The 144,179-nt window shown below is 43.5% G+C and overlaps 2 protein-coding genes across 5 annotated transcripts; one reads left to right on the top strand and one right to left on the bottom strand.

Moving 5' to 3' along the window:
- Window positions 1-23,182: 23,182 nt before the first annotated feature.
- IL7R (interleukin 7 receptor) lies at window positions 23,183-97,181 on the top strand. Of its 3 annotated transcripts, XM_077462864.1 has the most exons (11): window positions 23,183-23,349; window positions 37,465-37,606; window positions 49,513-49,631; window positions 57,450-57,601; window positions 63,821-63,859; window positions 72,315-72,489; window positions 79,450-79,629; window positions 86,977-87,079; window positions 89,105-89,180; window positions 93,491-95,551; window positions 96,297-97,181. In XM_077462864.1, exons 1-10 carry the CDS (start codon window positions 23,268-23,270, stop codon window positions 93,998-94,000), a joined length of 1,578 nt encoding a protein of 525 aa, XP_077318990.1. In that variant the 5' UTR covers window positions 23,183-23,267; the 3' UTR covers window positions 94,001-95,551; window positions 96,297-97,181. The 3 variants fall into 3 exon arrangements, with proteins under 3 accessions (XP_077318990.1, XP_077318993.1, XP_077318991.1); XM_077462867.1 differs by lacking the exon at window positions 79,450-79,629; XM_077462865.1 differs by lacking the exons at window positions 23,183-23,349; window positions 37,465-37,606; window positions 49,513-49,631; ... (1 more) ...; window positions 63,821-63,859; window positions 72,315-72,489 and adding an exon at window positions 78,293-79,168.
- Window positions 97,182-102,351: 5,170 nt separating this feature from the next.
- Window positions 102,352-129,896, bottom strand: CAPSL (calcyphosine like). Of its 2 annotated transcripts, XM_077462862.1 has the most exons (6): window positions 129,768-129,896; window positions 122,389-122,525; window positions 118,425-118,602; window positions 114,514-114,723; window positions 110,780-110,883; window positions 102,352-106,621 (listed from the first exon to the last, which is right to left on the bottom strand). In XM_077462862.1, exons 2-5 carry the CDS (start codon window positions 122,523-122,525, stop codon window positions 110,782-110,784), a joined length of 627 nt encoding a protein of 208 aa, XP_077318988.1. In that variant the 5' UTR covers window positions 129,768-129,896; the 3' UTR covers window positions 102,352-106,621; window positions 110,780-110,781. The 2 variants fall into 2 exon arrangements, with proteins under 2 accessions (XP_077318988.1, XP_077318989.1); XM_077462863.1 differs by lacking the exon at window positions 110,780-110,883.
- Window positions 129,897-144,179: the final 14,283 nt, after the last annotated feature.

Genomic DNA, 144,179 nt, shown 5'->3' with positions numbered 1-144,179 from the left:
GGTTAAAACCGCCTGCAATACACCGCAATAGCGGCTTTTTGCAGGCGGTATAGCCGCGTTGTCCCATTGATTTCAATGGGGAGCAGTGGTGGTGGAGTGGTAAACACACCGCTCCTTCACAGCTCCAAAGATGCTGCTGGCAGGACATTTCCTGACGTCCTGCCAGCGCACCGATGCGGTGAGAAAGCCATCGGGGCTTTCACACTGGAATGAATGGTGTAGCTGTTTTAGGGCGGATTTCAGGTGCTATTTCTAATGCTATAGTGCCTGCAAAACGCCCTCGGTGTGAAAGGGCTCTAAGATGTTCCACGTCACAGATGCAAATTTGCTCTGTTTATTTTCTTGAACTTTTTCCCCTGATGAGTGTTTTTTACACAAAACGTGTCGGAAAACCTTAGGATGCATATATACGCCTGCACCAGTAACTACTTCAGTTCATAATTCACACTAATCATGTCTATACCATTCTAAATCCCCTACTTTATTGCAATATGCCGTCCATATGATGTTTGTACATATATGAATTTACAGTATTTATCTACCAATGTTTTTTACATTACCATATGTTACCAAGTTGACTTATATTCATGTATTCTTGATGTTTAGTGTACATGCAGATGTATGTGTTACACACAAGACTCATACTTCTTACCGGTTTTGTACTGTTGATACGTGTTCCACCATTTGCATGTCATTAAAAAGGGTTTTTCTATTTTATTTCCTTCACATGTCATTAGCTTCATTCAAAGTCCCAAATTTCTCTTCTTTATAACACTCGAAACTGGGATGGAAGCACATCATATATGTGCTTCATATAAAGTCCCAAAATGTTCCCCTTTTTAATTATCATACAATGGCATCAGTCCAATTTCACTTTCGTTGGGCTACCAAAAGTTGCCAGCTGCAGATTGGAGGCAAATCTTTAACTCCTGTCAACCATTTGTAAGGGATAATAGATTCTTTGAGAAACTCATTAAGACAAACATGTCAGGAAGTGATGTTAGTTGGAACCGAAGGTGCCTGTGACGCCATCTTAGTTACTGGAAATAATATACAAGTTTCATAGTTTCATAGTTAGTAAGGTTGAATAAAGGCACCAGTCCATCCAGTCCATCCTGAGTGAGTGTCTACAATTGTCCCTATCCCTGTACATTGCACACTCACATCACACGTCCCTACCCTCAAGGATCCCACAATCCAAGGTCCCCATTCATATACTAGGGCCAATTTTGGACAGAAGCCAATTAACCTACCTGCATGTCTTTGGATTGTGGGAGGAAACCAGTTGGGGAAGTCACTTGGGGATTTGAGGATTTATAATGACAGTAGAGCAAGTGGCTGCAGAGCGGAGCAGCTGGGTGCAGGAAAAATCACCATACCCTGTGTCATAGGGGTTGCTAGGGGTAAGGTGTTTTGGCATATGTGGGAATGAGCACTGCGGAGGGTCACCTGTTTGTCACTTTTATGAGCACGAGAATTTGTGAGCTCATATATTAAAGATTTGAATAACAGTGGCGTTTTGAATATACTGCACTATTAAATGTTAATTTTTACATGTGAAACCCAGTATGGGGATAATTTTAATACAAGGGGTGGTCCATGGGAGGAAGGGGAGATTTGGATTTATGGGCAAGATGATTTTTTCTACTTGGTAAAGATTTAGACAATAAGGGAATTACATAGTCACTGATCACTGGTGGTTACACATGCATGTTGGTATGCACGCATGTGAGCATATGAGTGGAGAGGGTATTATAAGTCTGGAAGATACTGCACTATATGAGTTTTTTTTTTTTCGTAGGATACACTGGAGAGATTGTGAAGAGGTTTAAGGAGGACACAGAAATTTGGGGTAAAAAAAAAAAAAAGAATCTTTTGTAGACCAATTGATTGATGCATTTGTTGAAAAATCTGGTAAGAATCTTTGTGACTGAACCTACTGGATATACAGTTGGTATAGGAAAGAATCACCCTCCTTTAAAATAATCACATGTTGTTGTTGCTTTGCAGCCATATTTGCAGCTGTATTCAACTTATAGCATCCAAGTGAAAGATAGAACACCAACATGTCAGAATTAAAATAAAAAAAACAGAATCACTGAATTGGAAAAAGGATCACCTCCCTCCTAAAAATGATTTGTAAATTCAATCAGGTGTAGCTAATCACCTTCTCAATGGCACACAATGCCATTTGACTTTCAACTGTGATCAGCTGTGGTGATTTTGATTAGCTCAGTATGAAAAGAGCTTTCCTGGAGCATTTCAGTCCCCGGTTGTGAACTGAAGTAATCAATCAACTATGGGTGGCAAGGCAGGGTCATCTGGATTTCCAGGATGAAGTTGTGGACAGGCACAAGTCAGGAGATGGAGACAAAAAAAATGCCAAATGCTTTATCAATGACTAGAAGCACAGTGAAGTCTATTATTAAGAAGTGGAAGGTATTTGGATATCCCCCCAGAGTGCTGGGGGATATCTGGGATGTAGTGGGGTCACAAGACAAGAGGTATCTTATGGTATATGGTGAATATCTAGGGTGTAGAGGGATCAGAGTGCTGGGGGGATATCTAGGGTGTAGAGGGGTCAGAGTGCCGGGGGGATGTCTGGAGTGTAGAGGGGTTAGAGTGCTGGTGGAATATCTGGGGTGTAGATGGGTCAGAGTGCGGGGGGATATCTGGGATGTAGAGGGGTCTGAGTGCTGGGGGGACATCTGGGATGTAAAGGGGTCAGAGTGCAGTGGGATATCTGGGGTATAGAGGGGTCAGAGTGCTGGAGGGATATCTGGGGTGTAGGGGGGTCAGAGTGCTGGGGGGATATCTAGGGTGTAGAGGGGTCAGAATCTTGGGGGGGATATCTGGGGTGTAGAGGGGTCAGAGTGCTGGAGGGGATATCTGGGGTGTAGAGGGGTCAGAATCCTGGGGGGATATCTAGGGTGTAGGGGGGTCAGAGTGCGGGGGGATATCTGGGGTGTAGGGGGTCAGAGTGCGGGGGGTATCTGGCGTGTAGGGGGGTCATAGTACTGGGGGGATATCTAGGGTTTAGAGGGGTCAGAATCCTGGGGTGATATCTGGGGTGTAGAGGGGCCATAGTGCTGGGGAGGCATCAATCTAGCAGATATATTATATGCACAGGACAGCTTTGTTAATTTATGTATGTAGTATCTTACCACTGTTTATTTGCTGTACAGAATGATTGTTCATGTAGCTTTTTTGTTTAATACATTTTTATCGAAATACAAAAAGACAAACAATAAAAAACTATGTAATGTTACATGTAAAGTGGAACAGTTAGCCTGAGCAAGCGATGGCATCGAGAGGTCTAATATAGAAGGTGATGGATTCTATGCGTATTAGAGGACCGTCAACCATGTGTGTGATGTTGGTCAGGCAGGATTACGATTCCAGTTAAACGTTCAAGACCTTCCAAATGCATGGAAGTTATCAGAGAGTGGGAGAAGAGAAAAGAAACGAGGTGGGGGGACAGAGAAAGAGAGGAGGGAAGAGGGGAGAGGGGCGTTGGCATGCGTAGTGACCTAATAATGATGAGTATACCTAAACCATTGGGTCATGTAAGAATAAAGTTGAGCTTAAACCACATAGGAACCAGCCTTCAAGTAGATGAAGTAATGAGAACAGACCAAGGAAGGTGGTTCCAGTCTCAAAGTGTTTGCATTATGAGCTCCTTGAAATAAGGAGCGTTTATAAGTTCCGATGGGTTCCTTAGTTGCATGAAAAAGGATGATCCACGGGTCATTGGGAAGATTGACATCTATGATCTGTTGTATGGGCTGGATGACTTTGGACCAAAAGGGGCGAATAATTGGGCACGTCCACTAGATATGCGCGTGGGTTGCTTTGTTTCCGCAATTCCTCCAACACAACGGGGAATTGGCAGGGAACATCTGATGTAGTTTTGATGGAGTATAGTGCCATCTGGTGAGTAGCTTATAGTTAACCTCAGCCATTTTTGAAGCATGAGATGTGATGTGAGTTAACTGTAAGACTTTGACCTTCTGAGGCCTCGGAAGGTAAGATGTCAGATCTGATTCCCATTTGGCAAGAAATGATGGAAGTGTGTTATTTTGGAGTTTAATGAGAGCTTTGTAGAAAATCGAGATACAATGTAAGGGTGGGTCTTTTGGGTGAAAAACTTCTTCAATGCCATTAAGATCTTGCACACCCCTCAAAGGGATTGTTCATGTAGTTAATGCGGAGCTCCACCAAAAAGGGGAAGCTCCGCTTCTCTGCCTCCCACCTTCTTGATGTCTGTTTACCTGCGATGTCTCCATTGTAGGGGCACCAGAGCATTACTTTGCCCAGGGGCCCATGATGCTATTAAGACAGACCTGGGGTTCAATCGAGATCATGATTTTTTAATGATTAATTGTGCAGCTCTAGAGTCGAGTGCTGGCAAAAGAGGCTTTGAGTGCCGCTTGCCGGGAGTAAATACAGCTGGATAAAACTAAAACTGTTCCTGTTTTCATTTCAGGCTGCAAAGCAACAAAATTGGATTATTTTAAAGGGGGTGATTCTTTTCCATACCCCCTGTACTTACCTGTTGACTATTTGAAAAAATAGCTGCATTTAATTAAGCGCTTGACTTTTTTGAATTCACATGAAGGCAAAATGCATCGGACACTGTGCATATCTAATAAAACAAGCAAAAAGCAATAGAAAATTCTGAAAATTTAGTATGTGTAATTCTTTGACAGTGGAATGACATCTCTCAATACAACATGTCCTGATGTACTGCAGCTTTTAGAAGTGGACCCAGACCCCCTTGGCGCATGGGTACCGTTTCAGACCCTACTGCTGAAATCCCTATTTGCCTACCTTTACTATAGCATCTGCCCAGGATCAGGGGTTCCCTAGGTACACAGAAGAGTCATACCTGTTCTTCCTCAGTATTATTCTTAGGGTTAGGGGACCATGGCATGTTCCCTTTAAAACTGTGAAAAACACTGCCATGTGACAAGTTACATGTTTACATAAAACACTTTATGAGGTATGTTTCTGCCGTAGGAAGTAGCGATACATTCCTGATATGTATATTGTAAATAAGTTCGTCTTTGATGAGGTTTGAGCTGAAGGAGAGAACTGAAAGCACAAGCAAACAAACAGATCTAATTTCCTGGGACCTCGTCCCATAGCGTTAACATCGAGTTCTTTGATGAAGTGTGTGGTTTCCTTTGGTGTGTCGCTTGTGCAAACCTGTGTTTAGTTTGTGCAAAAAAATAAAAAATAAAAGTATGTGGTGATGTAGAGATACAATAACAAACTTTTCATCTGACAGTTCACATGCAGAGCAAACTAGTGATATAGGAACCCAGATTGAAATGTTTGAGCAAAAGTTATCAGAGGTATCTATGGCTCCAGGGCAAAATCATACAAAAACATCTTCCCCAATCAATCACGGTGGTGCAAATTTTTAACATGATTGGGTAGCAGAAACTCCATTCTTTTGGCCACTAAAAAAATATATATATATCAAAATTGTTGCCCATACTTACCGTAATTTTCCTTTCCTGGGTCCTCCTCATGTTAGCCTAGAATAGGTCAGCTCTGCCCCCTCTGATCCATCCAGGACAACCTCTTCCTACCCTATAAAGGACAACTAACCCCCCCGCCAGCATTCAACATGTGAGACTTCGCGATGGCAAGTTTGAATGGGAAATCCCTGGCTGACATGAGGAGGATCCAGGAAAGGAAAATTACGGTAAGTATGAGTAACAATTTTCTGTATTCCTGGAACCTCCTCATGTCAGCCTGCAATGGGATATAACAAGCAATACTATATTCAAAGGGAGGGAATAGAAAAACCAAGGCGACAACACCATAACAACTGCCAAACAAAATTTAATGAGCCACAGTGACCGTAGACCCAAAAGCCTGTGAAGGAGGAAGGGTAACATCCACTTTGTAGTGAGGAATAAACCTATTAGCCACGCTCCAGCTTGCTGCCCTGCATACGACCTCCGCCAAGACCTTTGCATATGCCATCCATGAAGCCGACCATGCCCCTAGTAGCGTGTCCCTTCAACTCTGCCAGAGGAGGAAGCCCATGTAATCTGTAAACACTTTTAATTGTTTTAATAATCCAAGCCAATATAATTATGGGCAGAATGGCACACCCTTTCCTCAGACTGTTAGGCAAGACAAACACATTTTCCTCTTTACGGAACTTGCTAGTTTGTTCCATATACATTGTGACTTAACTAGAGCCAACCTCTTCCATTCATATTCTATATCATCACCTGGGAAGGCTGGAAGAATTGTTTCCCAATTCAAATGAAAGGAGGTAGATACTTTTGTCAGAAAACTTGGCACTGGACTTAAAACGGTTTTGTCTTTTTAGAAACAAGCAGAAAGGCTTGCTTTCACTAAAAAGGCACAAAGCTCAGAGACTCTCCTTGGGGAGGCAATAGCTGTTAAAAATATGGTCCGTAAGGTCAAGTGAAACAGGGAGCATGATGAGAGCGGCTCAAGTTGTAGTAAGAGTAGAGCTTTCAGTACCAGGGTCAAGTCCCATTTGGAAAAGTATTATTTCACCGGAGGACGAATCTTCACTGCAGCCTTTAAGAATTGGATGACCAAAGGATTAAAGGCTCATCTATGATTTGACATTGCTAAGATTGCTGAAACTTACACCCTCATGGAATTATACACCAAGCCACTTTCTAGGCCATTTTAAAGGAAGTCTAGAACATTTGACACTGAAGCTTTCCAAACTCAATGGTAGGTAGAGTTTGTTGAACCTTTTCTGGCTTTTAACAGCATTCCTTCCACATTTTCAGACTGTTGTAGACCTCCCAGAGACCTCCTTTTAATCTCCATGCAGCTAGCTTCAACCGGTTGGGGTTCGGATGATAAACCCCAATCTAGCACAGAAGATCTTGACAAACAGGTAGCCTACCAGGTTGTTACAGCTTCATTTTCCAGGCTAGCATGAACCAGGGCCTCCTGGGCCAAAAGGGGAGAATTACTATGGCCAACACCTTCTCTCTCTGGATCTTCAGGAGAACTTTGAGTATCAAGGGAAGTGGAACGGACACATATACCAGATTAAAGTTCCAAGGTCTGAGGGGGGCACCTCGGGCTAAGGTTTGTGGATCCCAAGACCGGAAGTAGTAAAGAGGGAGCTATAAGTTCACCCCTCAGGCCATCAGGTCTATGGCCCCACATGTCAAAGATTCTGTGCAGATAACTGGGATTGAGGCTTCACTCATTGTGGTCTAAAAATCTGCAGCTGAGGCGATCTAAGACATTCTCTGAACCTGGAAGGTGAGTGGCTGTTAGCGATTTGACATTCTCTTCTGCACATTGGAATATCCAACGTGATTCTTAGTAGAGGAAGGCTCTTTGTACCACCCTGTCAGTTCACATAGGCTACCGTGGTCCAGTTGTCAGAAATAATTTTTATTAACCGCCCCTTGCAAAAGTGTCCGAAAAGCCATCGGAGCCTGATGGACTGCCTCCAGTTCCAGAAAATTCAAACCGTAAGCCTGCATGCTTCTCTACCTGCCCTGGGCTCGCTGATCCAAGCAATGGGCTCCCCAGCCCTGCAGACTGGTGCCTGTAGTTACTACAATTGGATCCTGTAGAGCCAGAGGAATTCTGGCATTCAAGTTCAGGGTGACCATCCACCAGGTCAAGGACCAAGTTACTGTCAAAGGAAACAATATTTTCTGAGATAAATTGAACTGGAACATCCTTCTTAGCCACCTGGCCCATGGCACCAATGGGATGGTCGGGGAAAGGTGACCCAGATGCTGCATACATTATTTTGAGATGATCTTGACATAACTATTTTTGTACATAACTGTACTTCTTGTACTTTCTTCCGGGGAGGAATACTAGACCTAGGTCTGTATTGAACTGAACCCCCAAATATTCCAGAATTTGAGCCAGATGCATTTGTCTTTTTTTTTTTATTTATCAGCCAACCGAATCGAGCAAGCATCTCGCAAACTAGGACAGCCTGATCGTGCAGAATGTCGCTTCATGAAGCAAGCAACAAGATATCATCGAGATATAGTGGAAAATCTGGAACCCCTCGAGTCCAGGAGATGCAATGGTTGTTGACAACATCTTTGAAAAAGTCAGAGGAGCGGAACAGAGACCACAAAATTGGAAGTGAGCACCTACGGTGAATCTTAAAAACGATGATATGCCAGATCGATGGGAATGTGGAGAAATGCATCTGCTAGGTTGATTGAGACCATCCAATCTCTTGCTTTTACCATGAATCACTCTCCGGTGACTCCATTTTGAAAGGGGGAACTTTTATAAAGGATTTTAAAAACTTTAGATGCAGAACTGGGCTGAAGGCTCCTAATGACTTTGTAACTAGGAATAGAGGGGAATATACCTTCCCCATCCGGAACTGGAAGAATAGTGTGTACTCTTAACAATTCTTCTATATAAGTTTGCAAACACTGCCGCTACTTGGGACATCTCGGCATCTGATTTTCTACAAAGGCAGATTAAGTAGGTCTTTTGCAGAACTCCAAGCAATATCCTCTTCGTATTACATCCAAAAAAAACAGGCATCCTCTGTAGTGGATCTAATAAAATGACTGTATTATGTCTCCCTCTCTATCTCAAAAAGTACAAACAGATGTTCTTCTAACTCCATTTTATCTCCCCTCCCACCATGTAAAAAAGATGGAGACCATATCCTGGATGGCACTCAGTCCCTGGAGACAGATGTTGGAACAGGAAGAGGATAATATACAGAGGAACCAATCATATGCACACATATGTTATGACGTTTGCTTATGTCACTTTGACTATAAAAGAGTGGTAATTTGATTAAAGGAGGGAGTTGATAAGTATATACTGAGCACTGTTTCAGTATGGATTCTTTTGCATGCATGCACTCACATCAAATTGAATTAGAGTCAGAGGCAGAATAGCAGATACATTCTGGTTTTGGACCAGACATCAATCCATAACACCTCCACTTTTCCTGCCAGTGTCACCTCAAAATGAGTCTTGCCTCCGCTTGAGGTGACTGGACAGAGACAGCTTTAGAACGATTTGTTGGTAGGTTTATAAAGCTGATTGGGCTTACCCTTTGAACCCCTAGCAAAGTTTGAGGGGTTTGACCTCGACTGGCGAAAAAAAGGACGCCCTGGTCTATAAACACTGGCATCCTTAAAGCACTATTAGTTCTCCTGGACTGACAAAATGCTTGATGTTGCCTTCTCTTCTCCTGAGGCATTAGGCCTGATTTGCCTCCCAAGACTCTCTGGATAACCGATTCTACATTCTTACCAAAAAGAAGCTTGCCATCAAAGGGCACGGAACACAGGTTATGCTTAGAGGAATTATCCGCTGACCAATGTCTAAGCCATAAGGCCCTTCTAGCTGTTACTTCTAGGTGTTAATGGGCCATTAGTCTTGCAGTCATCCTGACCTGAACAATTTCCAATATAGCTAAGAAGTTAACCACCATCTTGATAAAATTTAGGGGTGATGAATAACTGCTCCTCTTCCCCTCTCCCGATCCATGGGACTCCAAATCTGAAACTCAAACCTTGAGGGCTGCCACTGGCCTACACGCAACCCCTGCTACTGAAAAAAATGATCTTGAAATCGGTATCAATTTTCCTATCCATAGGATCTACTGAAGAAGCCCAATAGGAGGGCGCAATGCGTGGTGAGCTGGCTGGCGAATCATACTATATGCGCATTGTTTTTATAGTCCTGTAGGTGCATTTTATTAGTAGGGGAAATAATTTTATTTTAAATGGAGAGCACTATGCTGTTGCATTCGTGTCCCACATAACATGTTGAGGAACTGGCAAGAGGGGAAGGATTGAAGCTCCAGGGTCCCTAGAACGGAGGAGTGAGGAGGTTTCTGCATCGACTAAGGAATATCAGTCGGATGAGATCAATTAGATGCAAAATCCAAAGGTGTATCGATTTTGATCTCCAACCAGGTGCCATGGACCCTTATTAGTAAATATGAGGATATAAACGGCCGGTATCTTTTTTTAAAGGGCCATATTGGAAGTATTAAAGTAACTTTGGCTACCCCGTACATCAACTCTTTTTTGGGAAAAGTTCGGAACTGGCAGAGTTTGTGGAGGGAAAGTTGATCCTAGGGGGGATTTTAATATCCCATTGGACCTCTGGGAACTCTTCAGTTTCAAGGGGTACCAGGAAGGGTATAATGTGGAAGCTGCATAAATTAAGGTTGGTAGATGCATGGCGGATCCTACATGCAGGAGAGAGAGATTATACATTCTTCTCCAACCCCCATCAGTTATACTCCAGCATAGACCTATTCCTGGTGCCACATTACTTGCTTTCTTTGGTATTGGAGATATCCATAGGAAGTATAATGTGGTCAGACCAACGCTGAGCCTTTCCCTGCCATGCACGACTCCCTCCCCGGAGTGGCAATGGCGATTAAATGAGAGCCTGTAGCAAAACCCTGAGATTCGGGAAGATGTAGCCAAGGAAATTATGGTATATTTTCAGATAAATTACACTCTGGGGAGTGACCCGGGCATGGTATGGGAGGCACATAAGGCAGTGATCCGGGGGATTTTGATTAAACATGGATCCAGGCTGAAGAAAGAGCGAGAAAAACAGATAAAAAGGTTGCTAGAAGAAATACAGGTATTGGAATACCGGCACAAGAGGACAGGGGCACCATCTGTTGGAAGGGAACTGGCGCATTTGAGGCGGCAGATTAAGGACATTCTTCGCTATAGAGTTAAGGCAATGATACAACGAGGCAGAAAGATAGCGTATGAACTAGGAGATAAATGCAGTAAACTGCTGGCAGGGAAACTTCTAGAAAGAAGTACGACAACATATATACCTAAAATAAAAGGGGGGAACGGACAAATAATATCATTGCCAAAGGATATAGTTCAGAGGTTTGGAGAGTATTACTCCTCTCTATATAATCTGGCTCCAACACCTCCACCTTTTTCCATGCTGGAGGAATATCTTCGTTCAGCACGGCTCCCTCAGATATCATCGTTAGACCATCATAGCTTAGAAAAGCCTATTTGTATCGAAGAACTACTGTAAATATTGCGTTAAAAACGGTAAAAGCTGGTTAAGATCCAGGCCCAGATGAATTTTCTATACAGTATTATAAGGAATTTTGTACAATATTGGGTAACCAGATGACAAAAGTATTTAATGCATTGGGCCGGACTGCCATGCTTCTTCCGGAAACTTTATTGCCACATATTTCTGTGATACCAAAGGAGGGAAAGGATCCGGTGGAATGTGGCAGTTACCGGCCCATTTCTTTATTAAATGTTGATTTAAAGCTCTTCACTAAAGTACTAGCCTTACGTCTTCAACCATTGCTTTCTCAGTTAATGGATTTAGACCAGGTAGGGTTTATCCTGACCCGTGAGGCGAGGGATAACACCATTAAGGTACTTAATTTAGTTCAATATGCCAACAAAACAACTACCCCTTGTGTATTCCTGAGTACGGACGCAGAAAAAGCATTCGATAGAATAAATTGGCAATTTATGTTGGAGCCACTCAAGTATATGGGAATGGGAGATCGTATGATTCAATGGACAGCCGGAGTGTATACTATACCACAGGCATCGGTTAAAGTAAATGGAGTATTTTCAAAACCCTTTAAGATTATAAACGGTACACGCCGGGGATGTCCCCTGTCGCCGCTATTGTTTGCTCTCACGTTAGAGCCCTTACTTAGCAAGATCTGTCAAAACCCGGACATTCAAGGGTTATGCCTGGAAGAAAAGAATTATAAGGCCTCTGCTTATGCAGAGGACTTGCTGTTTTCCCTGTCTAACCCACATGTCTCACTGCCGAGATAAATTAGATGAACAATTGATCATTTGCGGCATTAGCAGGCATTGCTAAAGGCGTGGGATACATACTTGTCACAAGAAATCAGAAGATATTGTGTTCCCAGAGCATATTTATTAAGTGCATGCCCAACTGGACTACTATTGAATTTACACATGTTAAAAGGACTTTAGTTTGTTTTGATTATATATTTTTCAAGTTTATTTACATTTTTTACACTTTTTAAAGTTGATGAGTGTTTAAATTTAGGTGTTGAGGTGAAAAACACCTTTGGAGTGTTATAGAGCACAATCCAGATTTATTTTTTTTTGACATAAGTTATTATTTTTATTGTTTGGACACAAGAGATTTACATCATTTTGTACAGAGAATTATATTTTATTTGTATTGGGCAGTGCGGATTGTATAAGGACAATATTAATTTCTACTGCGGTTGCTACAGCTGAGTCATTGCAGATTGTCACCTCCCTTTTCTCGTTCAAAATTTTTTTTATTTTATGTTAAAATAAATTACATGTACAGAATATAAGACAAATTATGTGATACCAGAAATAAAAAGTAGACATATTGAAGTACAGATGATACAAAGCAAAGAAGAATTTCAAGATATTCTCATGAGAATGACAATAAATGGCCTTTATATATTTTAGAATTTGAAAACATTCTTATAGCTGAGTTTTAAACATTTTAATCACAAGAAAATATAAATATGGCTAAAAGAAAATATATGATTTTAAAGTTTTGACCATAACTTCTAAAGTATGTTTATAGTAAGTATTATATAGTAAGGGAAGAACATAAAAGGTATATAGGAGGGGGAGGGGAGGGAATAATTCTCCGGAGGAGGTTTTATATATCATCTAATGTTGTAATTCTATAAAAAAATCTTAATCACCATAACAGTAAAACTCGGTTGTCAATATTATCTGACGTATAATATTTAATCCAGGGTTTCCATATGATATCAAACTTTGTCACCTCCCTTTTTATATTTTACACATGCCACTTATAAATACAAAAACTGTTCAACCTTATCTGGACTTTGTTGTACTGTTTCCCTAATTTTGGTAGCACACTCCTGGCCCTGCCTACAAGTGGAAAGGGGAGAAGCATTGTGAATGGCTGTAACCTGGTCAGGCAGGGGGTTAACAAGACAATAGCTGCCCAACACAACTGGGATATCATAAATATGGATTAGCAAATTGTGATTTTTTTTTTCCTTAAAATTTTTGTGAAAAATGTAGTGATTTTGGCAAAATTTCACAATTTTGGCAAACTGTATTGGAGTCAATAGGAAAAGGCAAATTAAGGTAGCTTTTAGGGGTGTAATAGGCTTTAGAGCAGTGGTTCTCAACTCCTGTCCTCAGGACCCACTAACAGGCCAGGTTTGCAAGATCGCAGGTGATAGCATTTGCTGCTCAGTGATTGCAGTATTCTAGTGTGTATCTCCCCAAGGTAACACTTAAAATCTGGCCTGTTATTAGTGAGTCCTGAGGACAGGAATTGAGAACCACTTCTTTAGGCCCCTTTCACACGGGACGGATCTGTAATGATCCGCCCTGTGATGATCCACTTGCTCAGCGGGGATCGCTCCGTTTATCCCCGGATGACAGGGCGGTCCCTGCACACTGTGCAGGGACTGCCCTGCCAGCTCTCCGCTCTCCTCTATGGGGGATTGGTTGAACACGGACCGTCTGTCCGTGTTCATCCGATCCGCTCTGCAGACGGATCGAAAAATAGGATTTTCCTCCGTCTGCAGAATCGGACAATTGCGGAGGTGGACGATATCGGGTGTCTGTGGATATTCACGTTATCCCATAGGAATGCATGTATGTCCGTATTTCATCCGCAAACGGATGGATGAAATACGGACATGCGTTCTGCATGTGTGAAAGGGGCCATAGAGCAAGCTTATTTCTAACTGGCACATGCAAGAATATTTTGACCCTGTCAAAGAAGGTTTACTCTCTGGCAGCCAGTTACATTTTTGCTCTCTTTGACCTCTGAATGTTGCTAAAAAATTATACTTCTGGGAGTGTCACTGGGCACTGTGGAATCTTTCACCGATCCCTAGGACACTGGAGTGACAAAGGGGTTGGCATGAGAAAACACAGCAGGCATCAAAGTGTTGGAAATCAGCAGCAACACTCACTTTTTTCTTTGACAAGTATGTTATCTTACTATGTGCCTTCAAAGAGGAACTGAAAGCGTTGCCCTAAAAAGACAGACAGAGAGCAAAGGGTTAGTCACCAGTATTTTCTGTGGTCTCCGTGTAGCTCATCTTTCCCAATTAATGAGGAGGTAGCAGTGCCTTAGATCTTACACTGCAGATATTCAACTATGATGCTATATGCACAGGATTGCCTAGACACCCTCACATACCACGAAGTGCGCTGCTATTTTGCAGGAGAAATTACATATAAGGTGACCAGATTTTTAAAATGAAATCCGGGGACATATTTTTTTTTGGTACTAGTAATGGCAGCAATCAGCGACTCATAGCGGGACTGCAATATTACGGTGGACAAATCTGACACTAATTGACACTTTTGACACTTTGTGGAAGCCAGTGACATTAATAATACACTGATCAGTGCTAGAAATATGTACTGTCACTGTACTAATTACACTGGCTGGGCAGGGGATAACATCTAGGCCAATCAATGGGTTAAATGTGTGTCTAACAAGTGTTTTCTCACTGTGGGGGAGTTGCTTTTACTAAGGGAAGACACCCCTTAGTGTTCCTTTGCAGGAACATAGGATCAATGTCTTCCATACTGACAGATTGACAAACTGCCTTGTTTACATAGGCAGACCACTAGGCGAGTCCGCCAGATCCGCTGATTGGCTCTGACACCCAGAAATGCAGGATCATGTATATAAGTGATCCTGCACAACCCGACCCCCCTGTAGCAGTAAATCAGCTATCAGGCGATTGGAAACTGGTAAAGATCATCAGCATTATGATAACTAACAGGCAACGGGCATTTATAACATGACTGCTGGGTGCTGATTTTGTTAACTTCTGACCAACAAGTGCCCCCCGCTGCCTGTGAGTTCTGATAGCATCCATTATGCCAGAGAGACAGACAGTGCAATGTAGTCTATTCACAGACACCCCCAAAGCACACCTGTGTTGAAGCCTTGAAGGCACTGGCAGCCCCACGATTGGATCTGCTTCCCCTCTATTCCTGCTGCTGGACATCATCAGCTGAGCTCAGCTGCCTCTCTCTGCCCGCCGCCACCTCCGCCTGCCTCACAGCCTCTCAGGTCTCACTCTCCGGGCCCCGGCTACTACTGGGTGGGGAGTGGAGGAAAATGACTCTGCCGGGGAAGGCAAGGAGATAAGCAGGCAGACGGCTGGCCGGGATTTGAGCTAAGGTAGAAGAACATGTGAGTGGAGCTGAATGGGCATGTGCCGGAAATTGAAGAAACAGTCCATCCGCTCTGACTAACACATCATCATCAGATAAAGATAATGGAAAAAATGCACCCCCTAAGCTAGTAGAAGTGGGGTGTAATTCAGATTTTTTTTTTTTTTTTCCTGCACTGACTGTCTTTGAAAATTGCCCCAGCTCCTGTTGAAGTCAAATCCGGGGAAAAAAACGGGGACAGAATTGGTCCGGGGACAGTGTCCTCAATCCGGAGACTGTCCCCTGAAACTGGGGACATCTGGTCACCCTAAATTACAAGGTAAATCTTTAAGAGTACTGTGTAAGCACTATCATTACTACATTTTCTATATAACATAGCTAAACTTCTGGAGATCTGTTCTATTTAAGTGACTCCCAAGGGTTTTGGACATTCTTCAACTATACTGGTTCTGTTCTTTTACCAAAAAGACCACTCATTTCACATTTGTCACAAAGAAAAAAAAGCGGACAGTTCACAGTCCAATACACAATGAAGAAAAAAAGGAAATATAAAGAACACTAAATTAAACAAAACTGCTATAAATACAACCTTCAAGGCTGGTTTACACCTGATGCCTTCCACTACGTGTAGGCTGGTGCAGGTTGACCTTCCTACAAAGGTGGTGCTGTTGTGTCCATTCCTCTTAGGCCTCCATATGTGTTATCAGATTGGCTGCTGTCCGTTTGGATGCTGTCATACGGGTGACCCCATGAGCCATCTTTAGTAAGGGCAGAGCTCACAAAAAGGCCTGACTCACTGCTGTTGGTGTGTATTTTGTTTGCGTGTGGTTAAGTGAGGGACAGGTACCCGCGTGTCAGGGAGAGTGAGCCTAGCTTAGGGAAAGGTTCCAGAGGAGGAGAGACAGCGTAAGGATTGTTGCCAAAGCTTCTCTGGGAATTCTGCTGCTACGTTTGCTTACTGTATCTGCCTCCCGGCAATTCCCTGCGCCAGGTGCTGCTCTGCGAGTCCCACATTTGAATGTTGCTCCTCATTTCTTACTGTTGGAAAGACTCCCGCTTCTCAGCCTACATGCGTTTTTCACAGCTGTCAACAAAAGTACAACCTGCTGCATTTTTTTTCATATGCAACACATCAAAACGAGTATAAATGTACCAGAATGCATGTTGTCCTAATGATAATAAAGATTTTTCAAGTGTCGAAATAAAAAATTTAAAAAAGCAAACTGGACTGCACTGATAATGTGTCAAAAATGTATCAAAAATGTGTGTAAATACGTATGTAAAAATGCATAGGAGAGAGAGAGAGAGATAGAGAGAGAGAGATATTTCAAGAAGCACCTTAACTCTTCCACCTCAGCCATGGCTGTTCTTCTGTTCTCCTGCTGTCCTCAGGCATAATCCCAGCGTGACTCTGGACTAGGGTTGCCACCTTTTCTTCAAGTCAAACCCGAACCCTTTAGTGGCTTTTTTAATAGTATAAACTATACATATATTTTGCTATTAAATAACATTTCTAATCATTTGAAGTTAATAACAAGAGTCCCCCTTTACATCTTGATCCACAGAGTTCCCCTTTTACATCTGAAATTGCAGAGTTTTCTTTCACTGTAAGGGGAGACTCTGCAGACTCTGATGCAAGGGAGAACTCTGGGGCCTCTAACATAAGGAGTGCTCTGGGAATCCTGATTTAAGGGGTAACACTGAGAACTCTGATGTACGGAGAAGACTCTGATGTAAGGGGAAAAGCTGTGGCCTCTAGTGTAAAGGGGAACTCTGATGTAAAGGGTGCTCTACTGCTCTGAGAATCCTAAAATGCCTTAGTGTACTTACAGGCAGGACAGAGATGAGGGGAGACTTGAGTCACAGACAGGGATGGATGGTGAGCTCCCTTCCCCCCATGGCAGTCAGCACATCTCATCCAGATGTATCTGAGGCTGCTGGACATCAATCCCCAGCAATGTGCCTCAGAAAAGGAAAGTTGGGGCTGGAAATTTGGAGTGTGGGCAGACACAGAGGAGTAGGGGTGAGGGGAAGAGGTGCAGATTGAGCCCTCTCTCCTCTCCCATCTGTGTGTGTTTTGGGTGGGGCAAGGTTTGTTAATGCTGGCTTTAGGCGCTGTGAAAATAGAAACAGACACCCTCAGCTTAGACAACTGCAGCCAGCAACCTTGCTGGGAAGCCATAGTCCAGTCTAAATAATGTGTCCGGGTTTCAGGCAGTCTGAAACCTGGATGCATGATTCCAAACCCAAACTGTCCAGGTGAATCCTGGACAGGTGGCAACCCTACTCTGGAGGCAGCAGACTAGTGGGCATCGCTGCGTTGGCTAGATGCAAGGAGAGATCCAGCACTGTTCTCCTGCTGCGGCCCTCATGCATATCACACAGCAGCCTGCAGGTAACAGTGCAGTGGGTGGCACCACTCTGGCCAAATCACACGGGAGGTAAAATACGGCTCCCGCTGCTGCGGCTGCCCTTTCATTATACTCAAAGCCTGCACCTGCTAAGACACTCAGGGCTAGGGACCCCAGATTTGGGGCTATAGCCCAAATAGCCACCCCCTAGCAACACCACTGCCAGTCAGGTCATCATGGAGATGCCTTCTGCTTCCTATCTGCCCTAGAAGTATACAGTGTCCAGGTTCATGTGACAGCATGAGAGGTTCAGAAGATAATACACATTTTCATAAATGGGCGACTAGGTTCTGAAGGGCCCATGTGCACCCGTACAGTCTGTACAAATGATCTGTCTGTCCCCGGTTGTTTGGCAAAACAAACAACAGCCTATCTGTAGTTTGTAACCGTCTCTGTCTGTCTTCAACCACCCCCATTGATAATTTGTTTTTTATATGACTAAGGGAAAAATAAATTATGCTGTTTTGTAAGACAAATACCAAAATAAGTTATTTAAATAATGTGGTTCAAAAAAAAATCACCTAAATTTTATTCATTATACTTCCCTTTTTATTTTAAAACACATCATGAGTCAATGATTCGAGTGAGCCCACAAAGTACAAAAAAACATTTGCATGTAGTTTTTGATCTGTACTTGGAACTGCAATATGTCATAGGTCTTGTCAGTTAGTAGCTTAGAAACAAAAAAAGATTTGTATCTCTGATTAATTGGAAATATATCAGTCAGCAACAGCTGTGCAAGGCTGAGCTCTACAGAAAATAAACCAGAAGCCAGTTTGGTTAAGACCAGGGACACCCAGACGTTAACGGGTGCGCCACACTCATATGTAACAGGTGGTGAGTCACACCAACTATAAATAAATAGCGCTCCAAATCTAATAATAGCACCCATTTCTAATTTTATATACATATATCATTTATTTTTTTTATTTTCCATCTTTTTTTTCATATATACATATATCTTTTTTTTTGTTTTTTGTGTTTTTGTTTTCCATTTTTTCTTTGGCAACTACACTCTGATCAAAACCTAAATCTGATCTTGGATTCATTATTTTTTTGGAAAATGAGAAACTGATAGCAGGGTTTATTTTTATTTTTGTCCTTTAGTGAGTATACTCAATCAAAACATAAAAAAATATTAACCCTTTTGCTGTCATTGATGTAGAAACTATGTCAGTTGCAGAGGGGGGGGGGGGTACACACGCACTCCTGGTGGCTGCAGCTAACTGTCAGATGCTTCCACACACCCCGATAACAAACACCCAGCACATGTCCCCGCCAAGTTTACCAGGCTCCGAGCTTCTATCAGCAGGTACCTATGTAATGGAAAAAAAAATGTATTAGTGGGAATGTTTTAGCAGTCCCATTATTGTTATTCATTTTTATTTATTAATCATCTTTTTATTATTATAAATACTTCAACTTTTAAAATGTTCAGCTCCTTCAGCTGATGATGGGACTTCTTCAACTTTTTTCTACTATTTATACTTTTTAAAATATTAATCTTTTTAACACTTTTTTTAACATTGAAGTCAATGAGAGCATGCTAAAAATCCTTAAAATCTTCTTCCGCTACCAAAAGTTTCAGCTCCTTCATACTTTCACCTACAGATGTCAAACAAACTTTAAAATGTTCACAAAATATTCAGCTATCTGGCTGTATCTTTTCAGTTTGATATCTTTTACAGTTTTTTTGAAAAGCTGTTTAAGTTTAGTGATTATTTCAGAAAATGTCATTAATTTAGGGCATCCAGGCTTTTGTTGTCTGTTTTGTTTCCATGGTTACCAAAGCTTCTTATACACAGTGATGGGCAGTGGGGGGAGGCGGCTGGAGCATCTCAGATTAGAGAGCCCAGGGGAGAGCACAGACACACCATATACTGATTTATAATAGAGAAATATGATGGGGCAGTTTTGATGCTATTCAGCATTCCCACGCATTTTTCTCCAGGAAATGCATTTTCTAGTTGTAGTTGAAAATTGTATGTGTAGCGAGTGCCTCACTCTGTCACCTGCAACCTCTCTAAGCTGGCCGTCACAAGTGCACAGGCTTTTCAGAAGGGAGAGCTGCCTGCCAGTCCCTGCATGGGCTTTTCACCTCCCTCCCTCTCCTCACTGACTCACACAAAGCTGTTCACTCTGCAGCCTCCCATGTGCTCCTATTGGCAGGAGAGGAGCCAATTAAAGGCACAGTTCCTGCAGCCAATCAGAGGGACTGTACTAAGCTGCAGGAAGCAGCTGCAAAGGACTCTGGAATATGAAGTCACAGCACTGAGTGGCCTCACTGACTTTTAAAGAAGCAGGATCCCAGCGTGCTCTGCTGGCAGGAAAGGAGAGACTCCATTTTTATTCCCTGAAGAGATTCAGTCAGCAGAGGCTAAGGAAGAAAACAGACCTGAGGGAGAGATGCTATCTGTCAGATGATTTCACCACGCGATTCAGGCCTCTGTCGCCAGTCCGGACATCCAGCCTGAGAGAGGCGGATCCCAGGTGCACATCCAGGCGCATCTGCACCGACGGTGAAGCGTTCGAGTGTGAGGTGACCAGTCAGGTCGCCAGGAGAGCCTGCCTTTTCCAGAATGTTCGTTTGGGCCTTGATCGCAGGATTGGGCTTTTTGTCCATTTGCAGGAAACAGGGACGCTGCACCATAGAAGGAGTTATTTGAACACTGTATACAGACATCATTGCTGGTAGTCATCTTGCTGACACTTGTAGTGCCACAGGGATAAAGTATAAGGCTATGCATTTCTGGGACACTGTATACAGACATCATTGTCCTCTCACCTTGCTGAGAAAGATCCTGCTTGCTTCTGTTGATAATCTGGGCCAGTTGTGCTACGAAAGTAGCTAGCTGAAGACAAAGTTTTATCTTTTCTTCAAAATAACTTTAGCTACTAGTGCCATACAGATCCGCACACAAATATTCAGGGCTCTGTATATGCAGTGGGTGCGTGTGGGACCGCTTATCTAGGAGGTTAAGTCATTGCATGTTGATTTGAATAAAGTCTTTAAAGTTGGGCCTGTGGTGTCAGGGGACAGGAGAGAGAGAGCTGACACAAAGAGCTCTCCTCCTGCCTGGACTCATAGAGCCAACCTGAGTAAAGGTAATGAATACGATTTAACCACTTCAATACTGGGCTACCCCATTGACTGACTGCAAAGATGCTGCTTGCAGGACTTTTTTTTACTGACCTGCAAGCGCACTGCTCCAGTGTGAAAGCCCTGGAGAGACAGGAAAGCTTTTTTTTAGTGCTGAAGCCCCTGTAAAGCACCTCAGTGTGAAAGTAGCCTTAGTATATTGCAATCCAGCATGGAGTATTGGTTGTGCTTATTTTGCATAACACCATGACCAGTGTAGTCTAAAGGTCCCCTTACTCTCACCCTGTTATTCATTCCACTCCAACCCCCTCAACCTTAACCTTGAAAGATGAGACCACACCTTACTTTGGAGTAAAATGGGCATAACAGCCTTTATTAACATAACTCAAAACAATCAAAATATATATATATCTATATATAAATAACCATAAATATAACCATATACAACCACCAAGTATAACAAACAAATAGCATATAAATAACATGCCCGGTCTGGTGATCTCTGACGGTGACCCATAACTTTACCAAACAACCAACTCACTGTGGTACCCGTTTTAACTTAACCAGGCCTCCAGCTGTTACCGCTCGGAGACAACTTCCGGCAGTGATAACCATAACAGTATTCCATCCAACGTTCTGGAATACACCGGAGGGACCCATACTAGTGATAGGCCCCCCACCCCTTTCAGATGACCTCTGATTTACCGCCAACCGTCAAAGACCACCAAACAAACACCGCCAACACCCTCTTCCATCCAAACCGCTGTCTTGACGCCTGGTCCTTGCTGCCTGAAAAAGAAGAAAATAAACAACACCGACCAAAAATCCCCCACTTCCATAAATTAGGGAGGGAGGGTGGGAAAAACTGCCTCCTCTCTCTGTTTTCTTCCCGCACTGCTCTCTGCTCCGACCCTCCACCCTTTTCTCTAGCTCCTCCTCCTTTTCCAGCTCTCTTTTCCTCCACCCGCCTAACTTCTTTCTCAAACTTTTAACCCTTTCTCACTCCACCTTATCCAGCACTCTCATGCCCGGCCCTTCTTTACTTCCCTTGCAGTCCAGCCATTCCGGGCCTCCCTTTTGTATGCTATGGGAAGTTGCCTTTGTTTTGTACCCGTGTCACATCTTTAACCGCTTGCCGACTGTACATTTACACCAACAGAATGGCACGGCTGCGCAAATGTGCGTACCTGTACATCCCTTTGAATTTGCTGCCCTGCCATCGTGTGCGCACCACCGGTGGCAAGCTCCGTGAGTAGGATACCAGCAATCGTCTCATGGAGTGACAAGCATCTCAGCGTTCTGCCTAGTGACACGGTCACTGATCACTGCTCCCTGTGATCGGGAGCGGTGATGTCACTCGTAGCCACGCGCCCCCTAACAGTTAGAATCACTCCCTAGGACACACGTAACCCCTTCCTAGGCAGATAGTGGTTAAACCCTTCACTGCCAGTGTCATTTTTACAGTAATCAGTGCAATTCTATAGCACTGATCGCTGTAAAATGACAATGGTTCCAAAAATGTGTCAAAATTGTCCGATATGTCTGCCATAATGTTGCAGTCACAATAAAAATCGCAGATCACCGCCATTACTAGTAAAAAAAAAATCCAGTTCAACCTGAGTGAGTGTCTACAGTTGTCCCTATCCCTATACATTGCACACTCACATCAGTCCCTACCCTCAAGGAGCCCACAATCCAAGGTCCCCATTCATATACTAGGGCCAATTTTGGACAGAAGACAATTAACCTACCAGCATGTCTTTGGAGTGTGGGAGGAAACCGGAGTACCTGGAGGAAACCCACTCCGGTATCTACTATGTGGTCCGGTATCTATTATGGTTCTTCATCAATGCTTAAAGCGGAGGTCCACCCTAAAATGGACCTCCGCTTATCGGAATCCCCCCCCCCTCCGGCGCCACAATAGGCACCTTTCAGGGGGGAGGGGGGTGCAGTTACCTGGATAATCCAGGTATCTGCACCCACTTCCGGGCTAGCTCTCTGCGGAAAGGGGCGTACGTTACGCCCCTTTCCGCAAGCGCCCGCCCCCTTCAGCAAGTCCCCCGCTGCCTGCTGGGAAACACACAGCTCCCAGAGGCAGCGGGGACCGTCCGGATTGCGCCGCGCGGCTCGCGCATGCGCAGTAGGGAACCGGGAAATGAAGCCGAAAGGCTCCATTTCCTGATTCCCATACCCAAGATGGCGGCGGCACGAGCGAGCGATCGGCTTCGGGTGCCGACATCGCGGGCGCGCTGGACAGGTAAGTGTCACTATTTAAAAGTCAGCAGCTGCAGTATTTGTAGCTGCTGGCTTTTAAAAAAAACAAAAAAACGCGGAGTCCCGGTGGACTCCTGCTTTAAACAGGCTAAGTAAAACAGTGTGTGATAAATAGTCAGAGCACTATAATGTGTGCACCTCTCACATCACACTCATCTGTGTATTTGTGCAGTTTCCTTCCTCACTCTTCGCTCTCATTGGTGTTTTTTTAGGTTTCTTCCTGGCTGTGGTTACTTAAAAGTGCTTACTACCAGCAGATCAGCAGAAGCATCATTCATCCTGTCAGTGTGAGCGATGCACATCTCAGCTGTCGGAGTTCTCTTTCTGCTGGTGGGCTCTTCTCTGGGGCAAAGTGGAGATTCTACCGACACGCCAGGTAAGAACATTATTTACAGCTTATTTGTCCTTACTAATGTTTTAATCCGGCCACACACACACACTGTACAATCTGTTTGTACAATCTCCATTGCCAAAAAACGATGTAGTGCCTAGGCCTACTAAAGAAATCTGCTATATGTAGTGCACCCCCCCATGTGAACCTGATTCCTTTTCCCCAGTTAAAGTGGAACTTTACTCTCTCAGTCAACATTGACTATTTGTAATCCTTATGCTGCTAACATTAGTTAAAGTGATGTTTCCACCAAAAATAGTTAAAAATTCTTTAAAAAAAATAAAATTAAAATAATTGGAAAAAAATAAATTTTACTCACCTCTAAATGCCTGTTGCTAGGGGGTCCCTCGTAGTCTGCCTTGTTCATTGCCCGGGCTGGTGACATCACTTCCCCTCGTGCCGCACAGTCATCTGGGACCTGTCACGTGTCCCAGATGACTGTGCGGCGTATCACGGCGCCCTGCGCTGCTCGCGCATGTGCAGTGGGTGCCCAGCTATGAAGCCACAGCCGGGTGCCCACAGTAAGAATGACGCCGCCGAACAAGGCGAGGCTTCGTTCCCCCGCATCGCTGGACCCTGGGACAGGTAAGTGTCCGATTATTAAAAGTCAGCAGCTGCAGTATTTGTAGCTGCTGATTTTTAATTTTTTCTAGGGGGCACCCCACTTTAATACATAGGAAAGTATATCATATTTACTTGTGTTAATTTTTGTTTTTTTTAACATTCGGTACATTCAGTTACTTCCTGGTTTCCATGCCTAGGCAAATGGTGTCATACATCCCAGGAGCCTTCAGTAGGGGAGGAGGGGCTTTCTCCGCTAAGCACACCCTCTCCTGCTTGCATGCCTGAGCTAATGCTAGGTGGATTCCAAGAAGTGAATGCTACATGAATCATCTGCCCTTACTCAAGATGGCCATGGCCAGAAATGCTAGGGCATTGTTTTTCAAAGTAATTTCTCAACAAAATAAAACAGAGATATGGATGGATGGGGGAGTTTGCTTTGAACATTAAAAATGAAGATGCTCAGATGAAGTGTAGATCCACTTTAAAGCACACACAGCCAGGTCTCACTGAGCTACACAAAAGTCCCACAGAAACTCTACAGCTGATGAGTGACTATGACTTCTTCCAAAAGACCAACAGCTACGTACTATCACTAACATCCTGCACTTGGGTCATCTACTCACAATGCCACAGGATCATTGTTCCTTCAGGCCACTGGACACAGTTCAGTCAGGCAGATGCAGACTTAGTCCTTGTACACACGGTCGGACATTCCGACAACCAAATCCGTCGGATTTTGTCAGACGGATTTTGTCCGAAACTGGTGTTGCATACACACGGTCGGACAAAGTTGTTGGAGAATCTGATCATTCGGAACGTGATGACGTTATTTTGTTACAACGGGACTACGTTCAGGCTAGTAGCCAATAGCTTTGGTCTAGGAATTTGATCTGAGCATGCGTGGCACTTTGTTCGATCGGAATTCTCTACAAACGATCGGACAAAGTCCGATCAGATCATGTTGTCGGAAAATGTTATAGCCCAGCTCGAAAAAACTTTGTCAGTCAGATATTCCGACGGAAACAGTCTGATGGAGCCCACACACGGTCGGATTATCTGACAACGCGGTCCGATCGGACATTTTTTCCGTCGGAATGTCCGACCATGTGTACAGGGGCTTACACCATCACAGGACAACTGGACACTTTTCCCCCAACTTCCTCCTGGTATTCTCTAGTGAGCTTCTCCAGACTCCGGGACTAAACTTTGCAAATAGGCCCCCCAGATAAAACTCTAGCTGGGACTTCAATGTCTCCTAGATGGCACTTCCAGTGATCCTGCCCCAGGGGTCTCCTCCTGTAGGAACTCTATCTCCTCCCTCATGCTATTTATGTTTTTAAGCCACCTACTGGGCACCCCCTAGGGATTGCCTGGATTCCTCATAAATATTCTGTCTACTTACTCCTACTACTTTTCTTCCTCCCCCTATGATTCTAGAATCCTCTAGAATAGTGTGGGAAGTAATCAGAGCAGCAGCCTGTGACATACCTCCCAACATTTTGAGATGGGAATGAGGGACACCTAGTAACAAACATATGTAGGCATAGGACACGCCCCCCTAAAGGAGAATTAACCCAAAAAAAAGTTAATTAAATCCACAAGGGCTTTTTTTTACCGCTACTATTGCTTTATATTGGATTTAAAATGTACAAATGCAACAATTTAGAAATTGGATGAAAGGTTTAGCACTGGGAAACACTTTTTAAAAGATAAAAAGTCCCTTTTTTTATACAACTATATGGATCAGACCAAAATGAGGGACAAATGAGGAGGAAAGAGGGACAGATGGACATTGCTCCAAATCAGGGACAGTTGGGAGCTATGGCCTGTGAGACTAATGCCGCGTACACATGATCTGACTTTCCGCCGGACCAGAGTCCGTCGGACAATTCGATTGTGTGTAGGCTCCAGCGGACTTTTTCTTCCCAAAAGTCCAGCGGCCTAGAAATAAAACTGGCTTCAAATTTCTCCGCCAGACTCGGCTTTTAGCAGACAATCCGTTTGTCTGCATGCTAGTCCGACAGACTAAAACCGATGCTAGGGCAGCTATTGGCTACTGGCTACAAACTTCCTTATTCTACGTCATCATGTTTGAATCCGTTGGACTTTTGGAGTGATCATGTGTGGCCAAGTCCGTTCATTTGAAAGTCTGGAGGACCTCAGCTGCAAAGTCCGTCCTCAGTCAACACCATGGCATTGCACATCTAACATGCATCTGCATGCAGTACTTTTTTCCAGTGCAGTGGGCTGCGGCAAAAACCACCACATCCCAAAACCCTTTTCAATAAAGTTCTGTGGTAACAGTGCGTCAGCACTGTGCCCTTCCGGCACACATGTGTGTCTCCCATAGGCTGACCACCAGTGTCATACTGACCTGTATGTAGTATACAAATATCTGATGTGCCTCAAATATCAGTGATCACCTACAGTATGTAAAAAAGACAGAGTCAGATGTTACTGCCTACTGAAATCATGAATTTTACCCTATAACCTCCTGCTGTATAACTGTCCCGCTACCCCAGGGGCATTGCTAGGTGGAAAAAATAGTCCAAGGCAGGCATGGGGGGGGGGGGGGATATGGGGGGCAGGGGGCTCCAGTGGTGCAGGTTTTTTTGGCTGGGTGGTGGGGTTGTGTGGCGGGGGGTAAGCTCACTTGCTGGTTGCTGCCTGGCTTAAAAGTGCTCATCAATGCTGACCACTAAACTGACCTACCTACCTGACATACACTGACCTACCTACCTGACATACATACACTGACCTACCTACCTAACTTACACACACTGACCTACCTACCTGACATACACACACTGACCATTACACTGACCTGACACGCGCTGACCTACCTGACACGCACTGACCTACCTACCTGACATGCACTGACCTACCTACCTGACATGCACTGACCTACCTGACGCACATTGACCTACCTACCTGACCTATCTACCTGACATACACTGACATACACTCACTGACCAGTGACCTACCTGACCAGGAGACAGCCTTCATGTTGTGTCCTGCAGCAGCAGCTCAGCTGTGGTGTGCGAGGCAGCCAGAGGAGAGGAGGAGAGTCGCCTGCCCAAGTGCCGAGCGGGGATCGATGTGGCAGGGCGGCTGCATTGTAATTCCTGCCTTCTGGAGCCTGCAGTGCCTATGATGGACGTCATATGTCCCACGGTCCTACCATTGGACCAGTGAGATGCCAATCATAGGTGCTGCAGGCTCCAGAAGGCGGGACCTGCTATGAAACTCGGCCGCACTTGGCGGCACTCGGGATCTGATCGGTCCCCGCTCGGCGGCACTCGGGGCTAACAATAGAACTGTGCATGCCTGACACCCGGGGCTTTTCGGGGACCCATTCGGGGCTCTAGCCCCCCCACCCCAGGAGCTGCTTGGTAATTTGAGTTCTCTGTTCTGTGCTTCAACTCCAAAAACAACCTCAACCCTCTGACACACCTGGTTGAGTGAAAGTCACTGCAAGCTCTTGTAAGAGCACAAGTGTAGATACCTTTAACTTGGTTGTGAAATAGTACCAGGAAATAGACACACGATTGTTTAGTGGTAAATTAACTCAATGTATTGGTATGGGTTAGAAAAAATGATAGTTTGAGTATAAATGAGTATACAGAAGGTAAGTTCAGATATAATGTACTAGACAGTGTACTCACTATGCCAAGATTACTAAGAATATAGTTCTGTACCACTAGACTGTGATTAACTCATAAATCAGCAAAGTCTACAATAAACAGTGCATATAAGCATTACCTACAATGGGAATAATTACACTGTACCTAGTCTAGCTTGCACTCTAGGAGAATGGCTAGGTAATGATGCAATGTCCCCTGATAGGTATCTCTTAGCATAAGTAATAGGTAAAGGTCTTTGTGTACCAGCTGTAAAAGGGCAACCTTTAGTCTTAAGTCTTAAGTCGGCTAGCGTTGTGGTCCAATTGTACTATTCCTTTATATTGAGTTTTGCCATTTAAAAATTAAGCCATTTAGAAATTGGATGAAAGATTTAGCACTAGGAAACACTTTTTGAAGGACAAACAGTGCATTTTATAGAGAACTATATAGATCAGGCCAAAATAAGGGACAAATAAGGAGGAAATCGGGACAGAGAGACTTTGTTCCAAATCAGGGACAGTCTCTCGAAATCAGGGACAGTTGGGAGCTATGAAATAATAATATAATAAATAAAAATGAAAAGCAATCAGGTTGCCCCACGCATATATTGGAATACCAGCATGCACATAGAGAACGCCAGTGTTTATTTTGAAAGGCCCCAGATGGTGCAACACCTAACCAAGAGGCACCACTAACCAAACACTGCCATGAAGACCAAGGAACTCTCCAAACAAGTACAAGTCAGGGTTAGGTTCTAAAAAAATATCCAAATCTTTGATGATCCCAAGGAGCACCACCATCAAATCTATCATAACCAAATGGAAAGAACCTGCCAAGAGACGGCCGCACACCAAAACTCACGGACCAGGCAAGGAGGGCATTAATCAGAGAGGCAGCACAGAGACCTAAGGTAACCCTGGAGGGGCTGCAGAATTCCACAACAGAGAGTGAAGTATCTGTACATAGGACGAAAATACCATACGCTCCATAGAGTTGGGCTTTATGGCAGAGTGGCCAGAAGAAAAAAATTACTTTCAGCAAAAAACAAAATGGCAAGTTTTGAATTTGCGAATAGGCATGTGGGAGACTCCCAAAATGTATGGAGAAAGGTTCTCTGGTCTGATGAGACTAAAATTGAACTTTTTGGCCATCCAAGAAAACACTGTCTGGCACAAACCCAACACATCACCCAAAGAACACCATCATGTTTCACTGTGGGGATGCTTTTCAGCAGTCGGGACTGGGAAACTGGTCAGAGAAAAGGAAAGATGGATGGTTCTAAATACAGGGATATTCTTGAGAAAAACCTGTACCACTCTGTGTGTGATTTGAGGCTAGGACGGAAATTCACCTTCCAGCAGGACAATGACCCCAAACACACTGCTAAAGCAACACTTGAGTGGTTTAAGGTGAAACATGTAAATATGTTGGAATGGCCTAGTCAAAGCCCAGATCTCAATCTGTGGTCAGACTTCAAGATTGCTGTTCACAAGTGCAAACCATACACCAAGAAGGAGCTGGAGCAGTTTTGCAAGAAGGAATGGGCAAAAATCCCAGTGCTAAGATGTGGCAAGGGCATAGAGACTTATCCAAAGCGACTTGGAGCTGTGAAAAGTGGCTCTACAAAGTATTGACTTTAGAGGGGTGAATAGTTATGAACATTGGCTTTTTCTGTTATTTTGTCCTATTTGTTCTTTGCTTCACAATAAAAAAAAAATCATCTTCAAAGTTGTGGCCATGTTCTGTAAATTAAATTATACAAATCCTCAAACAATCCATGTTAATTCCAGGTTGTGAGGCACCAAAACACGAAAAATGCCAAGGGGGGTAAATACTTTTGCAAGGCACTGTATGACTTGTAAATTAAACCCTCCACCTCCTCCTTCCTCTATGACCTGTACAATAATGATGTCCTGTACCTAGAACAACATTACTAAGCTTTATGTTTTAACCCCCTCAATGCCCGCATGTTTCGTCATGTTCAAAATATTGTGACAAAAATAAGATCATTTTGGGGTATCTGCTTTTCAATAAGGAGTCATTTTGGTGTTTGCACTATCCTAGTTTTTCATTATAAGCTTTGTAACGAAAGAAAGGAAAACAGTTTTTCCCCTAAATGTTGGTGTTTTTTTTTTTGTTCTTATACACCATGCAAATTTAAAAAATGCAGACCACCTTAGCTGCAGAAGGATTTAGAAATACCCCCCTCTAGGGATGAGCTTCGTGTTCGAGTCGAACATACGTTCGACTCGAACATCAGCTGTTCGCCCGTTCGGAGAATTCCGAACGTTATGGGCCGTTCGCGCCAAATTCGTGTGGCGCTCACGGCCCACAATGCACTGCGATGGCGCAGTGCATTGCTGGCTCATGATTGGCCAAGCATGCACTGTGACCCCGCATGCTTGGCCAATCACAGCGCCGGCAGCAAGGAGAGCCATGATTGGCCACAGGCAGGATGCCTGTGGCCAATCATAGCTCAGGCTGTGTAGTACACGCCCCACACTATATAAGACCGCCAGCGCGGCGGCCTTGTGTAGTGTGTTGGCGTCTGAAGCAGTTAGTGGGTGTTCTGTGTACCTTCAACACAGTATACACCGATCGTTATCGGCCGATTTTTCGATCTTGCTCTTCTGTAGTGGTTGTTGTCTGCGTGCCCTGACCGCAGTATACACCGCTATATTCACCTATATAGCTAGCGATATATCTATCTTTTATAATAGAGCTTGCAGTCAGTGTTAGGAGCTTGTGCGTGCTGTCTGCGTGCTCTGTACCCAGTACACACCGCTATATCCACCTACATAGCTCTTCTCTATTTGAGCCATCTGCCATCTGCAGGAGTTATTGGAAGTTGTGTGTGCCTCCAGCACAGCACAGTATACATCTGTATTTACCCTTTATTGCTGGTGTTCTATAATAAAGGCATCTGCAGGAGTTAGTGGGTGTTGTGTGCCTCCAGCACAATATACACCTGTATCTACCCTTTATTGCTGTTCTCTAATAGAGCCATCTGCAGGGCTTAGTGGGTGTTGTGTGCCTCCAGTACAGTATACCCCTTTATCTACCCTTTATTGCTGGTGTTCTATAATAAAGGCATCTGCAGGAGTTAGTGGGTGTTGTGTGCCTCCAGCACAATATACACCTGTATCTACCCTTTATTGCTGTTCTCTAATAGAGCCATCTGCAGAGCTTAGTGGGTGTTGTGTGCCTCCAGTACAGTATACCCCTTTATCTACCCTTTATTGCTGGTGTTCTATAATAAAGGCATCTGCAGGAGTTAGTGGGTGTTGTGTGCCTCCAGCACAATATACACTACCCAATTGCTGTTTTACCCAACTCCCTTCAGGCCATTACCATGTCTGGAAGGCCAGCAAGGAGAGGCAGACAGGCACGAGCCGATAAAAGAGGGCAAGCAGGCTCTGTGTCTAGAGACAACAGTGCTAGTCGTGGACGCGGTGCATCGTCATCATCAGCACGTGGCCATGGGACACGCTTGTCCTTCTTTTCGGCAGCTGGACATGTTGAGCCGCAACATGCCAATGACTTGGTAGAGTGGATGACCAAGCCCTCTTCATCGTCCTCATCCTCTCTCACCCAGTCTCAGGGTACTAGCAAAGCAGCTGCCAACGCATCGTCTTCCCTCCTCTCAATGTCATCATCAGTGACTCCTTCCCTAGACCCACCACGTCTTCCTGAGGAGTCTCCTGAACTCTTTTGGCACAGTGTTGGGTACATGCTCCAGGAGGATGCCCAGTGTTTTGTAGGCTCTGATGATGATAGTCAGCTAGAGGAAGGCAGTAGCGTGAATGCAGAGAGAGGGGATGCTCAAGAAGGACAGCAATCTGGCAGTCATGTTCCACAAACTGCAGCATACTGCCAGGTTTGCTACAGCGATGAAGAGGGAGGGGATGATGAGGGCACTGACTCCACGTGGGTGCCTGGTAGGAGAGAGGAGGAGGAGGAGGCACATGTCCAACGAGGCAGGATGCCCTCCGGGGGCCAGCTTAGGGGCAGCACACCGATTGAATCACACCGCAGAGCTCCGCCTGTGCAGGGCGCTGCCTCTGCGCGTTATTCTAAAAGTTCTTTGGTGTGGGCCTTTTTTGAGACGAGTGCATCAGATCGCACTGCTGCTATTTGCAACATATGTCTCAAGCGTATCTCACGTGGCCAAAACATCAGCCGCTTGGGCACCACATGCTTGACCAGACATATGTTGACCTGCCATGCAGCTCGTTGGCAAGCGTACCTCAAAGACCCACACCAAAGAACAAAGTGGACCTCTCCTTGCTCCTCATCAGCTGGCATCTCCAACCCCACTAGACCTTCAGTCCTCTCTGAAACCTGCTCTGAGAGGAATGAAGGTGTAGAATTAGGTGTGTCACAGCCAAGTGCTTCCGGGCACTCTGCTAGTAGTACACCCACGTCTGATTATAGCAGGCAAATGTCCCTGCCCCAGCTGCTGGACCGGCGAAAGAAGTTCACTCCCAGCCATCCACATGCCCAGCGGTTGAATGCTAGCTTGGTTAAATTGCTAGCACTTCAACTGCTGCCTTTTCAGTTGGTAGACTCGGCCCCCTTCCGTGAGTTTGTACAATGTGCGGTTCCTCAGTGGCAGGTCCCCAAACGCCACTTTTTCTCACGGAAGGCGATTCCGGCTCTCTACCGGCATGTGGAAGGCAATGTCCTTGCCTCGCTGGACAGGGCGGTCAGCGGTAAGGTGCATATTACCCATTGGGTCACTCTTCTGGCAGCTGGGAAGGATGCAGGACAAGGTGCAGTAGTGTTGGAGGTTGTTCCGCCACCACGCCTCCAAAATGCTACTATTGGTTGTGACACACCTCTCTCCTCCACCCCCTCCTCTTCTTCTTCCTCCATGGCCTCTTCCAGTGCTCTGTCCTCAGAACCAGCGGTGCTCCGTAGGCGTTCCAGGGGCTACCCAAGTACGCAGGCAAAACGATGCCATGCCGTGCTTGCGCTGGTTTGTTTGGGGGACAGGAGCCACACTGGGGCGGATGTTTTGTCAGCTCTGCAGGGGCAGGCCGAGAGGTGGTTGACGCCACGCCAGCTTAAGCCAGGAATGGTGGTTTGCGACAATGGCACCAACCTCCTCTCCGCCCTCCGACAGGGACAACTGACCCATGTGCCCTGTGTAGCTCACGTCCTTAACCTGGTGGTGCAGCGGTTCTTGGGCAGGTACCCGGGCTTACAGGATGTCCTGAAGCAGGCCAGGAAAGTCTGTGTGCATTTCTGCCGATCATTTAATGCCTGTGCTCGGCTGGCTGAGCTCCAAAAGGAGTTGAACCTGCCCAAGAACCGCCTTATATGTGACATGCCCACCAGGTGGAACTCAACGTTGGCCGTGCTGCAGCGGCTGCACACGCAGCAGAGGGCCATCAATGAGTACCTGTGTGACTACGGCACCAGGACAGGGTCAGGGGAGCTCGGTTTTTTCTCACCACGCCAGTGGGGCATGATCAGGGATGCATGCACTGTCCTGTCACCGTTTGAGGAGGCCACAAGGATGGTGAGCAGTGACAGTGCATGCATCAGTGACACTGTACCTCTTGTCCACCTCTTGGAGCATACGCTGCGTGGAATAATGGACAGGGCACTTGAGGCAGAACAGAGGCAGGAAGAGGAGGACTTCCTTGCCTCTCAAGGCCCCCTTTATCCAGACAGTGTTCCTGCTGTGCCACCCATCACACAGGAAGAGGATGAGGAGGAGGAAGAGGAGGAGGAGGATGATTGTGTCAGCATGGAGGTGGAGGCTGGCACTCAGCAGCAGCAGCAGTCTTGTAGGGATGATTTACAGTCCCAAGAAACCCGTGGACTTGTACGTGGCTGGGAGGAGGTAGCTGCGGATCATGTTGTCCTTAGTGACTCAGAGGACTCCGGACCGAATGCCTCAGCTAACCTACGCTGCATGGCCTCCCTGATCCTGCAAAGCCTGCGGAAGGATCCTCGTATTCGTCAGATCAAGGAGAGGGACCATTACTGGCTGGCCACTCTCCTTGATCCACGGTACAAGGGTAAGGTTGCCGACCTTATCTTGCCATCGCAGAGGGAGCAGAGGATGAGACATCTCCGGGAGGCCTTGCAGAAAGGTCTGTGCAACGTGTTCCCAGGGACTGGGAGGTTACAAACTCCTGGTCCTGGACAACGTGTTGCTGAGGCATCGGTCAGAAGGAGCGGTGGAGAAGGTGGCCGTCTGACTGATGCTTTCAGACAATTTTTTAGTCCGCAGCCCCAAGGTATGATCGGTTCCAGCAACCATTGCCAGCGTCTGATTTACATGGTGCAGGAATACCTAGGGGCAAGGTCAGACTTGGACACCTTTCCCACCGAAAATCCTCTGGCTTACTGGGTCTTGAGGATGGATCACTGGCCAGAGCTTGCACAGTATGCAATTGAGCTACTGGCCTGTGTTGCATCCAGCGTTCTTTCGGAACGCACCTTCAGTGCTGCTGGTGGCTTTGTTACCGATCACAGGGTGCGCCTGTCCACCGACTCGGTTGATCGACTGACCTTCATCAAGATGAATCAGTCTTGGATAACCCACAGCTACCAAGCACCTGAAGATGATGTAACCGAATAATTTTTTTTGAAATATCACATCCCTTCCAGACTGCCTATGCTGATGCTGAGTGACTGTCCTCTTATGTTGATTGTCTATCCTCTTCCTCCTCCGCTGATATGTTGGAAGAACATTTCTGGTTCTGGGTGATGCCATCAGCCCAATTTTTCTGCCCCTGTTTAACAGGGGCGTTCAATTACAATTTTTGATGCAATGCTTTGCAGCAGGGCTAATTCCTGCAAAAAAACTAGAGTATATGGGAGAGGTTGCAGTGTCGTGGCACCAGCACCACAGTGCCTAAGGCCCAATTTTTCTGCCCCTGTTTAACAGGGGCGTTTAATTACAATTTTTGATGCAATGCTTTGCAGCAGGGCTAATTCCTGCAATAAAACTAGAGTATATGGGAGAGGTTGCAGTGTCGTGGCACCAGCACCAGTGCCTAAGGCCCGATTTTTCTGCCCCTGTTTAACAGGGGCGTTTAATTACAATTTTTGATGCAATGCTTTGCAGCAGGGCTAATTCCTGCAATAAAACTAGAGTATATGGGAGAGGTTGCAGTGTCGTGGCACCAGCACCAGTGCCTAAGGCTCAATTTTTCTGCCCCTGTTTAACAGGGGCGTTTAATTACAATTTTTGATGCAATGCTTTGCAGCAGGGCTAATTCCTGCAATAAAACTAGAGTATATGGGAGAGGTTGCAGTGTGGTGGCACCAGCACCAGTGTCTAAGGCCCAATTTTTCTGCCCCTGTTTAACAGGGGCATTTAATTACAATTTTTGATGCAATGCTTTGCAGCAGGGCTAATTCCTGCAATAAAACTAGAGTATATGGGAGAGGTTGCAGTGTCGTGGCACCAGCACCAGTGCCTAATGCCGCGTACACACGAGCGGACTTTTCAACGTCCAAAGTCCGACGGACTGAGTCCGTCAGACTATTCGATCGTGTGTGGGCTGCAACGGACTTTTGACTCGCCAAAGTCCGAAGGACTTTAGAATATGAAACATGCTTCAAATTTTCCCGACGGAACTCCGCCGGACCCGGGTCCCTTCGAAAACTCCGCTCGTGTGTATGCTATTCCGACGGACTAAAACCGACGCTAGGGCAGCTATTGGCTACTGGCTATGAACTTCCGTATTCGAATCCAGTCGTACGTCATCACGTTCGAATCCGTCGGAGTTTAGTGTGATTGTGTGTGGCCAAGTCCGCTCCGCCGAAAAGTCCGTCAGAACTCCGTCGGAACTCCGGCAGAACTCCGACGGAACTCCTTCGGAAGTCTGTCGGACATAAGTCCTCTCGTGTGTACGGGGCTTAAGGCCCAATTTTTCTGCCCCTGTTTAACAGGGACATGTAATTACAATTCTTGATATAATATTTCACAGGAGGGCCCGTTCCTGTGCCCACCCAGAGTAACTGTGAGGACTTATAGTGTTGTGGCACCAGCACCACAACCACCAAAGGTCAATTTTTCTACCACTGTTCAACAATGGCATGTAATTACAATTCTTGATATAATCGTTCACAGCAGGGCGCTCCAGCGCCCACCAAGAGTCACTTTGAGAGCTTACAATGTTGTGGCAAAACCAACACCTTGTTCCGCCATTTCTGCAGAGCATATAGGGCAGGCCCCTACTTTCAAACATCCAACTTACAAACATCTCCTACTTGCAAACGGAAGGAGACAACAGCAAGTGAGATGAAAAAAGATGGACGACAAAACAAATTATACAGGGGTGATAACCCTTCCCTATGTTTTCCAAAAAGCTTAAAAATAGTTTTTTTGACTGGAGCTACACTTTAAAAATGTACCAGTTGAAAATTACAAACAGATTCAACTTAACACAACAAACCTACACAGTCCCTGTCTTGTTTGCACCGCCTGTATACTGCTGTTCTGAGTATATAGGGCCTGGGGGCCACATGCATTTCCTTTTTTTAATATGGGTACGGGGTTCCCCTTAATATGCGTACAAGACCCAAAGGGGCTGGTAATGGGCAGGGAGGGCTACCCATGCCATTTTTCTCAATGATTTTCAACCATATTGCAGGAACCAGATATAACATTAAAACCGCAAGCAGTTTTAAATGATGTTATTTCCGTTTAATGTCATTTTGTGCAGGGACTGTTCTAAACACGGGAAACACGTGGCACTTCACAGGCATACTACAGACACCCCCCAGGCACAATATTTAAAGGAATATTTCACTTTTTTTTTTCACTTTAATCGTCATTAAAATCAGTGCTCCCGCCAAAACGGCCATTTTTAAAAACATTTTAGGCATTGACCCATGTCCCCTGGGGCAGGAGCCAGGTCCCCAAACCCTTTTTAGGACAGTATCTTGCATATTAGCCGTTAAAATTAGCACTTTTAATTTCGAACGTTCGAGTCCCATAGACTTCAATGGGGTTCTAAAGTTTGTACGAATTTGGGGTCCGTTCGAAAGTTCTGGTGCGAACCGAACCGGGGGGTGTTTGGCTCATCCCTACCCCCCTCCAGTTAAACCACAGCTGGGACACAACAAACATGTGGAAAACTCCAGCAATACGCCACAGAGGGGCCTGGGAGGGCAGCACAGGGTGAGGACAAGGGGTGGGCAGGAGGGAAGGTTGCCCTGGGCACTGTGGTATCATGTGAGGTTCGGGGGCACCACAGGGAGATTGGGGAGAGGGGAATTGTGTTGGGAGGGGAAATTTGGTGAGGGCAGCAAAATGTAAGAAATGTTCGTGGAGGGGAAATTTGTGGAGGTGTTCTCGGAGTGGTGATTTGGGAGGGATTTGCGTTTAGAGGGAAGATAGGGGAAGAAGATTTGTGCTAGGATGGGGTATTTGTGCTAGAAAAGGTAGCATAATGCTCATACATCTTGGGGAGGGGGGCGCAATTTGGCATGTTCTTCCTGGGCTCTAGATGACCTAGTCCCGGCACTGGGGCAGCAGCCCTTCGAGCCCAGATCTCCTCCTCTAGGACAATGACCACTCTATTCTCAGTATCAGATTATTCATGCTCCTTCCAAGGGATTGACCAGGGCTGCATAAATATTCAGAAGCTGGATAAACTTCCCCAGCCCACTATCTTCCAGAACCTTTTCAGGCAGACAGGAGGAAGCAGTCAACCCTACAACCAGTGAAACACAGAACAGACCAAAACAATCACATGCAACTCAACTGATTACATTGAGCCAGTAACTCCATTTATCTAAACTAGCATTCATCTAGGAGGGTGCTACACATGTACTCAATAAATGTATTTTGAAATCCTAACTAAATAAATAAATAAATTCAGCTTCATCTTACTTCAGAATTATGCTTCTAATGATGACAAAGAATATGTTTGTTTCCTTTAAGATGATGACGACCTTGAACGTGAAATGAAGACTTCTGGGAACTTTGAGTGCTTTTCCAAGCTACGTTTGAATGAAAGAACAATTACTTGCATTGTTACGGAAAGGCCTTATGAGACCACAGACATCACCTACTTCAAAATATGGTAATTAATATTAAATCTTTGTCTAATAATATAAGGCCAAAACGAACAGGACACAATAGAGTCCATCTAAAGTAGCGAGAGGATAGAGCCTCTGTCAGGATTCTAATGGCTGTATCTCCATTGGTGTCATTGTAACAAGAATAGGGGGAAAATGCTTGTTCTGGTGGAAGCTGCTGTTTTGTCCTTAGATAGATTTTAGTTTAGATAGTTTTAAAAAAAGAGCACCAGTCCATAAAGACATGGATGAGTGATTTTGGGTGAAGAAACTTGAATGGCCTGCACAGAGTCCTGACCTCAACCCAATAGAATACCTTTGGGATGAATTAGAATGGAGATTGCGAGCCAGGCCTTCTTGTCAACATCAGTGCCTGACCTCACAAATGTGCTTCTGGAATAATGATCAAACATTCCCATAGACACTCCTAAACCTTGTGAACAGCCTTCCCAGAAGAGTTGAAGCTGTTATAGCTGCAAAGGGTGGGCCAACTAAACATTGAACCCCACAGACTGGGATGCCATTAAAGTTCATGTGCATGCAAAGGCAAGTGTCCCAATACTTTTGGTAATAATTTAAAGAGGCACTTTTCTTGATTTGTAAAAAATTGAAAGTCAGCAACTACAAATATTGTAGCTGCTAACTTTGAGGAAACAGACTTTTACCAGCCTGTGGGTACTTTGAAGATGATTCTTTGCTGGGCTTCAGCTCTCCGTTGTCGTCATCCTGGATATGGTTGTTGGCTGTGACCTCCTGAAGCCTCACACCCGGCTCCCCACTTTGCATGCTTGAGTGGTACGAGAACGTTGTAGGACTAGTCCCCGCAGCATCCTGGGACATGTGACGTATCTCAAGAGGTTGCGGGAGGGGGAAAGGAGATTGGGCTAAGCTTTATGTAATGCTCACCAAGCTTTATGTAATGCCTGCTCTAAATTAGAACTGAAAGAAAGACCTTTTTTGGGGGGGATAGAGATAGGAAGGGTTATAACCAGGGCTTTTTTTCTCAGAAAATAGGTGCTAGAAATCAACCACGACCCCCCAAAACCCCTCCCCCACACACGCCCTCCAAATCACATCAAATAGTGGGTGTGGTCATATTTCCCAAACAGTAGAAGGGTCTTAAAAGGGCATTAAATATCAGCATTGCATTACATACAGAGTGCAGAGCTGTCACTTGTAAACACAGAAACCAGACTTGTGATTGTGGTGAGCAGGCCAAAGGGTCTGAGCCAGAGGTGGTGAAACTGAGTTCCACCAAGTTCCTCCTGAAAAAAATCCCTGGTTATAACTCCTGTCAGCTTCCCGGTTTGTCCCATAGCCAAAAAAGAGAGAATCTCTGGTTATCAACAAAACTAGTGGCTCCATTGGAGAATTTCCCCTCTATTCCTGTTCTGATGACAACCCAAAATTTAGGAATTCTTCACTTTCACTCCTGGTGATTGCAGCAAACAGGACAAATAGAGAATATGAATTAATAGAAGATTTCTTTTCTCTTGCTGCTCTGGTGATAACAACCCAAAATTTGGAATATATTTTTGGCTGTTAGTTATCCTTCAACAGACTAAAAAGGAGCAAATGAGAGAAGTTCATTGTTAGTGTTTTCAAAAGTTATATGCCGATGTACACTTGTGTGATGACACCCTGATACGGGACAAATCATTGAGCACCATGCTGTTCTCATCCACCCACCACCACCCACAAAACAACTACTGACACATGAACATAGACAGCGCTTCAATGATTAATATCATGAACCGTGACCACATTCATTTAGACCAAGGTGCTGCCCACAATGAGCCTTCAGTCAATTACTGTGATCCACCACAAGAAAGTGAAAAATACCAGAAAAGTATAATGTCAGTCCTAATAGAGATATAAATATACATAATTTTACAAGAAATACACCCAATACATCACACCACATCTTGATGGTAGCTCACGGTCTAAATGCAAAAAGTATAATCAATGACACATGAACAGAAGCAATGCAAGAAAAGGAAATATGAAATCTTTTCAATCATTTTTATAGAAACATTATTTTTTTAAATAAAATTTTTGTTAAATATTAGATTTTTTTTAATATGTTCCTTTTATCATTTAAAATTACATATGTAAGTCTTCAAATTTGTAAGATTAGAAAGAGGGACACCTTTTATCGTAAAATACATACATAAAGGACTAACCCCTGCCAAGCCTCCAGTTATGTGGACTATGGGGAACTAAGGGCAATTTTTTTTTTTTTTTTTGTTTACAATAAAGAGTGCTATACGCCCTGTCAGGGTTTTATTTTTTATTTTTTGCCTCCTGTGTCCCATTGGGTAGGTTTCGCTCTACTTCCTGGCCCATAGCCAAAATAGGAAGTGAGAGGAAAACCGTCCAAAGTGATTAAATCCCTGGTTGTCACCATAACGAGTGTCCCCATTGGATAATTTCCCCTCTATTCCTGTTCTGATGACAACCCGAAATTTGGGAATTTCTTTCACTTTTGGTGATAGGGGTAAACAGAACAATTTAAGTTTGGATGAATCGCCCTAATGGGGGCACAAACAGCAATAAAAACTGACATGGGTTCTAATCGCTACCCACTCTATCCAAAAATATTATTTTTTTTTTTTTTAAGTTTGCCTTTAGGCCCCTTTCACAGGGGAGGATTGGTCAGGTCCAACTATCAGTTTTTTTAGGCAGACCCAATTGGACCATCCATTGTCCTCTATGGAGTGGCAGATGTCAACGGACATGTGTCCATTGACCCTTACCGACATCCAAACCGATCCTATCTGCTAAAAACAGACAGATGGGGGATCCATTCTCCATCTGTCTGGTGGGTCGAATTAGATGACAGTCGGGTGGAAATGGAAAGGTGGTTCATTTCCATCTGACTGCCCATAGAGAAAAGCAGGCTGTGTCCACTTATGCAGAGCACCTGCCATCTGCCTGCTCAGCGGGGATCAGTGGACAGATTCCCTGCTAAGCAAACGGATCTGCTGGCACAGTCTGCCCATCCGAAAAGGAGCCTTGGATTACGGCCATAATTCATTCCAGAAGAATGTTTGTAATCCAAAGCACTCGTATATCAAAGCGTTTCCCCATAGAAGTCAACGAAAACTCAGATAATTCATTCCACAGTGACTTCTATAGTATGCAGTACCGCATATGGCCAGAGGTGGGGGGCACCGGAGACACTTGGAAACCGCTCGGATGCACTCAGATGCACTCGGAAACACTTGGAGATGCTCGGAAACACTCGGGAATGTGGAGTGTTTCCAAGTGGCTCTGAGTGCATCCGAGTGGCTCCGAATGTCACAGGCACCCCTGCACCTCTGGTCAAATGCGGTACTGCACACCGCAGAGGCTTGAATCCTGCTCGTTTTGTGAAAACCAATGTTCACAGACCGAGTCGGGATTTTAAAAGAATAATAGCTTGTATTGCGAAACACTTGTTAACTGCGTTACTCGCAATCCGAGGTATTACTGTATTTTAATACCAAAAAAAATTCAGTATATGGGTCCTTGACTTCGGCACCAAGCCAATATTAAAGTGTATGTAAATCTTAACAATGAACTTCTCTTTTTTGGTTTCTTTTGATCTTTTAGGCCCCTTTTGCACGGGCTCAGCTATCTGTCCGCTGATCCTCTGCTGAGCTGAGTGGAGTGGGTGGATCACAGGTCTGTGTCCACTCAAGTTATGCAGAGCAGACACAGACACAGCCCGATCGGCTCTATTTGCAGTTGGGTGTAAACAGATGCCCTACCGTTTGTTTTTGTGCTTCACTTTTTCCACATTTTGTTATGTTACAGCCTTATTCCAAAATGGATTAAATTCATTATTTTGCTCAAAATTCTACAAACAATACCCCATAATGACAACGTGAAAGAAGGTTTGTTTGAAATCTTTGAAAGTTTATTAAAAATAAAAAAATGTACATAAGTATTCACAGCCTTTGCTCAGTATTCCGTTGAAGCACCTTTGGCACCAATTACAGCCTCACGTCTTTTTTAGTATGATCCTACAAGCTTGGCACACCTATTTTTGGGCAGTTTCTCCTATTCTTCTTTGCAGGACCTCTCAAGCTCCATTAGGTTGGATGGGGAGCGTCGGTGCACAGCCATTTTCACATCTCTCCAGAGATGTTCACTCTGGTTCCAGTCTGGGCTCTGGTTAAGCCACACAAGGACATTCACAGAGTTGTCCCATAGCCACTCCTTTGTTATCTTGAAAAAAAGGGGGGGGAAGGAAAGAGGGGAATAGGGGATAGTTGGGACTTTATATGAAGCACACCACCAGAATCAATGAATCATTTGATATATACAAACATATTTAATGGTACACATGGATGAATATGGGACAGTAATGTACATATGATAAATAACATAAAAATTATATATATATATATATATATATATATATATATATATATATATATATATATACACACACATGTTCCGCTTCCTGTGATAGACGGCACACTGATCCAGTGGTGGGACATTGAATCAGTGTGACAGGGTCACAGGAGGCGGGACATTGTCACTTCGGCCCGGGCATTTCAAATCCAGTTCTATGACACCTGGAGATCGCCGCTCTGTCTGATCCAGGCACTGGCAAAGCTGCATGATGGGCACTAGCAAGGATGTATGAAAGGCATTGATGAGGCTGCTTGACGGGTACTGACAGGCTGCAATCTGAACGGGACAGGCAGGCTCCATGAAGGGCACCGGCAGGCTGCAATCTGATGGGCACAAGTAAGCTGCATCTAATGGGCACTGACAGGCTGCATCTGATGGGCACAGACAAGCTGCATCTGATGGGCTCAGGCAAGGTTGCATCTGATGGGCACTGGCAGGCTGCATTTGACCAGCACTGGTGAGGCTGCAGTCTCTGACCATCTCCTGTATCATGCCCGCAGTCTGAGCATCTCCTGTATCATGCCTGCAGTCTCTGACCATCTCCTGTATCATGTCTGCTAGAGGTGCAACAAATGGAAATTTTGCTAATACTATTAGCGGTGTGTTTAAGTTTAAGTAAGAGATTGCAGACATGATACAAGAGATGGTTAGAGACTGCAGACATGATACAAGAGATGGTTAGAGACTGAGGAAATAATAAAAGAGATAGTTAGAGACTGAGGACATGATACAAGAGATGGTTAGAGACTGAGGACATGATACAAGAGATGGTTAGAGACTGCAGACATTATACAAGAGATGGTTAGAGACTGAGGACATGATACAGGAGATGGTTAGAGACTGAGGACATGATACAAGAGATGGTTAGAGACTGCAGACATTATACAAGAGATGGTTAGAGACTGGATACTGCATTTATCTTGACCTTTCTTGCACTAAAGGTGCCAATAATGGCCAACCATAAATTCATATTAATTTAAATTGATTAAAAATTCTTCAAGGTAGTGTCATAATAGATGCAGGATAGCTGTAACAATGCATCAATATATAGCTCTACGCATGTTTCGTGGATAACTTCCACTCATCAGGAGCAAATGTAATATAGGTACAGTGCCTTGCAAAAGTATTCACCCCCCTTGGCATTTTTTGTGTTTTGTTGCCTCACCGCCTGGAATTAACAAGGATTGTTTGAGGATTTGCATAATGTAATATACAGAACATGCCCACAACTTTGAAGATTATTTTTTTTATTGTGAAGCAAACAACAAATAGGACAAAATAACAGAAAAAGTCAGTGTGCATAACTAGTCACCCCCCTAAAGTCAATACTTTGTAGAGCCACCTTTTGCGGCTATCACAGCTCCAAGTCGCTTTAGATAAGTCTCTATGAGCTTGCCACATCTTACCACTGGGATTTTTGCCCATTCCTCCTTGCAAAACTGCTCCAGCTCCTTCAAGTTGGATGGTTTGCGCTTGTGAACAGCAATCTTTAAGTCTGATCACAGATTTTCTATTGGATTGAGGTCTGGGCTTTGACTTGAACCTTAAACCACTCAAGTGTTGTTTAGCAGTGTGTTTGGGGTGATTGTGCTGCTGGAAGGTGAACCTCCGTCCTAGCCTCAAATCACACACAGAGTGGTACAGGTTTCCTCAAGAATATCCCTGTATTTAGCACCATCCATCTTTCCCTCAACCCTGACCAGTTTCCCAGTCCCAACTGCTGAAAAACATCCCCACAGCATGATGCTGCCACCACCATGTTTTACTGTGGGGATGGTGTTCTTTGGGTGATCTGATGTGTTGTGTTGGGTTTGCACCAGACATAGCATTTTCTTTGATGGTCAAAAAGTTCAATTTTAGTCTCATCATACCTCCATACATGTTGGGAGTCCCCCACATGCCTTTTCACAAACTCAAAACGTACCATTTTGTTTTTTCTGAAAGTAATGGTTTTCTTCTGGCCACTCTGCCATAAGCCCAACTCTATGGATCATATGACTTATTGTCATCCTATGTACAGATACTCCAGTCTCTGCTGTGGAATTCTGCAGCTTCTCCAGGGTTACCTTAGGTCTCTGTGCTGCCTCTCTGATTAATGCCCTCCTTGCCCGTTCCATGAGTTTTGGTGTGTGGCCGTCTCTTGGCAGGTTTGCTGTTGTGCCACGTTCTTTCCATTTGGTAGATCATAGATTTGATGGTGCTTCTAGGGATCATCAAAGATTTGGATATTTTTTTTATAACCTAACCCTGATTTTTACTTCTCAACAACATTGTCCTTTACTTGTTTGGAGAGTTCCTTGGTCTTCATGGCAGTGTTTGGTTAGTGGTGCCTCTTGCTTAGGTGTTGCAGCCTCTGGGGCCTTTCAAAAAGGTGTGTATATGTAATGACAGATCATGTGACACTTAGATTGCACACAGATGGACATCATTTCACTAATTATGTGACTTCTGAATGTAATTGGTTGCACCAGAGCTTTTTATGGTCTTCATAACAAAGGGAGTGAATACATACGCACATGCCAATAATTCGTTTTTTATTTCTGAAAAATAGTTTTATGTATATATTTTTCTAATTTGACTTCACCAACTTAGACTGTTGTGTTCTGATCCATCACATATAATTCAAATTTTAAAAAAAACATTGAACTAAAGGCTGTAATGTAGCAAAATAGGTAAAAAGCCAAGGGGGTGAATACTTTTGCAAGGAACTGTATGTCTGTAGTGAAATATAAATGCCAAATAGTATAGTAAATAAAAAAACAGGAAGAGGGGGAACCACATCTTAATCCCATTACTCTTACCTATAAGTAAACAAATGTATTCAGCAACATGGGTAGTATTGATAGCTGGAGGCGCTATGGGAACATCATCCCTAGAAACTGAGGTAGCGGTAATTGTGGCAACACAGTGGTAAACAGTGAACAAGAAGTGAGCATGAATGGAGATGTCATCCCCAATAAGTAACTGTGGTAGTAATAAGTGCTGGATAAATACCCATTAGGGTTTCTGTGAAAAAAATTGTAAATAAAGTGTATCAGCAAAGTGACTACACAATAAATAATTGGGGAAAATATGAAAAACATTGCCCAAGGAAAGAAAGACAGAAAACAGATCTTAAGTGTGAAGTAGAAAAAGGTGAGTGCCTCACAATATAATAAGTGATAGGATCAAAGATAACACATAAAAACCATAGATGAAAGGAAAGCCTAATATTACCCTTAACAGGAAGTGAAAAGCATAGTCCAGGGATGTGGATAGTTCCATCAAGGTGCAAGGAGCAAACAAGGTATGTGCTCCATAAGGGTATGAAATATATACTCGCCACATCGCCACAGGACCCCACCAATGTCACGCTGCATGCTGATGCTGATAGGAAGGCGGAGCCAGTGTTCGAGCAGCCATTGACACCCGTCACTAGACACCACACTCCTCCCTCCTAGCGTATGCAGATGGATAAACAACATCAGCCCGCGGCGTCAAGATTGACTTAAATGATATGGCTCGTGGGCGTCGCATTGACGTGCAGTGAGTGCCCACCTGTCTCCCCAACGTTCAAGGAACGGGAGAGGAGGGGAAGGCCCCAGTGCATGTCATCATTTTTGGAAATTATGTAAACAAGGGCCACCCCCAGCATTAATCGCAACCCTGGGTAGATGTATCTTTCTATAGTTGATATAAGTATTGGCAGATATATTATTATTATACAGGTTTTATATAGCGTCAACAGTTTGCGCAGCGCTTTACAATATGAGGGCAGACATTACAGTTACATTACAATTTGGTACAAGAGGAATCAGAGGGCCCTGCTCGTTAGAGCTTACAATCTAAAAAGGAAGGGGCAATTGGTACAAAAGGTAATAGCTGTGGGGAGATGAGCTGATGGAGGAAGTAAAACAGTGTTAGTTAGAAGCAGGATAGGCTACTTTGAAGAGAAGAGTTTTCAGGGATCGCTTAAAGATGGATTGATTAGGGGCCAGTTAGACAGATTGGGATAGGGAGTTCCAAAGGATGGGAGAAGCTCTGGAGAAATCCTGGAGACGAGCATGGGAGGAGGTGACAAGGGAGCTAGAGAGCAGGAAGTCTTGGGAGGACCGAAGAGAGCAGTTTGGTTGGTATTTTGGGACTAGGTTAGTGATGTAGCTGAGGGCAGAGTTATGGATGGCTTTGTAAATTATTGTTAGTATTTCACAGACTAAACCAATCTAAATAAATTGCAAAGGTGTGTGCTTCCATCCCTTAATAAGTGTTCATCAAAAAAATGTCTTGTTATCTTGGCTGTGTACTTAGGGTCGTTGCCCTGTTGGAAGCTGAATCTTCGCCCCAGTCTGAGGTCCAGAGCACTCTGGAGCAGGTTTTCATCAAGGATGTCTCTGTACATTGCTGCATTCATCTTTCCCTCAATCCTGACTAGTTTCCCAGTCTCTCCCACTGAAAAACATCCCCACAGCATGATGCTGCCACCATCATGCTTCAGTGTAGGGATGGTAATGGCCAGGTGATAATCGGTAGACATGTGCAATTTGTTTAGTTCCAAATTCGTTTTAACAAATTTTGACAAATTAGTTCATTCAGAAATATCCAAATTAATGAAAACCCGTTAACGAATTTTACAGAATATTCGTAAATTCAAATATTCGAAAATTTCTAAATTCAAAAAATTGCTACACTTGGAAATTTGGAATTCGAAAATCCAAAAATCCCAAAAAATTGAAAATCTGAAATAACTAACTGATAATAACTTAACTATTACTAACTATTCATTTGTAGGTATTGTAATTTCCTTTCAAATTTGGCTGTTAGTGAACGTAACACATACGAATTTATCCAAAGTTACGAATTATCCAAAATAACAAATGCCGTATCTAAATGAATGGAACATAACAAATTAATAATAAGAAATAACAATAATAATAATAAAAACTTTTTATTATTATTATTTCTTATTATTTTGTTCTGTTCCATTTGTTTAGATGTGGCATTCGTTATTTTGGATAATTTGTAACTTTGGATAAATTCCTATTCGTTAAGTTCACTAACAGCCAAATTTGAAAGGGAAGTCCAATACCTATAGTTTAATAGTCCGTTATTATTAGTTAGTTATTCTTTTGAATTTTTGGATTTTCTTTCCTATTTTTGGATTTTCGAATTTTCAAATTTAAGAATTTTCAAATTGCGATCATAACAAATGATCCGAAAAATGAAAAAAAAAAAAAAAAAAAGGAATGAAACGTAAACAAACATGTTTTTGCAGTGCTTATTATGTCTAATAAGTGGTGCCTGGTTTCCTCCAGACATGACGCTTGCCATTCAGGCCAAAAAGTTCAATCTTTGTTTCATCAGACCAGAGAATTTTGTTTCTCTTGGTCTGGTAGTCCTGGGCAGTTTCTCCCATTGTTTTTTGCAGGACCTCTCAAGCTCCATCAGGTTGGATGGGGAGCATCGGTGCACAGCCATTTTAAGATCTCTCCAGAGAGGTTCAATCTGGTTCAAGGCTGGCTGAGCCACTCAAGGACATTCACAGCATTGTCCTGTAGCCACTCCTTTGTTATCTTGACTGTGTGCTTAGGGTTGTTGTCCCATTGGAAGATGAACCTTCACCCCAGTATGAGCTCCAGATCACCCTGGAGCAGGTTTTCGTCAAGGGTGTCTCTATATATTGCTGCTTTTATCTTTCCCTCAATCCCTAGACTAGTCTCCCAGTTCCTGCCACTGAAAAACATCCCCACCGCATGATGCTGCCACCACCATGCTTCACTGTAGGGATGGTATTGGCCAGGTGATGAGCGGTGCCTGGTTTACTACAGACTTGACACTTGACATTCAGGCTAAAGAGTTCAATCTTTGTTTCATCAGGACAGAGAATTTTGTCTCTCATTTTCTGAGAGTCCTTCAGGTGCCTTTTGGCAAACTCCAGATGGGCTGTCATGTGCCTTTTACTGAGGAGTGGCTTCCGTTTGGCCACTCTACCATACGGGCCTGATTGGTGGAGTGCTGCAGAGATGGTTGTTCTTCTGGAAGGTTCTCCTCTCTCCACAGAGAAAATCTGGAGCTCTGTCAGAGTGACCATCGTGTTCTTGGTCACCTCCCTGACTAAGGCCCTTCTCCCCCAATTGCTCAGTTTGGCCAAATGGCCCACTCTAGGAAGAGTTCTGGTGGTTCCAAACTTCTTCCATTGACGGTTGATGGTGGCCACTGTGCTCATTGGGACCTTCAATGTTGCAGACATTTTTCTGTACCCTTCCCCAGATCTGTGCCTCGATACAATCCTGTCTCGGAGGTCTACAGAAAATTCTTTGTACTTTATGGCTTGGTTGTCTGACATTCACTGTTAACTGTGGGACCTTTTATAGAGGTGTGTGCCTTTCCAAATCATGTCCAGCCACAGGTGAACTCCAATTAAGTTGTAGAAACATCTCAAGGATGATCATTGGAAACAGGATGCGCCTGAGCTCAATTCTGAAAGTCATGGCAAAGGCTATGAATACTGTATGTACATGGGATTTAAAAAAATTTTTTTTTATAAATGTGCAAGAATTTCAAACAAACTTCTTTCACATTGTCATTAGGTGTTGTTTGTAGAATTTTGAGGAAAATAATTAATTGAATCCATTTTGGAATAAGGCTGTAACAAAATGTGTAAAAAAGTGAAGCAATGTGAATACTTTCCGGATACTGTCCTAGGGTGACAACGTTGCTCCTCTATAGATACAGCACAGCACTGAGCACTGTCACCCTACGACAGGAAGTGTGTTACTGGTTGGATCACCAGATGAAAATAAGACTGGAAAAAAAAAATCCAAACACCATATCTAAGGATTTGTGAGCAATATATTACAGTTTTGTTCTTGTACATCTTAAGGCCCCACCTTTCATTCTTATGCCGCGTACACACGATCAAATTGTCCGGCGTACTTAGTCTGCCGAAACGCATTTCACCGGACAATTCGATCGTGTGTGGGCTTCAGCTGACTTTTCCAGCGTAAAGTCTGGCGGACTTAGAAAGTATTTTTGCAGTCCAATCTTTCCGCCGGACTTGGCTTTCAGCGGACAATACGTTCGTCAGTATGCTAGACCAGCAGACTAAGAATGACGCATGCTCAGAAGCAAGTACGAAAAGGAAGCTATTGGCTACTGGCTATTGAACTTCCCTTTTCTAGTCCCGTCGTACGTGCTGTACGTCATCGCGCTAGCAAACGCCGGACTTTCTGTGTGTCCGTGTGTGGCCAAATCCATTCGGTAGAAAGTCCGTCGGACTATCCACCGGATTGTTTGCCGGACTAAGTACGCCGGACAATTCGCTCGTGTGTACGCGGCATAAGCCAAACTTTGGGCCATTCTGTAGTCAAGTGCTGGAACTTCTGTGGCCAGTTGAGGCATCTCAAAGTTCAGCACTGTTATGTAAAGGAAGAAGGATTTAGTTTAGTAAATGCAATGCTTTTAGTGATTGTACATATTATAATATTATTATTGATATATTATAAAAAAGAATATGTTTTTGTATTTACAGTATAGACAAAGATTGTGTGAAACGGAAAGAAAATGAAACCTTCAAAATTGACAGCGGGAAATATATTATCAGAGCTTGCATCCAGGGAAACTGTAAGGATTATAATATATTCAGAATAGGTAAGCTGTCATTTTTACATCAGGTATGTGCTGTAGACAGGTGCTGATAGATGTTAATAAAATAATATTTTCTTAGGCTATGTTTCCATATGCGTCTGTCTCTACTGCTCCTCTGAGAGCGATCTATGCTATAACGCTTTTCAGAGGGTTGTGGATCAGCAGCTTGCAGGCATTCAGGAGGTCACACTCGATTCCCTTTGTTGAAAAATATACATGTGAAAGGTGGAAAGGCACACACCTGTCTATATAAGGTCCCATGAATTGCAGATCGTTGTGCAATTCGATCAAAAGGATTGAATTTGCAAGCAAATAAATAGCCTTAACTTTCCTTCTGAACAATTTAGGCTTAGTTTCAATCAGATTCAATCACACTGACTTGATTGGCCAGAGTGGAACATTGTCAATTATTTCAAGACATTGTGGTGTCTGAGTCCAAGAATAAAATGCCCCCCCCCCCCCAGAAAAAAATCACACCCACCAATGGGCCCCCACATTATTTTATGTCATAATAACCACCAACTCCATATTACAGGCTCCTCTCATCACAGACCACCCCATCACAGATCTCTCCCCCCCCATCACAGGCTCCTCTCCCTCACAGATCCCCTCCCCTTATCACAGGCTCCTCTCCATCACAGATCCCTTACACTTATCACAGGCTCCTCTCCATCACAGATCCCCCCATCACAGAGCCCCCCCATCACAGACCTCTCTCCCTCACAGATCCTCCATCACAGAACCCCCTTGTCACAGAGCCCCCCGATCACAGATCCCTCTACCCCAGACCCCCCCCCCCCCCACATCACAGTCCCCCATCAATTTTATAGACGGTCCCTTCCATAAGATCGCAGCACTCCCCCTTTAATACCTTATTTACACAAGACAGGAAGCATGGCAGGTCTGGACAAAGGGCGTGACTATTCATGTGAGAGGCAGGCGATTGCTTGCTGGAATTGTCCTGCTATCTTGTAACCAATCACCCGCTTCTCAACCTGAAATGTCCGGACCTGCCATGCTTCCCATCTTGTGTAAGACAGGGGAGGGTAAGTGCTGCAATCTTATGCATACTTACCAACTGTGCCGAATTTTCTGGAACATTCCCGGGATTTAGACCCCTTTACTGGATTTCACGATTCCTGGGAAATGTCCTGGGAAAAGTCCTGGGAAATTCATGTATTCCCACATTTTCGCCACCGCTATAGGTCAATGTCTCCACAGGCTGCCATTTTCCTGAAGACTAGAAGACTAGAACAAGAGGCCGGGTGGCTGCCAAAGAAATTGAGCTGCGGCATTGCCCACCTCCTGCAACGCTGGCGGTCTGTCTGTGACCACCTGATGTGGGAAGGGGTGAGGGTGGGCGGCGCCACAGCTCAATTTCTATTGGCAGCCACTCCGCCTATTTTGTTCCACTGATTGCCTGTGCGATCTGTTTCTCTGTAATGGTGGCGGAGAGAGTCTCCGCTGCTGGGGGGCACCTAATGAGAGGGGGCTTCACTGGGGGACACCTGATGAGGGGGACACCTGATGAGATGGGGGCTTTACTGGAGGACACCTGATGAGATGGGGGCTTCACCGGAGAACCCCTGATGAGATGGGGGCTCCCCTGGGGGATATCTGATGAGAGGGAGGCTCCACTGGGGGACACCTGATGTATGAAGGGACTCCGTTGGGAATGCCTGGTGTAAGGAGGGACTCCGCTGGGATTGCCTGGTGTAAGGAGGGACTCCGCTAGGACTGCCTGGTGTAAGGAAGGACTCCGCTGGGATTGCCTGGTGTAAGGAGGGACTCCGCTGGGATTGTCTGGTGTAAGGAGGGACTCCACTGGGAATGCCTGGTGTAAGGAGGGACTGCGCTGCGATTGCCTGGTGTACGGAGGGACTCCGCTGGGAATGCCTGGTGTAAGGAGGGACTGCGCTGGGAATGCCTGGTGTAAGGAGGGACTCTGCTGGGATTGCCTGGTGTAAGGAGGGACTCTGCTGGGATTGCCTGGTGTAAGGAGGGACTCTGCTGGTATTGCCTGGTGTAAGGAGGGACTCCGCTGGGAATGCCTGGTTGTAAGGAGGGACTGCACGGGGATTGCCTGGTGTAAGGAGGGACTGTGTTGGGAATGCCTGGTGTAAGGAGGGACTCTGCTAGGAATGCCTGGTGTAAGGAGGGACTCTGCTGGGAATGCCTGGGTTAAGGAGGGACTCCGCTGGGAATGCCTGGTGTAAGGAGGGACTCCTCTGGGAATGCCTGGTGTAAGGAGGGACTCCGCTGGAAATGCCAGGTGTAAGGAGGGACTCCGCTGGAAATGCCAGGTGAAAGGAGGGACTCCACTGGATATGCCTGGTGTAAGGAGGGACTGCGCTGGGATTGCCTGGTGTAAGGGGGGACTGCGTTGGGATTGCCTGATGTAAGGACAGACTTTGCTGGGGGCACCTAATGCAAGGACGGACTCTGCTAGGGGAACCTGATGGCATCTGGTGGCAGGCGACATGACGAGTGACACTGTCAGGGGTCCCACTGATTCTGGATTATGGTGAGTTGCCCCAGCAGGGCCCATTGTAGGGCTGGCCCTGAGTAGCACTGAAATACTTTGTTCATGAATACATATTCCAATCAATAAAATTATGAGATACACAATGGATCCAATCAATAGCTTACAACCCTATCTTCACAATTGATTGAAATACCCTTCCCTGCGTGTAGGCTGTCGATCAAATGGGTTGTCGATGATAGATTATTCTTATCAAAGATATTGAGCCAACGAAAAATTGATTATTTATCTAAGTGAGTATGGCAACCAATAAGATGTTCAAGCATATCTTTGTTCAAAATATACAATCTTACATAATATCCATTTGCACATTGTATTTCAGTTATTTCCAGTCTACGCCTATTAATCTGAACAATCATGAAATGTGTAAACTTAAATTTTGTGAAGATCCCCACATGTTTACTTCCCTGAATTCTGTGACACGTAGTCACTAGTCAGTGTGAGTAGCACAGCCGTGTCACACATTTCACAGAGCTTGCCACCTGAACTATGTATGTGCTAGGAGGAGGAGTTTCAGGGGGCGGAGTCAGTGCAGGAATCGCTGCTTGCTGGTAGCAAGGTACCATGGGATATGTAGTCCTTAGAAATTAAGGCGAAGCTGCAAAACATGCAGAGAATCCAAGAAGTTGAGGAAAGAGATGGCCAGCAGACAGGCAGAACATGGAAGGAGATTTTTCAAGTAAGGTTATATTGGATTGTCAAAAATAACTATTGTTTGTATTATTACAATGCTGATATTATAAAATGAAAGTGTAAACACTGAGCATAGATTTCCTTTAATAAATAAATGCAATGCGAGAATCACAAGGTAGAGGTAACCATATGCTGGATACAGGTAAATAGCTGGGCAGAAAAAGCTTTGCTCTTGGGTCCAGTAATGACATGAAAAAAATGGCACTGCAGTGAGCGCAAATAAAGAAACAGGTTGTAGTGTGGGAGTAAAATAATCCCCAGCAAAGGTATTATTGTGGTGTTGGTGTAATAGTAACCCCCAGCACTGGTGTCATTGGCAGCAATAATAACTGCTAGCAGTGCCGGGACAAGGTCATCCAGAGCCCAGGGCAAACACGCCAAACTGCACCCCCCGCCCACCCTCAATGTGTATGAGCATTATGTGCCATCAAAAATCCCCCCCCCCAAAAAAAACTGAGCACTAATCTTTTTCACCCCCTAAGCATAAATTTCCCCTCCTCCCAGTGCAAATCTGTTCCCCTGCTGAAATCCCCCCTCCCAGCACAAATCTTACCCCCCAAACCCCCCCCCCCCCAAGTGCCCCCCCCTAAAAAAAATCCCTCCTCCTAGCACATATTATCTACCCCTAACATTGCCTCTCTCAATAACCCCACTGCAAATCTCCCTTTCCAGCACAGAGCGCCCCAATCATCCCTCCTAGCACAAATCTTCTTCCCCCATTCCTTCTCCCCTTAAATTTTAGCATACCCCCAAATTTCCCCTCCTAGAACAATACTCCCTGCTGCCCCCCAAATTCCCCTTTCCAACACAAATCCCCTCCCCCCAATTTCCTTGTGGTGCCCCCCCCCCCCCACCTCACATGATACTACAGTGCCCAGGGCAGCCATCCCTCTTGCCCACCCCTTTTCCCAGCCCTGACTGCTAGTACTGATGTGAGTGGCCACAATGACCCCCTTCTTTGTGGTTAGTGGTAGTAATGTTAACCCTTCAGCATTACTTGTCAATAGCAGGCTGTGAAAATAATGTCCTTAGCATTGTTAGCCAGTGACTGGCTTTAAATATCCCACATTGTTGGTCAGTGGTTAGCTGTAAAAATAATCTTCCTCCCCAGCATTGGTGGTCAGTGGCTAGCTTTAGAAATAATCTCCCTCCCCAGCATTGGAATAAGTCCAGAAGATAAAGAGTCACCACAGTGGAAGGGTCTACCACCAATAAGACATGAGGGGGCTTACCAGAACATTTGGACCCAATTAACTTATACTAAATGGGTCTATACAGGTGGTGTCTTAAACACCTAGTAAAGAATGGCCACTTGTCACCGGGCAAACTTTAAACCGCTTGGGGGGGATGATCGACTTCCACCGTAATTGCTGCAGCAAAGTTGCACACAGCTATGCGGGACCACCAAGGTCAGTTTCAGAGGTAGAATCCTCTCACCATCATTCTATTACCACATAAATCTAGATAAAAGTAGACCGAGACTTGTCATAGACCCATATAGACATTCATAGGATCACCGTGAGGCTGCAGAGCTCAGCAGGCATGTGGCTAGTTGAAGCAAAGTTCCTGAAGGAAGCGCAGCTGTCAGGCTTCAGGTTGGAACATAAGCATCAGCAGCTTCCAGAAGTGGCAAGATGGCTGCGAAGTGGAGGGGATGTGGCTACATGTTTACGGGCAGAAAGGAGGGCCCCTTTATCAAACCATACGAAAGCATTGGTGGTCAGTGTCTAGCTGTAAAAATAACCTCCATCCCCAGCATTGGATGTCAGCTGCTAGCTTTAGAAATAACCTTCCTCCCCAGCATTGGTGGTCAGTGGCCAGCTTCAGAAATAACCTTCCTCCCCAGAATTGGTGGTCAGTGGCTAGCTTCAGAAATAACATTCCTCCCCAGCATTGGTGGTCAGTGGCTAACTTTAGAAATAACCTTCCTCCCCAGCATTGGTGGTTAGTGGGTAGCTTCAGAAATAACCTTCCTCTCCAGCATTGGTGGTCAGTGGCTAGCTTCAGAAATAACCTTCCTTTCCAGTATTGGTGGTCAGTGGCTCCCAGAATTGGTGGTTAGTGGCTACCTGTAAAAATAACCCCTCTCCCCAACATTGGGGTAACTAGCTGGCTGTAACAATAAACACCTCCCCCAGCATTGATGCTCAGTGTTTACTTACCTGAACTAACTGAACATACTCTCCTATGCTGAGTTTTCTTGCCCAGTCCGGCTGGGACTATAGGTCAACTGTTGGGTGGAGAACACTGCCTGACAGTTCCAGTAGATTAGGACTTTGTGGTCCATGTAACCAAGGGAAACAGAAAAAGAATGAGGGATACTAATTAGGTATCCCTAGGTCGTACTTTGAAGGCATAAGAAACAGTTAGCAAAGTATACAAAAATAACAATGTTTATTATGAAAATACAGTAGTTAAAAATCATGTATGATAATACAGAATATACAGTGAGCCCTTCAACGCCTTTCACCGTTAGGCTTCTTCAGGACACAATCAATGTATTCAGGATGGCAACAAAGATAACACATTTTTAACTACTGTATTTTCATAATAAACATTGTTATTTTTGTATATTTTGCTGTTTCTTATGCCTTCAAAGTCCGACCTAGGGATACCTAATTAGTATCCCTCTATCTTTTTCTGTTTACCTTAAATTTCCGGATGTGGCAATGTGAGTGCTTCCTTCTCTAATTTTGATTCCATGTAACCAAGGCCGTGGCAGGGACAAGTCTTTTGCATACATACTGTGTGCTAAAAGGTTTCCTTCTTTATAATTTGAGAAATCTGGGAGGTGTGCTCTAAGTGGTTGTACCCAATGCGAACCACCCCAGGTAGGTGACTGACACCTAAATGGGCAGGTCAGTTTTTGTTTTAAAGCTGAACTTCAAGCAATAAAATAAATGCACAGATAATATGAAATAAATATATACTGTATATGAGCACTACCGCTCTTAATCTGGGGCATAGTTGAGAGTTGTCAGTGCCTGGGCAAAGACGATCATGGCAGATTCACCTGGTATTCTATTAATGAAAGATTTAAAAAAGAATGAAAATAACTTTTGAAGTTACAACCTTATAAAGCTTATAGGGGCCAATTCACTAATGTTTGCCACGTGCAATAGCACGGTCACGTGACTCATTTGTATAAACTATCACACGTGTTAAATAAAGTCCAATTCACAAAAAAATAATGATTATGCGGTATTTACCGCAAAATGAAAAATGTGGCAGTTAATATCATCAACATGCGGTAAGCTCTTAAGTCCAATTCACAAACTGAACAGAGAGTAAAAAACATGCAGTATTTATCACCAGGGTTTTGCTGGCAGTATCACATGCAGTATTTGTCAGAAACAGCGTGAAGGTTCCCCCCCCCGTCCCCCAATAGCTGGTTGCTAAGGGATGGGCCGGGAAGCAGGCCGCTGTGTCCTTATAGAGGAAATAACCTTCCTTTGCTAGCATTTACATATATAGATAGGCCTATAATAAGGCTTACCTATAGGTAGTGTAAATATCTCCTAAACTTGCACCACCATTTAGGAGATATTTACATTACATGCAGCTAGTGACATGTAACGGGTGACTCATCAGCTGTCAGCGGGTTCCCCGCTGACAGCTGAATGTATAACAGACATGCCAGGAATTAAAAATTATGAAAAAAAATGCATACCACCGCCGGACCAGAGAAAGGGGGGGAAAAAGCTCCGCGACGAAACACTCCCGTGATCTGCCTGCTCCGCAGTTTGACAGATCTTAAATAGGCCAAAATGTATTGTGCTGGATGTCTCTGGTAAAAAAAAATCCCAATACATATATATTATTTGGTTTGCGTGAACGTTATACCATCTACAAACTATGGTGTATATACTGGAATTTTTATTTATTTGTTTTTATACTAGTAATGGCGGTGATCAGGGACTTATAGTGGGACTGTGATAGTGTGGTGGACAATCTAACACTAACTGACACTGGCTGGCGGGTACACAAACTGACTCTGATATTAATAATGACACTAATACAGTGATCAATGCTAATACTATAAACTGTCACTGTACTAATGACACTAGCTGAATGGGTTAACATCAGGGCCAATCAAAGGGTTAACTTGTTAATGTGTGCCTAACAATATGTGATATGTTTAATATGTGCTGCTTTTACTAAGCAATCTTGTTTTGTTTTTTTTTCCCTGCTTTGCAGCAAAAAAAAAAACAGCAAGATCGCCTGTCAGTGTAGCTCTGTATTGTTTACCCACTGTAACAAATTGCTGTGACAAATCATAGCACAGCTGGCAAAGCAGGCATGCGCGACTTACCCGGAAGCGCTGATCATGTACCAGATATGTGATCCAGTGCACAGAGGCCGTCCTGCTGCAGTAGATGTATGTGGGGTAGTCACTAAATGGTTAAAGATTCAAAAAAGCATTACAGAAGCATCAAAAACACATAAAAAAAAGCATGTTGAAGTGAGTAAGTGTAAATGAGCCCTTAGGGATGTGCCCAAAACTGGAAACTCATGTTAACTTGGTTAGATCTTTTGAGTTTTTGTAGGGTAACTAATGGGACTTTTTTTTCCTTTTGTGAACACAGCGATACCTGACCCCCCCAGTCTATCCATCTATTATAATAACCAATCAGAGGAATATATATTTAATATTATGGCACCTTATAAAGAAAATGAATATTTAAAGGATAAATTGATTCATGAAGTTGTCATCCGTAAGGAAGGTGCAGACTGGCCGGTAAGTAGATTTGTTTGCATTTTAAACCATATAATGGCTTTTATTAAAAAAAGGTGTTGTGTAAATGTTCTGCTTTGTCCATTGTCCAACAAATAAGGACCCCCTCGCCCTTTGTGGAAAAAAGCAACAGCAATACCTCACCTTTAAAGTGCCTTGGTTAATGGTAATTCATTTCCAATGGACAAATGTTTAAATATATGGATATATTTAAAAGTGACTTGTGCTAGTGTGTTACACCCTCTGCAGGGTGCAGCACTTGAAAGTATTTGTGCTTTGAAAGTTAATGGTAGTATATGCTGATTAAGTGTGTTATATGAATATGTACACCTAAATTAGAAAATAAAAATTAAGATTAAAGTGACTCGTGCTAGTATGTTACACCCTCTGCTGGGTCTCACGGGATTGAGTGGCAGTGGACCAGTAAGTCTACTGATAGAGACTGAGAGCTCAGTGGGCTAAGGATCTACAATAAGTGGTTGTATGTGTTCCTACACATGCAGTGACTGATTGACAGTGCTCCTACACATGCAGATGTGGTGCCTTGCTTGGTGCCTTCCCTGCATGGCTGTCTACCTGTAGAAGTCTCGAAGTCTGCCAATTAACATTGCAACTACCTAAAGGTTTCCTGGCCCTAAACCCTCTCTCCCACAGCTCTGTTCAAGAGAGAATAAATCTCTCTGCAGTCAAGAAGTGTCTGGCTCCCATAAATCTACCTCACATTACACCCACTGTGCCTTGCAACCCACTATACAGAAGGATATCAGCTGTTCCTGGCTCTGGAGGTTTTCATTAGAGGAGGCCTGGGACCTTGCTACATTTGGCGCCCAATGTGGGGCAAAGGCATTCTCCTCGCAGCAGTCGCCCATAGCAACCGGCTGCAGCTCCATCAGGGTTTCGTCTGGCTCCGTGGGAAGGTGGCAAGTAACATCTGTACTTCTCATAGACTGTGTTATTGTGCATTCTTACAACGTGGGGAAGAACCAACAGGTCTCATTGCTCATGGTAAAGGATCAGCCTGGTCTTTTGACACTTCTCACCAGTGCTGTGAGGGTTAAAACAGACTCCATTAAAGACTTCATTAAAGTCTTGGCACTGCAGTTTCCAGAAAGCATCTGTACCAATCCATTGGCAGGGGGAGGAGCTCTCGCTCTGCCGTTTGGGTCACCATGTTGGGTCCTCATGCTAAAACCTCATGGCCTCAGGAGAAATATGGCAAATCTGGGAGTTCCTGGGCTTGAGGTCTCCCATCCGATATCGGCTGAATATGACACATGGAAATTGCCAGCTTCTTTGCCTATGGAGCCACGATTCCTGACACGGGTATTCTGATGGCACGGAGATCACATTGTATGTCTTCCAAAGTTCTGCAGCTAAGGGGATCGTTTGCCGGCGGTGTTACGGATTTGTCATGTTCTTGCACTTGGAGTCGGTGCTATCGATGTGGAGAATTGCTGCTGGTGGCAGCCAGACTGCCACTACCATCGCAGGTGATGAGGGCAAATTGGGCTTGCGAATATGCCACTGTGGAGGAACCTACCTCCAGCACCACGGCTGCCAATTCTGGCCGGCCTATCCTGGCCTGGGCAGATTCCTCTCCATAGGAGCACATTTCATCCGGTGATCCAACAGAGACCACAGTGGAAGTGTCAGTTCCCTCTGCCACCATTCTCTCTGAGCTTTCTACAGTAACTGCTAGTCCCATTTCTAAGGAAATTCAAGTGCCTGCTTCAACTACCACCCCAGGTGTCACTGCTACTGAGGATTGTGGTCCTACAGCTCTCACTCGTCTGGCACAGTATGTCCGTTCATCTTGTACCAAGAAAGTTGGACGATCTTGTGGTTCACTGTGGCGGTGGCTGAGACTGGTAAGCAAAGAGGGAGTGGAAGATACACGAGATGAATAAAGTGACTGTTGCATGAAGTTGTTGAGATGTACCAAATAGCATAAATGTCTACGTTGTACTGTTCATCTTTCCAACCTTAAGGGAAGAAGTATTCTTGCCATTGGTGGAGTCACCAAGATAGTGCTGCCTTAAAGAGGAAGTAAACCCTGATGGGTTTACTTCCTCTTTTTTTCCCTGCAAAGGTAAAGCATAATGGACTACTATGCATCGCATAGTAGCTCATTATGTGTCACTTACCTGACACAGGAGCCAGCGAAGTCGCCGCTGATCCCTGTAGTCCGCCACATCCATCTTGCTGGTGGCATCTCGCAGCTCCGACCAATGACAGCGGCGAAGCCGCGATGACCTCACTCCCGCGCATGCGCACGGGAGTCGCGTCTCGCAGCTCCGCCACTGCCATTCGGCGAAGCCGCAATGACGTCACTCCCGCGCATGCGCACGGGAGTCGACAAATTAGGCAAATCCATTCTTGGATTTGCCGCATTTAGTGCGCCTGCGCGCCGCTGTCTACGGCGCATGCGCGGTAGACAGCGGTGCCCATTTTCGGGCAAATATCTCCTAAACCATATAGGTTTAGGAGATATTGCTTGGACCTACAGGTAAGCCTTAATCTAGGCTTACCTGTAGGTCAAAGTGGTTTGAAGGGGTTTACTTCCTCTTTAAGTACCTCATGAAAAAGTTGTCACCATTGGATATGGCATAGTAGCCAGGGTTTAAGGGCCCCACTGATACCTACATATGCCTGTTGGATTAACGCAAATAATGTTAACTTAATAAGAAGGACATTAAATGCTTTGTCACTACGTTGAATGCTAAAGGAGAGTCTTTAAAGTGTAACTACACCCCCTATCGTTTTCAGCCAAGCAGGCTGCCATCTTTACCTCTGTTTAATCTACAACTGCCATGATGCTGCACTTGTGATCAGCCTAGACACCAGCCATTGGATGGTTTGACAGTTTGGTCGAGAGCACAACCAATGGTAGTGTTACATTTCTGGCACATGCCAGAAACAAAACTGTTTTATGGATGGGTTTACTTCCGCTTTAATCTTGCCCGATCCCAGATACTACTGGTGAAATGTGGAATTGCGCTTTTCATAATACTTTGGATTACAAATGTGTGCACCTTATGGTCATGGACGCTATGCTGTAAGCCACTTCACCATTGCACAAAAGTTGTTGCTAGAGGAGAACATTCCTGAGGGCTGTACTGCTGAGATTGTGCTGGACTGAATTCTGCTGGCTGATACAGGGAGTGCCACAATGGTTAACACTTGGAGTTGTCAGGGTGATTCACTTTGAAAAGTGACTTGTGATATTCAGCAGGTTGTTGTTTTCTCAGTTAATGAGGGAAATCTTCTCAGTCCCTGGCTGTCATGTGGACAGTTTGAGGAAATCATCGCAAGGGGACCTATGTCCCAAAGTGCGGTCCCTTGCACCATGGCCTAGCTGCTTGTTATCAGAATGCAATTGTGCCTCCTTGTCCCCGGAGTTGTCCCTAAAGAGGAAGGGAGGCTGCTGTGTAGTTATCAGGAAGGATGAGCTGTGGCAAAGGGGCAAATTATTACTATTTGTGTGAATAATAGACTAATCCATGCATCAGGACTGTTGCTTGATAAAAAAAACATTAAGGAAAGTTTGTGATGAGTAAGAAAAAAAGGGGGTGGCATTCTTGGCTGAGAATGGGGATCACTTTCATTATGTAACATAATTGTATTATAGGGTGTACTTACACTGCTATGCTATCCTTGGCATAGCTAAGGACCAATAATAATTACTTAAACGCTTATGTACATATTGCACTATGTTCTTGTAGGGATAGGATGCATTTGCATTGCTGTTTGTTTCTCTTTCAGGTGTTGCTGCACCAGAGCGTCTCCCTTGGAAAAGGAGGAACAGGGATTTTATATGAGGATTACGTTAATAGTTTATACCCTTTCACTATTGCATATACATATATTAGATAGGTAGTTAGGATGTAAGGTTATTGTTTATATTTCCTTTAATTATCTAAATGGTATGCTGTATTTGAAATTGTATATAATGTTTATATAATGTCTAATTACCCTGTGTGGATTACCATTCCTTCATGTATCTGATATCCATGTTTATTTCATGTGGTACGTACATCACATGTACTGTTGTCATTGTTACATTCGCTCTCAGGCTTGAGAGCTCAAATTATTTTATTTTTTTTCTGCAAACTCCGAGATGTAGCTTTGTAGGCAGGGGGAGGATGTAGCACCCTGATGTTTAGGCTCCTAAATGTATCTGCCTGGTATAGTTGCCTTGGCCAATTGCTAAGGATCAATTGATTTCACCCTAAATCTGGTATTGTTGCACTTCTCTCTTCTGTCACTGGGTGGTCAGGTACCTGGTGACATTAGCTAACATAAGGGCGATGCAAGAACAGATTAGGAGTATATGGGGTGTCTCAGGAAATGGGCAGGGGTTTTCTTGGCCCCTTGGCCTGCTAGGAGAACCTATATATTTGGGTGGAGTCAGGTGATCAGTATTCTGTGCCACCTGGATGGCTGCTTGGGTGGACGTGTGTTGTGCTGTCTGGACTGCTAGGCCGAATTTTGGGCCTATCCAGCACATCTGGCTGCTAGGCTGTCTGAGTGCCTGTCCAGAAGCAGGAGAGCAGCGTAGGGTTGAGGTTGCAGCTTGCATTCCAACCATAAGTGAAGGTTCTGCCGGCCCGGAGAACCTGTCATGGTCAGAGGTAGAGGGGAAGCTGTCGTTACTAAGGGACCATCCACCTTATTACCAGGGACCACAGTGAGTAGCTGAAGCAAGTACCGGAGCAGTATTCTTATCAACCAGGGATGGTAAAGTATCAGTAAACTTCAGCAGGTGCCAAGCCAGGGACCCAGCCAGTGGGGTGACGCTTGAGGAGTATCTGGAGTGCCAAGCCAGGGACCCAGCAGGGAAGTGGGGGTGTCGCTTGAGGAAGATACTAAAGTGAGAAGATTAGAAGATCTCATGGGATTGAGTGGCAGTGAATCAGCAAGTCTAGTGAGAGAAACTGAAAGCCCACCCTCTCTAATTGTCATGGTGACCATTGTTCCCGAAACATAAAATTATGAAAATTTCAATATGATATGGTTGTCCCAGTGCCAAACTTCTTGTGATGTCTTTGGAGAAGTAAATTATAAAATACCACTGGGACACAATCAAGATAGAATTTGATGCCACACTCTCCTAGACATGTTGCTAGGAAATCTAGGTAAATGTAGTGCTGTTTTTGGCTCCATTGTAACCAGTGGAGCAGCTTGTAAATTGCTTTGAACTGTTCTGGAATTTGCAGGTTGCAGGTTTGATTGCTTCTCACTGTTTGCTGGAGAATTCTAGAATATAGTGGGTGGGAGGAGGCAGATGAGCAACCTGAATATTTATGTAGCATCAGCCAATCCCTGGGGGAGGATTCCCAGAAGATAGCTGGGAAGTGCATAAATTGTTTGGAGCCTGAGGCAGCCCTGTTCTAGTTCCCAGCCTGAAGGGTTGCTGCTCATCTGAGCAGCTCACCTGTGCTTATGGAGGTCCCAACTGTGGCATTGCTGGGGGGCGTATTCTGCTAAAATCTCTGAACTAAGCAAGGGATCCAGTCCGGGAGAATCACTGAGGAATTGTCTGTCTGATTTTGGAGTGAGGTATCTAAGGGACATTGTGAGTACAGGCCTAAGTGGAGGATCGTAGTAACTGTTGCTGCTGATATCCCTAGCATATCAGTACTAGCACTCGTCTGTCCTGGGACCTTGCTGAAAGTGTCCCAGTGCTGTTCATTTTCCTAGTCTTTGCCGGAGGGACTGTCCTAAAAAGTAGTATTGCAGTGAAGAGCGTCCTCAGTTTATTTCTCAGCGTTCATTGAGTATCTCACAGCTGCCTATGTTCCCCAGACTAAAGATAAGCAGAAAATCTAAAATGTCGAGTTAACGGAGACAGTAACAGTGGATAAAACTTCCAATGAGAACACCTGTTCTGGTAACAACAAATAGGGTATTAACAGGTTTTTGCTTCAGAGATCTCCTCTCTTTCTGGTGTACCTCGATGCAGGAATGGAAGAAAAAGAAAAATTTCCCTAATTGAACACAGACAACAAAGAAAAAGGGGGGGGGGGTTGAGGGGGGTTCCCACTGTGTCCAAAACAAAACAGAAAAAAAATGTAATTTAGATATACAGTACTTAAAAAAAATCTCAGTCCCCCCATTATTTTGAAATACATTAAAATTATCAAAATAGAAATATTCAAAAATATATTATTACTTTTTTATTTGAATGAATGAATATGTCTTATGCACGTATGTTTTTTGCAGATATGTGGAAATCAAATAAGTTATGGAAAGTACAAGATGGTAAGTGTTAAAACAAAAATATTAAAAGATTTACTGCAAATAAATCATATTATTTTTGAGAAACAAAAATACCTGTTAAATGTCATTATTAACCACTTTACCTCCAGAGCAAATGTTTAATTTTGTGCGCACCCCCAATAAAGTCTACATTTTTAGCTACAAAATTACTTAAACCCCCCAACATATATATTTTCTAAAAGCAGAGGCTTTTTAGAATAAATAATTGGTAGCTGCTCTTTTTTTATGTTACAAGATATTTGTACAACTGTTCAGCAAAATCTATATTTTCAGGAAAGAAAATGCACTAATATTAATTTTAGTGAATACAAACACAATAAAATGCCCAATATGTGTTGCAAAATCATTGTTTACAATGATTTTACACATTTGTGTTTGTACATGTGTGCATAGGACAATGGAGGTGCTTTAATTTAACAATTTTTTTTATATGATATGTTTAACTCTTTTTTCAATTTTATTTTACTGATATTATATTGTGATAGCACTGGCAGGTTAAAGGGACTCTTTATGGAGATATCAGGGCTTATTAAAACCCTAATGTCTCCCCTGCCTTCTGATCAAGCATGCACTGCGCTTAATTTGTTTTTTACCCAGCTTTTTAGGTGGCATTTTGTCAGTTCTGAACCCAGAAGTGCTCAGAGGTGAGCACTTTCTGGTTCATACACTGCAGAGGACATCATGGAACAGATGTTCCTCAGTGCCCTCCAGCTTGCGATCTTAAAGCTAATTTCTGTGGTCCCAGGCTTCCAAGGGGAGTGGGAGAGCCCGGAAACCACAGGTGGGGCATGAGTTTCTTCTGACTTCTTTTAATTCCTGAGCATACAGAAAACACCTACGTAGCTTAAGTGTTTAAACATAGATTACTGTGTCTGAGTTTGTAAAGGAGTGTTAGCATTTTTTCCAATTTAGCCACATGGTAGTGCCCTCCCTTGGAAATGTTGCAGGGTGGGAGGAGTTGGGGTGGAGAGTGCAAAGAGAAAGGAACTCCTCTCAATACTTGGCTCTCATTGGACGTTTGGACTCTCAACGGAGCCCATCCTGCAAAGATATGAAACTCCAGTGTCTGGTATTCTCCGACTGGGGAATACTTGGTGAGATCCTGACACCCTGAGCAGGACTGAAATTGGAAACAGGACTAGCAGTATGCCAGACTGAGGAATATGCTGACCGCGGTCGAGCATAAGGGTGAGAAGTACAGAAACTACTGTGCTTTAAAATTCTATATGTGTTAGAATTGAAAGCACTGATGTCATTATTGTACTATATGTGCTGTCATTGTGTGCCCTAAAGTTGGAAAGTAAAGTCTTGCAAATGCATTGGACTTGCCTCTGTTAATACTTGTGGCCTATCAGAGGAACAATTAACCAGTTCGTCCAGGAAGCATACGGGGTTGAGTGTGGGGTATGAAACTGTATAAGTGCTGGTAACAACGAGGCCTGATACCCGTGAATGCCCATGTTTGGATGGCCCTGCCTACAAACTCCTGCATGTGATCAAAATGCTAGAAATCAAAATCATATGGTCCAAGGCTACACAAAAACCTTGTGCATGGTTTGCAAGGTTCTTATACATTAGAACACCTTTTTCCATTAGGCTCGTTGTCTGTAGAGATCCACAAAGGAGCAAGGTGAGTCCCAGGAACCACTAGGGGGGACATTGGAAGGGAGGTTGTGTGTCAGTCTACGGAAGCGATAAATAGCTTTATAGTAGTTCCTCTATCACTTCTGCTAAAGAGAGAATGGCCCTCACAGTCCTTTTAAAATAAGTTTGCAGGCGCTTTTGCAGACATGTCTATATTTAAACCCTTCAATTGCAAAGACTTATAGTAGGTGCACCCATGACACTGGTTTCAATGGATTTATGGGTTTTCAAATAAGATAGCACAACAGAAGCTGTTCCATTTTGAGACACTTAATTATTACAGTATTTCAGTGAGTACACCCCTCACATTTTTTTAAATATTTTATTATATCTTTTCATGTGACAACACTGAAGAAATGACACTTTGCTACAATGTAAAGTAGTGAGTGTACAGCTTGTATAACAGTGTAAATTTGCTGTCCCCTCAAAATAACTCAACACACAGCCATTAATGTCTAAACAGCTGGCGGCAAAAGTGAGTACACCCCTAAGTGAAAATGTCAAAATTGGGCCCAAAGTGTCAATATTTTGTGTGGCCAACATTATTTTCCAGCACTGCCTTAACCTTCTTGGGCATGGAGCTCACCAGAGCTTCACAGGTTGCCACTTGAGTCCTCTTCCACTCCACCATGATGACATCACGGAGCTGGTGAATGTTAGAGACCTTGCCCTCCTCAACCTTCCATTTGAGGATGCCCCACAGATACTCAATAGGGTTTAGGTCTGGAGACATGCTTGGCCAGTCCATCACCTTTACCCTCAGCTTCTTTAGCAAGGCAGTGGTCATCGTGGAGGTGTGTTTGGGGTCATTATCATGTTGAAATATTGCCCTGCAGCCCAGTGTCCGAAGGGAGGAGATCATGCTCTGCTTCAGTATGTCACAGTACATGTTGGCATTTGTGGTTCCCTCAATGAACGGTAGCTCCTCAGTACCGGCAGTACTCATGCAGCCCCAGATCATGATACTCCCACCACCATGCTTGACTGTAGGCAAGAAACACTTGTCTTTGTACTCCTCACCTGGTTGCCGCCACACACAATTGACACCTTCTGAACAAAATAAGTATCTTGATCTCATCAGGTTCCAGAAATTCATGTTCTTAGCCTGCTTGTCTTCAGCAAACTGTTTGCGGGCTTTGTGCATCATCTTTAGAAGAGGCTTCCTTCTGGGACGACAGCCATGCAGACCAATTTGATGCAGTCTGTGGTGTATGGTCTGAGCACTGACGGGCTTACTTCCCACTACTTCAGCCTCTGCAGCAATACTGGCAGCATTCATATGTCTGTTTCTCAAAATCAACCTCTGGATATGACGCTGAGCACATGCACAACTTCTTTGGTCGACCATGGCGAGGCCTGTTCCGAGTGAAACCTGTCCTGTTAAACTGCTGACACCTGGGGGGGGGGAAATGGCTAAATGGGCCCAATTTGGACATTTTCACTTAGGGGTATACTCACTTTTGTTGCCAGCGGTTTAGACAATAATGGCTGTGTGTTGAGTTATTTTAGTTATTTTAAGGGGACAGCAAATTTACACTGTTATACAAGATGTACACTCACTACTGTACATTGTGGCAAAGTGTCATTTCTTCAGTTTTGTCACATGAAAAGATCCAATAAAATATGTACAAAAATGTGAGGGGTTTACTCACTTTTGTGAGATACTGTATATCTCTGTTGGAAGCTTGCTCTATACGCAGCAGGGCTTTTTACTACAGAGCAAATAGGAGACACTGGAAAACATGTGAGAAAAGCTAAGAGCCCCCCTGCTAAAAGCACATAAAAATATAAAATAATCATATGCAGTTTCTTATATACATATACAATTAAGGAGTATGACAAGACTATATTAAATGAAAGAAGTATATACCAAACTCCTATACATTCTGATAGACCGCAGTTTCCCTTTAATAGCTTTAAATGCAAAAGGTTGGACTCTGCAACAAAGTTTGTTAGAAATCCCTGCAATGTAAATTTATCACCCAGAGGGAATTATTTTTTATTTTTTGGTCAACAAAAGTGGAGTTCCTATTTAACTTGAATATGGACCTTTTCTTTTTGTTATTCAAGAAATAAGGACATGGACAACATCTCACTCCAGATATAGCTATCTAATCCATTATTAAGTCGTCTCTATGTCCCCAAGCCAACATTTCTTTCCGGACTCAATATCAAAGTTCTCTGCTAAGAATGGAGCCTTCATTGTCATATGATGATGGTGTCAATACACAGTATAAGGCTCGGTTCACACAGGGGGCGATGCGAGGCGACACGACTTGCCACGCCGCGACCTGCCGCGACCTCAGCGGCGACTTGCAAATGACTTCTGTATAGAAGTCAATGCAAGTCGCCCCGAGGTCGCCCAAAAGTAGTACAGGAACCTTTTTTCTAAGTCGGAGCGACTCGAGTCGCTCCTCTTAGAACGGTTCCGTAGTACAGAACGGGGGCGACTTGTCAGGTCGTGGCACGGCAAGTCGTGTCGCCTCGTGTCGCCCCCTGTGTGAACGGAGCCTTAGTATCTTCTCCCTGTCTTCTTAACTTAAGAGAAAACAAATAAAATACATGAAAAAAAAAGACAATCAGCATGACATCCAGACAAGCAGGGGGAAGTTACCGTTGGCAGTCTGTGAATTGTTCTCAGTGCAGATCTTCTTTAGAATGTATCTAAAGCCCAAATGTGTTTTATTTGTTTTGGGAAAAGTTAGGGGGAGTTAAGCTGGCCATAGATGACAGGCTGATTGAGAAAAATTAAATGGATTCTTCCATCCACCTGGCTTGTGTGTATAGGGGAATCCATTTATTTAAATTTTTTTCCCCGGGCTGATGGATGATGGAAAAAGACTGAGTCACCTAGGGCCAGCTTAACTCTACCTAACTTTTTCCAAAACTAGTAGAATATTCCACCTGAGCTATTGTATTCTGACAGCGGGGCTCCTCCACTGTCAGAATACACTGATCAGCACTGTAGCTGATTGGCTGCAGGCGAAAAAATTACCAACAGTCCCATTCAAGAGGAGCCGATCATTTGTCCTGCTGACCATTGTTTCCAGTACGTAAAGCTAAGAAAAATTCAAAAGTATTTGTTACCAGAAAAGATATACAGGGGAAATCTTCCAATTGGTACACTTGTTCTGGTAACGCTCTAAGCCCTTGTACACATGGGAGGAGATTCCGACAACCAAATCCGTCTGAGTAATTCCGACGGATTAATTCCGGAAGAGGTCCGGAAGTAATGTTGCATACACACGGTCGGACTAAGTTGTCGGAAAATCTGATTGTACATAACGTGCTGACCTTTTTTCATTACGACGGGACTACGTTCAGGCTAGTAGCCAATAGCTTTGGTGTAGGAATTTGATCTGAGCATGCGTGGCACTTTGTCCGTAGGAGTAGGCTACACATGATCGGAGTATGTCCGATAGGAGCATTTTGTCGGAAAATTTTACCGGCAAGTTGGAAAACTTGGTCCGTTGGATATTCCGGCGGAAACAGTCCGATGCAGACCACACACAGGAAACATTCCGACGGAATCTCCGTCCGTGTGTACAAGGGCTTAGAGATTTACCTCAATTCATGTTGTGTCTACAGGACAGGAAACTAAGGAAATTCTCCACACGGAGGGCAAAAAATTTAATGTTAACCATTCCCTACATTATCCAAAATAAAAATAAAAATAATTGGGGTTTTAGATGTACTTTAACCACTTAAGCCCCGGACCATTTTCCAGCTAAAGGACCAAGCCCCTTTTTGCGTTTCGGCACTGCGTCATTTTAACTGACAATTGCACGGTCGTGCGACATGGCTCCGAAACTAAATTGACGTCCTTTTCTCCCCACAAATAGAGCTTTCTTTTGGTGGTATTTGATCCCCCTGCGGTTTTTATTATTTGCGCTATAAACAAAAAAAGAGCAACAATTTTGAAAAAAACGCATTATTTTTTACATTTTGCTATAATAAATATCCCCCAAAAATATATATAAAAAAAAATTTTTTTCCTCAGTTTAGGCCGATATGTATTCTTCTACATATTTTTGGTTAAAAAAATCGCAATAAGCATTTATTTATTGGTTTGCACAAACGTTATAGCGTCTACAATATAGGGGATAGTTTTATAGCATTTTTATTAATCTTTTTTTTTACTAGTAATGGCGGCGATCAGCGATTTTTATTGTGACTGCGACATTATGGCGGACACGTCAGACAATTTTGACACATTTTTGGGACTGTTGGCATTAATACAGCAATCAGTGCAATTAAAAATGCACTGATTACTGTAAAAATATCACTGGCAGTGAAGGAGTTAGCCACTAGGGGGCAGTGTAAGGGTTGAGTGTGTGTGTTTTTTTAACTGTAGGGGTGGTGGCTTGGCGTCTGACGTCACTGATCGCCTTTCCCTATAACAGGGAACAGATGATCAGTGACAGCCTCAGTAGGAAGCACGATGAGAGGTTTGTTTACACTTACCTCTCCTCGTTCCTCAGTTCTGTGACCCAATCGCGGTGGCGATCGGGTCCCCGGTTCCCATGGCCATGGTCAAGGAGCTCAGGACCGGGTCGCAAGTGCACCACCGGCGGCGCATTTGCGACCCACGGCTGGGCACTTAAAGGGCAACGTACAGGTACGTGCTTGTGCCCAGCCGTGCCATTCTACCGACGTACATCAGTGCGAGGCGGTCCTTAAGCGGTTAAAGTGGTTGTAAACCCTTACAGACCACTTTGACCTACAGGCAAGCCTAGATTAAGGCTTACCGTATATACTCAAGTATAAGCCGAGATTTTCAGCCCCTTTTTTTAGGCTGAAAGTGCCCCCCTCGGCTTATACTCGAGTCACGCAGATCAGGTAGGCAGACGGCGACCATTCCACTATTCAAAAGCCGCGCCTCCCTGTCTGTGATAGACGGAACACTCAATTTCCCAGCAGTCAGTGTTCCACCTATCACGGACATCGGCTCATTCTCATACTACGGACGAGGATGAGAGGATGTCCGTGATAGGCGGAACACTGACTGCTGGGAAATTGAGTGTTCCGCCTATCACAGACAGAGAGGCGCGGCTTTTGAACAGTGGAATGGCCGCCGTCTGTCAGACGAAGAGGAGAGGTGCGGCATGGTACACAGAGGCTGCAGAAGGCAAAGAGACAGGTAGGCTGCCATGGACACAGGGAGGGACGGGACACAGGGATGGACACAGGGAGGGACGGGACACAGGGATGGACACAGGGATGGACGGGACACAGGCATGGACGGGACACAGGGATGGACAGGACACAGGGATGGACGGGACACAGGGATGGACGGGACACAGGGATGGACACAGGGATGGACACAGGGATGGACACAGGGAGGGACACAGGGAGGTATGCAGCTGCAGATGGGCATTGTTGACCCTCTTTTCCACTCTTTTAAGCTGTAACAGTAGCTGCTGCATGTCTCACCCTCGGCTTATACACGAGTCAATAAGTTTTCCCAGTTTTTTTGTGGTAAATTAGGGGCCTCGGCTTATATTCGGATCGACCTATACTCGAGTATATACGGTACCTGTAGGTCCATGAAATATCTCCTAAACCTACATGGTTTAGGAGATATTTGCAAAAAGACAGTCACCGCTGTCTACGGCGCATGCGCACTGAGCATGCCGCTGCTAACAGTGATATGCCGTTAGTAACGGCTCCCGTGCGCATGCGCCACGCACAGCGCCGGAGCAGCGATACCCGGAAGAAGATGGACATTTCGTGCTACAGGGAACAAAGAGGAAATAAACCCATCAAGGTTTACTTCCTCTTTAACCATTTGTCCTCCAGAAGATTTACCTCCCTTCACGACCAAACCATTTTTTGCAGTACGGCACTGCGTTATTTTAGCTGACAATTACACATTGTCATGTGATGCTGTACCTAAATAAAATGTCCTTTTTTCCCACAAATAGAGATTTCTTTTGGTGGTATTTGATCACCTCTGTGGTTTTTATTTTTTGTGCTATAAACAAAAAAAATAGACAATTTTGAAAAAATATATATATTTTTTACTTTCTGCTATAAAACAAATCCAATGGAAAAAAACGTAAAAAAAAGCCAATTTATTCATCAAATATGAATTCTGCTACATATTTTTGGTAAAAACAAATCACGATAAGCGTATATTGATTGGTTTGCGCAAAAAGTTATAGCGTCTACAAACTATGGGATATTTTTATTTATTTATTCATATTTTTTTACTAGAAATGGTGGCGATCATAAACTTATAGGGGGACTGCGATATTGCAGTGGACATTCTGACATTTACTGACACTTTTGTCACTTTTTGGGGACCATTGACACTAATACATTAATCAGTGCTAAAAATATGCACTGTCACTGTACTAATGACACTGCCGGGGAAGGGTTAAACATCAGGGGCGATCTAAGGGTTAACTGTGTGCCTAACCAGTGTTTGTGTGTACTGTGTGAGGTGCTTTTACTAGGAGAAGAGATAGAATTTATTCTCTGCTTTGCAGGGACACAAACTCCATCCCTCACACCACCCCCACCCTTCATCAGAACAGTGATCTGCCTTGTTTACGTAGGCAGATCACAGTTCTGTCTCTCTCCCTGATGATCGGCGGGTGCGCACCCCTACCCCGAAGTGTTGAATCACGTATGTATAAGGGATCCAGCGCACAGGTGCCATAGTGTAACAGTAAAACTGCTATAGGGCGGTCCGGAAGCGGTTAAATCAAAACGGGGTTATGTGACCATTTAAAAATGTAAACAGTGATCAGTGGAACTCTTTAAATTGAATGCATTATTCTCTGTTTAGTGTTGGAGGAATGACTACATACAAATCCCAAAGAGAAACTTAGAATATTCTACAACATACGAAGCAAGGGTTCGATCAAAGCCAAATGGAAATTTCTTTCACGGTTCTTGGAGTCACTGGAGTGAAATAGTCCACTTTGTGACAACTGATTACGAAGAGACGAATGATAACGAAGGTAAGGGAACTTGGAATAAAGCACGTGGCTAATATAATTGGAATTGGGTTGTGTTTGTACCCAGTTCATCCAATGAATGAGAGAAGTTACAACTTTAAACTGTTGTGTCATCACTCACAGTGAAAGAGTGAACAGCGAGTGGTGAATTATTGCTCTCACACATATTGCATTCACACCCATATGTAACATGTGTAGACAGTTGTCATTTTCATACTAAGGCGCACCTACCACATGTGTGTTTTATTTTTTATAGTACTTTTTTAAACTTTTTTTTTTAAACAGTTAACTTTATTGTAATGACAGAATTGTAATATTGTAATAATGGATTCTCTTTACTGAGACATTAGGGGTCTATTTAACTCCTGATGTCTCCTCTACTTTCCACTGAAGCTAATGGAGCACAGATTGGAGAAAAGCCAATGTAGCACCAATTTTTAAAAAGGGCCCAAAATACATCCCACTGATTTACAGACCAGTTAGCCTAACATCAATAGTATGTAAACTCTTGGAGGGGATGATAAGATACTATATACAAGATTTTAGTAATGAGAACGGTATCATTAGCAGTAATCAGCATGGATTCATGAAGAATCGTTCTTGCCAAACCAATCTATTAACCTTCTATGAGGAGGTGAGTTGCCATCTAGATAAAGGAAGGCCTGTAGACGTGGTGTATTTGAATTTTGCAAAAGCATTTGATACAGTTCCCCATAAACGTTTACTGTACAAAATAAGGTCCATTGGCATGGACCATAGGGTGAGTACATGGATTGAAAACTGGCTGCATGGGTGAGTTCAGGGGGTGGTAATAAATAGGGAGTACTCGGAATAGTCAGGGGTGGGTAGTGGGGTCCCCCAGGGTTCTGTGCTGGGACCAATCCTATTTAATTTGTTCATAAACGACCTGGAGGATGGGATAAACAGTTCAATCTCTGTATTTGTGGACGATACTAAGCTAAGCAGGGCAAAAACTTCTCTGCAGGATGTAGAAGCCTTGCAAAAAGATCTTAACAAATGAATGGGGTGGGCAACTACATGTCAAATGAGGTTCAATATAGAAAAATGTACCATTCCTGGGTGTACATTTGGGTAGCAAAAATATGAATGCAATCTATATATTGGGGGGAGAACCTCTGTGGGAATCTAGGATGGAAAAGGAACTGGGGGTCCTAGTAGATGATAGGCTCAGCAATGGCATGCAATGCCAAGCTGCTGCTAACAAAGCAAACAGAATATTGGCATTAAAAAAGGGATCAACTCCAGGGATAAAACGATAATTCTCCCGCTCTACAAGACTCTGGTCTGCCCGCACTTATGCCTTGTACACACGGTCGGAGAATCCGTCGGAATGCGTCTTATCGGACCGTGTCGTCGGATAATCCAACTGTGTGTGGTATGCATTGGACTGATTCCGTCCGAATCTCCGTCGGACCCAATTTTCCAACATGTTGGAAATATTTCCCGACCAACTGGGCCGGTCGGACCTAATCCGATCATGTGTAGAGCATTTTGATCGGACCAAGTGCCACGCATGCTCACATTCAAATTCCGACACCGAAGCGCTCGTTCAGGTAAAACTACTGCTCGTAAGCGATATAGCATATTCGTCATGCTTCAATGTTAAAAATTCATTCATCAAGCGCATTCTCTTGATCTTTAACAATGCTGAAAGAACCAACTTCTTTTGATGCTCATAGTCACTAGTGATGGACGAACGTTTCGCCCGGCGGTCGTTTCGCGGCGAATTTCCGACATTCGCGGTCCGCACGTTCGAACGCCTTTTTCCGTCGTTCGCCGCGGCGGACTTACGTGTTTAATGTATACAAGAACTTTAACCTTTGGTGACACGTTTATCATGTGATACAGGACAGCCAATTGAGACATGACAGCACATGGACACTTGGACATTCCCCCTAACCTATAAATACACCCGATCCGGTGGCCATTTTACATTCTTTCTTCTGTTACGATAGGGACAGGTTCCTGTGTGGAGTAGGGAGAGATAAACCACTAGCTATTTGGTACACAAAAGTTCTTTTCAGGACTGGTATAGGTGTTAGGTGTTGATAGGTTTGCTGTGCTGCTGATTCTTGCAGCAGCCTGAGTGTCTTTTGTTAGTTTAGAGAAAGGGAAAGGACGGTGTATGCTACAGGGACAGCCAGATTAGTCTTTCATCATCATCATCATCATCATCATCATTAGCTGTTACTATCAAGGTCCACAAAAGAGCTGTTCCAGTAACCACTAATCGTTCTCTTTTTTTGCCAATTTGTATAGGGACAGGAAGGAAGCAGTGTTGTCAGGCAGTGAGGGTAATTTTAAAGACTTGCTGTTATTATTAGTTCCACAAAGGTTCTTTTCAGGACTGGTATCAGTGGTACAGTAATAGGCTTGTACATGTATAATATTCTTTCTTCCAAATATAGAAAGGATATTATACTTGACTGCTGCCCTTCTGCTGCAGTCTGCTAAACATTCACAACTCACTTGTTCCACAAAAGTTCTTATAAGGACTGGTAACTTGGTATAGGGTGCTACGGTACATAGGCTTGAGTGCGGTACAGTCTGCTGTTCTGTAAGGACCGCTATCGGTCCACAATAGATAGGGTTGACGTGCACCACTGCTGACCGCTGCCCTATACTGCAGCAGTCCTTCAGCGGTATAGGGACTGACGTACAGTCTGCTAATCACTAACACACAACCTGCTTGTTCCACAAAAGTTCTTATAAGGACTGGTAACTTGGTATAGGGTGCTACGGTACATAGGCTTGAGTGCGGTACAGTCTGCTGTTCTGTAAGGACCGCTATCGGTCCACAATAGATAGGGTTGACGTGCACCACTGCTGACCGCTGCTCTATACTGCAGCAGTCCTTCAGCGGTATAGGGACTGACGTACAGTCTGCTAAACACTAATACACAACCTGCTTGGTCCACAAAAGTTCTTATAAGGACTGGTAACTTGGTATAGGGTGCTACGGTACATAGGCTTGAGTGCGGTACAGTCTGCTGTTCTGTAAGGACCGCTATCGGTCCACAATAGATAGGGTTGACGTGCACCACTGCTGACCGCTGCCCTATACTGCAGCAGTCCTTCAGCGGTATAGGGACTGACGTACAGTCTGCTAAACACTAATACACAACCTGCTTGGTCCACAAAAGTTCTTATAAGGACTGGTAACTTGGTATAGGGTGCTACGGTACATAGGCTTGAGTGCGGTACAGTCTGCTGTTCTGTAAGGACCGCTATCGGTCCACAATAGATAGGGTTGACGTGCACCACTGCTGACCGCTGCCCTATACTGCAGCAGTCCTTCAGCGGTATAGGGACTGACGTACAGTCTGCTAAACACTAATACACAACCTGCTTGGTCCACAAAAGTTCTTATAAGGACTGGTAACTTGGTATAGGGTGCTACGGTACATAGGCTTGAGTGCGGTACAGTCTGCTGTTCTGTAAGGACCGCTATAGGTCCACAATAGATAGGGTTGACGTGCACCACTGCTGACCGCTGCCCTATACTGCAGCAGTCCTTCAGCGGTATAGGGACTGACGTACAGTCTGCTCACTTCCTTGACCCAAAAAAGCACACCGTACTATATGCCCCTACCCTCCTCTTTGAAGAGGTTGAGCGGTGTCATATTTCTACTGGGGCTGCTTATGATATCCCTGTGCTGTGCTGACTTCCTCCTGGGGGTTCTTATTATGAAGGGATCACACTATCCCTGTGCTGTGCTGACTTCCTCCTGGGGGTTCTTATTATGAGGGGATCACACCATCCCTGTGCTGTGCTGACTTCCTCCTGGGGCTGCTTACGGTGCTGCTGTCAGTGCTGTATGTCACGGTGCTGCTGTCAGCGCTGTATGTCACGGTGCTGCTGTCAGCGCTGTATGTCACGGTGCTGCTGTCAGCGCTGTATGTCACGGTGCTGCTGTCAGCGCTGTATGTCACGGTGCTGCTGTCAGCGCTGTATGTCACGGTGCTGCTGTCAGTGCTGTATGTCACGGTGCTGCTGTCAGCGCTGTATGTCACGGTGCTGCTGTCAGTGCTCTGTATTACGGTGCTGCTGTCAGATGCCTCTATCACGGTGCATGTGTCATTCCGGTATGTCACGCTGCTGGTGATCATCTCCTGCACCCTCTTCTTTGCCTACCCTGGTCCCTGACCTTCCCTCTCCTCCATTGCCTTCATTAGCTCCATAGTCCTGAATTGTTAGAACAATTTCCCAAATAAAATAAAAATGCTTGTAGTTATCGATCCCAAATTCACCTCATACATGTATTATGTCATTGTCCAGATGGTGGGACTACGTTTTACCCCCTAATAATTACCACGTGGCCGCAAATTCGACATGAAGGTTTGCAAAGTTCGCCTCCCATTGAAGTCAATGGGGCCCGCGGCGAACGTTCGGTTTCGCGAACGTTTGGGTCCGTTCGCATTTCGCTTTCGCGAAACGTCCCGTCGGAAGTTCGTCCATCACTAATAGTCACACACACTTCTCCCGAACGGATTTCATTACTCTTTTTTTTAACCATTTCAACAATACAATTTTATTTTGCGTCACATCTACATAATTTTTTATTTGTTTTTTTATTTTTTGGATGTTTTGGGGGGGGGGGGGGGGATTCCCTAAAAATCTCCTTTAAAGACACTTTGCTCATTTCTCCTTATTTAAAAAAAAAAAAAATTTTGTGTGTGTAAACTTACGACAACAACATTATTGTATTTTTTATATTTTCTTTTTCTTTTTTAATCTACAGGAGGTTGTTTAGTGTTGGTACCCCTTGTTCTTTAGTTCACTTTGTATTTTTGAAATGTACCTGCCTGCTCACAAATAAACTGTACTTTTTGAAGGAAAACACATTACACGAGTATTTCATCAAAGAAAAATTACATTTATTTTGTTCGCTAGAAAATAAAACTAGGAACGCAGCACTGGAGAAACTTCTTAACTTTGGTGCAGCCTTTGGCCCCCAGGGCAGACATGACTAAATGAGATATTAAAAAATTGGTGGCCTGAGGAGTACATATCTCAGGGAGAGAAGTCTGGTCCCGAAGTCCTAGAGAGCAGGAAATTCAGATGCCATTTCTGTCCCCAGGATGGTGACCTTCAAGAGGCTGCATCTTCTGGCACACCAGACTCAACCCAGGCCATCACTCTCTGGTCTTCCTTTGGGACTTCCCACCAGGCATCCTTCCAGGCTGTGGCTGGGCTCCTGTAGCTGGGGCAGGAGGAGGAGGGCATTGGTGGACCTCCTGGCTGCCACTTGCCACAGCCTCCCCCCGACTGAGGTCATCCTGTGTATGAAAAGGGGACATAGTTTTAGTTTTTTGATCATCAATCACACCATTTTGTGCTCCTGGCTTTTGCTAATTGAATGTTACCAAATAGAACAGACTATCATTCTGACACCAGCATTTTTCTTTCCCGTCCCAAACATTTTTGGTCACTTCTGTCTCTTGAGATGTAAACCACTTGTAGAAATCTCAACTTACTGATCAATAAGAACATCTAGTTAACATCATTAAATGTAACACAAGAAATATGTTCAACAATGCAATACCTGTCTCAAGCTGGGCCCCACTACATGGTGCTGCCTGGAAGGCCCAGGTTGGACATCAGAAGCCTCAGCTGGGGGTGAAGGGTGCCTTGGAGGAAGCCTGGAGAGTGGTGGCCTGAGTGGTGGCCTGGGTACCCCTTGGTCTACCAGAAAATGCAGCCTGTCAAAGTGCACCATCCTGGGGTAATAAACAGCATCTGTATCTCCTGCTCTCAAGGACTCCAGGTGCTTCTTTCTCTCCCTGAAATATGTAAGCTTCATGGCCACAATTTTGCGATTCAGATAGGCCATGTCTGCCGTGGGGACCATGATCCGCAACAAAGCAAGCAGTTTCTCCAGTGCTGCGTTCCTCTTTGATCTGTCATTATAAAACTTATGGAACTGCCACAGGCAGGGCATCTCCATGTACAGATCTATGAATAGCCCCATAAAGTTGGCATTGTTGAATGGATCCATTTTGTCTGCAAGACACAACACAAGACAAACCCTCAAATACTAATAATGCAATTAAAATCCCTCCTAATCTTGTCCCAACATCGGCCTAGATACAAGCAGTCTAGTCTAGTGAAGCACCAAGTTTAAAATGTTACCTTCGTTTCCACGTTCTCCGTGTCCGTGCCTCACACTCTCCTCCCAGATCGTACGGACGATACACATGTGTTGCATTTTATATACAGTGCGCATGCGTGAAACTCCGCCCGCCCCTGATGTTCTTTCCAGACTATTCCCCGCCCCTTCGCTTCCCACGCAGTGGGGAGAGCACATGGCGGAGAGAACGCAGGTGCGCACTAATAGTTCCACTAACGAGGAGCAGGGTGAGGAAAGCCCGGAGCCTGAAACGTCCCGATCCAAGAAGACAAGATTTAAGGCCTCAAATATGTCTTTTGGAGAGATGTTGGAGATGGTCGACATATTGAACAGGACCGACTATGATGGGAAGTATGGACCTTACCCAAACCCAAATATCAGAAAGGCGAAGATCATGAATAAAGTTGTGAAGAGTCTTCTGAAGAATTTTGGGGTACGCCGATCCAAGGATCAACTGAGAAAACGCTGGTCAGACCTGAAACTGAGGGAGCACGAGCAGTACCTAAGGATCAAGCGTGTTCTTAAAAAAAGTAAGTAATTGTCATGTGTTCATATGATTATTCTTGCTTGCATACATGCTCCATGTGCTTTGATTTTATGTTGTGCATTTTAAAATGGCCACTTTCAAGGTCATGGTTTCGTTCGTTCGTATGAAACATCGTTCTGCAGGGAAGTATTCCAGCTTAACAGTGTCCCCAATAATGCTCTCACCTTGTAACTCGACCCAAAAACACAATTGTACAACACTTCCAGGCAATGTTTCAGATTCCTATTTCTGTGTGCTAATTAATCTTTGTTTACATTCTCATAGGGGAGAGAAGACTCTGCAAGTATGAGGACACCAGGGACCATGAGGACACCAGGGACCACACCCCTCCCAAAGAAGGGCAACTTCCAAAAGAAGAAACAGAGGAGCAGGAGCAGGAGCAGGAGGAGGAGGAGGAGGAAGAAGGAGAGATCGTGGAGGTTGGCCAAATTGTCACCACAACAGGTGAGTGTCGGAGAACACAGCTTCCGGTAAGCTCAGCAATGTATATCACCATATTTGGATTACATGGTGTGTTTGTTTGCTTTGTTTTCTAGGTGATGTGGAGGAAGATTCCCGATTTACCAGTGAAAGTGCCCAGATCTTGATCGGGGAGATAATGGGGTGCAATAGGGATTTGGAAATTGTACAAAAAAACATTAATGATGTTAAAAATAAAATGAAGAACATCATTGGGGAGAGTGTGAATACTAAAAAACTAGATAGGGTTTTATTTTTGCTTTTTAACATAAAAATGTTGTATTTTGCATAATTAAAAATTTGGAAGATGCACAGAGTGTGTAAACATGCGCTATCTATCATCATGGGGGATCAATGTACATGTTTTGTGCAGTGTCTGAGATGAAGGGGTTGCACTTGCACTCCAAGTGCAGTTTCAGGTGTACTTTTGCAGTGCACTTGTTGTGCATAGTGGATGTGCCTTTAGTAAAAAGCACCCACAGTGAGGTGTAAATTTGGACAATCATGCCATTTTCCTGCCATGGTGCTGAAAATGAGCATGATTTTGGTCAGTAATTCACTACATACATTAATTACAAAAACAAGGTGTGTGTGTAGCAGACCCACAACATAATAAGATTATCTGAAGAAGAGACTGTCCCCTCATCTCGCTCTGAACTTGGGTTTACACTGTTGGTGAAAAAGGCACAACTTTAATAAAAATGGCAAAGTGGGAGGTCACAGTCTGCCATTCCTGTGGCGTTGAAGGACACTGTGTAGTGACACAAGAACAAAAACTAGTAATTTGACAAATCAACATTGCATGCAGATTAGACACCCACATTTTTGTACAAAATTAGTATAACATTTTTTTAAATGAGTATTTAAAGCCTAAAGTATAAGGTCCCCTTACGAGAGTCATAACCCCCCCATCCCCCCCCCCCCATCTGATGGGCCCTTGCTAAAAAATTAGGGGGGATGTTTAGGACAGGTAACGCTCTCCACTTGATTGAGAGCTGAATGCCTAAATAATGTGTGATACTTTGGAAAGCCCCTCCTTAGTTACACTATTGGCAGCACACCGGAAAGGTAAGAAGTGTCATAATAACAAAATGGAAGGACATTTTGACATTCTGCTATTACATAGCAGGAAAATGTATGTGTTAAAAAAATAAAAATAGCATTTGAAAGTATTGAGGCAGGCCCTTACACTACATGCTTTGGTGAATTTGTCCATAAATGTGATCATGAAAAAGGTATTTAGAGTGTGTATTGGGTTGGGTCAAGTCATCAGATAGAAGATTGCTATCAGCTGAGGTAGCAGTTGGGGAGAGGGGGGTTACTAATGAGTTTGGCACAACTCCAAAAAACAAAAAAAGGTCACTTTGCATGAATTGAAGCACACACATGACATTTTTAGATATTTAAGGGGGTGTTTAGGGGAAAGCAATACTATGGAGCTGACAAAAGACATTGTTAAGTGACTAGACTATAGTTTTATGGGCCAAGAAGAGCATCGTGGGGAAGTTAGTGAGGCAAATATGCATGAGGACAAAGGGGCAGAGCATATGAATTAGAGCATATTGCAATGATGGTAATTAGGGAATGAGGAAAGAAATGCAAGACATTAGCAATCATGAAATACATAGAATGCGATGTTTAAGGATAAAACTTAGCATAATATAGTCCTTCTGCAGGAGCTGAATGATGGCAGAACAGGTCTCTGGAATAATGATCCCCAGAGCCTGGGGGGAGATGCCTGTAGAGAACTTGAGGTCATGAAGGCTTCTCCCTGTCGCCAAGTAGCGCAACGTGGCGATGAGCCTCTGCTCCGGAGTGATGGCTTGCTGCATGCAGGTATCCTGCCTGGTGATATAAGGGGTCAGCAAAGCCAGCAGACGGTGAAAAACGGGGTCCGTCATCCTGAGAAAAATCAAGAAATGATCAGGATTATTCTCGCGGATCTCACGGAGCAAAGGCATGTGGGAGAACTGGTGACGCTGGCGCAACCAATTCTTGGTCCACAAATGCCTCCCCTCCCTGTTCATGGGCCGGGCTTGTGTCAAAGTCAAAGTAAGAACCCCAACACGAAGCCCCTGCACAGCACAAACTGTACGATGAATACGTAGACGAAACATGTTTGTAAAACGGTCGGCTGGTCAGAATGGACACCAGAAAGCACCGATAAACAGCAAGGCCTGAAAGGACGACCTGAATAGCAGAAGCAAGCAGACAATAAATGCCTTTCAAAGCGTACTATACCAAGATATAGTCCACAATGAGAAGCAAATACTTAATAACTGCACGCACTGATTATGAGATACGCAAAGACAAGCACAAACTGAAGAGCGGTAGCGATCTGAATCACTAATCTGAAAAGCACGAATCGGCTCTCACCAAACTTCTACTAAAACACGAGATCAGCAGAAGGAGCCGAAAGGGTGCCGGACGTGGTGCTGAACTTCCTTTTTCTAGTCCCGCCGTACACAGCTTACATCACCGCGTTCTTGGCAACCGCTAAATCAGACAACTTGGCCCGGCCGTGTGTATGCAACAGTTTTGGACACAATCCATCGGACTAAATCCGACGGACAAAATCCGACGGATTTGGCTGGCAAAATCTCCGACCGTGTGTACGTGGGCTTAGAGTATGCTGTCCAGTTCTGGGCACCAGTCCTCATGAACGATGTACTGGAAATGGAGCGAGTACAAAGGGTAACAAAGCTAATAAAGGGTCTGGAGAATATTAGTTATGAGGAAAGGTTGCGAGCACTGAACTTATTCTCTCTGGAGAAGAGAAGCTTGAGAGGGGATATGATTTCAATATACAAATACCGTACTGGTGACCCCACAATAGGGATAAAACTTTTTTGCAGAAGGGAGTTTAACAAGGCTCGTGGCCACTCATTACAATTAGAAGAAAAGAGGTTTAACCTTAAACTACGTAGAGGGTTCTTTACTGTAAGAGCGGCAAGGATGTGGAATTCCCTTCCACAGGCGGTGGTCTCAGTGGGGGGCATCAATAGTTTCTAGAAACTATTAGATAAGCACCTGAACCACCGCAACATACAGGGATATACAATGTAATACTGACATATAATCACACACATAGGTTGGACTTGATGGACTTGTGTCTTTTTTCAACCTCACCTATTATGTAACTATGATTGCACTCCATTTGCTTCTTCCCTGGCAACAGCAGCTGGGGAAAGTGACAACCAAACCTGGAAGTGATGTTATACACATTTCTTTGGTGTTCATTCATCAGAGGGGAGATCAGTGAATGTATGTTCACTGGTCTCCCTACCTTGCACTCGCCAACGCCCACCATGCCAGTCCTGGGTGTACAGGTCTACAGGTGGGGCAGCAGAACCAGATGGGGTAGGGAGGGCAGTTGGATGGGGGGGCAGTTGCGTTGGGGTGGGGTACCTTTAAAGGTTGTGGAAGTGATAGGGCCATGCAATCACTATCTCATAAAAGCCCATTGCCCGACCTACAAATTTAAAGCGGAACTTCAGTCATTTTTTCATCTATTAAATCCTCTGCCCTTGTTGTTTTAACGTTGGATAGTAAAACATTTTTATTTTTTTGCCAGTAAATACCTGATACAGCCCACTTCCTGTTTCTTGTCTGGTAAAAAGCCCAGGCTTATGACTTCATGCACAGCTCTTCCTCTCACTCTCGTGAGAGTTTTCCAGGAAGGGAAAGGGGATGAGTCATAAGAGAGGCAATGAGAGCTGCAGAGCTGAAGGTGTGCCTCTGTGTGTCTGTGTAAATGCAGGAAGTGAACAGGCAGTCGATTCAGTTGCCCACAATTAAAATGGTTGCAGTCAGACTCAGTGGAAGGAGATTTCTGCAGCATATTTGGGAAGGACGGAATCAGAGTATATATATATATATATATATATATATATATATAAAATAATATGCCAAGTGGTTGGAGGGAAGCTTCAGAATGGCAAAGATGTTTTTATTATAAATTATGTGAGCAGACTGCAGTTCCTCTTTAAAGCGGGAGTCCGCCGGGAGTTCAGCCATTTTTTTTTTTAAAAGCCAGAAGCTACAAATACTGCAGCTGCTGACTGTTAAAATAAGGACACTTACCCGCCCAGCGCGCCCGCGATGTCGGCACCCGAAGCCGATCTCTCGATCTCGCCATCTTGGGTATGGGAATCAGGAAGTGGAGCCTTTCGGCTTCATTTCCCGGTTCCCTACTGGGCATGCGCGAGTCGCGCTGCGCAATAAGGATGGACCCGCTGCCTCTGGGATCTGTGTGTTTCCCAGCAGGCAGCGGGGGACTTTCCGAAAGGGGCGTAATCTACGCCCCTTTCCGCAGAGAGCTATCCCGGAAGTGGGTGCAGATACCTGTACTGTACAGGTACCTGCACCCCCCTCCCCCCTGAAAGGTGCCGATTGTGGCGCCGGAGGGGGGGAGGATTCCAATGAGTGGGAGGTCCACTTTAGGGTGGACCTCCGTTTTAAGCACACTCCCATTTGCTATAGCCCCCGGGAGTGTGTTTTAAATCCCTGCCTACCTGAAGCTGTTTATAAATGGTGCAGGTAGGCAATTAATTTAACACATATATATATATATATATATATATATATATATATCTATCTATATATATATATATATATATATATATATATATATATATATATATATATCTATATATATATATATATATATATATATATATATATAGAGATAGATAGATAGATAGATACCCCACGCTTCAATAGGGGCCAGCCTTTTTCAGCAATCTTCAATAAAATAGTCAGATATCCCACTCTCATAGCTATAAAACATTCTTTGTATGTACAAATGGTTCACTCACAAGTGTAAGTCACCCACTTGATCACAAATGATGACAGCTAACTAATAGAGGCTAGAGCACTGTAAGTCCTCAGACAGATAGTGAGGGCAAATAAAAGAAAGTATAAAGCCCCGTACACACGAGAGGACTTATGTCCGACAGACTTCCGAAGGAGTTCTGCCGGAGTTCTGCCGGAGTTCCGACAGAGTTCTGACGGACTTTTCGACTGAGCGGACTTGGCCACACACAATCACACTAAACCCCGACGGATTCGAACGTGATGACGTACGACTGGATTCGAATAAGGAAGTTCATAGCCAGTAGCCAATAGCTGCCCTAGCGTCGGTTTTAGTCCGTCGGAATAGCATACACACGAGCAAATTTTTCGAAGGGACCGGGTCCGGCGGAGTTCCGTCGGAAAAATTTAAAGCATGTTCCATATTCTAAAGTCTGTCAGACTTTGGCGAATCAAAAGTCCGTTGCAGCCCACACACGATCGGATAGTCTGACGGAATCAGTCCGTCGGACTTTGGATGTTGAAAAGTCCGCTCGTGTGTACGCGGCATTAGATAGCAGGCCAATCATTTGGTTAAGCACAGATAAGCACCAAAACAGAGAAAACTGTTTGCAGGAATAATCCAAGGTATGAACATACAGAAGTCACATGGACCTGAATTCAGGGTATGAACATACAGAAGTCACATGGACCCGAATCCAGGGTATGAACATACAGAAGTCACATGGACCCGAATCCAGGGTATGAACATACAGAAGTCACATGCACCTGAATCCAGGGCATGAGCAGAAAGAGTAATCTGTTTATCAGGCCTCTGAGGGTCCAGCAGTATTCCTGAGTCCGCTGGGCTGGCTCCACTAGCTCTGTTGAGCAGGCGGATGACATGTCCATCTCTGCTCACTGTGCAGAGACGGACCTGTCAGAGCTCCGCTGTTCTCTATGGGTAGATCTGATGAAAACGGACAGATCCGCTGCACAGTTGGCGAACGTATCTCCACCTATCTGTTTTGAGTGGATCTTGTCGGACCGGATGGCAGGCGGGTGTCAGCGGACACATCTCCGCTGACATCTGTCTGCCCATAGAAGTGGCCCGCTCAGATCAGACAAGTGGATCTGAGCAGGCCAATCATGTGAAAGGGGCCTAAGTGCTTCCTTGAATAGGGCAGGTGTGCACTTCAGAGACCTGAGAAGTAGAGCTGAGAAATAATCAGCAGATGGTGAAGGCTCAAAGCTGATTGTTTTACCACAAACTAGTGTGTTGTGCCCAAAGGCATGCGCACAGGGTGTGCCAGGTATGCCTGGGCATACCCTTATCACCCTGTGCACTGTCGGTTCCCCCTGCAATGCTGCCAGCTTCTCAGGAGCGGGGAAGGGGTTGGTAAATATGTCATTGACCGGCCCCTTCCTTTTCTGAATGAACTGTATCGCTCCTGTCTTCATTCTTAACTAAAGCATAGTAAACCATGTTTACTGCAGAGAAAGGGACTGGGGAATCTCTCTCCTCTGTTTCTTTCTCTGTCTCAATAGTGAGACATCAGGGGTCTTTTTAGACTCTTGATATTTCACCAAAGCCCCATAACATTTATAAAAAATAATATTATAATAAATAATAATAAAAAAATACTGACACCTTCCACTGCCCTACTGACACCAATATATGCTCTACTGACACTGTCCACTGCTCTGCAGATATACACACGTGTGTGTTTGTGCTCTGGGGTGCATACCCTAATGCAATAGCCTGCGTACACCAATGGTTGTGCCACAATAAGTCATGCTTTTTTAGCAACCATTTCTACATTTTTTGCATTTAACAAACAGACCCACTTTTACTAGTTATTGTGTAGTATTACTAGTGTTTTTTTTTTTTTATAGTGGCAGCATAGTGAAAACATAGGGCAATGAAATTATTGTAAGCTCTAAGCCCCTGTACACACGGTCGGAGATTCTGCCAACCAAATCCATCGGATTTTGTCCGTCAGATTTAGTCTGACGGATTGTGTCCGAAACTGTTGCATACACACGGTCGGACTAAGTTGTCGAAAAATCCGATCTTTCAGAACGTGATGACGTAATTTTGTTACGATGGGACTAGATTCAGGCAAGTAGCCAATAGCTTTGATGTAGGAATTTGATCTGAGCATGCGTGGCACTTGGTCCGATCAAAATTCTCTACACATGATCGGATTACGTCCGACCGGCCCAGTTGGTCGGGAAATATTTCCAACATGTTGGAAAATTGGGTCAGACGGAGATTCGGACAGAATCAGTCCGATGCATACCACACACAGTCGGATTATCTGACGACACAGTCCGATAGGACACATTCCGACGGATTCCCTGACCGTGTGTACGTGGCTTAACAAGCAGGGCCCTCTGATTCCTATTGTATTAAACTGTATTGTACTTGTACTGTCTGCCCTCAATTTGTAAAATGCTACATAAACTGTCTGCGCTATATAAATCCTGTATAATAATAATAATTAATTCACATGTCTATTTGTGCATTCTATTTTCCAGATGAAGGATTCGAAGATTTTCTCATAGTGATTTTATGCTGCTGTGCTGTAGTTGTCATTTTCATTCTTGTCATCATATTAACTAAACTGTTCTGGAAAGACAGGTAAGCATATTAAAGTATAATATACAGCATATTTGTGAGGTGGTAACCTTCAAGGGCCTCATGCAATAGTGCAGAGGATTGCCTTTTATTGCTGCTAGTTAGAAAAGTCATTGTAACCTCCATTCATAAAATTTGAACTAAGCACATATCTGTACCGTTTACTTATCTCTCTCCAAAGCTCCAAGTGTTGTTTCTCTCTGGTGCTCTGTTCCTCTGTTATCAGCAGACTCCACACCCCTATGTGCTGCTGAAACAGGAAGAAAGATTTGTAACAGGATGTGCACTTTCCAAAGAGTGTAGAAAGGGGCAGACAGAAGATATACAAGTAAAAATTATGTAGGAGGATTTGTTTAATCTCTGTGTATCATCCGAGGCTGTTCAATTCACTGCTCATATGTGAGGATTTACGACCACTTTCTTTATGATAGGTTCGGATTTGGTGGCTGGGAAAGAACTCATAGAAGTGACACTTTAAAACATGAGGTTATTCATTGCAATGTTTAAAGCAGAAGTAAAGGCAAAACATTTCTCTTGTTTTCATTTTAGTCAATCTTTTTTTTTGTTTGCTATCTGTGACCCACTGGGGAGATTTCACTTCACTTCCTGTCCCATAGTGAAAACAGGAAGTGAGAGGAAAGCCTATCAAAGTGAGGGAAATCTTTCTTTTAGCCAGGTAAATATAAAAATGTAGCATGACAATAATATACCTTACTAGAGGCTTAAATAACAGATACCCTGTGAAATAGAGATCAGGTTACACAACTAAAGAGTGTGTCACATAAAAGGCATAGCTCCCAACTGTCCCTGATTTTGAGGGACTGTCCTTCATTTGGAGCAATGTCCCTCTGTCTCTCTTTCCTCCTCATTTGTCCCTCCTTTTGGTCTGATCTATATACAGTAGTTGTATAAAAATGCACAACCTATCTACCAAAAAGTGTTTCCCATTGCTAAACTTTTCATCCAAATTCTAAATGGCAGCATTTGTAAATGGTAGTGGTGAAAAATCCCTTGTTGTGTTTAACCAATCATTTTATTTTATTTTTGTACAATTCTCCTTTAAGAGAAGCGGGGCAGGGGGTGTATTCTATGGCTATATACTTTTGCTAATAGGTGTACCTCATTCCCATCTCAGCAAGTTGGAAGGTACCGTATTTATCAGCGTATAACACGCACTTTTTTTCCCTTAAAATCAGGGGAGAATCGTGGGTGCGTGTTATACGCTGATCCTCGCCGATCTCCGCTGATTGTGAGCGGAGCGGAGCGATCGCCGCTGAGATTTACGCCGAGATTGGAAGAGCTCAGGAGATCCAGTGGCAGTGGATCCGCAAGTCTAGTGAAAGAGACTGGGAGCTCATTTGAGTGAAGATCTACAATAGGAGATTGTAGAGGAAGTGAAAGGGTTCATTGTAACCTTTGTTAGGAACTGTTCAAGATTGTTGCCATAGGATACAGTGTGTCTACACGTGAAAATGTGGCCAGGCTGGGTGCCTTTCCCTGCATGGCTTTCTACCTATAGAAGTCGCAGTCTTAAACCCTTTCTCCCACAGTTCTGTTTAAGAGACAATAAATCTCTTTGCATTCAAGAAGTGTCTGGCGCCCATGAATCTATTTTGCATCACACCCACTATGCCTTATAACCCACTCTACATAGAAGGATGTCAGCTGTCCCTAATTCTGGAGGTTCTCATTAGACCAAAGGGGGTCCGGGACTTGGCTTCATGTACATGGGATTTTTTATTTCTTATAAATTTGCAGATTACAAACAAACTTCTTGCATGTTATCATTAGCGGGTATTATTTGTAGAGTTTTGAGAAAAATAATGAATTCAATTTATTTTGGAATAAGGCTGTAACATAACAAAATGTGGTAAAGGTTAAGCGATGTGAATACTTTCCGGATGTACTATAGACGCACTTTAAATATTAACTTGGTCATAAACAAAATTAATGATTGGCCTTTGCTGCACTGCAATTTAACGTTATTATCCTTATGTAAACATAGTGAAATTCATTTTATATTCACAGAATAAAGCCGTTCATTTGGCCAGAACTGCCTGACCACAAAAATGCACTGGAGAAATTATGTATATCGCCAACAAAGGTACCATTAAAGTTCTAAAATAACAATTGCTTTCATTTATTTATATATTTTTTTATTTTTATCCCTTTAAAACTGATGATTTCTCCCTACAAACAGATATCCCTCTATACCTTTGAATTGAATGAAGAGTGTGGAGTAATTTTGGTGACATTGAATTTGCCAAAGCGAAAGCGCTCAGTTTTGCTTATTGAGCTGCTTGGGCAAAATTAGAATTTTTTGGGTGTATTTATAGTAATTACATTTTTTTTTTAATGTTCAATGTGATGGTATGTGTTTTTTTTTTTTTTTTTTAATTATTGACCCTAATTTTTACATGCTTGCTGGAAAAGTTTATTGTACTTTTTTCCCCCATTTTCTTTTTCTTTTGGTGGAAAAATATAGTTGAAAGGAACTTCCAGAACTGTCAGGAGCCATTTTGTGCCCATTACACCCTTAAAACCACCAAAACCATCCTAATTTTGCCCTCCCTATTAGAGCAGTAATAGTAATGTAAGAACCGTGATAAAAGAGGGAACTATATTATTGAATGTGACAGTAATCGTAGCATTAGTATTAGTAGAAATAGAGACTTTATTATAAGCTGTTGCTGGCCAGTACCTAGGGCAGCAGGATTAAAGCAGGCAGCACCAAAAGTCGTCAAACTGTAATAGCTTTTCTTATTTTGTCTACCTCTGGACATTTGTGGATAAATTGAACAACAGAACTGTAGAACCTTCTTAACATCATGTGCAGGAGGTGCAGTTTGGACAAGTTTTTAATCTGTACATACTGTAAGCATTGCAAAAATACATTGCAACAATGTGTTTATGAATAAAGTCTGCAAACATTGTTTGCCAGCTCCATTCACCCCAGTGGCTGCTTCCCACACTCAGGAGAAAGGCCTGGATGTCAAACCAACAGTCAGATCCTGCATATACACCATGTTTGGGCAGTGGAGTGCCCAAACTTGTAGAATTTTGATCAAAAATGTATACGAAAATTTGCATAAACATTGTCAAAAAATTTGAATATAGTTCAAGAGTAGTTTAAGATTTAGTTTGCTTTTAACATTCTATTTTGGAATAAAAGGTCTTTACTGAACAAAAATCACTTGCACTGTTATGCCGCGTACACACGATCAGACTATCCAGCAGACTCGGTCTGTCGGCCAATCCGCCGGACTTTGCAGCGGAGGTACGCCGGACTTTCCGAACAAGCGGACTTGTCCACACACGCGCACACATGACCGGACTTTTTCGGCGGACTAGGTGCGGCGAACAATCCGCCAGAATTTTGGTGGAGGTCTGCCAGACTTTTGAAATGAACGGACTTGCCCACACACGGAGAAAAGTCCATTCATTTTGAACGTGACTCCAGGTAGATGGGACTAGTGAAGGATGTCAATGTCGCCGCCTCCATTGGCGAGATTGACACGTCACTAGCCCTGTCACCTGGTATGGATTTAAAAGGGAACCCCTACGCCGAAAAAACAGCATTGGGGTCGCCCCAAAGTCCATAGCAGACCCTTATCCGAGCACGCAGCCCAGCAGGTCAGGAAAGGGGGTGGGGACTCCTAATTTATGTACTCACTCTAAGGCCGGCCATACATGGTTCAAACCTAGGCCAGTTCAGCAGGAACCGGCTGAGATTTGGACTATTAATGGGCAAGATGAATGCACAAAGTTGATTTATCGATCAGCTTGGGTACAACCAGCTTGCCAGATTTGCTTGCGATTGTTGCAAGTGGCTGCCACCGGGAGAAGGCAATTCCTCAGCAGGAGGGATTCCCTGTCTGCACTGTCTGTGTTGATGGGGGTATTGTACAAATTTCTTTCCTGCAGCCCATGGTTGCAGGAAAGAAATACGCACTGTTTATGGCCAGCCTAAGTTAGTGATTTGAAAAGTACTGATGCCACTGGATCAGCCAGGCAAGTTTTATTTTCTGAACCAGAGGTCAGCAATGCCAACCTCCATACATTCGCATGATAGGAATCCTTTGACAACTATAGTCTGTGTCACACTCTCCAGATGTATTTTTCATGGTGTATATTAAATATTTAGGAAATCTATCCTCAGGAGGCTGACAGCCTTGTTATGGCCTTATGGAAGATGATGAAGACACAAAAAAGAACCAGGAATATCTCACCACCACTAAGGTTTCTGTAAAATACAATCAAGCGTCATTCAACCCATCAAAGACTAGAGGTCGACCGATATATCGGCCGATATTTGCCATTTTTTAATTAATCGGCATCGGCCGATTGTGCTGGTAAAAAGCCGATATAGAACTGCAGCGGGACTTTGAAATGACTTCTGTAATAGAAGTCAGTGTAAGTTGCCATAGAAACATCTTCCTCCTCTCTGGGCAGTCTGCCAAGAAAAGAACAGAAAGATACAATGTTTACACTTGAATGAATTAAATCATCTCTGTGTGTAGAAGTTCTCAGTTTAACCATTTAAAGACTAAATCTTTTCTGACACTTGTTGCTTACAAGTAAAAATCCTGTATTTTCTGCCAGAAAATCACTTAGACCCCCCAAAAATTATATATATTTTTTTAGCAGAGATCCTAGGGAATAAAATAGCGGTTGTTGCAATATTTTATGTCACACGGCATTTGCACAGAGGTCTTTCAAATGCATTTTTTGGGGAAAAAAATACACTATTTAAAAAATAAAAATAAAATAAAAACAGTAAAGTTAGCCCATTTTTTTTTTTTTTCGTCCAAAAGTTTTGACTACCTGTTTTTATTTAATATATAGTTTTTTTTTTTTTTTATCTAAATCATACATACAAGTAAACTGATTGAAGGTTTGTTTTGTTTAATAAATGTTTAAATGTAAGAAATTTTCTGTATCACTTATGAAGGCTGCTTTCACACTGGAGCGGGCAGGAGTTGATGGTAAAACGCAAGTTTTAGCGGCTCTTTACCATCATTTTAGCGGTGCTATTTGGCTGCTAGTGGGGCACATCTAACCCAGCTAGCGGCCAAGGAAAAGGTTAAATGCGCCCATGAAGCACTGCTGCCAAATCGCATTGCATGCGCTTCAGCAGTGGTGCCCATTCATATCAATGGGCAGGAGTGGTGGAGGAGCGGTATACACCACTCCAAACGTGCTGCTTGCAGGACTTTTTTTTAAGATCCTGCCAGCACATCGCCTCAGTGTGAAAGCACTCTGTCTTTCACACAGACTGCAGGGGAGCCGTTTTGCAGGCACTTTACAGGCGCTATTTTTAGCCCAAAAGCGCCTGAAAAACACCCCAGTGGGAAAGGTGTGTTAGATCAAGGGGGATTAAAAAAAAAAAAAAAAAGGAAAAAAATAAATAAATAAAATAAAATCGGCCTAACATATCGGCCCAAAAAAATCGGCATCATATATCGGCTATCGGCCGCCATGATTTCTAAATATCGGCATCAGCCAGAGAAAAACCCATATCGGTCGACCTCTATCAAAGACCAATAAGGATTGCAGTATCCAGCAAAGCAAACCTATGCAGCTTATTCCTGGCAAAGCAATGGTTTTGTTTTAATATCCCCTTTTCTAACAGTTTATACAGTACTTGCCTTTCCTTCGACCCCCCTCCCCCCCCTCCAATGCCAGGAACCATTGGAAGTACATGTATGGAGGAGCATTTGACTCCACAGATTAGTAGTTTACACAGAATTTCCAACCCTGGCAGCTAAGCTGAGTGGCAGGGGAGTGAAGGGAATATATGATTTTGTGGATGTCTGCATCAAAGTTAACCTGTTGCTTTGCCCTGCAAGAACTCATCCATATTGGCACTATTCCTAAAGAGGCCCAACAATCTTTCCAAGAGATTATATATGCATTGTGGAATGTATGCATGTCATTTACCTGTGCAAAGTCCTTTAGAAAGACACTGAATAGGCCTGGAACTGATGTTGGGTGCCACCATCTTGGATCTGATGTCAGCAGCCCCAGTGGGCTCAGAGGTGTCCCCCAAGTGACACTCTATAGTATTCCTCTTTGTACCTCCCATAACTGCTACATAAAAGGTTATGTTGAGATGTGAAGGGAGGGGCAGGGAGGCTGGACCAGCACAGACAGTAATTAGGCACTTCCAGAAGAGGAGAGGGCTATGACGTGCAAAAAGGATAGGATTGTGCAGAACCAACTCTTCCTACAGTCATATTTTCTAGCATGTTTAAAGGTACATTAAAAAAATGTTTATGTCTTTACAAACTGTCCTCAGTCCATTTTAGATACGCCAGTAAATAAATTGTACATAACCATTGTTTACATGAGAGCAAGGACATTTTCTATGGTAATGATGTTTTTACAGTATTACATTTTCTTTGTATCTTGCAGTACATCCATATAAGCTTTAATCCTGACTACTTTGACAATTATCATATTAATAAAGTAGACTATATGAAAGCACAAGTGAGGACAGAAGACAATTTGCAAATCAGCATGACCGATACTCAACTAGAAAAGCAACTGGATACTTCTAACATCTCATCTCCAGCAGTGGGCATCAAAGAATCTTCCTCTCTCATGAGCCATAGCGGGCAGTGCAGCGAACCCTCAGATCACATGACTGCTAATGGAACACGTGAGATCAATTCATTGGAGAAGCCTGCAAATTTTGAGAATGTTTTGTTGCCATCTACTGACTCCAGTTCCAAATGCATCATTCCAAATGACAGCCCTGAAACCCCTGGAGCTGGAACAGAGAATTTCCCTGCTTATTCCTACTCAGTGAAGCAGCCAAACAACGCATTGAGAGGTATCTGCTGGGAAGATATTTCCATGTACATTGCCATGTCCGCCTTTAAGACACCCAACAGCGCCATAAAACAGTCCAATAATATCTAGTCTCTTGAACAACCTATATCACCTTTCCTACTATAACAGACTATGATAGTTTTGTTGTTTTAATATTTTCTATAAATGTATAATATTTCTGAAATATCAGACCTAAGGAATTTCTCCAGGAAAATTGACACACCCAGAAGGCTGTTCAGTACTTTCAATTTCAACTTTTGTTTGTGGAAAGACAATGGTTGTTTTTGAGGATACCTGTATCCTTCTTATAGCTATCCTTAAAAGTGTCTCACCATCTCACTTCCCTAGTACCCCCCCCCCCCCCCATGTCTTGCTCAACCAAGATTTTCACTGTTCAGGCCATTGGTAGCTGCACAGCCCAACACTCTAAAGAGTCTTCCAGCCATGTTCTTCTTCTACTCATGTGCCTCAGACTTCAAACAGACATTTCTATCTGCCTATAGAAGTGCATATTCTACATGACTCCTGATACTACTTTTATTAGCCAAAATATCTTATTCAGTCACCCTCTCTGATTTGTAATAGTTCTTGCTTCTAAGGGTTCTCCACTTCATCAGGCACTGGGCTTTAAAAGTTCATCCAGCTCAGCATGCATAGCAAGATTAAAAAGTAGAACCGCACTCCAAAGAAGTCAAACTGTTGAGTTTATTTGATATAGGTAGCTCCAAGCACAGTCCCCACCCTAGGCCATGCCCCACTGACACATTTCACCCCAATTGAGTTTCATTGTAGAGGTAAGGTATCTCCTACAAATAAGCCCAATTATATTGAAACGTGTCAAGGGGGGTAAACTAAGGAGAGGACTGTATTCAGAGCCCTGCTCTGATTTGGTTTAATTTTGTTCAGAGGGCCTGTATTTTCGATTACATGGCCAAACTCCACCAACTGCCTTCTCCCTGTCCAATGAAAATTCATGTGATGACATTGCAGAGACAACTTGACAATTTTAAGGCAAAGTGAAAGCACAGTCAAGTACTGTCCATGATACTTCTTTGTTTGCACCAACAGTTACATTTTCAGCATAAGCATTTTATGCTCACCTAGCCAGTTCCCCCTTTCTGCTCTTGCCTCCAGGACAGTTGGCAACAATACCTGGTGCATGCATGAATTGGAGATTATGCAACCTCCTTCCCTGTGACAGTGCTTGGCTCTAATAGCTAATCACAAGCCCCAAACACTGTCAGATGATCAGGAGAAGGACCTCATGGCTCCCCGTAGTGTCCAACACAAGTATTTTAATGTCCTTGCATGAGCAATGTTACAATGCCACATTAAAGAAAAAAATCCAGGTATAGATATTTTTACAAAGTTACATTGGTCAAGTTTAGCACATGTTAAAAAGTACAAGGGCAGACACATTTTGGCACATGGCCTTGATCAAGGCGGTGTGCCGAAAAGCGTCTGCCCTTGTACTTTTTTCTCTTTTCTACTATTGGTTGAAGTGTTTTCTGGAGGACACAGCAGCCAGAGCACCCTACCATGGACTCTATCCTTATATCCAAGAGGCTTCCTTGGTGAGAGCGCTGCAATCTTTTGTCTACACACTTCTTTAAACACACTCTCATTGGACAGATGCATACCGTGTTTCCCCGAAAGTAAGACAGTGTCTTACTTTCTTTTTATCCCCAAAAGCCCCACTATGTCTTACTTTCGGGGTATGTCTTATATTGGAAAAAAATTGTCGAATTTTTTGTTTTAACCATAAAATTAACATTTATTAACAACCTGAACAGTATTGTATTCACCACAAAACAGTTTTATAAAAGGAAGTGCCAAGAATGTCTTGTTACAACATTGCATAACATGTAAAACAATGAAAAATGGTAAGAACTAACAGTGGAATACTGGAAGATAAAACAGATTTATGTGTGATACAGTACCACCTGCTGTATTTAATCCAGTGTGACACCTGCTGATACCCACTGGGTTACATACAGCAGATGATACCCCAGTATGCCAGTGTGTGTTTTACTGATGTATGATTAATACTGTGTGCATTACCGTATTTTAAGCAGGAGGCGGCAGTGACAAGTGCAGGGGACGGCGCGGTGACGTATGGAGAGGGGGACGGCTCAGGCGTGGGTAGGAGGCAGCGCTCATTAAGATCAGAGGGAAATGGCAGACGCGGCGACGTATGGAGAGGGGGACGGTGCGGACGTGGGCAGGAGGCGGCGCGCAGCTAGATGAGAGGGAGGCGGCAATACCCCCGTGTTTCCCCGAAAGTAAGACATATGTCTTACTTTCGGGGTACGGCTTATATTAGCCGACCCCTCTGAAACTCCCGATACGTCTTACAATCGGGGGTGTCTTACTATCGGGGAAACAGGGTATCAGTTGGCAGGATTTTGTCATGGAAAGGCAGGTCATAGGAACAAAGAACAGATCCAAAGCTTTTGTGGCCAAGGGTAATAGCAGACATCTTGTTGGGGTATGTTCCTGACACTTGTTTGAACTGAAAAGCCTACTTAGATGAGTGGTTAAATATCTTTAAAATAGAAGTATGGAGTTTATTTTTATTTTTTTTAAGAATCATATGGATGGATGCATCTGTCCCCCGCCAACTCTAACACTGAGAACCAAGCGATCAAACACCACCGATCATTCCATTCTCAGTGTTTCCTGAGCAGAGAGCTGGTGACTGTCAGTGGAGCACTGGGCTGTGGAGGGGGCGAGAGCAGCCAGCTCAGGCTCCCAGTGGCTCACTGGGAGGCTGAGCCGGTATCGGTCCAGGAATGTGGGCAGATCCCTACTTCTTTGTTGCGATCTTGCCTGGGCAGGCTCTATGACGTCAGTGGACAGCGGGCCTCCTGTCTGCTGAAAATGGGTGACGGGAGTGCAGAACGAGCAAGTGACGACCAAGTGAGCTTTAGCTGTACTTCTCCTTTAACATTACAGGAAAAGTCTAGCTAATTGTGAGAAAAGTAGAGAACATAAATAACTAAACGGTTAGAGATTGGTTGCTCTGTGGTTTGTCAACAACCGAGGAACCGGCACCACTTAATATTGTGCAATAGTGTAACTGTCCGATGTATGGTACATTGCCATATTTTTTATGCCATTGTGGCATATTTAGTACAAACTGAGAGCTTCAACCACCTACATATACACAAGCTGCTACAGTCCACAGCCATGACATTTATCCATGCTGTAGATTTGTCACAAAGCAATCGCTGCTTTATACATATATTGCTGCTCAGGATGTAAGGGAGAGTGTTTTGAAATGGCTTTCCCCCTCACAATGAAGAGAAACCCCAATTCTGTGTGCAGTAAGGGAAAAGCTGCATGTTTCTCTTAAAGGGTTAGTTCACTTTTAATGACGTTTTCCAAAAATATTCCTATGCAATACAGCATTCTCAGTACATTAATATGCAGTGCTCTTCTTTGTAAAATAATGCTTACTTTTCAAGCTGCTTATTCATTGCCTTTCCTTCTCCATCCTGCAGATGGCAGGACATAGCGAGCGTTGCATGCATGGTCCAGGCAACTCACAAACAAGCTCTCTGCTTTTTTCCCTGCCCACACATGCACAGTCCACTCTGTTTTACTCTTGCAATGCACTGAGCTGTGAGAAGAGAGCACAGACTTCACAGGCATGGATAGGGAATACAGCCATTTGCAGGATGAACAGGGGAGCGTAATTAAAAACGCAGCTTGAAAAGTAAGCATTCTTTTAGGCCTGGTGCGATTTCAGATGTGATTTGAGTCACACAGTGACACTGAGCCCCCGAAATGCATTGGCTGTCCCAAAATAAACATCTTTTAAAAGTCTGTACAAGCTGGTGTGGTGCTCCCATCCTTTCAAAACTTCAACAAACCCCTCTGGGGGTCCAGCAGGACTCCACCGTTGCTGGTGAGCAGCCTCTAGGACCACAAACCACCTATCTCATCAAAACACATTTGCATAAGGTTTAGCGCTTTTACATCACAGGGCTTAAACAGAATCCCATGACAAAGGAAATCACATTGTTTTCAATGGTGCCAGTTTTGGAAAAGATTCGTGCACTACTATGCTGCGATTCCAGCATGCTTTTGGCTCCAAAAATATGAAAACCACATCCAAAACGCAACCAAGTCACAATACATAATAGCACTGAAAATCAGATCACAGTATGGTGAACTTAGCCTTATGCAACTGAGGCCTGCTTAATGTACTGAGGATTATTTTTTGGGAAATGTCATTAGGCTCCGTTCACACTAGTGTGACTCCAAAGATGCACGATTTCCGGTGCCACTTTGGAGTGTGGCTTTACACTCTCTGGCACTCAAGTTGCATCAAAATAGTGCAGGAACCTTTTCAAAGCCGCTGGGACTGTAAGTCACATAGCTCAAAATGGGTGCTATTGAAATAAACGGGCTGCAAATTGTCATGCGACTTGATGTGTCGCACTGGTATAAATGGATCCTTAAAGGCGAGCTAACCCATTAAATACATTGTAGCAGATCAGAAAGCTCATTTACTCTGACCTTAGATTGAGGCCCCTTTCACACTTGAGCGACTTGTCCTGTGACTTGGGACTTCAAAGTCGCATGACAACTGGTACCCCATGATTTCCAATGAGTACCATTCATATTTGTGCAACTTCAAGTCGCACCGATTTCAAAGAAGTCCCTTTACTACTTTGGTCTGACTTTAATGCGAGTTGAGGTCCATAGAACTCAAGTTTACACAGGCATTCCCTGAAATCACGTCAAAACTGTGCGACTTTCAAGTCACACAAGTGTAAAAGGTTATATATTTTCATTTTTATATTCTTAGTAATGCTGGATTGCATAAAAAAAAATATTTTGTTTTATAAACACACGCTATGCCGTATCATGAATGTAATGTATACCTAAATGTATGAAATGCATTTGTTTAAAATTGTATTCAATTGCTTGATTCTATTTTGTATAACCTATATTATGTGAAATGTTTATATATTCTGTTATGTGTCTTATGCACTTTGATAGATATGGACAGCGATAATAAAACATAATATACAGAACATTTGTTTGTTAATGCCACTGTATGCATGGGGGGGATGTGTACAGTTAGGGACCTATAAGGGAAAGGTGGGGTAGGGAAGAGGGTGGGAGGAATATGGTGTCAGACCAGGAGGGTGTCTGGCAGTGGGGCATCTGTAGGGGTCTAGTGCCTCCAAGTTGTGGAAGGCTCGGCGCAAGCAGAAAGGAGTTGTTTGTATTCCTCAGTAAAGGGAAATGATATCCAGTAGAATCGGGTGGGACATAAATTAGAGTTTGTACCCTTAAAGGAACCTGTCAGATCCTCCATGAGTTTCATATCTTCTTCAGCATGGCAAAGCCGTTGCCTGTCAAACAGTCAAGCCACATTTCTTTGAGTGTTAGCCAAGCCTAAGGAATTGAGGAGTTTGCAGCCTTTTCTTGGGGTAAATATGGCAAATGTCCTGTTTTGAAATCCAGTAAAGGAGTCCGGGTTCCCCAATATAGGGAAAAGGTGTGAGTAGGATGGAAAGATTCCATGAGTGGTAAATGTGTGTTTACAGATAGACCACGTTGGGGCAATCAGTGCGTAGTAGTGAGTGACCTCTCCTCCAGTAAGGCCGCGTACACACGGGCGGACTGTCTGCCCAACTTAGTCCGCTGAACAGTGTTTCAGCGGACAATCCGCTCGTGTGTGGGCTTCAGCGGACTTTTTCAGCGGACAGTCTGACGAACAAAGTCTTACGGAATTTCCGTAAGACAGTCCGTTCAAACTTGGTTTTGTCCGTCCAAACTTGGTTTCAGCGGACAGTCCGCTCGTGTGTAGACAAGTTGGACGTACTAAGTATGGCGCATGCTCAGAAAGGGTTTACACGGCCGAAGGTTGCATTGCAGTGTATAGGACGTCGTTTTTCTAGTCCCGTCGTACGTGCTGTACACGTCATCACGCACGCTTTCAGCGGACTGTCTGCTCATCGTGTGTGGTCAAGTCCGTTCATGCTAATTTTGAACGGACTGTCTGTCGGATTGTCTGCCGAACTTAGTTGGGCAGACAATCCGCCCGTGTGTACGCGGCCTAACACACTTGTGGGCCATATTTGTGATACATTCGAATACATGGAGCTGTTGTTAAGGCCAATCTCACATGCTGATGCATCTGTGCATTACACTGATGATCCTATCTTTTTCAGCCAAGGAAGCTGCTATCTTGGCCTCTGATCTTTAACTGTCATAATGTTGCACATGTGAACAGTTTTGACATCAGCCATTTGATGGTTTGACAGTTTGGTTGAGAGCACATATAAGATGACAGTTCTATTTCCGGCACAAGACGGGAATATAACTGTTTTTTGAAATGGTTAAATTGATGGGTTTAATTCCGCTTTAAAGAGGAAGTAAACCCTGATGAGTTTACTTCCTCTTTCATTCCCTGCAAAGGTAAAGCATAATGGACTACTATGCATCACATAGTAGCCCATTATGTGTCACTTACCTGACACAGGAGCCAGCGAAGTCATCGCTGTCCCCTGTAGTCCGGAGAATCCATCTTTTCGGTGGGTCTCGCCTGCTCCGCTGGTGTCATTCGGTGAAGCCGCGATGACGTCACTCCCACGCATGCCCTCGGGAGCCGCCACGCGTGGCATATCGCCGTTGACGGGTGCCGCGCTCAGTGTGCATGCGCCGTAGACAGCGGTGCCTGTAGTTCGGCAAATATCTCCTCAACCGTGTAGGTTGAGGAGATATTTCTTGGACCTACAGGGAACCCTTAATCTAGGCTTACCTGTAGGTCAAAGTGTGTTGTAAGGGTTTACAACCACTTTAAGCAAATTGTACAATCACATTGTAAGGTGTATGGTCATCAGTAGGCTGGTTTCCACTTGCGCATGAGATTAAAATTCCCCATATATTCCCCAGTAGTTGCATGAGCTCTGCCCATATATGAAAGCAGAACTAAAACAATCAGAGGAGTAGCTAGTGAAAATGGTGCCTATGGAAGCACTGAAACTGTGACCCTTTCAGAACATTTGAAACCCATCTTTCAGATAACTTTAACAAAAAAAACATCTAACAAAACTACAAGTTAAGCTCTTTAATCTTTCAATTAACAAATTATATTACATACAATAGTGTAGTATATCCTCCTCTGCCCAATTCACCTCCCACAGTAGTGTAGTGTCCTGACCTTCTTTCCTTGGGGGAGTGCCACTGCCTCCGAGGCCATCACCGAATGCCTTGCCTTTCTTTTGATTCTCCACGATCCATCCCTCCTGCCCCTATCATGCCATCCCTCCTACCCCTATCATGCCATCCCTCCTGCCTCCATCATGCCATCCCTCCTGCCTCCATCACACCATCCATAGTGCCTCCATGATCCATCCCTCCTGCCTCCATCACACCATCCATCCTGCCTCCATGATCCATCCCTCCTGACTCCATCACACCATCCATCCTGCCTCCATGATCCATCCCTCCTGCCTCCATCACGCCATCCCTCCTGCCCCCATGATCCATCCCTCCTTCCTCCATCACACCATCGCTTCTGCCCCCATGATCCATCCCAACCGCCTCCATGATCCATCCCTCCTGTCACCATCACACCATCCCTCCTGCCTCCACGATCCATCCCTCCTGCCTCCATCACACCATCCCTCCTGCCTTCAGCACACCATCCCTCCTACCTCCATGATCCATCCCTCCTGCTGCTTCCCTGATCCATCCCTCCTGCCTCCATCATCTCCTCTATTTATTATCTTAAGGTATTCCTGCCTACCCTGGGCTGGTTCGTTCATGCTGTGGATGCCTGGGCTGTCACACTCACGCTGTCACTCAGTCTGTCCCCGACTCTCTGGGTCGTCAGGACACTCAGACCACTACGAGGGCTCCTCCATTCCACCTGCACAGCTTGCCTCCTGCTCCTGGTGACTGTTTTTAAATCCTAGCGCACCTGGCGGGATGCGCCATGACATCACTCGTCCTGACAGAAGTAGTAGCATGCTGTCAGCCCAGCCTCTGTCAAGTCTGCCATCGAGGCCTGTCCGCTGGCCAAATACAGGATCCGGTCGGGCCGCTCCAGAAACTTGCAAAAAATAAGGGTGGCCGTGGTTGGCAACACTGCTTGCTGCCCAGCCACTCACGAGCACCCCCTTCATATGGCGCCCATGGCACTTGCCATATGTGCCATACCCTGAATACGACACAATCGATTTAACAGTTTCATTCCTGGCACATGCCGGGTTGTGACTTTGGTTGTGTTCTCACCCAAACCATCAAATGGCTGGTGTCATAACGGATCACATGTGCAGCATCATGGCAGTTAAAGATCAAACAGAGGCCAAGATGGCAGCTTCCTTAGCAAAAAAATGATAGAAGGGTTTAGTTACACTTTAATGCGGAAATCAAAATGTTTTTTGCCTGCACAATGACAGAGACCATTCTCAATGGATTTTTTACTGACAGTTGGCAATTTTATTTCACAGACACAGAGAGATCACAATAAAAAAAAGCAATGGCCAAAAATCACAGACATTGTGGACAAATAAATACAACAGTGAGTTAAAAGAGTCACATTCATTGGTTGAACAAATCCCAATTAGCGATGTAAAAAATATAATAGAGAAAGGTGTATATAAACTGATAGACATACTTGTACAATAAATTGATAGACATAGACTTGTACAAGAAACCCCATCATTTTGCCTACAATGATAGTCCATAGAGATAGTGGTGCTTTTACCATCACTGATCAGCTTAGTTAGTTTCCATGTATTTCAGAGTAGGGTTCGTAATCTCCCGGCTTTTAAGACTTTTCTGCATCGCTCTGAGCTGCTTGGCTGCTGTTCCTTATAATGAACCCCCCCCAAGACAAAATGATGGGCTCTGTAGATCAGTGGTTTTCAACCACCAGGCCGTGGCCTCCCATCCAGGCCTCCAGCTAACTCCAGATCCCCTAACCTCCCACAGTGCCTCCCAGTTCTTATAGTGCCCCACAACCTCCCACAGTGTCACTAGACCCCCTTACAGCTCTCAGTGCCTACAGCATCCCAGCACTCTGCCGCACCCTAAAGCTTGCTGTTGAGCATCCAGCAACACCCATAGTGCCCAGAACCTCCAAACAATAATTTTTTTTTTACCTGCAATAATTTGTGCATTTATTATTTTTTTTTACAAAGAGGTGAACTTATGCTTTAATTGTACCACACTTTCTTATTCTTCTGCTGGAGCCGTAATTGTAAAGCCCTTTGTAAACTCCTTGTCAGACCTTACACAAGGCCAACTTTCTTCTCCTCGCTGCCCCTGTGTAGGCACTGAGTGCTGTAAGCCTGAGGACTATTTCTGAAGTGCCATTCATAAATAGCACTCCAAAAACTGAAACCTTCTCGCCATTTGTTTACAATATGACAGTAGAGAGATGGTTAATAAAACCTTAACTGGCTACTAGATGGGAGTAAACTTGGCTATACCCTCTGCAAATTTTGGTTGGGAATCTCTTTGTGGGTGACTCAATCGGCCAGCAGGGGGGGCTCGTGCATCCCAGCTATATAGCATGGATGGAGGAATCTGCTTTATAAGCTATCAGTGTATGGCCAGCCTAGGAGAAGTGCTATTTCCACTAATGAAACTTTTTATTTTTATAGTTGTAGAGTTAATGCCAATTCTAGCCAAAACTAGCAACAGCTTTTTATGGAAAGAGGAATCATTAGAATCTTTGTTAGATTTCTATTACTGTTTGTTCCCCCCACAGATTCCCCTTACTGCCTGTGTGGTCACCAAGGGCAAAAACAGCAGTATAATCCAAATCTTAAAAACAAAAAACTTGTGCTAATCAAAGAAGGCCATTTTCTCCCTGTAGCATCATATGTGTCATCCCAGTGTGCAGGGATCTGAACATGTGAAAGGTTTGATCATCCTTCCAGTTGATCTACTAGTATTATGTTTTCAAAGGTCAACTCAATGAACTCTTTAGGGCTTAATCCAAATAAGGTAAAGGCAACGTCAAAGATGAACTCTAGGCAGATATAAAAGGCACAAAGTAATGCAGCTCTGTAATCATTAGTGCGTTTTTTTTGTTTTGTTTTTAATGCAAGCCTTCAAAGGACCTCAGTGTGACCCACTATCAGCCTCTATATCGCAGAGCTGGAATGTGAGAGAAAGAAGTAGTACATGGAGCCAATCAGTTTGTGTGCTGATAAGTAGCATGCTGATAGGAGGAGAAAGCAAAAAAGGTGGGGAGATTAGTTAATGACTGCGCTGTTTCTCCTTTCACTGTTCACTCACAGGCTGGGGGTATGTCCAGGACAACCTGGGCTTTGAGGAAGTGGGTTGAATGATGCTGACCATTAGACAGAGGACATCTAGTGACAGAAAAAAGTACTGCATGGGAAATCTCTGGATTGAAGGTGTATTTTGTAGCAAAGGTTGGATTTGTTATTTCATCTTTTGCTGGACTATTTTGCTTTAATAAATTCTATACCATGATGACTGATGCTTAGAAACCACTGAAGATCACAAAAAGATATCTAGAAACTCCCAGCTTGCAGTTTCCACTAGCCACACTGTCACATAGAAATGGAAAAAAAATTAGCCATTAAAGTCAAGACAAACTCCAGAAGATCAAGAAAAATGGTTGACCTTCTTATAGTCTGGTCAGCTGTGCAAACTGAAACCCTGATAAGGCCCGGTTCACACTGATGCAACATATGCTCCAACTTTGGGAGCTCATGTCGCATGACGTGTACAAATCAATGGTTCCTTATGAGGGCCGTCTTCACTGGTCCGACACAAGTCGGTTTCTGCACTACTTTGGTCCGTTCAGCCTATTCAATATCATTGAAGTCAGATGGTCGTCCTAAAAATCCAACTTGTGACATCTGACATGGCGAATACAGCAGCAGAAAAGGGAATTTATGTCACACTGGGATTGTTTTGATTGATCAAAGAACAGGTCGGACTATCTCAAAGTCAGAGCAAAATTGTACCCTGTTCATTCAAGTCGGATGGAAGTAGGGCCAAGGTAGGACCATGTCAGAGCGTATGGCGCACCTGTGTGAACCGGCCTTATTGTCAAAGCTTAATTGAACAAGCTGAAGTTAGAAAGTGATTGGTTACTATGTACAGTTGCACCAGATTCTGTGTTCTCCACCTTAATAAATCTCCCCCACTGTGTGTGATTAGAAATAGCTCTCTGCAGTGACTGACAAAGTAATAACTGGTGCCACCACTGTTCCCATGTAACCACTCATCTAAAGGGGTTACATTCAAATGCAACCTCCGACCAACCCCTATGTGCATCCAGGGTCTGCATCTCTGCAGTAAAAAAGGCCACATACAAACTGACCACAGCTAGTCAGAGGCCAGTTTATACGAGGCCATAGCACAGAAAATTGTGTCCAGAGGCGGCGTTTAGCACCTTCTGATTGCAGCAAACTATGCACCCCTGTCTGCCCATGTGAATGTAGCCTAACTGCTAATCTTACATCTGAAGTATACAGTGTAACACTTTGTCATATCTCTGGGTAATTCTATTGGTGGGATCTAAGCACATGAGTTCCTGGTTGTGCACACCTGCTGTGCCCATTATGAGGGGTTTCAATCTTCCCTGTTGGAAGGACTTTATATTTTAAAGAATGTAACGGGATTTGCTGAAAGAGATTACATATCGATCAAGTAGCAGATCCGCACATAGTTTGAGGTGACCAAAGTTAAACCTCTACAACTAAGCCCTATAGAGTTGAAATGCGTCAAAGGGACATGGCTTGAGGGAGGTGATTGAGCTGAAGCCGACTCCCTACATTTGGGTTCCTTGGTTAACTTAGACCGCATGCAACTCTGCTACTTTTTTAATATTGGAGCTCTTTGAGTTAAACATGCTCACTTCACAAGCCAGCACCTGGCAACAAGTGTTTGAGTCGATGGGTGGTATGTACCAGGCTTCGGAGTGGTGCTTTTGTTTGGTTAATGATCCAGGAGGGGCTGGAATACACAAGGTTGGGCAGGAACAGAAGAGAGTCGGAAATAACGACTATATCTGCATTGATAACCTTATTAGACCTTATTAGATCCTAGAATTTTTTATTGTTATTATTTATTTAGTTTTCTTAGGAAATACACATTTGGAATAAAGGATCTTACATTCGATTTTCTGGAGTTCAGTGTGTCACTTTGCTAATTTAGTATTCTCCGGTATGAGGGATCATTTGACCTTCTCACCTTCCTCTCAGTTTGCAGTGCTTGACCATGATCAGCCAATTACCAGGCCCAAATACTGTCACATGATGGAGGGGACACATCAGTAACCCTTAATACCCTCCCACATGGAGCTTACACAGGGTTTAGACCCAAAACATCCACATATGGCATAGAAGGGAACCTAAATAAGTACTTTTTCCTAATCAAGATACACACTAATACATTAGGACAGTTATTGAATTTTCCAGCCCTGTCCAGATCTAGCATGTGACGTATAAATTCAGTTAGGTATTTCCATTCTAAAATCCCTTAAAAATTATTTGTAAAAAAATTGACTGATGAGGGAAAGAAGTTCAACCAACTCATGGTATTGCATAAAGTCTCTTGCAATTAAAACACAGTATAAAAATATATTTATGTATATCACAATTTCCAGGCATTCTTCATCATCAATATAAAGTAGACGTCGCTGTCAACCGAGGCGCTGACTCCAGAATAATAGTTTAAAAATTCATCTTTTGTAACCTGGAACAAGAAATGCAGAAGAGCAAATGAGACCCAGCAATGAGGAGGAGGGCAATTTCCTGAGGGCATGATGTCAATATTTTCAGGGAGGGGTTGGGTTTCACTCTAGTTAATGCATTATTAGCTATTTGCCTAACCTTGAATACGTAACCAATGAACTCAGAAATCCTGATTTGTAGATTTGTTCTGGGTCAGTACACCAGGAATTGGAATACTAGATCTCACTAGGGGGTAGTAGTACATGCAAATTCTGTAAGTGCCGATCCTGGGCTGGTTTGGGAAGGTGGGAACCTCCATGTAAATGTACATCCGAGGTCACACATTTTAAGTGTTTCCTGAAGTCCCCTTGAAAATATTGCTTATCTGAGAAATGTAACGCAAGCCAATATAAATAACTTTATAAATAGCAGTTGCAGCCTCATTCGTTTCCTTATGTCTGCACAGACTTTTCACTATTAAAGAAGAATTTTATGTATGGATATACTATACACACAGTTAGTTACAATGGTTCAACTTGGACCAGGGCCTGATGCCCCTGGAAGACACCAATACTCCAAAGATCTCCACTTGTTTCTGGGTACCGCCCCGTGCCAAGATATTACCCTACTGCATTCTGAACATAGGATGGCCTCTCAGCATGGGGGCCATTTAGAGATTGCTAAGCAAGTGGAGATCAGTGGAGAAGTGGTGTCTACTTCAGTATTCTCCAGCTTCCAGGGGCATCGCCCAGGTAAGGTACATATATAGTTACCTTGGTTCAACTTGGACGAAGGTAAAAATATCCATACCTGGAATTTCTCTTTAGGCCGGGTTCACACTGCTGCATGTTGCGGCTCACAGCAGGGGTCCAATGCGTCCCTGTTCACCATTTCAGCTCCAATTTCAGTCAGAACTTTTGGCTGAATTCGGACCTGAAACGGACCAGAAGACGCACAGGACTGCTGTGCAATTTATCTCCTGACATGCGAATTGGCTGCAGAGAAACCTGCATCCAATGCGCAGTAGTGTGAACCCAGCCTAACGGATATTCGCTAAACTGAAGTGAACTCAAACATCAAATTTAAAAAGTATACAAAGCCTATACTTTTTCTTTCTGTTTCAGATTAATAAAACTCAAAATAGAAGATTTCAATTCACTTCCTATACCAAAAACACAACAGAGTAATAAAAAAAATCTCTCAAATGTGAAGGGAAATTCCCTCTTAAGTCAGCCATAGGTGGTTACAATCTGGGCCTGTTCAGAAGGGAAACCATTTCTACCTGACCTCGGCTTGGTATCAAGAGATCCCCAAATTTTCAACTTCTTATTAAATGATTGAACAGTACTGACTGGAATATTCAAGGCTTTGGGTATCTTTTTATATCCTTTTCCATTTTTATAAAGTTCCATTACTTTGTTACGCAGGTCTTTTGACTGTTCTTTTCTGCTCCCCAAGGCTTAGTATCTAGCCTGCTTAGTGCATCCATGTGAGAGCTAACAAACTCATTGACTAGACACTGATTGTGATTTAAAAAGCCACACATGTGGGAAATTAACCTTTAATTGCTATTTAACCTGTGTGTGCCACCTTCTGTGTCTGTACCAAAACTAAACATCCCAGGGTATGTAAACTTTTGATCAGGGCCATTTGGGTGATTTGTTATCATTATGATTTTAAAAGGAGCCAACAAACTATGTCATAATAAATGGCTTCATGTGATCACTATCCTTGAATAAAAGACAGTTTTTTGGCATGATTAGTCATATTTTCAATATAAATGCAAACATTTCACAATTTCTGCCAGGGTATGCAAACTTTTGAGCACAACTGTGTGTATATATATATATATATAGCTTAATTTTATTGTTTTACATGTAGCCCATTCAGAAGCTTGGCTCCTGAGTTAGCATGCTGGTTAGCACCCCTCATGTTTATCACTCCTGGAATGCTGGGAGTGAGCATCCAATGGTTTTCATGTCATAGCAAAAAAACAGGGCGTTGGGTTGCTAACTAGGAGTTTTTTAAGCCAGTCTTCTGAAGGGGCCCGAATGGCCTACAGGTAAAACAATACAAAGAATGATAATTTTACAGGGCTGCACAGATTTGTAATAGGGGCCCCTTGACTACATAGGCTATTTTATGGAGAAGGTGAACTTAGCCTTTAAAGTTTGCAAACTGACAAGAAAAGTTACGAGTACCTGCATACTTGTTCTGGTTTAGCAAGAGAAATCGCAATATTAACCGCTTGCCAACCAGTGCGCGACAATATACGTTGGCACAGTGGCACGTATGTATGTACGTTGAAATAGATTCATTAACTGAAACAGAAACAGCTGTGTATGAGGTTTTAAAACTGGGTGAGGAACAGCCAAACCCTGCTACTAAGATGAGATTGTGGAAGACAGTTTTATGTCATAGGTCATACACCATGGCAAGACTGAGCACAGCAACAAGACACAAGGTAGTTATACTTCATCAGCAAGGTCTCTCCCAGGCAAAGATTTCAAAGCAGACTGGGGTTTCAAGATGTGCTGTTCAAGCTCTTTTAAGGAAGCAAATAAATGGGCCACGTTGAGGACCGTAGACACATTGGTCGGCCAAGGAAACTTAATGTAGCAGATAAAAGAAACATTATGTGTACTTCCCTTCGACATCAGAAGATGTCCAGCAGTGCCATCAGCACAGAACTTGCGGAAACCAGTGGGACCCAGGTACACCCATCTACTGTCCTGAGGAGTCTGGACAAAAGTGATCTTCATGGAAGAAATGTGGCCAAAAAGCCATACCTTCTACATGGAAACAAAGCTAAGCGACTCAACTATGCAAGAAAACATAGGAACTGGGTTGCAGAAAATGGCAGCAGGTGTTCGGGAGGGATGAGTCAAAATGTGAAATATTTGGCTGTAGCAGGAAGCAGTTTGTTTGCCAAAGGGCTGGAGAGCGGTACAATAATGAGTGTCTGCAGGCAACAGTGAAGCATGGTGGAGGTCCCTTGCAAGTTTTGGGCTGCATTGCTGCAAATTAAATTGGAGATTTGGTAAGGATCAATGGTGTCCTCAATGCTGAGAAATTCAGGCAGATACTTATCCATCATGCCAAGCCATCAGAGTGGGTTGTGTGGCCCAAACTGATTGTACAGCAGGACAACCACCCCAAACATAAAGTCAATGTCATTAAAGATGATATTCAGTGTAAAGAAGAACAAGGAGTCCTGAAAGTGATGGTTTGGCCCTCACAGAGACCTGATTCTAACATCATGGAGTCTGTCTGGGATTACATGAAGAGACAGAATTATATGAGGCACCCTACATCCACAGAAGGATCTGTGGTTACTTCCCCAAGATGTTTGGAACAACCTACCTACCAAGTTCCTTTAAAAACTGTGTGCAAGTGTACCTAGAAGAATTGATGCTGGTGTGAAGGCAAAGGGTGGTCAAACCAAATATTGATTTGATTTGGATTTCTCTTCTGTTCATTTATTTTTCAGTTTGTTAATTGATAAAGAATCTATTAACACTTCTATCTCTGAAAGCATTTTTCATTTGCAACTATTTTTCCCACCTACCTAAAATTTTTCATATATATATATATATATATATATATATATATATATATATATATACATACATACATATATACACACAGTATGTATATATATTTTTTATTTTAAAGAAAATCTGTGGGCTTTTTGAATCTTGACACCTTGCAGGCTCCTCTATTCCTCTATTAACCTATAACCCAGATCTTTTATTTCTAGGACCCCAAAATTCATGGAGCTCTATTGTGCAGTGATATACTACTCATCGTTCCTCATCATATCTCTACTGGCTGATGCTTAACGGCCAATAGAGATTCAAGAAGCACACTATTTTTTTTTAGGCTGCTCCCCTGTAAGCACTTCAATGCTTAATTCTAGGTTTTGACTGTTGCACTTATACAATATACAATTTTACACAATGAGAAAACATTTTGGTAATGTTAGTGTTAAGCAGAAAGGTAATTAACTGATGAATAAGGTTAATTCCACACGTGAACCTGAAATAAAACATATTTAGCCACACGTAGTACGGTTAGTGGTTAGTATGGGTGTCACACCAGCATGCACACAGTGACAATAAAACAGGTGGAGTGATATGATGTGTTAGTAATATAACACTGTGCGTTATTGATCCCATACACTTATAGTCGCCAGGCGTTCTTCATCATGGTGATAAAGTATACATCGGTATCGATTGATGCGCTAACTCCGGCATAGTAGTTAGTGAATTCATCCGGAGTCACCTGTCATGGTCACAAGACAACAAAAAATGAAGAAACCTTTTTTTGCCCCTTTTAGCAAGAAATAATCCACTATGGAAGGAACAACTTGCTGAAAAATGGGTGGAATGACAGTTTGTTAGGATGAAACATTAGTGTAGTTGTGACAATATGAACAAAGAGTTTCATGTTTATAATTGATTCATACTGATGGCATCCTAGAAGGTACCTGTGAAAAGTCCAGTTAGTTTACCATATTATAAACATTAGATTAGCTTCTGCAGACAAACTGAGCAGGGCTTTCAAGGTGGTAAGGCTGTACAAACCCAAAATTTCTGGGAAACTCCAGTAGAGCAGATAAAGAGGTACAGACAAAAACACATTAAGCCCTTGTACACACGGTCGGACATTCTGCCAACCAAATCCGTTGGATTTTGTCCGACGGATTTTGTCCGACGGATTGTGTCCGAAACTGTTGCATACACACGGTCGGACCAAGTTGTCGGAAAATCCGATCGTTCAGAATGTGATGACGTTATTTCGTTACGATGGGACTACGTTCACGCTAGTAGCCAATAGCTTTGGTGTAGGAATTTGATCTGAGCATGCGTGGCACTCTGTCCGATCAAAATTCTCTACACATGATCGGAGTATGTCCGATCGGACCAGTTTGTCGGAAAATATTTCCAACAAGTTGGAAAATTGGGTCAGACGGATATTCCGACGGAAACAGTCCGATGCATACCACACACAGTCGGATTATCTGACAAAATGGTCCGATAGGACACATTCCGTCGGAATCTCCGACCGTGTGTACAAGGGCTTAGAGTGATATTTTGTCTTTTTTTTTTTTTTTTGTCTAAGAATTGGAATGCTCCTTGTGGCTCCAATGCTGGACCCACGAGGACCATTCCATAGTTACATAGTTAGATAATAGGTAGGTTTGAATAAAGACAATAATCCATCCAGATTAACCTGTGTAGGTGTGTGTGTGTGTGTGTCACTGTCGATAATCATTTCCCATATCCCTGTATGTTGTGTTCTTTAGGATGCACATCCAAGAGTCTTTTCCACCACCAATTGTGGAAGAGAGTTTCAAATCCTTATCGTCCCGACAGTGAAAAAAAACCCTGCGCAGCTTTAGGTTAAACCGCTTCTCCCCCAATCTCATTCTGTGGTCCCGTGTCCTCTTACACTCCCTGAGACTGAATCGTTTTTTCCTAAGCTGGAATCCCCATTAAAGTATTTGTATATCGATATCATATCTCCTCTCAAGCGTCTCTTCTCTAACGAGAATAAATGTAGTGCTTGTAGTGCTTCCTTGTAATTGAGGTCCTCCAATCCCCTTATTAATTTTATTGCCCTTCTTTGGACCCTCTCAAGCTCCAACACATCTCTTCTGAGGACTGGTGACCAGAACTGGACAGAGCACTCCAGATGTGGCCTAATCAGAGTTTTATAAAGTGGCAGGATTATTGTTCTATCTCTGGAGTATATCCCCTTTTTTATGCCTGCTAATATTCTGTTGGCTTTCGTAGCTGCAGCTTGACATTGAATGCTATTGCACCTCGGGTCTGGGGTCTGTCACCTACTTGGACCCCAGATCTTTCTCCATCCTTGATTTCCCCAGAGATTCTCCCCCTAGTGAATAGTTTGCATTTATGTTTTTAGCCCCCAAGTGCATTACCCTACATTTCTCCACTCCAAACTTCATTTTTCAAGTAATTTCCCACTCCATTATTTTGTTCAGGCCTTTCTGTAAAATGTATATATCCTGATGTGAAGTTATTGCCCTGCTTATTTTTGTGTCATACGCAAAAACTGAGATTGAGCTATTTATCCCTTCCTCTATATTTATCCCTTCCTCTATATTTATCCCTTGCTCTATATCATTTATGGATACATTAAACAGAATTGGTCCCAAAACAGAGCCTTGGGGCACCCCCCCCCCCCCCTTACCACTCCAGACCAGTCTGAGTACACATTATTTATCACCACCCTTTGGATGTGCCCCTGTAACCAGTTTTCTATTCAATTCCAATTCTCCGACACCCTGTTTCCCATACACATGTTTAGTTAAAAAGTCCATCAGCAGAGACAGGGTCTGCAGACAATAGAGATGGTCCCTATTCTTAGATCTATTGTGTCTCCTATGGCCATCTCATTGGTTGCATTGTGGTCATCAAAACGTTGGTTCCAAATTTTGAAACAGAAACAGTTAATTTCCATCATTTTCTATCAATGTGGTTCAGTATACAGTAACATTTGCTACATAAACTGCTAAAGAAGCTGTAATAATTGGCGAAACATGTTGAGATTGTTGCATCTGCTGTAGTACGGAATATGTAATATTCAGTCTGTCATTGTTGAACCTTACTATGGTCTTTGGTTTTAAGCTGATTTTAATGATTTAATAAAATGAATTGTTTTTTTTTTTTTATTGTGTGGTAGTTAGCACATTTAAAGTCCCCTTTCTGTGGATATTAGTACATTACAATATTGGCAACATTTATTTCAGTAGTGATATTCATTGTTACTGAAATGCTGAGATGATAAGAATGACAGCACAATGTGCTAAAATTATAATAAGGGAGCAAAACAAGCGGTTCGATTGTTGGCAGGGGATTGCCTGTTGACAGACTGTTGTACTAAATTCTTACTGTTAGTACGCTTCCTTTGACAACTGTTTTCCAATTATCTACCAACAAATGTTGGATGACAGGCTATTAAAGTTTGACCTCAGATTTTCGTATGGTCAGTACACCAATCCATCACACAAAAGTCGAAAGTAAAAAAAATGCATTCTCGGGAATCAATGCTCACCAAACACAAAATTAGCAAAAGGAGCCCAAAGGGTGGCGCTCAAGAGCTGAAATTACTCATAGTACGTCACTACATTCGTGTTTGTGGCTTTAGCCTCGTACACACGGTACGTTTGTTGGCCAACCGAACGTTTTTGTCAAAAGGGCGTGTGCCAGGATCTTGAATTGCATACTAACGGTACACAATTGTCGTGCCACAAACATGAACATAGTGACGTACTACAAGGAATTTCAGCTCTTGAGTGCCACCCTTTGGACTCCTTCTGCTGATTTCGTGTTTGATGAGCATTGATTCCGAGCATGCATGTTTGTACTTTTGTGCAATGGATTTGTGTACTGACCATACGAAAATCTGATGTCAAACCATTGTCTGCCGAAAAATTGGACAACAATTGTCGAAAGGAGTGTATTAACGGTAAGATCAACAACTGCAAGAGACAGCACAGTAATGCAAGGAAGGAAGGAAGGATATAAAAGAAGGAAGGAAGGAACGGAGGATAAGAAAGAAGGAAGGAAGGAAGGATAAGAAAGAAAGAAAGGAAGGAAGGAAAGGAAATAGGGGAAGGAAAGAAGAGAGAAAGGGAAAAAAAGAAAGAATTGAGGAAAGTAGGAAGGAAGCGGAAGGAAGGAAGGAAGGAAGGAAGGAAGGAAGGAAGGAAGGAAGGGAAAGAATTGAGAAAGGAAGGAAGGATACGAAAGAAAAGGGAAGAAGGAAGGAAGGGAGGGAGAGAGGGAGGGAAAGAAGGGCAGAAGGAAGGAAGGGAAAGAGGGGAAGGAAAAAAGGGAGGGAGAGAGAGAAAGAGAGACAAAAAGAAAGAAAGAAGGGTTTTACCTGTCCATCTTTATCATAGGGAGAGTCAAAATTATCTAGAAAGCTCCTGAAGACCTGATCCTCTGTCCACTCCCCGTTCTGGTATTTTGGATGGTATTTTGCATTATAGACTCCCCGTAGATCTTCAATAGTCACAATGCCATCTCCGGTTTTGTCGAGCTTCCTAAACGCCTGCATGATGATCTCTTTCCTTGCATTGGACATTGGTGGCTGGGCATCGTATAAAAAGAAAAGGCCTCTGAGCATCTTCATCAATAGGCGGTGGTAAAATCTATATTCTACTTAGTTATCACTTCTAAAAAGAATCTAGTGCTCTTCAATACATTGGTGATTAGCATTACAGGAAAACCACGGAGACTCAAACGTCCCCCTCCCAGCTAATCCCCTCTACAGGTCTCATCTCCTTTCTCAGTGGTTTCATGGGACTTTCACATAAGCAGTATGCAGGCTGCAGTGGCAGTTGGCTGTCCATGCAGCTGAAAAGCAAGATCTACATGCAGAAGAGATATGGCATACTATTAACATCACTGCAGAGACAATGGTCTGAGCTGGGTTGGTGTAAAGTACAATCATCCTTTAATGACTTTTGCAAGTCAGCCTTTTAGGGAGCCTATTGTTTTCAATCAGTCAGACCTGACCCATACACTGGACACAATTGTCTCAACCCCACCCAAATATAGCTGCCAATTGCAATGCTATGGGGATAATTAGGTTTCTTAAAGGATAGGACACACTGACGGACCAATTGGGTCATCAGACCATCCATTGCTCTCTATGGAGTGGCAGATAAGCAGACATCTGTCCGCTGACACATGCAGACATCAAATCTGATTCTGTCCACTAAAAACAGACAACAGTCGGATGGAAACTGACAGGTGGTCTGTTTCCATCCAACAGCCCATAGAGGACAGCAGACTGTGTGCACTGATGCTGGGTGGACCCGGCCTTGCCATCTGTCTGCTCAGCGAGGATCAGTGGAGAGGACCCCTGCTCAGAGGACGGATCCGCCGCCAGTGTGAATAGGGGCCTTAGTGGACGTTTCCCCCCCCCCCCCACACTGAGCTAACCTAGCCTTCTTCTTCCCCACTCCATAGATGTATAAAAAGCAGAACTAAACCCATCAATTTAACAGTTTAAATTCCGGTATATGCTGGGTATGTAACTATTCCATTTGCTTGTGCTCTCAACCAAACTGTCAAACCATCCAATGTCTGGTGTTATAAATGATCACATGTGCAGCATCATGGCAGCTGAAGATCAAATTGAGGCTAAGATGGCAGCTTCTATGGCTGAAAACAGTAGGAGGGTTTAGTTCTGCTTTAACTTGCAATCATAGAACTTTATGGAACAAAACTGTGCAGGAGCGAGACTGGTGCATGAGAGATCGACAGCGAGAAGTAAACAAATCCAATAGGCTGTGCACATGCATGCAATGACTAGGTTAGCAGAGTAGGGGGGTCAAAAGAATGCCTTTTGTTTAAAAGTGCACATATCCTTGTTTCTGATATTGAAAGTGCTTTCATTGAATCATAGGAGTTGATTTACTAAGACTGGTGAGTGCAAAATCTGGTGCAGCTGTGTGTGGCAGCCAATCAGTTTCTAACTTCAGCTTGTTCAGTTAAGCTTTGACATAAAAACCTGGAAGCTGATTGGTTTCTATGCAGAGCTGCCCCAGATTTTTTACTCTCCAGTTTTAATAAATCAACCCAATATTGATTCCAACTTACCATAAAATCTCTGTGGGATCTGCCAGAATGGCTTTTAAGTGCAGAGGAGGGGTTTGGGGGCATTTAGACTCCGGATCCCTCCATAAAGAGTACCTGTCACTGCCTATTACTGTCACAATGGATGTTTACATTCCTTGTGACAGCAATAACAGTGATCAGAAATTTGTTTTTTAAAGGGACAGTGTATAAATAAATAAATAAATAAATAAATACATAAATAAGAAAAAAAAAAATGTTTTTTAAAGTGCCCCATTCCTCCGTGCTTGAACGCCAAATAAAACGCATACGGAAGTTGCGCCTGCAAATGTAAACAGTGTTCAAATCACGCATGTGAGGTACTGCTGTGATCGTCATCCCTGTACACACGACCGGTTTTCCCGTCTGAATAAACTCCGAAGGTTTTTCCGTCAGAAATATATAGAACATGTTCTCTATCTAAGTCTGTCTGAATTTTCAAAGGAAAAAGTCAGGGTGCACACACGGTCGGACTATATGATGAAAAGCACCCATCTGACTTATTCTGTCGGAAATTCCGACCGTGTATACGCAGCATTAGAGCGAGAACAATAATTCTAGTGCAAGACCTCCTCTGTAACTCTAAACAGGTAACTGTTAAAGCGTTGCCTATGGAGATTTTTAAGTACTGTACTTTGTCGCCATACCACGAGTGTGCGCAATTTTAAAGCGTGACATGTTAGATATCTATTTACTTAGCGTAACATCATCTTTCACATTATGTAAAAAAAATTGAGCTAACTTTACTGATTCGTTTTTTTTTTATTAATTGAAGTGTATTTTTTCCCAAAAAAATGTAGTTTGAAAGACCGTTGTGCAAACACAATGTGATATAAAATATTGCAACGACAGCCATTTTATTCTCTAGGGTGTCTGCTAAAATATATATATATATATATATATATATATATATATATATATATATATATATATATATATATATATATTGTTTGGGGGATCTTAGTAATTTTCTTAAAAAATACAGATTTTAACTTGTAAACAACAAATGTCAGAAAAAGGCCTGGTCTTGAAGTGGTGAAATATCACCATTCGGTGGACTGATCCTTTAACCACTTGCCGCCCGCAGCACGACGGTGTACGTCCTATTTTTGAAGAGGGATATCTCGGTAACGGCAGCAGCTGCTGCCACAACCCAGATATCCATCTCTTCAGGCGGCGGTCGGCTGTATGATAACGGTGGTCTCCGCGGCGGATTCGCTGCGAGATCACCGCTATCGGCGGCGGGAGAGGTGCCACCCCCCCTCCCGCCGCCCTCCCGCACCTTCCGCCGCTTACCGGAGCCGTCGGTAGCGGCGGAGGCGATCGGGTCCTTTCATCTGCTGGGCATAGAGACAAGTGAAGCTAAGATGGCCCCCACTCGTCTCTATACCATAGGAGGGCGGAAGCGACGTCAAAACGTCACTTCCGCCCATACCTCTTAAAGGTATATTTTTTTTAAATGTCAGATTTTCTTTTATTTATTTTTTTTGTTGCATTTTAGCCCAAATATGAGATCTGAGGACTTTTAATAGGAATAAAAGTGATCCATTTTTTTTTTTTTAAACAGTGTAAAAATAAATAAAATCAATTAAAATAAATAAGAAAAAAAATTTTTTTTTAAAAAACACCCCGTTACGACGAGCTTGCGCACAGAAGCGAGCGCATACATGAGTAGCGCCCGCATATGAAAACGGTGGTCAAACCACACATGTGAGGTATCGCCGCGATCGGTAGAGCGAGAGCAATAATTCTAGCCCTAGAACTCCTCTGTAACGCAAAAAATGCAACCTGTAGAATTTTTTAAATGTAGCTTATGGAGATTTTTGAGGCTAAAAGTTTGACGCCATTCCACGAGCGGGCGCAATTTTGAAGCGTGACATGTTGGGTATCAATTTACTCGGCGTACCATTATCTTTCACAATATAAAAAAAAATTGGGCTAATTTTACTGTTGTCTTATTTTTTTATTCAAAAAAGTGAATTTTTTCCAAAAAAAGTGCGCTTGTAAGACCGCTGCGCAAATACGGTGTGAAAAAAAGTAAAAAAAACAATATAAAATGTTTGGGGGTTCTAAGTAATCTTCTAGCAAAAAAACATGTAAACACCAAGTCTGAAAAAGAGGCCTGGTCCTTAAGTGGTTAAATAAGATACATTATCACAGGATACTCACCCTTAAAGTGACCAGGAATTCATCAAAGTCTATTGTTCCGCTACCATCTTTGTCAAACAGACCGAAAAGATTTTGAGCTTCCGCTTTGTCTATCATCACTCCATAGTCATTCAGGCCCTTCAAAAACTCTTTGAAATCCAGGTTCCTGCTGTTATCGTCATCCATGATCTTAAATACTCTGCGGCAGTGAAAGAAAACACAATAAGAAATATTTTTTATATGGCTTATCTAACCGGTAATACAATTTCAGAATTCCTCCAGGGGCAGAATGCGCCGTGCGTGGCTATATGCGAATAACCGCCAATAATTGGAAAAATACCCATACACACTCAAGCCCCAGTGACCGCAGTTACATGCATTTAGCTGTGTAGAGCATATTATGCAATGCATGCTCATGGGCTAAATGATGCTGCAGCTGTGGCTCCAATGCACCACAACCCCAAACGAGAAAACTACACAAATCAATCCCCCTTAAGCTGCAAGGCTGTACAGGTATGTACACATGCTGAGGCTTTGCTTCACAGCTTAAATTATCCCCCCTGTTGCATTCAGGTAACACTGCTACTAAACGCATTTTCACGGTTAAAGCAAGCAATGAGAAGGCAACATATGTCCTCCCCACCACCTGTGAAATGCCTGCCCACTTGGCACTTCCACCATTCACAGAACACCTTGCATTTTTTTCAGTGAATACAAGGCGTTTTTGTGTGATTGGCATATAACGTCCTCCCGGATCGCATCTCGCACGAGGCCTCAGGGCTACGCTGCGGCATGATCTGTCACTGATCAGTGTACCGGCTCGCTGCCGGTACCATGTGAGGTAACCGCTGTGACCAATCACAGCAGGTCACAAGACAGTTGTAAACAATGGATGGCTTCCTTTCATGCCATCCATTGTGTACAATTGTGTTGTTAGCTGTGATTGGTCTATTTGATCACATGGTACAGAAAGGGCCAATCATAGCCTATCTGTACCATGTGATTAGCTCTGGCCAATCACAGTTAAAGTGGAAGTAAACCCATCGATTTAAACCAGGGATCTCAAACTGGTGGCCCTCCAGCTGTTGCAAAACTACAAGTCCCATGAGACATTGCAAGGCTAACAGTTATAAGCATGACTACCACAGGCAAAAGCATGATGGGACTTGTAGTTTTGCAACAGCTGGAGGGCCGCAAGTTTGAGACCCCTGATTTAAACAGTTAAAAAAAAAGGCATGCCGGGAATGCTAACTGCACATTGGCTGTGCTGTCAGCCAAACTATCAAACCATCCAATGGCTGATGTCATAACGAATCACATGTGCAGCACCATAGCAGTTGAAGATTAAACAGAGGCAAAGATGGCAGCTTCCTTGGCTGAAAACGATAGGGGAGTTTACTTCCACTTTAATCACAACAAAACAGACTGAATGAATCAGTTTTATTCAGTAAAATGCTTGCTTATAGCAATTAAATACACTGCTATAAGCAATCACAATGTGTAAAAAGAAAAAAAATCCTGATCACTTCCCTAGAGTAATACAATGTTATTGTGGTAACATTATATTGCTTTGGTCACAGTGTGTTAAAAAAAAGAAAAAAATACAATAAAAAAAAAATTATTTGAAAAAAAATTATATATATGTATATTTTTTTCGTACTGTCACCAGTTAGTGTCCCTGATCACCACTACACCAGTTATATGATGACACTGTATTGCACTGGTGACAGTACGTAAGAAAAAAAAATAAAAATAGTGCATTTTATATACAACTATATAGACCAAAATGAGGGACAAATGAACAGGAAAGAGGGACAGAGGGACTTTGTTTCAAATCAGGGACAGTCCCTCAATATTAGGGACAGTTGGGAGCTATGTGTCAGTACATCAGGACTGATTACTTTTCACATATACTGTATACCAGGGATCTGCAATTAGTGGACCTCCAGCTGTTGCAAAACAACAAGTCCCATCATGCCTCTGGGTGTCATGCGTGTGGCTCTCAGAATCTTGCTATGCCTCATGGGACTTGTAGTTTTGCAACAGCTGGAGGTCCACTAATTGCATATCCCTGCTGTATACCATAGTTTGTGGAACTTTCCTACAGACTACATAATATACACTGATTTGGTTTATTTTCACCAAAGAACTGTAGCAGAATACATTTGGTCCAAAATTATGAAGAATGATTATTTAATTGCTAAATTTTATGCCAGAAACTAAGAAAAATTTGTATTTTTTTATTTATTTAGCAAAAAAAAAAAAAAAAAAATGAAAAATCCAGTGGTGACTAAATGCCACCAAAAGAAAGCTCTAGTTGTGCGTGTTTGTCTACAGTGCTGCATGACTGTGCAATTGTCATTTAAACTGCGACAGCAATGAATGCTGAAAATTGGCCTGGTCAGGAAAGGGGTAAAAGTGCCCAGTATTAAGGTGGTTAAAAAACTTTTGCTATTTAATGCCGCGTACACGCGATCGGACTTTTCGACGGACTAGGAATCGGACAATTCGATCGTGTGTGGGCTCCAGCTGACTTTTCTTTCCCAAAAGTCCGACGGACCTAGAAATAAAACATGTTTCAAATCTTTCCAAGAGACTCAAGTTCGGTCGAAAAATCCGGTCGTCTGTGTGCTAGTCTGACGGACTAAAACCGACGCTAGGGCAGCTATTGGCTACTGGCTATGAACTTCCTTATTCTAGTCCGGTCGTACATCATCACGCTCGAATCCGTCGGACTTTTGGAGTAACCGTGTGTGGGCAAATCCGTTCGCAAATCCATTCGCTTGAAATTCCAGTGGACCTCCACTCCAAAGTCCGCAGGCATAAGTGTTTGGTAGATGCTGGAGAGATAAACCCACTGACAGTTTCTTCTGTCAAAGATTCTACTGGTGACATCTCAGTTTCTGGCTCTAAACATCTGATATAACCACACTGAGGGCCTCCTACTCTCCCTGTTGGGTTTTTATGTGTTTTATATTATGGAAAATGTAAGAAAAGACATAGCTGGAAAACACAAAGGTGAGCAGGGACACTCAAGGTAGATTTTAAAATTGAGGCAGAGGTTGACTTCTCCACCAGGCTCCACCATTGAACAAATATCACTTTTGGGTGGACTGGTTCTTTAAATATTTTCTTCGGGATGGGGCAGTATCAGAAATCCCTAACTTTGAGTTCATTCATGATATTTTCAAAATGAAACAAATCCTGTTTGGCCATGCGCTTTCAGGAAAAGTATAATATAGAAGATCTGTAAAGACTGCCGCCTCATGAAGGCACTCTCAGGGGTGGTCGCACTCCTGCCACCTCATACCCCTGCACTGTATGTAATGAGGTTGAGGGAGAACCCACAGCCCAGAGAAGGAGAAGAAGAAGAGGACAACATTGCCTGGAGTGGTGTTAGGGTAAGTAATACAGCCTCTCAGCCTCTTCAATGTGGGGCACTGCAAAGATTTTATTTATTCCTGAAGTTGGGCTTTAAGAACACTAATGCCCCGCATTAGTGTTCTTAAAGCCCAACTTCAGGAGTTTTTTTTTATCGGAAATTCCATCGGACATTTTCCATTGGAATTTCCGTCACACAAAATTTGAGATCTGAATCTCAAATTTTCCGACAATAAAATCCGTTGTTGGAAATTCCGACTCACAAAGTTCCACTCATGCTCGGAAACAAGCAGAAGAACCGCACTGGCTATTCAACTTCATTTTTATCGGCTCGTCGTACGTGTTGTACGTCACCGCATTCTTGGCGTTCACAATTTCCAACCAACTTTGTGTGACCGCGTGTATGCAAGACAATTTTAAAGCCAACATCTGGTGGAAAAAATCCATGGATTTTGTTGTCGGAATGTCCGATCAATGTCTGCTTATTTCTACGGGGCATAAGACTGCACCAAGCTACATCAAACATATCTGGGAACCCAATGAGACTCCAACGTTAATTTATGGAGACCCCTGACTGCTATTTTAGCGTTGCTGCCCAGCTCACCTTCCCAATCCTTTGATCCCAGCAGAGCCCCTGGACAGGCATTGTAATCTAAGTTTTTCCAATGGATCTGTGCAAGTAGTCAGGTTCTTCTTTGCCTGCATAGACATCTCTCGATCATGTCTTGCTGTACCCGACATCTGTGGGATATGGAAGAAACAGAGAGGTCAATCCCTAAAAACACTGGGAATCATCACAACAGTTTTGGATAGAGTGGGAAAGAATGAATACAGGGGGTACTGAAAAGAATCAACCCCTTTAAAATAATCACATTTTCTTGCTTTGCAACCTGAAATGAAGACAGACACCATTTTTGTGTTATCCAGTTGTACTTACTCAGTGCAACTTATTATTTAAAGTGTTACTAAACCCAGGACCCTGAATTCACTATAGGAAAGGGGGAACCAAGAAGGCAGACTCCTCAGCCCGTTCACCCCTACAGTGTTGGTTGTTTTGTAAAAGCGGCCATAACTTTTACAAAACAACCAACACTGTAGGGGTGAATGGGCTGAGGAGTCTGCCTTCTTGGTTCCCCCTTTCCTCTTCCCTCTTTACCCAGTGGGAATTTGGCTTGCCATTTGTCTGTGGAGGGGATCACTATATTTAAAGCTCAGGGGATACCCAGAGTATCTATCACCATTTACCATCTGGCTACCTACAGATTATAAATACCTACTAAAACCGTAGGTTTGAAGCTCTAGGGCTCAACATAATCTTGAAGTGATCCCACCAATTTGTATACTTATTTCTTCATCTACCATCAAATCTGCACCCTTCCCCCTCTGTTTTCCTTTTTTGGAAAAATGGGTGCCCGAAATTTTGGCAATCCCTGTGCCTGCCTCGCTGGTCTGGGTTCCCCATTCCTGGGATATATTTGAAGAAATAACACTTGTATCAGCTCCTGAAGAAGCGTTATCTATTAGACGCGAAACATGTAGAGCACCAGAACATATGTAATTTCTGACTGTATGGTTGATATCCTCTACTTTATATTTATATAAATATGTAGCTTGTTTTTCCTTTTGGAAATTTTAAGTGAACTATATTACCCTCGACAGGATATCTATTAGGTCATAAATGTGTATGTATAAGGAGGAACAAAATTTCTTTGTTTGTAAAAAAAGTTTTTCCCCTTTTTTTACTTTATTCTATTGACTGTTTATATTTTGTGTTTTGATAATAAATAGAGATAAGCTCTCTTGATTATATTGGTTGTGTTTACAACTTTTTTTATGCCTAAAAAGTCCAATTGAACCCACACATTTTTTCTTTTGAGGTCTTTTATGTGTAGGTTCTTTCATCCATATTTATTTTTTTCTCCCCAATTCCCCCCATTTCCTATTAATGTCTATATGGACATGCAATTATTATAGTAAATATAAACTGCTAAATAACTTTTCTCATCAGCAGTATACACAGTATCTCACAAAAGTGAGTACACCCCTCACATTTTTGTAAATATGTTATTATATCTTTCCATGTGACAACACTGAAGAAATTACACTTTGCTACAATGTAAAGTAGTGAGTGTACAGCTTGTATATCAGTGTACATTTGCTGTCCCCTCAAAATAACTCAACACACAACCATTAATGTCTAATCCGCTGGCAACAAAAGTGAGTACATCCCTAAGTGAAAATGTCCACATTTGGCCCAATTAGCCATTTTCCCTCCATGGTGTCATATGACTACAAGGTCTCAGGTGTGAATGGGGAACAGGTGTGTTAAATTTGGTGTTATTGCTCTCACTCTCTCATACTGGTCACTAGAACTTCAACATGGCACCTCATGGCAAAAAACTCTGAGGATCTGAAAAAAATAATTGTTGCTCTACATAAAGGTGGCCTAGGCTATAAGAAGATTGCCAAGACCCTGAAACCGAGATTCAGCACATGGCCAAGACCATACAGCGGCTTAACAGGACAGGTTCCACTCAGAACAGGCCTCTCCATGGTCGACCAAAGAAGTTGAGTGCATGTGCTTAGCGTCATATCCAGAGGTTGTCTTCGGGAAATAGACGTATGAGTGCTGCCAGCATTGCTGTAGAGGTTGAAGGGGTGGGGGGCAGCCTCTCAGTGCTCAGACCATACGCCACACACTGCATCAAATTGGTCTGCATGGCTGTCATCACAGAAGGAAGCCTCTTCTAAAGATGTTGCACAAGAAAGCCCGCAAACAGTTTGCTGAAGACAAGCAGACTAAGGATATGGATTACTGGAACCATGTCCTGTGGTCTGAAGAGACCAAGATAAACTTATTTGGTTCAGATGGTGTCAAGCGTGTGTGGCGGCAACCAGGTGAGGAGTACAAAGACAAGTGTGTCTTGCCTACAGTCAAGCATGATGGTGGGAGTGTCATGGTCTGGAGCTGCATGAGTGCTGCCGGCACTAGGGAGCTACAGTTCATTGAGGGAACCATGAATGCCAACATGTACTGTGACATACTGAAGCAGAGCATGATCCCCTCCCTTCAGAGACTGGGCCGCAGGGCAGTATTCCTACATGATAACGACCTCAAACACACCTCCAAGACGACCACTGCCTTGCTAAAGAAGCTGAGGGTAAAGGTGATGGACTGGCCAAGCATGTCTCCAGACCTAAACTCTATTGAGCATCTGTGGGGCATCCTCATATGGAAGCTCTGGTGAACTCCATGCCCAAGAGTTTTTGGCCCAAGAGTTAATTTACAGAATCATAACAACAATACAACACAATCGAAAACCCAGCTAATATTCATAGAATAAGAAAAGGAAAAATAATAAGAAACCTTATGGGTTTCGTAGACACCAAAATATTAATGCATATATAAAAGGTATATCCCCTAGGTGCTTATCCTTACAACCATATACAGTATATCATATTTCTTCCCCAAAAAGGAGGCAAGAGACATTTGAGAGGTAGAGGTGACCCTCTTCTAAGTACAAATACCCTTCCATACCCTTACTCAGTACAATAACATCCAAGTGAAAGATATAACACGGACATGTCAGAAAAAAATAAAAGAAATTCGAAAACAGAATCACTGAGTTGGAAAAAGGACTTTTTACTTCTGTTTGTGACCCCATTGGGGATATTTGCAGTCACTTCCTGTCTCTGATTCCCATAGAAGAAATGAGGGAAGTGATTGTCACCGAGACAGGAAGACTCACACAACAATTATTTTTTTCAGATCCTCAGAGATTTCTTTGCCATGAGGTGTCATGTTGAACTTCCAGTGACCAGTATGAGAGAGTGAGAGCGATAACACCAAATTTAACACACCTGCTTCCCATTCACACCTGAGACCGTGTAACACTAACGAGTCACATGACACCGGGGAGGGAAAATGGCAAATTGGGTCCAATTTGGACATTTTCACTTAGGGGTGTACTCACTTTTGTTGCCAGCGGTTTAGACATTAATGGCTGTGTGTTGAGTTATTTTGAGGGGACAGCAAATTGACACTGTTATACAAGCTGTACACTCACTACTTTACATTGTAGCAAAGTGTCATTTCTTCAGTGTTGTCACATGAAAAGATATAATAAAATATTTACAAAAATGTGAGGGGTGTACTCACTTTTCTGAGATACTGTAAATAGGAACTCCGCCTCCCATCTTTATTGTAATAATACCTGGTGATCCTGCCATGAAAGTCCTTATTCAGGCACTTCCTGTAATCAGATGACAACACTCTGCCTTTTGGTGGAGACTACACTACACCAATCTCCATATGAACTGCTCAGACATATTCTGCAGTTGTCACCATTGGGAAGCCCAGGCTGACATACAGCTGCTGCTGGAGCCTAAGCCTAAGCTGCGAGTCGCAAACGCTGCAGGTCGCATGCGGCGCGCTCTGTGATCCCAGTTTATGAGACTTGGGTGATCACAGATCAGAGTAAGGGGTTGATCCCGGCCCCTTACCACTTGATCAGCTGTCAGTCAATGGCGTGATGTAAACAGAAGCTCGGTAATCGGTATTTTTTTTCCCCTCACGTTGTCAGCATGAGGGGGAAAAAAAAGCCGATCACCGGCTTCTGTCACAGGGACATTGGTCCCTCACTCAGAAAGGCGCGGCTGCATTCTCTGTGCCCAACAGTGTAAGCTGCCAGTGCCCACTGTGCCACGTATCAGTACCCAACAGTTCCATGTACCAGTGCCCACAGTGCCACCTACCAGTTCTCACAGTGCCACCCTTCAATGCCCACCAGTGCTGTCAATCAGTGCCCATCAGTGTCTCATAATCAGTGCCACAGATCAGTGCTGCCTATCAGTGTCACCTACCAGTGCCTACCAGTGCTCATCAGTGCCACCTATCAGTGCCTCTTATCAGTGCCTTTCAGTGCCACCCATCAATGCCAACCATAAATGCCACCTATCAATGCCATCTATCAGTGCCGCCTCATCAGTGCTTATCAGTGCCACCGATCAGCGCCCATCAGCGCAGCCTATCAGTGCCCATCAGTGCAGCCTCATCAGCGCCCATTAATGAAGGAGAAAAATTACCTGTTTTAAAAATTTTATAACAAACTATGAAACAGTTTTGCTTCTCAAAATATTTGGTCTTTTTTGTTTTATTTAGCAAAAAATTAAAACCCAGCAGCAATTACGGTAAATACCGCCAAAAGAAAGCTCTATCTGTGTGAAAAAAATGATAAAAATGTAATTTGGGTACACTGTAGCATGACGGCGCAATTCTCATCCAAAAGCCCCATACACACTATCAGACTGATGATTTTTTCCTTCAGATTTACCAAAACCATATAATATGAGGTCAAACCTTAGGAGTTTCAATTTGTATGCAATCAGGCAGGCCCTTCCACTACATGGTTTTGGTAAATCTGAAGACAAAAATCAACAGAAAATCTGATAATGTGTGTGGGGCAAAAGAGTGACAGAGCTGAAAGCTGAAAATCGGCCTGGGCAGGAAGGGGGTTTAAGTGGCCAGTAAGGAAAGTGGTTAATATTATGTGCCTTTGCTCGGTTAAATGTTTCTGTTTACACAGCTCATATCCGTATTATTGATTAATAGACTCGGTTAAATATTATGTGAAGAATTATAATCCAGACAACGGAATGCCTGTGATTCCAGTAGGAGAAGAGAAGCCTATAGTTCTCCAGGGATTATTTGCATTGTACGATGCACAGCTGGGTCACCTGACCTCATTATATGTCATAAATCCATGTCATTTATAGACGTCCATCCCAGCATGCACTGCTATCATTGTCTTCTACTTCTATATGGAGATTGTGGTGTCCTCCCCACTGTACAAACAGAGACATGTCACACCAATGGCATCACTAGTCACTGAATACATTACATTGGACATTGCTGACACCACCACTGTCTATATGTATTATAGACATGACATCACCACCATGCATAGATGGGATTTTGCTGCCCTTCATACATTTTATATAGGTGACATCTCTACTCTCCCTACATTTTATATAGGTGACATCCCTACTCTCCGTACATTTTATATAGGTGACATCCCTACTCTCCGTACATTTTATATAGGTGACATCCCTACTCTCCGTGCATTTTATATAGGTGACATCCCTACTCTCCGTGCATTTTATATGGGTGATATCCCTACTCTCCGTACATTTTATATAGGTGACATCCCTACTCTCCGTGCATTTTATATAGGTGACATCCCTACTCTCCGTGCATTTTATATAGGTGACATCCCTACTCTCCGTACATTTTTTATAGGTGACATCCCTACTCTCCGTGCATTTTATATGGGTGATATCCCTACTCTCCGTACATTTTATATAGGTGACATCCCTAATCTCCATACATTTTATATAGGTGACATCCCTAATCTCAGTATATTTTATATAGATGACATCCCTACTTTCCATATATTTTATATAGATGACATCCCTACGCTCCATACTGTATACTTTATATAGATGACATCACTATACTCAGTATAGTTTATATAAGTGAGCACTACTCTCCATACATTTTATATAGGTGATATCACTATACTCAAACTATTTTATATAAGGAAGCACTAGTTTCCACACGTTTTATATAGGTGATATCACTACTCTCTGTATATTTTATATAGGTGAAATACCTTCTCTCCATATATTTTATATAGGTGGCATCGCTACTCTCCATACTGTATACTTTATATACCCTGTTTCCCCGAAAATAAGACCTAGTGTGATTGTCGGTGATGGCTGCAATATAAGCCCTACCCCCAAATAAGCCCTACCCTGTTTCCCCCGAAAATAAGCCTATCCCTGAAAATATGACCTATGAGGACTTTAACTAGGGCTTATTTGGGGGGTAGGGCTTATATTGCAGCCATCACCAACAATCACACTAGGTCTTATTTTCGGGGGAAACAGGGTAGGTGACATCACTAGCCTCAATCTATTTGTATAAGTGAGCACTACTTTCCATACATTTTAAATAGGTGACATCGCTATTCTCCATATATTTTATATAGGTGACATCGCTACTCTCCTTATATTTTATATGAGTGATATCCCTGCTCTTCATATATTTTATATAGGTGACATCGCTACTATCCATATATTTTATATAGGTGACATCGCTACTCTCCTTATATTTTATATAGGTGACATTGCTACTCTCCATATATTTTATATAGGTGACATCGCTACTCTCCATATATTTTATATAGGTGACATCACTACTCTCCATATATTTTATATAGGTGACATCACTACTCTCCTTATATTTTATATGAGTGATATCCCTACTCACTGTATATTTTATATAGATGACAGCCCTTCTCTCCATATATTTTAATTAAGCGACATCGCTACTGTCCTTATATTTTATATGAATGGCATCCCTACTCTCCATATACTTTATATAGGTGACATCACTACTTTCTATATACTGCTCTTCATTTATTTTAAATAGTTTTATATAGATTACCTCACCGCTCTCCATATATCTTATATGAGTGATATCACTACTTTCCATAGGTTATATATAGGTAAGTTACTATTCTCCATACATTTTCTATAGGTGACATCACAACTCTCCATATATGTTATATAGGTAATATCATTACTCTTCATGTGTCTTATATAGATGATACATCATATCATGTCATGTATATGGGGAGCGGTGATATACAATATATCTAGTGAATAGTGAATGATATATATAATGGAATATATAGGTGAATATCACACACAGGGGACAGCTCTACCCCCCAGTATACATAGGATCCCCCCACAGTGTGGTATTAATATTCTACACAGAGTACACACACATCATTACACATCCCTGCCATTGCATTAGTCACTATGGTGCTTTATACAGAGAGATGTCTTACAATGAATAGAGAAGTGATAGAAAAGTGAAAACAAAGTCATATCGTATAAAACTGCGATCGATAATATCACCTTCGAGGTTCGGGGTGAGGATCCTCCTAACAGCAGCCAGAGCCTTCCTCCTGAAACTATGGACGCAGCTCTCACTCAACAGGTGGAAGAGGACCTCCCCTTACTCCAAGTTTTCCCCCCTGGTCATTGGGCCATGAGGTAAATCGGCGCGCTCTGATAGGTGGAAGACTGTGCCAATCAGGTTGACCCCGCCCGGCCTGTTTCTTTTTCGTGGAAACTTAGATACACAGAGTTCCGTTGCCATAGAGATGGCTTCTGCTGAGGAAGCACACAGAGGAAGAAGGAGGCCCCGCCCACACGCAGACTATGCACGGTGATTGGCTGGGTGTGTCACCCTGATCCCAGTGTCAATATAGCTCAGGATTCACCTTCTTCCTGACAAATAGATGTGTATGGAGTGAGAAGGAAGCTGTGTTATTGTACTCTATATGTTTGTCTTCAATCTACATGGTGTTCTCACAGTGTATGTAACACTGGATGGCATTTTATTAGCTAAATCCCTGTATATCATCCACAATTATGTTTTTATTTATCATAAAATACCTTTTTCATCCTTTTTCTACACATTTTGGGCATCTCAGTGCTGCTGATCACTTCAAGCCTTTCTTAAGCCCCACACACACTATTAGATTATCTGCAGATTTTTTCCTTCAGATTTAATTTGGGTACACTGTAGCATGACCGTGCAATTGTCATTCAAAAGCCCCATACACACTATCAGATTTCCTGATGATTTTTTCCTTCAGATTTACCAAAACCATATAATATGAGGTCAAACCTTTAGGAGTTTCAATGTGTATGCAATCAGGCAGACCCTTGCACTACATGGTTTTGGTAAATCTGAAGACAAAGATCTGCAGGAAATCTGATAGTGTGTATGGGGTCTAAGTCACTTCTGTCTACATGCATTGGCTCCATTGTCAGCTGCACATCATTGATCTGGACCCCCCACACGACTGCTGCAGCATGCATCCTGTCACAGATGAATACAGATCAGGGTAAAGAGCCAATCACAACTGATCATGATGAAAACACACTTGCTGGTTATCAGCATTCCTTTCCTCTTACTGCGTGAGGAGAGAGCCGGGTACCAGCTAATGTGAAAGGGGACATTTGCATTGATAATCAGGGCATTGGTTATCATTGTCCTGATTATCAGTGTAGCCCCAACAGTGCCCATCAGTGCTGCCTATCAGTATCAATCAGTGCTGCCAATCAGTCCCCATCAGTGCTGCCAATCAGTGCCCATCAGTGCTGCTAATCATTCCCTGTCAGTGCTGCCAATCAGTGCCCATCAGTGCTGCTTATCAGGGCCGTCTTTAAGGCAGGGCAAAAGGGGCAGCTGCCCTGGGCCCCGTCATTGTTGTGGGGCCCAATGCAGCTGCCTCATATTTGCCAACTATCCCAGTTTAAATTCCCTTGTCCATTAAAGTGGATGTAAACCCAATGTCATCCTTTCTAAACTACTGCCATAGGGGTTATCTAGAAGGATATACATGCCTCCTGCAGTGCTGCATATCAGTGCCTTTCAATGCTGCCTACTGGTGGCCATCAGTGCCACCTCTATGTCCTGCATATCAGTGCCTCCCCATCAGAGCCCACAAGTGCCGCCTCCTTAATGCAGCCTATCAGTGGCCATCAGTGCCTATCAGTGCTGTCAATCAGTGCCCAACAGTGCTGCCAATCAGTGCCTCCTATCGGTGCCCTTCAGTGCTGCCTGTTAGTGCCTATCAGTGCTGCCTTTCAGTGCCCATCAGTGCTGCCTGTCAGTGCCTACCAGTGCTGCCTCATCAGTGCCACCTATCAGTGCTGCCTCATTGGTGCAGCCTATCAGTGGCCATTAGGGATGAGCCGAACACCTCCCAGTTCGGTTCACACCAGAACTTGCGAACAGGACAAACAATTGTGCAAACATGCAAACTCTATTAAAGTCTATAGGAGAAGAACATGAAAAATCAAAAATACTAATTTTAAAGGCTTATATGCAAGTCATTGACATAAAAAGCGTTTGGGGACCCGGATACTTCCCCAGGGAACATGTATCAATGTAAAAAAAAAAGTTTTTAAAACAACCGTTTTTTCAGGAGCAGTGATTTTAAGAATGCTTAAAGTGAAACAAAAAAATGAAGATTCCTTTAAATATCATAAAGTAAAAAATAGTGTAGCGCTTCTATAATAGTGAATGTGATCAACACGCACACAAAAAATTCTATATAAAGTAAATGGTCACATGGAGAAGTCCATAATTATATGAAACAAAGTCCAATTAGAATGGATAAACACTTCCGTGATGTAACTGGTGCAGAGATGGTTAGACCGCTTCAAGGAAGATAGGGGTCTTGCTAAACAGATATGCCCATGTAAATCAGCTTGTCTGTAGACATTAGAAAGGTAGATAAATACTCTTACCAACTGTGTTGGACTCACACGGTCATATGACGGTTGAGTCTGAAAGGCTTGGGATCCCAACCTAGGACCAAAGGGTGGATCGATGTGGGTCCGTCAAACTGGTGAGGAAACTGCAACCAACTGTATACCAAGCGGTGTGTCTCACGGATGGAACATCAGGATGATTTCTTATCCAGCTCAAAACGTGGCACGATCAACGCAGGTACCCCGGTCACCCCAAAATGGGGTGGAAGATGTTATGGGTTTTAGGCCAAAAAAGAAAAAGGAAAAAAAGAGCTCCACATGGTGCGGGTCAGACGGTATTAAACGGCAAATTTATTTAAAAGTCAAAAAATATATAAAAAATTTTTATGACTTAGTGATCACAAAGAAATTGAATAAGAATGAAAATAAAAGCAATGTAGGGTGCCAACAGCTAGCCCGACGCGTTTCGACATAAATGTCTTCGACAGGGGCATGATGGACCCACCACATTGCTAACAAATTTATGGAGTGTCTGAGACAGTCTCCGCCTAAAAAGGGGGCGGAGACTTTGATCTGGGACAACCCCTTACAAATGAAGTAAACAATCGTGTCAGACCGAGAGAGAGACTTAAACATAGTATGCAGATTCATATATCAATCTATCATCCATATGCAACAATGCCCTCTCGTACAAATGCTCAAGTTAGATTTAACATCAACAAAAGATAAAAAAAAATTGCAATAACAATAAACATATCTCATGCATTGGTCCCGTCTGTACTTCCCTAAACATCTATATCCAGAGGAGACCAGTGCTGGAATGTTGCACATGCGATGTTAACTCAAGCACATACACATGGCTGTCAAGCATGTAATATTACCACCACATATGCTGATTTGCAGATCAGTCACCTGAAGAGGTTTACTCACAGTTATGTTGTATCAAGGTGGGTCTATATGTGTCAGGATGGCAGTGTCTGATGATAATCTATCATTATGTAAGTTTATATGGATCTTAATGGCTTGCTGGCGATATGCAGCCACAAAATGTATATATGTTGCCATGGTAACTATTAGTACGTGCGATATACCTTAATGGAATTCCGGTCACGTGACGGAATTACGTCATGACGTATGGCACGTTCGTGACGCCTCAGCCAATCACTGGTCCGCACATTGCGTCACCGTGAAAGGAGGTGCTAGAAGAGACGTACGTCCCTCACACCACGAGGCCAAGGCGTACACGTCAAAACGTCAAGTGGTGTATTATCTTCATAAAACTATAGGGGAGGGGCGTACAGGTTTCGCGCCACACGGCCGCGTCATGCACGCCTCCCATCACGAGGCGTGACGCGCGGCGCACTCTCTCCGTCCAAGGTGGCCGGAACCTGTGACGCAATCACGTCGCATCACGCGTCGTGATGTACGGCGTCTTCCCTCCACTCAGAATGAACGGAGCGCACGACGTGACCACGTCACATCAGAACGCGTGTCCGGCCAGGCCAAAACCATGGCAACCTGTCCCCCAATACATGGGAACCGTCACCATGGAGAGAGGGACGCCATAAAAAAGAATATCCCAGATTCTGCACTGGGACTGACATATTAAGGATTAGTATTAAGTGAGTTTTATCAAAATAGAACATGAAGAGTAAATGAAAAAGATTTGACCCAATTATGTAAAATCTGGTTTCTGGAACTACAAAGAGGACAAACTTTGTGAAATATGGACGCCAAGAGCACATAAGCCTCAAAGTGGGCGAAGTTAAATTGGCCCAGAATGGGGCATGCACAACAAGGACGCAAACTGTACATAATGGCTAAGTAGAGAAATTATATTTATTAGTATATTTCCCAGGGCGATACTGCACTTGCCCCAAATCACATTTGGCTCAGGGGAAAATGCAGTATCGCACATGGGCACACATATCTATAGTGTAACGTTGGGCAGAAATTCAAAAACGTATGGGAAGAGCTTTGAATTAAGCTATAAATTTAAGTGTAAAATGAGTCGCATATAGACTCAAAAAACATAAGTTATACCAAAAATGTGCAAGGCATGTTCAAAAGAACAATGGCTCTCACATAGTTGGATATTGGCAAAAACAGTGAAAAAATGAAAAATAGAAAAAATGAAAAAAATGGTGAAGGTGAGGTGTTAATAACCTATAACCGAATTAATTAGGCCTGATTAATAAAGCTGTTGATGTCCCAATCTGTATTCATGCCATGGGGGGAGTAGCACCTCAATTCGTAGATCCAAAACGTCTCGAGGCGCGACACCCCCCGTAGGCAAGAATCTCCCCTCCAGCTTGGAACAAATTTGTCTATGATCTGGAAACGTGTGCCTGTAGGGTCTCTATTATGTTGTTCGAGGTAGTGTCTCGGGACCGTATGTTTGTCACAGCCTTTTTTAATTTTACTGAGGTGTTCATTAACTCTGATTGAAAAATTGCGAATAGTGCGACCGACATATTGCTTGTTGCAAGGGCATGTGATCAGATAAACTATATATCTGGTGGTGCAAGTGGTGAATTGTTTCATGGAGTACCTACGTAGGGTGGCTGTGGATGTAAAAGAGTCACTCCTCCCCTTACCCAACATGTTGTGTATGCAGACATTGCATTTTCTACAGGGGAAATATCCTTTGCTCTGTGGGAAGAACTGGATAGATCTAGGGATATCTATTACATTGGGAGAGATATCACTTTGTATCGATCGAGCTCCCCTATAGATAATTCCAGCTTTCTCAGGGATTGTTCCTCCTAGAATTTTGTCACTGCATAATACCTTCCAGTGCCTGTTGATAATTTTCTTTATCTCGTTATGTTGTGTAGAGAAAGTGGTGAAAAAAGACCATTTGAATTTATCATTTGTTTTTATTTTAGGTTTCTTTTGAACAAGGGACGACCTGTCGGTCTGTAAGGCTGTTTGGATATCAGCATCCAGAACGCATGGGTCGTAACCCTTGTCTATGAACCTCTTTCGAATGGTGTAGGATTGGGAAATGAAATCACTAGCATTAGTGCAGTTACGCCTCAGTCTGAGAAATTGGCCGCGTGGGACGGATTTAAGCCATTGATGGTGATGGCAGCTATCAACAGGAATATATCCGTTCCTGTCAGTTGGTTTAAAGAAAGCTCGATCGATACAAAGTGATATCTCTCCCAATGTAATAGATATCCCTAGATCTATCCAGTTCTTCCCACAGAGCAAAGGATATTTCCCCTGTGGAAAATGCAATGTCTGCATACACAACATGTTGGGTAAGGGGAGGAGTGACTCTTTTACATCCACAGCCACCCTACGTAGGTACTCCATGAAACACTTCACCACTTGCACCACCAGATATATAGTTTATCTGATCACATGCCCTTGCAACAAGCAATATGTCGGTCGCACTATTCGCAATTTTTCAATCAGAGTTAATGAACACCTCAGTAAAATTAAAAAAGGCTGTGACAAACATACGGTCCCGAGACACTACCTCGAACAACATAATAGAGACCCTACAGGCACACGTTTCCAGATCATAGACAAATTTGTTCCAAGCTGGAGGGGAGATTCTTGCCTACGGGGGGTGTCGCGCCTCGAGACGTTTTGGATCTACGAATTGAGGTGCTACTCCCCCCATGGCATGAATACAGATTGGGACATCAACAGCTTTATTAATCAGGCCTAATTAATTCGGTTATAGGTTATTAACACCTCACCTTCACCATTTTTTTCATTTTTTCTATTTTTCATTTTTTCACTGTTTTTGCCAATATCCAACTATGTGAGAGCCATTGTTCTTTTGAACATGCCTTGCACATTTTTGGTATAACTTATGTTTTTTGAGTCTATATGCGACTCATTTTACACTTAAATTTATAGCTTAATTCAAAGCTCTTCCCATACGTTTTTGAATTTCTGCCCAACGTTACACTATAGATATGTGTGCCCATGTGCGATACTGCATTTTCCCCTGAGCCAAATGTGATTTGGGGCAAGTGCAGTATCGCCCTGGGAAATATACTAATAAATATAATTTCTCTACTTAGCCATTATGTACAGTTTGCGTCCTTGTTGTGCATGCCCCATTCTGGGCCAATTTAACTTCGCCCACTTTGAGGCTTATGTGCTCTTGGCGTCCATATTTCACAAAGTTTGTCCTCTTTGTAGTTCCAGAAACCAGATTTTACATAATTGGGTCAAATCTTTTTCATTTACTCTTCATGTTCTATTTTGATAAAACTCACTTAATACTAATCCTTAATATGTCAGTCCCAGTGCAGAATCTGGGATATTCTTTTTTATGGCGTCCCTCTCTCCATGGTGACGGTTCCCATGTATTGGGGGACAGGTTGCCATGGTTTCGGCCTGGCCGGACACGCGTTCTGATGTGACGTGGTCACGTCGTGCGCTCCGTTCATTCTGAGTGGAGGGAAGACGCCGTACATCACGACGCGTGATGCAAAGTGATTGCGTCACAGGTTCCGGCCACCTTGGACGGAGAGAGTGCGCCGCGCGTCACGCCTCGTGATGGGAGGCGTGCATGACGCGGCCGTGTGGCGTGAAACCTGTACGCCCCTCCCATATAGTTTTATGAAGATAATACACCACTTGACGTTTTGACGTGTACGCCTTGGCCTCGTGGTGTGAGGGACGTACGTCTCTTCTAGCACCTCCTTTCACGGTGACGCAATGTGCGGACCAGTGATTGGCTGAGGCGCCACGAACGTGCCATACGTCATGACGTAATTCCGTCACGTGACCGGAATTCCATTAAGGTATATCGCACGTACTAATAGTTACCATGGCAACATATATACATTTTGCGGCTGCATATCGCCAGCAAGCCATTAAGATCCATATAAACTTACATAATGATAGATTATCATCAGACACTGCCATCCTGACACATATAGACCCACCTTGATACAACATAACTGTGAGTAAACCTCTTCAGGTGACTGATCTGCAAATCAGCATATGTGGTGGTAATATTACATGCTTGACAGCCATGTGTATGTGCTTGAGTTAACATCGCATGTGCAACATTCCAGCACTGGTCTCCTCTGGATATAGATGTTTAGGGAAGTACAGACGGGACCAATGCATGAGATATGTTTTTTTGTTATTGCAATTTTTTTTTATCTTTTGTTGATGTTAAATCTAACTTGAGCATTTATACGAGAGGGCATTGTTGCATATGGATGATAGATTGATATATGAATCTGCATACTATGTTTAAGTCTCTCTCTCGGTCTGACACGATTGTTTACTTCATTTGTAAGGGGTTGTCCCAGATCAAAGTCTCCGCCCCCTTTTTAGGCGGAGACTGTCTCAGACACTCCATAAATTTGTTAGCAATGTGGTGGGTCCATCATGCCCCTGTCGAAGACATTTATGTCGAAACGCGTCGGGCTAGCTGTTGGCACCCTACATTGCTTTTATTTTCATTCTTATTCAATTTCTTTGTGATCACTAAGTCATAAAATTTTTTTATATATTTTTTGACTTTTAAATAAATTTGCCGTTTAATACCGTCTGACCCGCACCATGTGGAGCTCTTTTTTTCCTTTTTCTTTTTTGGCCTAAAACCCATAACATCTTCCACCCCATTTTGGGGTGACCGGGGTACCTGCGTTGATCGTGCCACGTTTTGAGCTGGATAAGAAATCATCCTGATGTTCCATCCGTGAGACACACCGCTTGGTATACAGTTGGTTGCAGTTTCCTCACCAGTTTGACGGACCCACATCGATCCACCCTTTGGTCTTAGGTTGGGACCCCAAGCCTTTCAGACTCAACCGTCATATGACCGTGTGAGTCCAACACAGTTGGTAAGAGTATTTATCTACCTTTCTAATGTCTACAGACAAGCTGATTTACATGGGCATATCTGTTTAGCAAGACCCCTATCTTCCTTGAAGCGGTCTAACCATCTCTGCACCAGTTACATCACGGAAGTGTTTATCCATTCTAATTGGACTTTGTTTCATATAATTATGGACTTCTCCATGTGACCATTTACTTTATATAGAATTTTTTGTGTGCGTGTTGATCACATTCACTATTATAGAAGCGCTACACTATTTTTTACTTTTTGATTGTTGAACTTTGTTTGTTTTAAGTGTTGGCAGCTGCTTTTTTATTTAGTCATAGCGCAGTGTTTTCCCCCACTTTTCCTTTAACCACTTGACCACTGGGCACTTAAACACCCTTAATAACCAGACCAATTTTCAGCTTTCGGTGCTCTCGCATTTTGAATGACAATTACTCAGTCATGCAACACTGGACCTATATGAAATTTTTGTCCTTTTTTTCACACAAATAGAGCTTTCTTTTGGTGGTATTTAATCACCGCTGGGTTTTTTATTTTTTGTGCTATAAAGGAAAAAATACCGAAAATTCTGTAAAAAAATGAATTTTTCTTTGTTTCTGTTAGAAAATTTAGCAGATTAGTAATTTTTTCTTCATAAATTTTGGCCAAAATTTATACTACTACATATCTTTGGTAAAAATAAGTACAAATTGGTGGATATTATTTGGTCTTTGTGAAAGTTATGGTGCCAATATCTGAAAATTGATCACACCTGAAGTACTGACGGCCTATTTCAATTCTTGAGACCCTAACATGCCAAAAAAGTACAAATACCCCCCAAATTACCCCTTTTTGGAAAGAAGACATTCCAAGGTATTTAGTAAGAGGCATGATGAGTTTTTTGAAGTTGTCATTTTTTCCCACAATTCTTTGCAAAATCAAGATTTTTTTTACTTTTTTTTTTTTTTCACAAAATTGTCATATTATCAGGTTATTTATCACACACAGCATATGCATACCACAAATTACACCCCAAAACACATTCTGCTATTACTCCCGAATATGGCGATTCCACATGTGTGAGACTTTTACACAGTGTGGCCACATACAGAGGCCCAACATGCAGGGAGCGCCATCAGGTGTTCTGGAGCATCCAGGACAATTTTGACATTTCTCTCCTACATGTAAAAATCATCATTTATTTGCTAGAAAATTACATAGAACTCCAAAACATTATATATGTTTTTTTTAGCAAACACCCTGGAGAATACAATGGTGGTCTTTGCAACTTTTTATCTCGCACGGTATTTGCGCAGTAATTTTTCGAATGCTTTTTTTTGGAAAAAAAAACAGTTTTGGGCTTAAAAAAAAAAAAAACAGTAAAGTTAGCCCAATTTTTCCATAATGTGAAAGATGAAGTTACGCTGAGTAAATAGATACCTAATATGTCACTCTTCAAAATTGCACACGCTCGTGGAATGGCGCCAAACGTCGCTACTTAAAAATCCCCATAGGCGACAATTTAATTTTTTTTTACTGGTTATATGTTTTGAGTTACAGAGGAGGTCTAGGGCTAGAATTATTGCTCTCGCTCTAACGTTCGTAGCGATACCTCACATGTGTGGTTTGAACACCGTTTTCATATGTGGGCGGGACTTACGTATGCGTTCGCTTCTGCATGCGAGCACATGGGGACAGGGGCGCTTTAAAAAAAAACATTTTTTTTTATTGTTCATTTTACTTTATTTATTTTAGTTTGACATTTTTTTCCCCAAAAATAATTTTTTTGATCACTTTTATTCCTATTACAAGGAATGTAAACATCCCTTGTAATAGGAATATGGCATGACAGGTCCTCTTTACAGTGAGATGTGGGGTCAATAAGACCCCACATCTCACCTCTAAGCTGGGAAGCCTGAAAAAAAAAAAAAAAAAAAAAAGATTGTCTTTGATCGTATTAGCGATTCGATAGAAGCACCGGAGGGCGGCGGGAGGGGGGGGGATGTCTATGGCTGGGTATTGCAGGGTATCACCGACTATGGCTGGGTATCTCAGAGTATGGCGTTGCAGAGTATTGCATTGCAGGGTATTGGCGGGTGTTGCAGAGCATTGCAGAGTGTTGCAGAGTATTGGCGGGTGTTGCAGAGCATTGCAGAGTGTTGCAGGGTATTGGCGGGTGTTGCAGGGTATTGCAGAGTGTTGCAGGGTATTGCAGAGTGTTGCAGGGTATTGCAAAGCGTTGCAGAGTGTTGCAGAGTATTGCAGAGTGTTGCAGGGTATTGCAGAGTGTTGCAAGGTGTTGCGGAGTGTTGCAGGGCATTGCGGAGTGTTGCAGGGCGTTGCAGAGTGTTGCAGGGCGTTGCGGAGTGTTGCAGGGCGTTGCGGAGTGCTGCAGGGCGTTGCGGAGTGTTGCAGGGCGTTGCGGAGTGTTGCAGGGCGTCGCGGAGTGTTGCAGGGTATTGCAGAGCGTTGCAGGGTATTGCAAGGTGTTGCAGAGTGTTGCAGGGTATTGCAGAGTGTTGAAGGGTATTGCAGAGTGTTGCAAGGTGGTGCGGAGTGTTGCAGGGTATTGCGGAGTGTTGCAAGGTGTTGCGGAGTGTTGCAGGGTATTGCGGAGTGTTGCAAGGTGTTGCGGAGTGTTGCAGGGTATTGCAGAGTGTTGCAGGGTATTGCGGAGTTTTGCAAGGTGTTGCGGAGTGTTGCAAGGTGTTGCGGAGCGTTGCAGGGTATTGCGGAGCGTTGCAGGGCATTGCGGAGCGTTGCAGGGCATTGCGGAGTGTTGCAGGGCATTGCGGAGTGTTGCAGGGCAATGCAGAGTGTTGCAGGGCAATGCAGGGTAATGCAGAGTGTTGCAGGGTAATGCAGAGTGCTGCAGGGTAATGCAGAGTGCTGCAGGGTAATGCAGAGTGTTGCAGGGTAATGCAGAGTAATGGGGGTATTGCAGAGTAATGGGGGTATTGCAGAGTAATGCAGAGTAATGGGGGTATTGCAGAGTAATGCAGAGTAATGGCAGGGTATTGCAGAGTGTTGGCAGGGAATTGAGGGGTTAAATTTCGCCCACATCGCTGCTGACACCGATCTCTTCCCCCTCCGCTGTACCGATCGGTACAGAGAGGGGGAGGGAGGAACCGGCGTCATAACATGACGCCGGTTTGTTTACAAGTGATCACTCCGTCATTTGACGGAGCGATCACGTGGTAAACGGCCGCGCCGAGCGGCCGTTTACCGTGATTCGTGATGTGCCGGGTCCTGTGGACCCGGCGGTCACGGATGCTCTCGAGTGCGCGCCCCAGGGGGCGCGCGAGAGCAGAATTCTGGGAGGCCATTAATTAACGGCCTCTCAGAGTTAAACAACCGCCCTGAAGCCGTTAATCGGCAATGGGCGGTTATTAAGTGGTTAAATATCATGCCTGGAGGGCCCCCTTAGTCTGCCTGTAAAGTGGCACATCTGTGTTTTACAGTGCTGCAGTAAAATTTAATTTCTAAAGGAAAAATGTAATTTAAAATTGCTCACGGCTGTAATGTATTGCTGGTTCCCAGCAATATAGATAAAAATCAAGGAACAAATGGGCGTGGGTTCTCTCCCCAGTTCATACCAGGCCATTTGAATCTGGTATGGATTTTAAGGGGAATGCCACGGCAAAAAAAAAAAAAAACTGCGTGGGGTCCCCCCCAAAATACACACCAGACCCTTATCCGAGCAAACAGCCTAGCAGGCCAGGATAGTGGAGGGACGAGCAAGTGCTCCTCCTCCTGAACCATAACTTAACATGGGGAGGGTGTATTGTGGTCCCCCCCCCCCAAAGAACTTTGCCCTTATGTTGATGGGGACAAGGAATAACGAAAAGAGGGCGCACCAGCCTTTTGCAAGGTGTTACGGAGTGTTGCAGGGTATTGCAGAGTGTTGCAGGGTATTGCGGAGTTTTGCAAGGTGTTGCGGAGTGTTGCAAGGTGTTGCGGAGCGTTGCAGGGTATTGCGGAGCGTTGCAGGGCATTGCGGAGCGTTGCAGGGCATTGCGGAGTGTTGCAGGGCAATGCAGAGTGTTGCAGGGCAATGCAGGGTAATGCAGAGTGTTGCAGGGTAATGCAGAGTGCTGCAGGGTAATGCAGAGTGCTGCAGGGTAATGCAGAGTGCTGCAGGGTAATGCAGAGTGTTGCAGGGTAATGCAGAGTAATGGGGGTATTGCAGAGTAATGGGGGTATTGCAGAGTAATGCAGAGTAATGGGGGTATTGCAGAGTAATGCAGAGTAATGGCAGGGTATTGCAGAGTGTTGGCAGGGAATTGAGGGGTTAAATTTCGCCCACATCGCTGCTGACACCGATCTCTTCCCCCTCCGCTGTACCGATCGGTACAGAGAGGGGGAGGGAGGAACCGGCGTCATAACATGACGCCGGTTTGTTTACAAGTGATCACTCCGTCATTTGACGGAGCGATCACGTGGTAAACGGCCGCGCCGAGCGGCCGTTTACCGTGATTCGTGATGTGCCGGGTCCTGTGGACCCGGCGGTCACGGATGCTCTCGAGTGCGCGCCCCAGGGGGCGCGCGAGAGCAGAATTCTGGGAGGCCATTAATTAACGGCCTCTCAGAGTTAAACAACCGCCCTGAAGCCGTTAATCGGCAATGGGCGGTTATTAAGTGGTTAAATATCATGCCTGGAGGGCCCCCTTAGTCTGCCTGTAAAGTGGCACATCTGTGTTTTACAGTGCTGCAGTAAAATTTAATTTCTAAAGGAAAAATGTAATTTAAAATTGCTCACGGCTGTAATGTATTGCTGGTTCCCAGCAATATAGATAAAAATCAAGGAACAAATGGGCGTGGGTTCTCTCCCCAGTTCATACCAGGCCATTTGAATCTGGTATGGATTTTAAGGGGAATGCCACGGCAAAAAAAAAAAAAAACTGCGTGGGGTCCCCCCCAAAATACACACCAGACCCTTATCCGAGCAAACAGCCTAGCAGGCCAGGATAGTGGAGGGACGAGCAAGTGCTCCTCCTCCTGAACCATAACTTAACATGGGGAGGGTGTATTGTGGTCCCCCCCCCCCAAAGAACTTTGCCCTTATGTTGATGGGGACAAGGAATAACGAAAAGAGGGCGCACCAGCCTTGTGCATTATGCTTTGATAAATTTATTTAAAAAACACTCACCAAAAGCCCCCCACATCCATTATTTCATATAAATAAAAGAAAGTGCTACGTTTAGTGCTTACGAGTCACTTTATTGATAAATAGTTTTGTCACTAGAGCACCTTGGTATATATTTGTTTTGTTACAGATATATTCTAGAGTGTATATTTACATGGATATGTGGGAGTACACAAGGAAACAGTAATCAGTACAGGTTAAATACAAGTTAGCACAGCACTTTCTTTTATTTTATATGCTTATTGCATGATCATATGGAAAGTACTGAATGCTAGCAGCTTTCTACACAAGAACTCAGTATATGTTTATGGTAGCTCACAATATTTTCCATTTTTTGATCCATTATTTTATATCATGATAGTTAAAACTAAAATGACATTTATCAGGAAGTCAGATTTACATGAAAAAGCATCTTGTCTAGAGGCGGCTCTAGGCTTTCTGAGGCCTTAGGAAAAACTTGTGCGGCGTACACATGAACGGAATTTTGGTCGGAAAAAGCTCTGATGGTTTTTCCGACGGGATTCCGATGGGATTGTATACACATGGTCACACCAAATTCTGACCGTCAAGAACGCGGTGATGTACAACACGTATGACGGGACTAGAAAAAGGAAGTTCAATACCCAGTGCGCCACCCTTTGGCTCCTTCTGCTAATCTCGTGTTAGTATTGTGTTTGGTGAGAGACCATTCTTGCTTTTCAGACTCGTGCTTTTTCCGATCGTTTTACTGCTGTTTAGTTTGTGCTTGTGGGTTTGTATTTGTTTTTCAGTGCATGTAGTCAGTTCGTATCTGTTTTTCAGTGCGTTCTTGTCCGCTCATTTCTGATTTTCAGCTCGCTCTTCACAGGCCTTGCTGTTCTTCAGTGCATTCGGTTAGTTCATTCTGACCAGCCAACCGTTTTGAAGCCATGTTGCGGTTACGTACTCATCGTAGAGTTCGTGCTGTGTGGGGGCTTGGTGTTGGGGATCTTACTTTGACCCAAGCCCAGTCCATGAACAGGGTGGGGAGGAGTTCATGGACCAAGAATTGGTTACTCCAGCGTGACCAATTCTCTCACATGCCTCTGCTGCGTGAGATCCAGGA

The sequence above is a fragment of the Lithobates pipiens genome, unplaced genomic scaffold (assembly GCF_037356315.1).
Source record: "Lithobates pipiens isolate NorthernLeopardFrog02 unplaced genomic scaffold, aLitPip1_a1.2 Scaffold_3, whole genome shotgun sequence".
Taxonomy (NCBI): Eukaryota; Metazoa; Chordata; class Amphibia; order Anura; family Ranidae; genus Lithobates; species Lithobates pipiens.
Note: the sequence above shows the minus strand (reverse complement) of the source record. Positions and strands in the feature narration are given on the sequence as shown.

Coding starts and splice junctions, on each gene's coding strand:
- CAPSL (XM_077462862.1), bottom strand. CDS start 122,525: ATGTCGGGTACAGCAAGACATGATCGAGAGATGTCTATGCAGGCAAAG. Junction 118,603..122,388: donor GGGATCAAAGGATTGGGAAG/GTGAGCTGGGCA, acceptor TCACTGCCGCAG/AGTATTTAAGATCATGGATG. Junction 114,724..118,424: donor AATTCCTGGTCACTTTAAGG/GTGAGTATCCTG, acceptor TACGATGCCCAG/CCACCAATGTCCAATGCAAG.
- IL7R (XM_077462864.1), top strand. CDS start 23,268: ATGCACATCTCAGCTGTCGGAGTTCTCTTTCTGCTGGTGGGCTCTTCT. Junction 63,860..72,314: donor GTTATGGAAAGTACAAGATG/GTAAGTGTTAAA, acceptor TTCTCTGTTTAG/TGTTGGAGGAATGACTACAT. Junction 87,080..89,104: donor AAACTGTTCTGGAAAGACAG/GTAAGCATATTA, acceptor TTATATTCACAG/AATAAAGCCGTTCATTTGGC.